General features: G+C 38.5%; 1 protein-coding gene and 2 long non-coding RNA genes across 11 annotated transcripts; 1 reads left to right on the top strand and 2 right to left on the bottom strand.

The window, feature by feature from the left end:
- Positions 1-47961: 47961 nt before the first annotated feature.
- Positions 47962-129467, top strand: LOC113075600 (ELAV-like protein 4). 9 transcript variants are annotated; one of them, XM_026248278.1, is made up of 9 exons: positions 47969-48500; positions 49057-49185; positions 81478-81564; positions 86339-86579; positions 105872-105975; positions 113964-114117; positions 120087-120312; positions 123351-123389; positions 125785-129467. In XM_026248278.1, exons 1-9 carry the CDS (start codon positions 48453-48455, stop codon positions 126110-126112), a joined length of 1356 nt encoding a protein of 451 aa, XP_026104063.1. In that variant the 5' UTR covers positions 47969-48452; the 3' UTR covers positions 126113-129467. The 9 variants fall into 9 exon arrangements, with proteins under 9 accessions (XP_026104071.1, XP_026104065.1, XP_026104064.1 ...); XM_026248277.1 differs by having other exon boundaries at positions 120078-120312; XM_026248280.1 differs by lacking the exon at positions 123351-123389 and having other exon boundaries at positions 47968-48500.
- A 6965-nt stretch (positions 129468-136432) lies between these two features.
- LOC113075598 (uncharacterized) lies at positions 136433-138245 on the bottom strand. Its single transcript, XR_003280992.1, has 4 exons — positions 138113-138245; positions 137873-137968; positions 137187-137309; positions 136433-137061 (listed from the first exon to the last, which is right to left on the bottom strand). It is a non-coding gene; the product is annotated as an uncharacterized LOC113075598 (long non-coding RNA).
- On the bottom strand, positions 138246-142240 carry LOC113075599 (uncharacterized). The gene is made up of 4 exons (XR_003280993.1): positions 142072-142240; positions 140920-141075; positions 140535-140777; positions 138246-138279 (listed from the first exon to the last, which is right to left on the bottom strand). It is a non-coding gene; the product is annotated as an uncharacterized LOC113075599 (long non-coding RNA).
- Positions 142241-144179: the final 1939 nt, after the last annotated feature.

Here is a 144179-nt window from a genome sequence, read left to right as displayed (position 1 = left end):
CTAAGTTTCAATATAATAATAAATAAACTGTTCAAAACTAAGATGTAAAGTCTTGAAAAATGTAAGTTAGTGCTAAGAAAAGCTGTAGCATCATTTATGTTTAGATTTCACTTGGTTGAAATTTTTATGTTGAATTTATATTAAATAACATATATATTTCAGACAACTTTAAGTGTGACTAAATGTGACCAAAAGTGTCCATATACCTTTTGGGGTCACTATATATCATGTTATTGAATAATTACTGTATTCACCTTGATAAAATGACCACCTTCCCTTATTTCATCACTAAGCCTGTTCTTTAAATTGGCACCTCTTCTCAAAAGACTCTCTTCTTGTGAAAGCACAGGTTCTCGTGGGAGGGAGAAGGTATGGAATCCTGCATGAAATGAAGCAGTGGACTTCCCTGGAAGCACACGTCACAACTGCTGGACCAGGATACTTGGATGTCAGGGCCTTCACTCAATAGAGGACAGTACCACTAAAGTCTTCCACACATATGAAGTTTTTTGGATGTTCGTTCTCTGGATATTTTGCACCAAAGTTGTGTTTAAAATGATGCTTATTTTATTTAAAACAGATGCCTCTCCGAGGCCTGATGCCAAACCAACTCAATCTTCAATCAATGTCAATCTTCACTAACCCAAACAAATGATATACCATGACAGTCAACTCTAAGTTATTAAATTATTAATTCTTATTACTCTAAGAATACAATACAGTAGTATCACCAAAACAGTGACTTGGCACTTCTATTTAAATGTACAGAGGATGCTAAGCTCACTTCACCTCGCTATCTTCCTGCTGCAAAGAACAAAAACATAATTTTTTCAGTACAGTTCATGCTTAAACAAATGTGATTGGACAAACACTTTGTGTTTGCATGTGTGTATGCTATCTATCTAGACCAGCCAAAAACAACAGAGTTTGAAGGAGATGATAGCGGGAAAGAGAGAGAAAGACAATATTACCTAGAAACAGACAGGTATAGGATACGGAAAGGAGGAAGAGGAGGAGGGGGTAGACTGAAAAACACATTTACTTAGCGTTTGGCACACGGCTTACAAATTCAGCGCAGCATGAAGGACAATTGGAGCTGAGAAAGGCAACACTCCATATGAAGGACACTAACATGAGAAAGAAGGGAAATGTAAGTGTGTGTGTGTGCACGTGCTAGAGAAGCCTAATGAGATAATTGATCTCTATCTACAGTTCTCAAGCTTAAAAAATGACCCTAGATTCTCTCGGGTTAACTTAATCTGTACAGTTACTGTTGTGACCAGCTCATAAACACACCACAACATATGTAATAGGGTTTTAGAAAATATAGATATATGTGAGTATTTTGTTTGGCGATACTGTATCAATTCTCAAAAACTAAATATCGATATTTTCCAAAATTTAAATGTAGTTTTCGTTTTGAGTTCGTCTCCCGACTGCTAGATAGCAGTCTTCATCTCTGAACAGTTACAGGAAATACTAGCATTAAGGGAACCCACTATCATAAGCGTTAATATAGTTTGCTGCCAGTAATGTAAGAAGAAATAATTGTTCCAGTTTCCTCCTCGGTGTACAAAGCTGAAGTTTGACGTCATTTGGGATTTTGTGGTAACATGCTCCCCGGACCACGGCATGGGTGGCACCTCGGTTCCGCCGCTTTCCGTGTCCCGTGTGTGGGGGGCTTTTCTATTTTTTTTCTGCAGCTTTATCTAGTGGTGGAGGCGTTTTGTCCAGTTGGGACAGTGCTCGCGTCGCAGTCTGGGTGATTCCACGCGGAAAAAAACTAAACACCTGTGAAATCCAAGTTGAAAAGTTCTGAGAATGTTCAACATCTGTATATATTTTATTGTTTTACAATTGTTTTGTTTTCTTTAGGAATCCTGTAAGAACTTTATATTTCATTGATATTAAGCAGATGTAATTTTTCTGTTTAGATCAAAATGTTATGACACTGTCACAAGTGTAATCTTAAACTGTCAACCTTTAAAGCAGGGTCTTAAAATATATATGGTCTTTTTATAAATACATTTTATACATATACATTTAAAAAAAATCCTGCAAGCACTTGAATTAATCCCCCTTTACTCGTACTGCACAAAAAGTGTTTCAATAACATTGAATGTTACAGGGACTGATTATTGCAAATGCAGATCTCAGTGTGTTCTGGTTAATCAGTTTTTATTTATTGTTAAGGTTTCCATATGGTGGTGTATCGCAATATATCTTATTGAAACCCCTGTATCGTGATTCTTATCGTGATTCTTACACAGCCCTAATATGTAAGAGTTTTCCATTTGTGTTTGAGTGGAATTCCCCCTCTGCCAAACAATCCGTCCCATTATGGTAGATCAAACACAAACTAAAACCTATTCCCACTGCAGTAGCAGAGTTGGCATGAAATAAACACTTGCACACCCAACTCTAATTGAAACAGTAGCATTAGCAGTGAGCTGTCAGCCATGAGCTGAAACAAATGTGCGTTTGATTTGTTATGGTTTGTAAAGGAAGGGGTTAAAGAAAAAAAGCAGGTGCACTAACGGCTGGCTGACAAATGGTGAGTGAGCTATATGAACCATGAAATGAACAATCAGGCAGTAGAAGGCAGCAGGCCTTTCAGCACCATGGTCAGTAACAGCTACAGTAGCTGCCTGAGTGATGGTATTCATGAGGAAAGAGAGAGAGAATGGGGAGTGATAAAGAGGGGATCCTTCAGCAGAGAGATTACAGGCTGTTTGGATTTCAAAACTATGATTGGAGGAATGTATCCCATCACAAGATTAATCAGAAAGAGTAAACATCATATTTGAAAGTAAAATAGTGAAAGTGAAAGTCGTGACATTTGCCAAGTATTGTATCCCATACTCGGAATTGGTGCTTTGCATTTAACCCATCCAAGTGCACACACACAGCAGTGAGAATTGAACACACACAGACCATGAACACACACCCGGAGCAGTGGGCCGCTATATCCAGCACCCGGAGAGCATCTGGGGGTTCAGTGCCTTGCTCAAGTTTGTTTATTACTATTTATAAAGCACATATTCTGCATGACCATATTCTACATCCCTAAGCAGCAAATTAGGAGTTTATTGAAGCAAAAGTTGTAGTTAATGGTTTATTAATAGCGAGAATTGTACCTTAAAATAAAGTGTGACCGAATACCCATACACTTTTATTTACTAGCTAGCTATCATTTCCAGCTGTTACTGCTAATTAGAATCCAAATTTTTTGATGCCGTTTTGTAAAGAATATACACACACATATATATATATATTGTTTCTAAAACAGATAAAAACTGTTTTTTTTTTTCTTAACTATTGTCCTGGGCTAACAGATAAGTCAGCTAAAATATTTAAATATTTTTTAAACATTATGAAAAGAAAGTGCACGGTACCAAAACTTCACTCAGGAACCACAAAGTGGTGTCATTGTAATAGGGGTGTAATTAAAAACTGCCTCTCATCAAACTGCAGAGATACCAATGAATGTGTGAATACAGAGAGTATGAAATCATTCTTAATTACACATTTGTCACAAGAGCAGCATTCAGTCTCCTCTCTGTGTGTTTTAATGCCACCTCCTTTACTCACAGATTTATTCTGCAAAAAACCTTGTCCTGATGCCTCATTACATTAGAAACATTCCATGCATCTTTCATGTGCACATTCATTTTTTTCCCTGACCCTCCCTTTCCTGCACTTCTCGTTTGTCTCTCCCAAACTCAAAATGTTTATTTAATGTTTAATTCAATGGTTTCAAACACTGACAATCTCTAGGGACCAATGGTTTGACAACACAAAAATCCCACGTTAACATGGGATAACGAATCAGGCAGAAGCCACAGGATTTCAATTACTTATATTTACAACCTGTTCCATATCACACATGGGTGTTTTCTCCTTAAAGCAAACATTAAAATTAATATTGTAACTGGAGTGATGCCTTCCACAAGCCTGCAAAAAACCTGCAACATAACGGATGTCATTTACTGGTTTAATTAATGTAATGTTAATCTTTTATTAAATCAGGGGATGTTCTCTCAATTACTCAGTCTGACTGTGAGGGATGAATTAATAACTCATTGATATTTAAATGCAACCTTTTTTGTAAGAGATTCTGCAGATTACCAAAATCCATTGTTCCTGATATCACATTACATTAGATTTAACTTGAAAGTCAACTGCAAAAAGCACAGCCCAAGATTAAGGTTGATATGGAGGATGAACGATATAGCCTTACCAGATACCTGCTATCTCGTATCAAAACATGAAATATAAACAACTGACAGAAACGTTGACAGAACAAAATGAATTTCTATGACTCTCTGTCATGGACCACCCCGGATTGTTCTGGCATTTCAGAATATCTGAGTGCATGTTTACTGATACCTGGGTTTTAATTTGGCTGGGAAGTGTTATAGGCTGTTAATCAGGCTCCTTCAGGTATTTCCTAACCATGTTACATCTGGCTGATGAGCCGCTTGGAGCTTCAGCTAGCGCTGCTGATCAAATTCCCCGCTAGTCTCCTGATGAAAACATCATTTGTTTTGCATCCCAGCACTGAAAAACAGGGCTGGCTGTGACTCTCATTGTGGGCTCAGCATACTGCAATTTACACTGAATGAAAATGACAGCCACTGAACAGCGGCAAAAGCAATTATGGAATGCATGGGCCAAACAAACGTGTGTGCATTTGTACCACGATAATACAATCTGCACAACCAAAGGCGCTGCATATGTTTCAGCTATTAATGACATATGAATTCAACCTGCTTTCGACGTAAACATGGCATTAAAGCACTTCCTGGGTGAGATTATTATCCAGTTTATTATTATAAAAACTACCAGAACATACATTAAAATCACTTCATTTCATACAAGCTGTGAATGATTCTGTGATATTACCATTATTTGGTTGACTAATTTAAGAGGATGTTTGGCTTTATTTCTACTCTGGAGAGACTAGACCTTCTACATCTAAAAGACAAACACCAGATGTTTACTCTATGCAAAGAGTCTTTGGTATACCTGTGATATATTATTTATTATTATTTAGGCATTTAACAGACACTTCTATCCAAAGTGACTTACATTTGCATTCAAGCTAACAATTTTCTCCTAACACGTGTTCCCAGGGATTCGAACCCCCAACCTTGCGCTTGCTAACGCAATGCTCTACCAGTTGAGCTACAGGAACACTGTTGTGCACCTCTGAGAGCACAAAAAGAGTATGAGAGTGAATACAACATTTATCTCAAAGCAGTTTTATTTTACTACTCAATAACTGTGAGGACATGGAGAATGAAATTCAGGTTTCTGCAGGTTCCTTCACAGATTAAAGGGTAGGTTTCCTAGAAAAAAAGGCTAAATCTTGTGTCAGACTTACAAAAAACTATTCAATTGAAAATCAGCACTGACAGTGTAATTTAGCCCAGGACTAGACATAATCTCTTATCTGAGAAAGCATCAGCGAGGGAACTGTTGTGAACGAAAACTACATTTCTTTCTCACCTCTACTTTAACTGAACTTTAGGTCAGAATCTTAAAGAACAGTGGCATATCGATCATCTTAAGATCAACTATCAATTTCTTTCCTGCAGTACTAAACATGCTTCTTTCAAAATAATAATAATAAAAAAATAGCTAGGTAAATCTCAGACTAAATGCCACAGTTGCTGACAAATGTCTGCTTAACTGAAAACTTTCCTGAATCATGTGCTTTAAGGAATCAATATTCAGTAAACCAGGCCAAGCCTGGTTTTTTTTGGTCCATTTGGGATGCGAGTTCCCACACATGCCGTCACAAAGGTCTCTATGTGTGTTATGTGTTCTTGTCTGTTGTTTAGATCAGAATCAGCATGCCTGCATATGTGCACTCGGTCATTCTCAATGGTCATTAGGTTTTGCAGATAAAGCAGCATCATGAAAGATTCATGGAGTTTGAGGTGGGGCATAAGGAGATCTTAAAAAGCTGGTGGTGGTGGTGGTGAGAGCCATATATCCTCTGGTGCACATGGCACGGAGTCCTGTGGTTAGTACACTTGTGGGTAAGAAATGCTTTTTTCCCTTTTACCCTGCCTTATTCGCTCTAACTGCAGTCATGGCAGACAGAACACACACTGTCAGGCCCATTTCCTGATTTATGAATCGGTGGTACTCAGAGTTCTGTGGACATGGACCACCAACAATCAAGAGCAGCCATCTCACATTTCTATGGGTATGTTACAATCATCCATTAGTGTCCTGTAAAGTGGACATTAGGATTGTGCCGATAGACAATAGTATTGTGTATCGACGTTAGTCAGAGATATTGACAATAGCAGATGTCTTTGTCAACAGTCAAGACGATATTTGGCTCATTCTCCTATTAATGTATTCAATTATTATTATTATTATTATTATTATTATTATTAGGGGGGCCTATTGTTATTTGGTTATTTTCATCAAATTGTACCTCAGCACCACACTTCACATGTACAAATGAGGATTAGGAATCTCGTCCAAATCTATAAAAACAGACTATAAAACTTAAACCCTATTTGGACGGGACTAGTTTTCTAAACTACGTTTGAGTTTCGATTCTTACCACCTGACGTCTGCGATTTTCATGTACTAATTCGGACGGGACTAACATCTCCGTGTTCATTACAGAGGTGGAAGGATCTGTTTTGTGCATCTGGGCGTCACAGAGATCACGCTCTCTGTATGCGTGCATTGCATACAGTCGTTCGGATTGATTAATATTATTACACAATAATACTAAATGGCTAGTACAGCAAAACCATGTTAATGTGTGGTTTCTTTAGTTTACCTGGTTTACCTTATCTTTCTTTTCTTTTGTAGTAGGCTAAACCCATGTTTAATTTTCATAAAGGTACATCTGTAATTAAAGCACTATTAAGCAACTGAGTGTGCATAAATGAATGTGAGTAATCTTGCCTGATGCTGATATTACAATAGCCAGTATTAACAGTTTACATGATTTTATTATTAATATTATTATTTATAATTATTATTTCTTTGCCGGGAAGCAAATATATCAAAAATGCGTGTGGTAAGAGCATCTATGGTAATTCGCGTTGGCCAAAACACACGAGGAAACGCGTTGTGAAATAAAATACCGCTTGCTATCACAGACATTCGCATTCGGACGGGATTAGTTTTCTCAGAGGATCACTGAGTTTGCTGAAAAACAGTAGGTAATTTGCAGAGATTTGGATGGGGTTAAAATCACCAAGTACGTCTGTGAAACAGATTTCTCTAATGACCACCTGTAAAACTAGGGCTTTAGTCCACATCTAAATTGAAATGCAAGGTGATAAACTAATATTTACAAATTATTTCAAGAGTGCCAAAAGAGACATCTTTTCAAGACATCTTTTCTTGAACTGTATGAAAGAACATGCTGTAAACTGTAAACTGATGTCAACACCATTTAGTGCAAACTTGTCACAGGACGCACGGTCCAAATAGCGATGACTGTTGTATCCAAGTATATATGAACTAAGCTGTTTTATATATTTTTATATTTAAAATGTTAGTTTATCAGTTGATTATTTAGACTTTTGGTCTCTATCTTATGCACGTGAAGTTTAAAACAGCAAAACAGTTATGAAATAGCCAATGACAAGTACAGGGAGACTGTGTTGCCCCAAGCCACCAATATGCACAATAATATCATGTATCACGATCTCACAGGCTGACGATGTCAAAAATTACCATATCACCCAACACTAGTGGACATCATACAACAGCATTCATCATCTTAATGTAAGGAACACTTGAAATCAGTCTGAAGGGCAGTGCAAATGCACAGGATACAAGTATACATTGATATTACTTCACAGTTGAGAAGGGAAATTATATTCAACATTGTAATATTCATCATTAAATGTGGAGGTTTCAAGTGCAAAAAAAAATAAACAAAAATTATATTTTATGAATGTAAAATTATATGAAATACATAAAAAATATTACTGATTGTATTATTGTGTTGACTGTATAGATTTTAACATGCTATACACTACAACTGAAAATACTGCGCTTTCTTGTTTTCTACATTTTAGACTAATAACAAAGGCATTAAAAAAATTCTAAAATCAAACTTAAAATTAAATTAATCAAAATTATCAAATCAATCCTTAAACTACATTTTAGTTTCTTAACTTCACTGTACAGACTTTTATTATATGCAAACAGTAATACTTCGCATTTGTATTTTGCAATCAGTCCACATGCTGGCTAATCTTCTAACCATGGTGAAGTGTAAAAAGGAGTCTCTGTGTGAATTTTCACAGATTTAATGGATGACAAATATAGATATAAAACATTTTTAGCAGTTTTGGGGGGAAAAAAATGAATTTGGCTTCTAAATATTTCAGAGTCAATTTTAAGTTATTTATTTAGTCAGAGGGCCTGCTTGTGTATGCAATTATATATATGTAGGCTAACTTGTCCAGGGACAAATCTGCCTATTAATCCCAGAAAGCTGCTAAATTCAGCTTCGAACTAAAATAACATGTAACCTATTTATCTGGCAAATTACTCATAGCATCAATGAATTAATACCTTGCCAGGCAAAATATAAGATAAGTGGAGAACATGGCATCTCTCTTCGCCAAGTCCCCAGCCGGCACCAACACAACAAAACAACCATATTGGCTTTACTTAACCACATTAACCATGAACACAGATTGACAGCACCTCTCTGCGCTGCATCCACATCAAATAATCCAGAGCAAATGGCATTCAACATAGCCTCATAACTGCAGAATTGGAGATTCAAAAACAATTTTAGAGCAATAAGGAGACGCAACTGAATGGGATGAAAATGCAAATGAGGACAGCTCTCTGGCACATGTCTTCTTGTAGGCCTGGTCTGCCTTTCATAATATCCACATTCAGTGCATTAAGAGTGTCATACAAAGGCAGAGCATGTTTGCATTTTGTAATTTTTGCCTTTTCATAACCAACAATAAACGTGGGGCTGTTTAGAGAGACGTCTAATGGATGGCAGTACCCGTGAGCGACAGCAGCACTTGTGAAGATCCCACTTGTTTGGACGCTGTTGTCTGCACACACTACTAATTCTGACACATGATTTCTATGAGCTCATCTAGTGAGACATAACATTCATCTACTGAAAATACAACCAGGTTATTTTAGAATAGACAGAGAAAAGGGCTATGCATTTCAGATTATGAGGTCAGTAAAGGTGCACTTTGGATGTAAAAATGAGTAACTGACACATCAGTAGCTGTCAACTGGTTTTTCTTCCATATCAAGACAAACCAGCATTATTGCTCAAGTAAACAAATATGTAGTATAAAAATCAAACACTGACATTTCAAACCATGTTTATTAATTTTTAAATGTTTAAATTTTACATGAACATTTATGCATTTAGCAGATGCTTTTATCCAGAGCGACGTTAAGTGCATTCAGGCTATACATTTTTATTTTATTTCTTTTTACTAGTATGTGTGTTCCCTGGGAATTGAACCCACAAATCTTTGCACTGCTAATGCAATGCTCTACCACTGAGCCACAGGAACTACACGTGTTAGTAAAAAGATTACAATTAGGAAATCTGAAAAATAAAACAGGCCTATATAGGTGAACTGTATAACTTTATAGATAGCTAGATAGATATCTAGATAGCTAGATAGCTAGACGGACGGACGGATGGATGGATCTAAATCTTACAACTTTAGGAGGTTTCATTGTAGTGATCATTTGCTTTGTCTGCAGGGTTTTTATTGGTAGATAGAGAATAGAGGGCTAAAGCCAGAAAACAGTAGCTGCACACCTTTCTATATACGCTATCTCTTCAGCCCCCCATTGTAAATAAACAAAGTTCAAGAGAACAATTGAGGCAGTAATTAAGGGCGAAGAACAAACAGTGTGGTTAGAGGGGGGCACGGAGCTGATTGAATTAAGTGCACAAACAGAAACAAAAGCTGCAACAAAGCATCAGCGCACCGCTGCTCACCAGCTTCTCTTTGTTTAATAAACTCCAGACTCCCTGAATGCTAGTCAGCATAATGAATGTGACTTGGGCAGAGGGGTTCTGAAGGGCTCCAAAGAGTCTTCAGCCTCAGCTTTTGTATTCAGTACATTGGGGCCACACTGGGTTACAACTCAGATAGAGATCAGGAGCTACAAAGCAGGAGGGAGATAGAGAGCCAGCCTCTACAGAACCCACCTGTTTAAAAACAATGGTCTAATTACAACATTTATAACCCAGAATTCTGGAATTGAATTTAGCCCTGACTTAAGGAGTATGTTGGCATGAAAAGACTATTTGATTAGACCAGCAGTTGTTTCATTTTCGGTGTAGCAGATTGCGGAGCATCTCTATCCGGCTGCACAATCTGTACTCATTATGGCCTTTAAAAAGGATGATCCTCAGCTCGCTGCTGAACACATTCTTGCAGATGCACGGTGCTCAAGATGGCCCCTGCCTTTCCCTTACAATGCGTCCCGCTAGCCTCGCCAGGCACAGCAGCACCCAGCCACCAAATTCAGCCTTTTAGCCACTGAAAAAGGCCCTATGGGCTCCCTCCCCTTTCCAGCAGCGGCCTTTATCAAAAAAGCCCTGAAGTTGAGGTGTGAGATGTTTGGCTCTTTTAATGTATATAAATGGGCCACCTGCCTAGCTGGTTGGTGTTTTGGGGAGGAGGACGAGGGACGCTGCAGATGTAATCTGAAGCTTTCATGTTGGCAGGGGATCTGTGCATGGCACGGTCTCTGTCTTTCCCGCAGAGGGAGTGTATTGAGCTCCATATGGAGCGCAGATGCACCCACCATCCGGATGATCGCTGCGGTGCCGAGGTGCTGCTGGAGCCGCTCTGTGCAGCGTGCTTATATATCTGTGAAATGAGCTTCCTGTGCAGATCCCCCGGCAGCCTGGCCAAATCACAGTACATTAGCCACATTAGCCGCTTGTATAGCAAGACTGTAAATAGACACGCCATATTGGGAGGAAACACTATGCTTGTGTGACCACATTAGCAATGGCTTGGAATGATCGCAAAACAAAGCTGGGGCTTAATTAGAATGTTTTTCTGAAAGAGCAAAGAATATAACCGCTGTTCTACTTTCTGCTGTTATGAATCTAAATATTATATTAATATTAGGGCTCTCAACTGATTATAAATTGTAAGTGAAAAAAAAAACTAATTGCAATTAAATGACATACATCAATATTTGCCGAGAAAACTCGCAAATTAAGATAGGATACTTATGTAAATAACTAACATATTGTGGTAGACAAAAGCACTGAATAGAAAATGTTTAATGTTGCTTGTCTTGATTCTATATAATGATACAATATAAATATATCACTTTCTTACAGTCCACAGTAATCTATCTTGTAACTGGTCCAAGACAGGCCAATGTGGGGGTTCACACAGGGAGAAAAAAAAACACATCACAACATTTTTGTGATCTGCTCCATTCTGTTGTGCTCTATCCAGCATTTATAGCAGGTGGGGCTGAATCGGTAGTACTTCAGGTTTGAACTGCAGCAATGGTAGAATAATTATTAAAATTATGGCATTTACATATGGGTTGGGGGCATGATTAATTGTGCTCATTTTTAACAAGTTATATTTAACAATTAATCCCACTAAATGAACATGTTAAACTGACAACCCCAATTAATAACAAAAATAAAAACAAACAACATCTGCAAGTAAAATCAGAGCTGATGGATCAAAGAAGGCTGTTTATTTCTAATATGACAGATGACATTTTAAAAATGTTTGTGAACTTGTATAAGAATACAGAAGGCCTATGTCTTGCTGGTTGGGCTACTTTATCTAAATTACAGGTGTAATCCTCAAACAACCTCACCAAGTACCAAACAGGACCCCTGCCACATCCTAGACATCTGTTCACTCCTTCCACCCCCCTTCCCCCTGGAGAAACCTCAAAAACGGTGGGCAGAGAGATGACAGGGAAATGTCTGCAATAAGAGTCCACTATGCAGGTTTACAGAGTCAGATGCAGAGGCCGGGCTGTGCCAAAGAGCTGATATTACACAGCACAACCTCCAGCAGCCTTCCCAGAACACACAGCCAAGATCACCAAGCACACGCCCATTCCCGCAAATCTCTCAGTCACACACACACATAGACCATCCCATTCACACACTCACATAGACACATAATGATGCTGTCGCTCAAACACACACTAATGTTAATGTTACTGTTCATACAAACACACACCAGCTCCACCCAGTCTCCCTCCACTCCAGGAGAAAAATCAATATGCATCTCATCCATTACAGCACTCACGGATGGGTCAGGATCTCTACTCCCATCTCCATCTCTCCATTCTCTGTTCTGTCTTTTCCTTTCTTTGTGCAAATACAAGATGTCAAAATGTTTACACTGTGCTGCCGTCACTCTGATGAGCTAATAGCAGTCTTTTACTCTCATACAGAGCATGGAGGGGGAAAAAGGCATTCTTAATGACATTAATTAGGAACAGCATATGAATGACTCAGAAGGTCCTTTTGTCTATGATGAGGTGTGTTCAGAAATATTTGCTTTCAATAGAAAAAGAAAATATGGTCCCACATATTGAACCTTGATGCTCATGTAGTTGATACTGGTTCACGTTTGGCTTACACAATTTCCTTTTGTCTTATGATTATGTGGAAATGTTTGCTTTTAACCAAAAAAAACAAAAAAAAAACAAAAAGAGAGAAAGAAAAGAAAAAAGAAAAGTCCTACTGTACATCATTTGCAGTTAGCTTTTTATCTCCCAATATTTTCCTGTTCTCTCTCTGCTGCACCTTTCTAAATAAAAGAGCCAAAATGACCACAAAGAAAATTAGAAACTTTAATGCATTAACAAAATCAACGTCTTAGATATATGATCATCCTCTTTAAAGACAATTAAATCTGCTAAAGCATTTTTTCTCCAACACAGAAGCCAGTATAATACACATATTGTATGCACTTTAAAGCAGTTGCTTCATGACAACGCCACAGACACAATTACAGTCACTGATTAAATAGAAGCCACAAACTCCATCCCATTCTAAAATAATTAACCTCAGCTCAACAACAAGGAGGTAGTTCAGGTTCTATGGTAACATTATTTTTTTTTGGGTGGAGAAGAAAAGGAAAGAGACATCCATCTATCATAAAAAAATAAAACTAAATTGCCGTAGCCAATTTCCACTTAGCTGATTGAGATGACCAAATCTGTTTCACCAGCTTTATGTCAAAACGGTAATATCAGCTTCAGTATTACACACTTTCACTGGTTCCTATTCTCCTGTTCTTTAGCTAAGAGAGAGTTGGTGTGTGTGAAGGAATAAAACACTCGTAAACATCTCTGTGCCTGGCCTGATATCTCTGTAGCACAGTGCTGGCCAGATCAGTGCACTTTTATTGAACTATTCTGTTATTCTGTTTATGTGTGTAATTATTAAATAGAAATAAATAACTACATAAATAAATTTACAAAACACCTCAATACATGTTGCAGTTCTCTCTCTCACACAAACGACCCTTACCAAACAAACTCCATTCTGCTAAACCAACCGACCGCCCCCACCTCCTCCCACTGCAAGTAGATTAAATTCACACTAGTCCTCATTTTAAACGGAAATTGGATTGATAGAGAAAAGATTACGGAGACAGAGGGCAAGGTGGTGACAGCAGGAGAGAGTGGGGAGGGTGGAGCTGGCATCAACAAAGCACCTCAGAAGCTAATAGTGTAAATGTTTCTCTTTTGCCACCTGTAGCATGTATGGTGTGTGTTTTCTTCCCCTCCTGATCTTTTTATTTTTTTGCCATAGCAGCAAATATCCTGTTGGCGCAGAATGCAGTGGTATCTGGCCCTAAAATCGATCAGACTCCTGGACGAGGGCTTCCATTCATCTCTTGCCCATAAAATTTGATTAGCGCTGACTACAGCACTGCAGGGAGATGGGCTGATAGAGCCAGGCTACAGGAGATGGTTACAGCATCCCGCATTTTCATCTAGTCTCTCTCTTGCACGTCTCGCTTTATATTTCTTTGTAAACCACTTCCTGTTAATAACTGCCTGCCTGTCCTCGTCCCCTTACTTCAAAAGTATGTGTGCATTCGTCCCTCATATCGTCCTCGGTGTGTGCAATCCTTGTGTGTAGGTATCTAAGATCAGTGAGATAGCGTGCATGTCCTCCTTCCACCCCTCTTTTCTTAGTGGAAACCATCCTCTGGCTATTAAACAAAAATGACGGCCGAGATGAGGCTGCGACCAGCATTAACAAAACTGAACAACTGCAGCCCGGCCCAGCCAGCTGGTCGGTCCGGCGGACACGCCCTCTGTTCCCACATATCACTGTGGCATGTGACCACTCCTCTCCACCAATGACAATGTCCCGAGCTCACGAGTGGATCCTGTCTGTCTGCGCAGTGACAAGCTAAGAGGACGGGGGGTGGGAGTTGGGGGTGAAGTTTGTCAATTTAACTTGCACACATTGCGATTTTTGAGGAGAACAAGGCCACTTGTTGATTCGTCACGTGATATTTCAAACCATGTGAGAGGAAAAAAAAAGAAATGTATTCATTTGAGAGATAACTTGACTCAATCATCCATAAATTACATTGTATATAAACCAATCTGTGCGCCTGGTGCGTGTACCACAAGGTCTCTGTAAATCGATTACAGCCATGAACTGGCACTCCAGCGTCACACTTCCGCTGAAAAAGTGATTAAAATTCATGTAAGCCTGCATGATTTAAGATTCATTTGCGATATTGATTCTTCCAGGAGCCCGAGATGTCATTTAAAGCATCAGTCATCCAATCTGCTGAGGATTCACTTCAGCATAGGGATGAATTTATTTGGCTGTTAATTGTCTGCCTTTGGGAGCGTGTGGGTGACACTTGAAAAACTTTTGGCATATCATCAATGTGATAATGACAGGCAGACCTCACTGCCCCAAATATCTTTCAATCTTTCATGACATTTAAAACTTCTGGACAGTTTCATCAAAAGTCAAATGCATTACAATGTGTTTCACGTTTCACAACATTACACCAACAAAATAGAAAGAATGAAAACATTTTGAATAACATTTCACAGTTATAAACTGACAAAATGTGCTGGTCCAAATAATAATAATAATACTAACAGCCATGTAACGGCCATGAAATTGTATAAAAAAAAATACTAAAGTTTAGCTTATTTTTCTCAAAGAACTACGCCACCATTGAAAAGTTGATCAGACTTTTATCTTTCACTTTTTTATTTATTTATTTTTATTTATTTTATTTCAAATAAATGCTGTACTTTTTCCAACAACCATTTTCAACACTGATAATAATAAGAAATGTTTCTGGAACACAATCAGCATATTAAAATGATTTCTTAAGGATCATATGATATTGAAGACTGGAGTAATGGCTGTTAAAAATTTAACTTTGTCATAACAGGAATACATTTCTAAAAAAACAAGAAATAATAATAATAATACATGAATATATTTTAAAATATATTTAAAAAATACTGTATACTGTTTCTACTGTACATTTTAAATAAATGCAGCCTTGATTAGCATAAGAGATATCTTTCAAAAAGATATAAAGATACATTTTTAAATAGTAGTGTATGTTCTTCCAAACAGCAACAATAATGTGTAATAAAGTGTAAAAAAGAAAAAAAAATCACTAGTTCATTTGAAAGTCAGTTCATGTTTGCATGTGGTGCTCAGCAAGTTTTCATTTTGAAACATGGATAAATTTTTTTCCAAGCCTGAAAAATGATTGGAACATCTCAGATGCGTTATTTTTTGTAAGGAGTCTCTGTGCAGGTCTAGGCTCACCTGAGTCTCTCAAACAACAACAAGCATGATGAACAGATCAAACTGAAATTCACTGATGTAGTCAAACAGGCCCAGGTTACCTAGAGAGAGACAGAGAGAATAACAAAGAAATTTTTCAAAGAGAATTTCAGGCCTTGAATCTATTCAGCTCTAATTATTTAATATATGCATACAGAAACACAAGATTTCAAAATGTGTTACTCTTTAGTTTAACCTTGCAGACAGACGTGACTAAGACAGATTTCCCTGTAGACTAATAAAATGGACTATAACTCATTTGAGTGTGATCACAGTATTTAATTTATGTAAAGGTAAATAAAATACTGTGTTGCAGTCTAACCTTTTCTTTCTCCATAGATTTTGACACACAGACACACACTCTTCCTGGGTGGGATGGAGGAAGTCAGCCGAGACGCTTGGCAGTCACTCAGGTGATAACTAGACAGCTTTACTAGCAGATCACAGAATAACAAGCCTCAAACATGGCTGCCGCAAACAAATAAATAATAACAAACCACAAAGGTTCTTTGTTGGTAACATATTATCCAGCAAATTTCAAACGGCAGGTAATAAAGTTTTAAAGTCTTAAACAAGCAGACTAATGGGAGCCCACGGAATCTTCTCACACCATGTAAAGTAATACAGAGAAATCTTAATAATCTGCAACAATGCTTCCCCACAATGCAACATAAATACTGGCTGAATTTTGATACCTTTATTTCAGTTTTAACATCTTGACATCTCATAGCTTGAATAACTGATTTTTTGGAATATCAAAGTAAGGAAAGCTAAAGCTAATTACTCTACTAATAAAGTTAATATTGTGTTGTGGTACAGTAGATCTAGGCTGGTAACTGAAAGTTTGTCAAATTTACACTCAAATGTAGCTTTCATAGGATGTTTAAACTTATGGTTGAAAGGGTAAAAAGCATCTGCTAACTGACAAATAACATACTACAGTGAAATGCTGCATTGCCAGGTAGTAGTCCAGCAGCCTCATTCTATGAAAATGAGAGTAGAGTCAGCTCATAAGGCTGGATGAACAGAAGGAGGAGGTAGGGAGGGGGAGATGCATCTGGCTGCCCTGCTCATGAAGCCTGGGTTCAGGGAAAGAACTGCGGAAGTCACCGCCTGGTGGAAGCTAGCGCAGAGCTAATTATTGACAGATGGAGTGACCACTGTTCCGTCACACTGGAATGTTATCCTTCTGCCAGAACAGAGACAACACATCCCAAACTCATTGCAAACTCACTCTGTCTATCCACAAAACCAGCTGGAATTCATTCTCTAAGGATGAAACTGTGAAAGTGTGAAGTTCATCCTTTTCAAGATTCAACTTCCCAAAAAAAGCCAGTTAACAATACAGCCAGTTCAGATGATTAAAAATAAAGCATGAAAATATGTCACATTTTCTCCCTTAAACAACTTCATCAACTATTTTATACATTTCTGCTCACTTTCTGAACAGCTGCCCAATGGTTCTAATGGTCACTCCAGTGTATTGTGTACAGATTGATAGTGCTCTCCAGATGAAATTGATATTGGCACTTTAGCTGATTAAAGTCACTTTCTTTTAAACACAAATCTCCTTTAGCAGAAATCCAAGTATGACAGCAGTAGCACACTCAATGGAAAGGCATTTTTATAGATTATCACACAACTATTGCAAAAGTGATTGAGTGACCTTTATAAATGTGTAACTCAAACATGACACATAGCTAAGAGAAATGTAATAAAATTAACAGATGTTTTGTAACTTCTTCTGAAAGTGTGCGTGTCTCAGGGTTCGACTGATGATAACAGCCCCTGTTCCCTCTGCATTAATAGTAAATTAACCCCAAAACAGTCCTGAGCATTTATGATAATGAAATTAAACTAGGGCTATCAATAATCCAATAATTAATAAAAAAAATATTTAAGAGTCATCTCATAATTAATAATGTTGTTAAGGTTTGTCTATGGAAAAAAATGCTGACGTTTAAACAACATTTCCTTAAGATATTTTGACATTGTCCGTTTTTGGTACTTTGGTATTATTTTAGTACCAGTATACCGTAGAACTGTGCTGCACATCCACTTTAAAATGAGCCATCTAGATTAGTTTAATCAGTTTTATAGTTAAAACCTCCAGGGAAGCTAAGAACAAGATGTATTGCCATTTCACATTCCCCTTTATATCTTAACGTAAATGACAGACGTGAACTTCCAGCAGAAGTGATAGGGCTCCACACCGCAGCTCTCAGCAACTGAGAAGAGTCAAGTCAAACACACTTTACACCAAAAATAACATCTGTTTTACAGCTCTAACATGTATTTTTTATATAACAGCTAACCATACAGAGAACGGGAGAAAGGATCAGAAGCTCAGCCAGTCACTGGAGGAGAAAGAGAGAGAAGGAGAGAATGGGAGATTGGTGGCTGCACCTGTTCCAAACAGATGTGCATGCTAATTCCTCATTCATCCATTCCAGCACATTAACCATTTATGCCACTTTTATCATCAAATATTGTCCATCGACATGCAGTAACAGTGATCAAGTGATTTGGTCTTGATTGTGAGAGTTTAATTGGATGAGATGATATTTCTCATAGTTATCATGTGATTGTAATACAAACTACAATTAGTAGGGGGAAAAAATAAGAGATGCTAAAACTTGGAAAATCGTAGATGTTTTTATGTGCTTATATTACTTTACTTGTAAAAGATGATGACTGTCCATACCTATATGATCAACAAGCCAAAATAGATGTGAAGTATTTCAATGTTCTTTTACAATGTTTGTTGCCACAAATAAGCAGAGAAAAATAAACAGCTAAATAATTTATGTTTCATAGGAGCATTTCTTTTTTTGGTGGGGGTGGTGGGGGGTATATTACAATTATGCAAAGTACAGTGCAAGTAATAAATAGCTCTAGTCATTAAATGTTCTTCATTTACTTGATATTGGCAGGTAAAAAAAAAGAAAAAAAGGGGGGGATATTTTTGGACCCTGGCTACATCTCTTGTATCAGATAATAAAACAACAGACTGAGCCGTGGTGGGAAAAAAAGCACTTTTGTTCAGGAAAAAAAGGTAATTGTAAACAAGAAATTGCATTATTTTTTGTGAAAATATAACAACCTCTAAATAATTAAACAAACAAATAAATAAGACTTTCAAACTCATGATTTGAGATGGGGAAAGTAATTCATTTCAAGGGGGAACTCCCAAATTCAACACAAGTACACATGTACTTTCCTTGAGGTTTAAAAGTGAGTCATGTACAGACAAACCAAAGAACACAAAACCCGTTTGACTCTAAATAGCAGATCAAACTGCCTTTCTTTTTCAAACCTGACTTTTCAGCACCTAAGACAGCTCCATAGATGGAAGCATGAAGTCGCTTTCCATGGTGCTGACAGATCTACTTCAGTTTGCCGATTCAAATACATTGCTTGGTAGCTTACAAACTCTCAATCTTTATTATATTCTATCATGCTTTTAACTTTTTTGATACACCTAATTTTAATATTAACATAAGCACACACAAAAATGCTGATTTAGCAGCAAACATCTGATTAGTTTTCCTTCAATCTTCATTGGGTATATAATGTTTCAAGGCCTTTTATTTCCATGAAGGAGGAAAAAAAAACACTCCTCAGGGCATCAGGGCAACAAGTCTCAGCTTGGTAGGAGAGGATATGATACACCATTGATTTGAGTTTTAAATTTATGGTGCCTGACTCCAGAGTCAGACCATGATGAGATGTAATCTACAACGCTTCGGCCAGCCATAAACAAGCATAAATACTACAGCGGAGGAGAGGTCCGGCCATCACAGCATGGAGGATGAACGCCATTTTGGATGACAGTTCACTGACAACACAGATAATTCAATGTACAACCAGGGGAGAAAAAAATCAATGACTGGTTTTTAATGTAGCGTTGTGTGTGTGTGCAGAAGGACAGAGAGGAAAAAAGAGGAATAAGAAGTGTGGGAAATGATAATGTAAGAAAATGATCCTATATTTCAACTGTCTTGAGAATTTTATCTACATACTCCATCATAAGAGCCTTTTATGATGCAGTGCCTAGGATTTAACAATTGTTTTTTTTTAGCAAATAATGCCACAAGCTCAGCTCAGAGAAGAACTCTATGGAGTTCAATGGGAATGCAGGCAGTGCTGTTTTTATAGCCTGTTTGCTCTCAGCAGAACGACACCGCCGAGCTGCTGGGAGGAGAGACTCTCTCATTTATAGGGAGTTAATTCCCACTGTTATCAGCAAACTGAAATAAACATTCCATATGGAGAAAAGAGTGGGAGGTTGAATCATCTTATCTAGTGGCTTGTCTGTGTTTGAGCGTGTATGTAAGTGTGATTGTATGTGTGTTTCTCATGTGGTTAACCTTGTTATAGATGTAGATGTAGAAATGGAGAATCCGTATTAATGTAATGTGTTTGCTGTCTGGAGAAGCATGTGGGAGGTCTCCACTCAGCTACCTCTCACTGTTCCTTCCAACTTATTTCTAAAACATACACTTGGGCCTCCATTGGGTCTTAACTGATTTGTCTTTCTTATAGTCTTGGGTTTTTATGACTAGCATTCAACACCTCATATGGTGTAGAATCTACAAACTATGTGTATCGGAAATATAAGGCAAGTCATTGTGCTCTTATTTGGACAACAGGCAAGGATAGGTAAATGAAATGGAAAACATTTTGAATTTTAATATTTTATAACATTACTGTTTTTATTGTTTTTTATTTTTGATCAAATAAAGGCATAAGTGAATAGTAAACTTCTTTCAAAAACATCTGACCTTTTACCCAACTTTTAAAACATAATATAATATATTACAATTAGGTGTGCTCCGATCACGATCGGCCGATCGTTAATTCGCATCTCATCAGTAAAGCCAGTTCTCTAATCAGCGGTTAATTTCATCAGGTGCGTGATTTCACATAGAGCAGCTGTTACTACACAGAGCCGTTGTTAACTGAGAAGATGCACCAAAAAACGCTGAGAATGAAGTGGATTTGCGCATCTTCTCTATTAACAACGGCTCTGTGTAGTAACAGCTGCTCTATGTGAAATCACGCACCTGATGGAATTAACCGCTGATTAGAGAACCGGCTTTACTGACGAGATGCGCATTAACGATCGGCCGATCGTGATCGGAGCACCCCTAATTACAATACAAAAATTTCTCTAATGTTTCATTTCTGCATGTAAAATATAATAAACAGAAACATGAGGAAGTATACAATACTCAAAAGAGAATGAGAAAAAGAAAGAATCAGAAAAAAGAGAAAAACAGAATAGGGGCAGATCTGTCAGACACTGGCATTCAGTTGGAACATGGGTTGGCTAATCCTATTACAGAGCTACAAGCCTGGTCAGTTAGAGCAGTCCTCCTGCTCATTCAAAACAATGGGACACACTGCGGTTCACAGCTGCCTAACAACCCATGACCAGAAATCAGGAGCATACAGGGAGAAACTAAGAGACTGAAAAGGGAGCGACATAGGGAGCGAGAATAAGCAATGGAGGAGTGAAGTTAGTCTTAATAATTATTTAATTCAAAATTACATAAAACATCGCATCATACTCATATACTGTAGCTTAGATAAAAGTCACCATGTTATGCAAACTAGCTGATTATAAAACAGGAATAAGCATATGGGATTAGAATCCCACCAAATGTATTGCAGCCACAGATCGAAAAATAATAAGCAAAGATCGAATATTTTAAAACACGTGTAAAATAATAACGCAATTTTTTAAATAACAAACAGCTCAGTCATGGATCGAAAAATAATAAGCGTGAATCAAAAATGTAAACACATTTAAAATTATATTGCACAAAACTGAAACATGAATTCAAAATTTTTCAAATCTCAAACCAAATCAGGTTTCCTGCTCAAATGTTATTTATTTGTGTGCTAGTGGTTTTTTCCCCTTTGCTCTTGTTTCCACATTCTGCGCTTGCGTTTCTAAAAGTTGCAGTTAGAGATTTATGTAAATCAGGGCAGGCTTCAGCATCACCATTGGCCCACAAGTTCTAGATTGACAGCTGCTCCTCTAGCCAATCAGTCCAAGGGGGAGTTGACATCACTCCAATGCGACTGGTGGCTGCTGTGGCAGGTGTGTGAAGTAGAGGGTGACGGTGACACGTGAGTGGATTTTCAAATCTCTCCCGTCCCACTCCCGCGAAAAAAGAACCCGTCCTGTCCAAATCCCATGAAAAACTGGGGGGAAATCCCGTCCCGTTTCCTGGAATGACTCATGTTCCCTCCCATTCCCATATTGTATTTTTTTTTTTTGCCGGAATCTGTCCGTTACGGTGAAAATATACAGCACAGATCACAGCATGCCCACTTTAGTTAAATAAAAATGAAAAATGTTTTTTATATATATATATATTAAACTAAACATTGTGCATTGCACACACGTAATGTAAATCATCCATGCTAACACACATTTTCTATATTATTTATTTTTTTCATTTGAGCATAGACAGACATTGCACTCTGAGAGTGGCACTCTAGATTTATTTTTCATACACCGAGCTTCAAGCTCAAGTTCACATGACTAAAACGACAGAAATTGCATCTTGTTTTCTTTAATTATTTTACAGAAGCACAACGTTTCGTTGTTATTCTGAGTGCACACAAATAAACGTTTGAAGATTAGAAAGATTTATTACTTTTATTTGTATGACCAAAAATGACAGAGTATTTTAAGAGCAAGTGAGAGCACCGTGCCTTCATCTGTCCTGCTGTTAGCGCGATGCTGTTCAGTTTCCATACACATTTCAATAGCGTGCATTTCTGTAGGTTAACATTAGACTGAGCGGCCATGTATTAGGACATACATCTTTTAGATGAAAAGCTATATTTGAGTTATATGAATGATAGGTGGGCTTTTGGATGTCCTGGCCGATGTAGGCTACTGTATTACCACATAGACCAGCCATTAAAGGGGGGGTGAAATGCTTGTTTGCACTCAATATCCTGTTAATCTTGAGTACCTATAGAGTAGTACTGCATCCTTCATAACTCCAAAAAGTCTTTAGTTTTATTATATTCATAAGAGAAAGATAGTCTGTACCGATTTTTCCCGGAAAAACACGACCGCCTGGAGGCGTGACGTGTGGGCGGAGCTAAAGAATCACGAGCGCCAGTAGGCTTTTGAGTTGAGCGCGTCTGGAAGCTGTGACACCGTGAGGACAAAACCAACCAAAACAAACCATGGCTAACAGTCAGATTCAGCTGTATATTTATGATCCAGAATCAGATCCAGAGGCTGAAATTTAACAAGAGCAGCATCAGCAACAATGTCTCTATGTGGTATGTACTGAAACTGTATATCTTTGCTTAGCGGTTTTGGAAAATGACTAAGTTCCACTTTGTCGTCTTTTTTTTTTTTTTTTAAGCTGTAACGTTACATGCGGAAAGTGCAGTTTGATGACAACATCGCATGTTGTTTACTTGATGTGCTTAGGCACCGATAGCTAAGTTAACAACACAGAGATATTTGAAGCAGTTTTACTCGTGCAGTTTGATGACAACATCGCATGTTGTTTACTTGATGTGCTTACACGCCAATAGCTAAGTTAATAACACAGAGATATTTGAAGCAGTTTTACTCATCGCATGCGGTTCCAACACACGATCGTGACCCTTTTTCGTTGGGACTGCATTATCCTTAAGAAATAAATGATGTGCAAATCCGGCTTCAAACTGGGCCTTGTTTGTAAAACAAGCATCTTCGAAATGCAGGGGAACAAACAAAAACACTTGCACAACTCCGTTGATGCTCTGTAAAAATAAACTCCATCCAAGTTTGGTCCCTTAATGCTGTTTCTCTTTTGGTAATCTGTGCAGGGTTGTCTTGCCCTGGCAACCAAAAACACATGTCTTTTGTGACATTTCGCGACGCTCTTGCTCTGATCAGTGAAGTCTGTTGTGCTCTCAGTGCTGTGCTATACTGGAGCGCGCGCTCTTCCGGCAGACGTGCCTTAAAAACCCATATAAGGAAATTCCGCTCCATCTAACGTCACACAGAGCCATACTCGAAAAAAACTTTCCGAAACTTGTGACAAACCGGAAGGAGTATTTTTGGAACAGAAATACTCCTTCAAACGTACAACTTAATTTTTTAAACTTTGTCCATGTTTAGCATGGGAATCCAACTCTTTAACAGTGTAAAAAACTCAGTATGCATGAAATAGCATTCCACCCCCCCTTTAACGATCTGTGTTTTACCAGCCACACCAAAGCAAACAGAAGGAGAGCATAAAGAGACAGGGCAAGTAAAATTGAGTTCAAAATTAAAATATAAGCCTAAAGTTAATACTTTATTTTACAGCGTTTCTAATGTTCATGTTTTTTATGTGTACTGCTTACACAAATGTAGCAAATACAGTCTTTATAAGCTTTCCAGCGATCTGTCGTCGATGCTTGAGGCTTAGATCTTTATAATGATACATAGTTTGTCAAGATTAAATTTGTCCCGTTTCATTTAATCTATTCTTAAACACTGACACGTGCGAGTTGAGAGGCTTTCAGGACGAGGGCGTCGGGGTGCAGGCTAAGAGGTTAAAAGGTAGGCTATATTCGTGTATAAAGTTGGGGATCAAAGTGTTATTATGATTCCAGGTCCCACCAAAAACTTTTCCTGTCCCGTCCCAATCCCGTGATTAATAGTGATTTTGTTTACAATCAATGTCAGCCTCTATTCAGCAGGCAAATCCTGGATGATCTCAGATAATTAATCTTAAATATTTTGTTAGTGGGTGACAGAAACATTCCCTTTGTGTGATATTTAATGCGCATCTTGAGATTTACAGCTGATTACAGAACCGGTTTATTGACTAGGTAAATTAAATATTGCGTGTGATTTACCGTTTTGGTATTTTCCTAAAATATAAAGTATTGCTCACTAAACCAAACTAACAAGACACGTTAACAGGCTAGATATCGGCCTACTCGGACTACATAGAGCTTGCAGAAAACATCATAACACACAAAGGGAATGTTTCTGTCTCCCACTAACAAAATATTTATGGCTAATTACTTGAGATCGTCTGGGATTTTCCTGCAGACCCTGGTTATCCATCTTCACACACCTGCCACAGTAACCACGAATCGCATTGTGATGTCAACTCCCCATTGGACTGATTGGCTAGAGGAGCAGCTGTCAATCTAGAACTTGTGGGCCAATGGTGATGCTGAAGCCTGCCATGATTTACATGAAACTCTAACTGCAACTTTTAGAAACGCAAGCGCAGAATGTGGAAACAAGAGCAAAGGGGAAAAGACCACAAGCACGCAAATAAATAACATATGAGCAGGAAACCTGATTTGGTTTGAGTTTGGAAAATTTTGAATTCATGTTTCATGTTTTGTGCAATATAATTTTAAATGTGTTTGAATGTTTTAATCACTTGATGACTGCGCTGTTTGTTATTTTAAAAAAGTTCATTTGTTTTTCGGTTGTGCGTTAATATTTCACATGCATTTTTAAATATTTTATTTATGCTTATTATTTTTCAATCTGTGACTGCAATACATTTGGCGGGATTCTAATCCCATATAAACATCTATTTGAAAAACTAAATCAAGAACAATCGGTTATCTATTGACAAGCTGTACTTTAATTACTGGTGAGAAAAGTTGTGTTGTAGTTGTTATGTGGTTAGTTTAGAGCATCCCAGGTACTGGCATTGGACACAGATATCTTTCAACCTTTTCGCAAGTTTTTTTTTTCTTCTGTTACAAACTGCATTGGAAATTAGAAGTGACTCTGGAGACTGGCCACCTCTTAAATGTGTTTTTGCCATGTGCTCCTTTTCATTATTGGAAAACACATCAGACTCTCCCATGGGTAAAAATACCTGGACACGGACAACTGATAAAACTGGAATTGATTCAAACCTGGCTCAAGACCTTCAGCCAAACTCACTTTATGCAGTTTTTCTTGCTCTCTGTCTAAAGGCAAAGTGTTACAGAGAAAATATCAATCTCTCTCTCTCTCTCTCTCTCTCTCTCTCTCTCTCTCTCTCACTCTCTCTCTGTTCCGCTTTTTCTCTCTCTCCATCTCTGCTAACTTTTTCATATCTTTATCGTTAAATCAGGACAAGAATAGTGCCACGACCTCTAACTCTCAGATATATGTAACAGGTGTCAAAATGGAAAAGCCTTCAAACTACCATTCCTCACAATGTTAGTGCTATTTCTGTCACCATTCCAGCAGTCCCACGAGGAAGGCCATGCTGCGCATGAATGTGGGTTTTAAGCTAAGCGGCCTCTAGATGCTAATTAATTACATCAATTACACAATGTCTCCCGAATCACTAGGCTGTCATTAAAATGGGACTAAATAGTAAAATAAATCACACGAATTAGCATTTTATCAAAAATGGGGCAGGAAATAAATGCAAAAGTAGTAACTGCTTGACATCTATCTTTTAGCATGGATATGCAAAACCCTAAGCAGCACAAAATATAGATCACGTCTGCTTCTGTGCTTTGCAGCCCACACGCTTGGCAACAGTGATAAAGGGGCCAGAGAATCTGAAAAGGTTCAAATTTTCTTGGTGCCCTTGTATCGGTATTGTGCGAATAAAAAAAGGGCCCAAAGCAAGTGTGTTCATTTTGTAACAGACGGCAGGTCACAGGGAGGCATTCACTGTGAAATGTTCTAAATTGTACCATCGATCTCAGCCATGAAACATGCTGGCTTTTCTGAAGCCCCAGACTCCTGGAGGCACTTCTCTTAAAAGAGCCACTCACCGCCATCGACTGTGGTCTTCCCTCTTCATCTTGTTTCGAGGAATGCAGGGTTAATGCTGTTACCCCTTTAAATCCAGATTTAGATTATGTACTGCTTTGTTCTCCTTCCCTTTCACTCCTTCCCTTATCATTTAGTTAGCTGTTTGGTTCAGTTCTTAGTGGGTAAACAGAAGTCACTTCAAATTTCATGCTATATCTTTACAAGTTAATTATATTAAGTCCTACAAAGGACAAAAGACACTTTACCAGCAGGACAACAGCCCAGGCCCTTTTCTGTTTGAGTCGGTTGTTTTTCAGGCTTTGCCTATTTGTTTTCATCTTTCTCGAACACACTCCCTTGCTCTCTTTTGTTATCTCTTCTTATAGTTCCTGTTCTATATCCCTGGCCTGGCAATAAGAATAATCTTCCCTGCAGAGACTTGGGAGATAAAGACAGAAGAAGCTGAAGGGTCCTTGGTGAGCCTGTGGCGAAGAGAAGGTCAACAGTGCTGCTAAGAGGGGTCTGTTATCAGGGTGGTAGAATCCTGTTGGGGAGGTGGCTGCCCTGTTTATTTACAGTTAATGCTCCCTGTTGGTGTGCACTCTAATGCCTGAGGCTGAATGGTCTGTAATGGGAGGTGTGCAAAAAAAAAATTATACAGGAACAATGGAATCCTGAAAAAACTCCAATAGGTCACCAATAAGAGAAGGGGCTTTCATTATGAAAGGAATGAAATGTCAAAACAAACACAAAGTCAAAAGTTTAGCCCATAATATTTAGCAACTTCAGACAGGCAGCAACGCTCTTTTTGGAGAGTAGTGGCTTTCTTCTTGCAACTCTGCTATGCACAGCATGGTTGTTCAGTGTTCCCTTTGAAGGGGTGATTTGATTTTTTATGCCAAAAATCGTTAGGATATTAAGTAAAGATCATGTTCCATGAAGATATTTTGTAAATTTCCTACTGTAAATATATCAAATCTTAATTTTTAAGTTGGTAATATGCATTGGTAAGAATTTATTTGGACAACTTCAAAGGCGATTTTCACAGTATTTCGATTTTTTTGCACCCTCAGATTCCAGATTTTCAAATAGTGATATCTTGGACAAATACTGTCCGATCCTAATAAAAAATACATCAATGGAAAGTTTATTTATTCACTCAATTTAAAATAAATTGACACTTAAGTTCTAGTGTCACATACAGGTGCATCTCAATAAATTAGAATGTCGTGGAAAGTTCATTTATTTCAGTAATTTAACTCAAATTGTGAAACTTGTGTATTAAATTCAATGCACACACTGAAGTAGTTTAAGTCTTTGTTTATTTTATTTGTGATGATTCTGGCTCACATTTAACAAAAACCCACCAATTCACCAAAACTCAGCATGATTACAAATGTGATTTTATACAACAGTTCAATAAACAAAAGAAGTTAATATTAAGAGACTTACATTTTAGCCATCAACTTTCCTGTTTTTGTTCTATTTCGCCAACAGAAATAATTACAAACACAGCCACAGCACCGTTTTGCATCTCTGAGCAACAAAACAGTGTTTCGTTCCTAAATGAATCAACCGTTTAAATGATCACAATTGCTGTGTTTGTGACTGACTTGTTAAATCTCAAATATCAGTATTCAATGTTATATGTATCAAAACATGAATTATTCATTTATTCATTCAGCATTCCATGTCCCTCAGAGCTGAATTAAACAGTGAGTAAATATATCTATTCCACTTCAGATGAAGCTTCTGTGTTTCCTCTGCATTGCAAAGATGAACTTTGTTGATACTGATTACATTTTATTATTTTGTTTATTATTTTACTTAAAATGAAGAATCCAACTTAATGTGACATGGTCACAAAACATGCTCACAACTGGTTAAACAACACACATCTATTTCTTGTAGGCTTACATCAGAGCTCAGCCAATTAATTGTATTTCATCTGGACTATGCCAGGGAATTGGTTTGAGTGAAAAATAACACGACTTCTCTAGCAAACAGCAGTCAGCACTAAGGGGCTGGTATGCAGTGATAAACTCAGAGTTGAGTCCCATAGCAGTAGCGTGCAGTAACTAGTGCACATCTGGTCTGCGCTGTCATGTTGTGTGGCAGTGTGATAAAACCACAGCTGAATCAATGGCATGCAGCCATTGTGGCCCAAGATGGCTGCAAAATGACAGCAAGGCTTCCTGGCCATCCTGAGCTAGAGACACATAAATCTCTCAACAAGCAAAAGCTTTTCAAACCAGGGAATTACATAAAGTGATGCTACTGTCAATGGCCTGATAGACTCAAATGGAAAGAAAAAGAACGGAGGGGTTCAACTGCAAGCTGTTCAGAAATCTTGGCAGAAAATCAGTGCTCCTTCTCATCTTCCTTTGCACAAGCACTCTAACAAACTACACTCAACACAGTGCAATTACTTAAGAGAATTAAGCAACAGTGCTCTAAATATATATAGCAAAAGAGGCAAAATAAATAAATGCATACATACATTCATACCTAGGTAAAAGATCTACGTTCCTGGTACAATTGGTTAAAAAATAAACAACAGATTAAAATATTTGAAAGGAGCTATAGGAACAGACAAGCTAGATAAATCATTTACATTCAGAGATATACAATCTATATACAGCTTTTTTTTTAAGATGCACTTGAGATTAAAATACTTTTTTGAAAATTGACTATTGTATTCTGCTGCTGTGTGAATGTCTCTTATTTCAAGGCAAAAATAAAGCAGGGATGGTCATTTTGGCTGCATGGCAGGAGGCATTGGAAGCAGTGGTGGCTGCCAAGAGGAGAGAAGCTACTTGAACCTTCTTCAAAGGACAGATGCAAAGTTTTAGCTCTAATTAAGGGCAAACTATTTGCACACTTAAAATGTACCCGATTTAGAGATGGTGGGTGGTCTAGAATTGGTTTTCTGCTAGACATTGGCCTTTTTAGACTCTCTCAAAGAATCTTTTTCAACAACAATCTTCTCCGACACAGTCTTCGCAGCCTACAGCAGCAGATGAAAGGCTATAGATTTTGCTATTAATGTTACCATCTACCATGCCAAATTTAGACTGAATAATATTCTTACATGATAAATATTGCCTCCTTTACAGATCAATACTGTTCACTGTGAATTAAAATGCTATGCAGTGCTCACAGAGATATCACAGAGCAGAGAATGCTTGCAAAACAGTAAATCTAGATGCACTGCGGCACTTTGTGATTTTACGTAACACTGAAGTGTTAGAATACAATCTCAGCAGAGAGCAACAATCAGAGCTTTTATCTTTGCAGGGGGGGAATGTGCACAAATGATGTAGAATAACAGTCAACAAGTTTGAAGTCAGCACACAGGAAACAGTTATCTGCTTGCAAAACATTCTTTATATACCCTCGAGTAGTACTGTACCTGAATTCGCAACGCTGCAAATTTCAGCAGTGGCAAAACCTGACAAACAGGTTTTGGTACGGTCTTAAGAAGCTATCAGAATCCAAACAGATGGTATTTCTATTGAAATTATACTGTTATTATGCAGGACTTTGCAAACATACCCAAAGCATACAAATGTGTGATATCAAATGCTACCTGACACATCAATGAACTTCATCTCAAAGAAAATGTTTTAAATAAATCAGCAATAATAACAGAGGCAGTGTAAAATAAGAAAAAGGAAAAACAAAGTGCTAAAGTGTTACAAATCTCCAGCGTTTTCCCAAACGGCATGTCCTTGCCTAGAATGAGGAATGACATGTCCATCTAGCAACTGCGTTTACCGCATCAGAAGAGCTGCTGGAGAAATGGATAACTCCATCATCATGGAGCAGCGTGTTCAAGCGGCAACGTATCGCAACATGGCTCTGCGTGTAGACATTTTCACCTGAGAGACACATTTCTTGCTCTCTGCACTGTTTCCGAACTTTGCATTTGAATGCACACAAATGGCATGTTTTTTATCAAGAGCTTTTGCAACACACAATAGCCCAACAGGCAGCCATGGGTCCATAAGAAGCATTAAATATGAAAGATTAAAACAAAACCTGAACTGTGAAAACAAGTTAAAAAGATTTTACTACACTAAGTGAAAGTACTGGAGTAGTGAACAAATCACTTCACCTACCTGTAGTATATTAAACACTGTGTACACATGATTTGCGGCTTAGGGAGTGGGTTAAAGAGCTCATTGAGGAAGAACACACATATACGGCATGACCCCGTGCAGATAGTCAGGAAAGCCTCCATTCCAAGCCAGCATCCGTCACACAGATTCCATATGCTGTAAAGAAGAGGCAGTTGTTGAGCTGAACATACCTTCACTGTCTCCGCTTGTGCAGGTGCGTGGACAGGTACAGGACGCTCGCGCAACTTTAGTCGAAATACTTCCACACAAATGACATGATAGTGAATGATTACAATGTAGTCTGTGAAAATTTCTTCTAAAAAAAACGGCTGAAAAAAAGACCAGAACCGGCCGGTTCCGATTTATGGCCGGTCAACCGTTGCATCCCTAGATAATTTCAATTAAAGTCAGTCAGAGTAATTATATTTCATCATAAAAAATTTTGGTTGTTAACATTTTTACAGATAATGAACAAATTTACATCTGCACCCTAACTCAAGCTTCTACTGTCAACTCATCTCAAACTACTGTCAAATGTGCATTAAGAGACAACAAAATCATTATTAATATTGGTGCTTGCAATGCAAACTGTGCAAAGACATGTTCTGACCATAAAGTCAAAACCACAATAAACAGTCTGACTTCTACAACTTGCAAAAATCTTGAAGCAAAAATCTGTCTTTAAGGTCTCTGCACACCGAGTCAGAAATTTTCGTATTCGAAATGAATATATTCTGTGAAATCAGTGTGCAAGGATCTGGACGAACTTGACAATACCCATTCTGGATTTTGCCGTTTGCTTGTACGGTGTCTGTGAACTGTCAAAACATGTCTAAAAATGCTTGCTACTGATTCGAAAAACAAAAAAAAAACTGATAAGAATATTTATATAACAGATGAATATTTTGGAGGCAGTGTGTTAACGTGATTGACATAATGTGAGGTCGTATTTATTTTTTCGGTCTCTGTGTGCAATGACCTAAGAAATAAAGAAATAAAGATTTGAAATGTATCATAATAATTATCAATATTTACTGATATGAAATATGAATATACTGATATGATTTTTTTTTGCCCATATTTCCCAGCCTTAGGTAATTGCAAAATTTTAATACAATTTTATTTTAATTCTGGTTTTAAATCTAAAAATTCTGAGTTTTTCTTTCAAAACTTTGAGATATAAACTTAGAATTGTGAGAAGTCAAAGCTGTGAGAAAAAAAAAAATTGAGACAGAAAACAAACTGCTCAGACCATATAGTGAAATAACTGTAAATTTTATAGCCGTTTGGCTTTGTGCATTGACTGAGTGATATATGAGAAAAGGGCCGCAATGAGTAAGGATGTGTTACAGTAAAACTCTAGAATCAAGGCTGTTAACCTTGTGGTTGAGGAGGAGGAGAGCGTGAAACCCCTTCCACATATGGTCTCTGAGTGCAAAGATATTTTCTTCAGGGTCAGAGCTATATAACACCACAGGCCGGAGTATCAGTTAGAGAAATGAAAGAGATAAAGCTATGAATTTGACTAAGGACAAGCAGGCTAGGTTTCAACTAGCAAGATGGAGGATAAAAACACTTGATAAAAACAAAACAAAAATCTGAAACCTGTTCTGGGCTATACTCAATCCTCCTTAAAAACGAAAAAAAAAAAAAAAATAGACAAAGAAAACCATAAGACAACCCAAGGACAGTAATGTAGCCTTCTTTGTAGGAGCTAAACATTTACAAGCAAAACGTACATGTTCTAAGCGCTAAACACAATATCTGTGTATAATATCCCTTCCACTTGTCTTTTTATGCTTGCCATGTTGTTATGTTTTGTTGAGGACAGGAATGACATAGTATAGTAGCCTAATATCCATCTAAGTACCCTTCATCCTCCCTGTAAGCCCTTCCGTCTCCTGCAGGCACTTGTGCTAAGCATAAAGCCAGATTGTTAGAATATTTCCATTTCTTTAATCAATGGGGATCTGACGGTCTTGTTTCAGGGTACATCTCAAGTACATAAATATCTGTTGCAAAGCCTGGCTGCTTTTTGTCCCCTTTGCCTCCTTGAGGTTTTTTTTTCTCCCGTCATCCCCCTCTTGTATGTCTGTGGTGTTAAATATAATCATTCATCCACAAGATGCACTCTGCAAGAGTGACATGAAGAATGAGAACTTTTGAGGGAAAATAAAAACAGACAGAAAAACACTAGTGAACGAAAAAAAAAAAAAAGCAAAACAATTAAAGTCCCATCAGCGGAGAGATTTTTCCCTACTGTTTATGCTCATTAGCAAACGTGTGGCTGAGGCCTTATCCCCTCTCCGAACACATTTCTTTTGTTTGCTAAATCGAAGGAGTTTTTTTTTTTTTTTTTTTGCATCTATTATGATTACAATGGATAATTTAAAATCCCCAGTGCAAATCCGTTAAATGCTTAGGGGGTACCACACAGCCTGGATTGTCATTGGCGGATATGTTATATTCTGCCCTTGGAAAGAATTGAATCATTATGTAGACACACATACGCATCTATGCACTTGTTTAAACCCGCACACATCTTCTTCCTCTGCCCCTAGCTGGCACCAGATTTAATCAGCAGCTACAGACACTAAGTTTTATCATACAGAGCCTCTGATAAGCATCAGCATGTGGAGAATTATTTTTGACAATTTGCCCCCAGAATGAGTAACGAAATTGATGTGAGCACATCTACATGAATGAAAGAGTGGGTGTAAAGTAATAAATGACGTGCACTTCAAAAGATTTGTTCAAAATGGAAAAAGGTTTACAATAAATTTACTTTTATTCTTGATTCTGGCATGCTACATTTAAATGCTTTTATCCAGAGGCCATAGATTAATGCAAAACTATCAATGTCTGTTACCATAAAAAGTAAATAAAATAAAAATCACCTCCATAAGAAAAAAAAATTACATAAACAAATGTTTCTAAACTAAAACAAAACAACATCAGTTTATTAAAAATCTCCAATAATATGACATGATTAAAGTGCTAATTATAACCATTAAAGCTCTTATAAATTCAAGAATATATGGAATTTGCATAATGCGACAAACTTAACTATATCTATAGAGCCATCAATACCATTTTAATGATGCCTTCAGGAAATTTTCATCATGCTTTTTTACTATCAAACTGCATAATGGGGGATATTTTTAAGTTATGCAAAAAAAGACAGAGACACACAAGTGAGAGAGAATTAGAAACCTGAAGGCCCAAATGCCTAAGAAAAGATATACCACTGAACTAATCTGCATATGGCTGACAAGAAAATGAGTTACATCTCATCTAAATGTAAATTAAGTGTTTTATGACTTCAGTAAACAGTTTACGTATCCATGGTCTGTTTTAATTAACCAATTAGAATTTATTACCCGGATACTAAAGATAAGAGTTTTTTTTTTTTTCATAACAGCTGTCTAAAGGGAGAAAGAAACAAGAAACAAATTTTCTGGAAAGAGAAAAGTAGCTTGAGTGATATCTTGGCTTTTAAGTAAGACATGTTTTTTTTTTTTTTTAAGTTCCTTGGATGGAGTGATCCTGGACTGAAAGCTTGTATATAGCAGCCAGTATATATCAGCATTTTGTTTGTAAAAGCTTTTGTTTTTGTTTTTAGTTTATTAATAAAATATATATATATAACTATGTAATTTACAATTAATCAGAGGTGGCACAAAAACCTAAAAATGTAAAACTTAATTTACATAACAGAGTCAAAAGCATTCCAAAAACAAATTGATAAAATCAAAAAGCAATGAAAATAATAGACAATTAATTTTAGAATAGTCCTTTTAGGTGCTGACAGATTCTTGTGGGCGTTTAAAGCATTTGAGACATGTTTGCCTAAGTGCAGAACTTATGTCACAGTTGTATCCTTACCTGTAAATGTTAGAAAGTCATGCGGTTATTTTCATTTTGCATACAGGCGAGTCCTGAAAGCTAGCAAGTCTCCGCTAACTTCACAGGTTTCACTGAATGAGCACTGACGTCAAACAGTCAGTGAACAATAAAATAGGATTAATACATTTTGCTAAAATATTATTTAAGACATCAAGTATAGGCTACATGTAATACAATGAATTGTATTTTTATGAGAACAGTAACAGTAAAATGACTTAAATTGAGTTAATGGATGTAAATGTAATATACTTATGTCCAGATAAGTGAGCGTACCTCATATCAATTCACAAATATTCTGTGCTTTTGTTTTATTACCATTTTTAATTTAAATAGTGATTTTAACTTTTGCTAAAAATGGTTAGCAAGCAGTTTTTTTGTATATAATGTATAACATAGCCTACTTAGATATATTCAATATATTTGTTTTTATAGCCTTCAAATTGCATAACAAGTTTGGAGGACAACACTGAGCAGGATATGGAATAACATTTTAAATAATGGATTAAAAATGATTTTTTTTATTGCATTTTAATAAATACTAATCATCGGATTTTTTTATCAGGTTAATCAATGAAATAATGAACAGATTAATTATCCACAACATATATATAATTTATTTAGATTTAATTTACTAAAGTGTTTCCATAGAACTAGATTAATGACTAAAAGTCTCACTAATTCAAAAACAGCTGAAATAAATGCCATTCTACAAAAAAAAAGTGTAGTTAAGTTAGTAGCATCATTAGTTCTAGTAATTTATTTGCTAACACTTGTTTATACTGTATACAGAAACTGTTTTTTTTTCTCAAATTCTCAAAAAAGTGATATCTAATGCTATTCTATCATTTTCATTTTTCTATGAGCTATCAGAGGATATATTTTATCATTTGACTATGTATTATTCATATATTCCATTTTGAAGGTGCTGTAACAAAGGAGAGGCCACGAACAGTGAAAAGTTATCACTCGCTGACAGGTGGCTTTCTGACAAATGAGCCCACATCGCCACAAACCTTTACATTTCCACATCTTCCTCAACATAAAGAGAAGAGCATTTGATTAATGATCAAATGTGCTTAGCTTTGAAAACTTTGCTGAACTATTGCATCTTAAGTCCTTCAATTGACATGAGGGTTACAGCTCTCAAAGTCACTTACGTCAAAAGCCCCAACTGTTGCCTAGAAAGTGTCACTTCTCTTTTGTCAGTGTTCAAATGGTTAACATCATTTCACTGCAGTGCTGCTTTGCTGAAACAGCAACAGGACATTAATTTGACATAAGTCAATCCCTCTCCATTTTCCAACTTGGATAATGCATTTACTGGAAGCAGATTAATATCTATTCCATAAATCATTCATAAAATCTGCAGAGCCAGAGACATGGGGGTAAAGTCATATATGTTAGCTGATCCTGGTCTTGCGGTTGGATGTTCATTAATCAGCACCTCGGGGTCCTCGGGTGCAGTCAGAAGGGAGAACAGAGAAATTTATAAAATGTCCTGATTATTTATTTATATTGACTTTGGCTCTGTAACTTATGCTAATATCCTAGGTCCTTTTATAGCCACAAAACATACACCACTCTTGGCTTACTAACATGACTATTGTAAGGGTGTACTACTGTATATGACGATTTTTGATAGTTGACAATTAAAATGTCTCCACAATCTGCTTTTGAAGGCATATACTATCGTAGCAGCATACATTCTAACAGTTGCAGTTCTGCCATTTCTATCTCAATATATTGTACAACGCTACATACATTCACATCAAATCAGCAGTGTAACTCAGCAGTGTGTGCACACCAAAAGTGAATTTAATTATTTGTGCAAGTAGAATACATACAAAGTCAATAGACACAAATTCTCGCTAATAGTTGAACAACTCCTGTAGAATTTGCATGACCAATCAGTCAATAGCTTATTGACACATCCGGTTGTATCAGGAAATGGAGGAGCAATGTTATATGAAAGCTATTATATGCAATGTTTTTATTTACGCAAGTTGAGTAACAAAACAGATGCATCAGCAGACTTAACAGTAATTTACATGCTGCCGTTGTCATTAAAAGCACTGGTTAGTCTCACCACAGTTTAAAAAAAATGCTAAAAAAGTGGCCGTGGTGTGCAGCGAAGCGGAGGAGGGGGAAGAGGGGAGACAGACAACACACTCAGCTTCGCGTTATACGGTTTCATATCACTCCTATTCAGTTAAAAACACAAATAAATGCACAGCCATTTGCACTCTGCATCGAAAACATATATATGCGCTGTTGCACCTCTGAGGACTTTTAAGACTTATTCTCTGGAGTTTATATAAGCTTTTTGATGTGTTGTGTCACTGAGCTGTAAAAACGGTTATGCTCACCAAGTGAATGAATCGCATTTGTGCCAACTCTTATTACAAAACAAAAACAAACAATCTTCTTCAATCCATGAAAGCTTCTCTCAGTTGATGTGCGCAATGTCATCTCTCAGTCAGAAACGTCTGTCATAGCAAATCAACACATGCTGTTGTGCATAATTAAGCGAAGCATCTTCTCATAAGAACACGCAGTCTCATGAATAATTTAACAGACACAGACACGTCATCGATGTACTGTGCTATTGTTCATTGCTATGTCACAAATTGTTATGTCAACACAATGTCGATTTTAAACCCCGAAGATGAAAATAGCGCAAAAAAGCTTAAAATTAACCAGTTTCTCCAACATTTAAAATTATCGGATGCTAACATTGTCTTCTATGATGTGCAACACAAACACCTCGGGTCTGAGGTTCCATGACCTTTTAAAGGGATAGTTCAAATTAAAACTCTGTCATCATTTACTCACTCTCAGGTTTTCCCAAACCTGTATTAATTTTGTCCTTATGCTAAACGCAAAAGAAGATATTTTTAAGAATGCGGGTATCCAAAAAGCTGTTGGTCCCCATTGACTTTGGAAAAAAACTATGGAAGTCACTGGGGACCAGCAACTGTTTGTTTATGCACATTCTTCAAAATATGTTTTATGTCCAACAGAAGAAAGAAACTCACCAAGGTTTAAAACAACTTGAGAGTGAGTAAATGATGACAACTTTCACTGCACTATATTTTGAGATCTTTTTGCTTGATCGGGTTTAGCGCTACTTATGTTATTTTCCTACCATGTCATGTGCAAATCAGTAGGCAGGGCAAAAGAATAAGGCATTGATATTCTTCTGTGGAGGTGGTGTTTAACCTATTACATTGGTGAGCATGATTTCAGTACAACATATTCCTGGATCAACATCCTTGTTGATCCAGGAACACCATTCCAATCAACCAATCAGAACTGAGAGAAAACTTTCAGGAAATATCCGTTTTAGGTTTACAATCAGGATTAGGTGCCACTTTTTGCCTAAATATCAGTCATTCTTTTTTATTTGATTTTATATTCTGTTACCTTGTAAGGCTTTGTTTTTAAAACAGAAAAATAGTAAAACCAACATGACAAAGAATTATATAGATATTTTTGCCATCACCCACCCTAGACTACCATCATCATCTTTATGAGGAATATTATTGTTTTGATAACAGTAATAAACATCTCTATGATGAGAGATTGGGTCAACTCCTACTCCAACTCCTACTTTATTTTTAGTTCTGGCAGAGTTGCTCAGAATCATACTGATTTATCATATTACTGTGGAATCGATTCAAAGTGGTCAGTCTTACATTTCAGACACTGGATCTGAAACCAGCTTCTTTCTTTCAGTTTAACATTCAACCCAAACTCATGAGCAACTACCTGATAATACCAGAGAGACTCACTCTACCTAAACATTGTACTATTACAGAATATTACCAAGACCAACAAAAAAATAAATAAATAAATAAATAAATAAATATATATATATATATATATATATATATATATATATATATATAATATATATATATATATATATATATATATATACAGTATATATATATATATATATATACACAGTATATTATATATATATATAACCTCCCTCTATCTTTTTCTTTCTCTCTCTCTCTCTCTCTCCACTCTCTCTCTCTTATATATATATATATATCCCCACAGGGAGCCTAACCACAGGCGTGCTCTTTCCCCACAGAGGGATGAATGTGTTGGCTGTCAAAAAAATGAAAGCTGAGTCTCATCTGCTAGAGACCCTGAACCTAATCTCCCAGCAAAGAATGATATTGTGTCTGTTCCACCCATACTGATTCGTTGTCAATCCGGCCCAAAGTTGCTCTCAGCTGCCCACTTGACCTTGTCACTGCAAAAGCACTTTATTTCCATTACATCACTGTTCGTTGAGACTGGCAAAAAGTTCCAAACAAAGGCTATTTACTCAAAGCATTCTTTAAAATATCATAACTTGCTTTAATTACGGGTTTCAGTGAGGTAGACCAACAAGAGCAGTCACTTTAAAATAAAAAGCTTCAATTTTTTACCCCCTCCATTTAAAAGGGAGATAATTATACAAAATTCCCGCTCACACAATAGTCTCTCTCAGGCTGTGCTGCCATATGCTAACATACTATGGTTAAACAAAAGGCACTGACAATGTTTTTTTGTAAAAAAGTGCTTGATGACAGATCACTTCAAAAAGTGTAAATTCTGCTGTGCTTTCAACATTGCTGTAGTCCATCAGTTTGTTCACATTCCCCACCAGAGCATCCTCTCTCTCCCCCCCCAACCCCCACCCCACCCCCCCGTTTCATTATCTGCCACATAAAATTTAGAAGTACATATATGTGGTGACTGGCCTGCAGTTTTCTATATCTAAGAAGGATCCACAAAAGAAATAAAAATTTCAGCAATGTTGCTGACTTCAAAATTCCTTGGAAACAGTTATGCCATATTCCTGTAACACAGCCATTTAAACAGGCCAACACCTAAGTTCTTAATCTCAATTGAGTCTTAATTGATCTCAAATTTCCAAGCATAATTTTAATTTAACATGTGTCTGTGTTTGTAAAAATACATAGATAATATCTATATAAATATATAGACATAGACAGACAGTATGAATATAAAAGGCGTTAAATACTAAAAATATCACTTAAAAGTGGTTGCCTTATCATATTCCTAGTAAGGGGTAGTAAGGTGTAGTACTGCTAGTAAATACTTGTGAAGATAGCATAAATGTCACATGTCTAGTATATTTAATAAATAAATGCATAGAAAATCTAGTATAGCTTTGTAAAGATGGAGTAGAGCCAGGAAGTGTGAAAATGGGATATGTCCAGCTGAACTGACTACAAACACACGTGGTGTTGCTTTTTATGATGTATGCAGTTATGTTAAATGAATATTTATCACAATACGTTGGCGATTTGTAATGTTTTGACACTTAAAATTCAGGAAAGTATCACATAAATAAAGTTTATTCGGCTATCGCTAGCAAACAGTCACTGTGTTTACATGGACGAAGCGCTCCTAACAGCGAAATTTGCTCACTATACATTCATATACAGTATATCCAACGAGCGTTTGTGAATAGAAAACTGTAAAATGACTTTGTATTAATGTGTTTTGGTTTTACACACCAGTGTCGAGATGTTCTCTGCTTTTCATCCATTATCCCTCCATACAACCTCACACAGGCTGGCGACGCTGAACGAACGTTTCCAAGACGACGGCGTACTGCTGCCGCGCGGGATGAATGGCTTGACGTAACCAGTCCAGCAGGTGTAAGCGCGCGAATAGCGCACAGCTCCCCCAGCCACATGGATGTCTTCCCACAACGCGCCAAATAATGCCATGTAACCGGATAAAGCGTCCAAATGGAGAGGAAATGTCAGCAGTGCTTAGAAACGAAGCTCTTTATCCATTTATCTGAAGCCAACTATTTCATTTTAAATGTAAAAATTGACTTTTCTGGGAAAACAGTTCAAGAATATTCACCCTGAATTAAACATATTTCTGTGCAATCAAATGCACAAAAAATAGAACTAACAAGTAGTAACTTATAATACTACATACCTACAGACTAGCTGCTGGAAAGAGAAAAAATATATATTTTCTTCCTTCCCAATCTTCCTGCTTCAAACAGGACAGAATTGACATTGTCAAATATTTCATTTCATCTTAAAATTACAGAGATGTCGACCAGTATTGCAGTATGAATTCAAATCGAATCTGAGCCAAAGACCATATTTTCATGATCTTGGCCTTGTCATTGAATTGACTTTGGATCATTTGGACTTGGTCTCGACTCGGATTCAACCATCCTCTGGTCTCAATTTTAATTCAGATTCAAATTTTATCATTTACGATCATGATATTGAGTGACACATCCTCACAATTCATTTTTAGGTCATGTATCTTAGATATTATCAGATGCAATTCCAACAGGAATATTCCTCAAACATTTTTTTAAAACAATCATGTTTGTTTTTATAATGTACCGCACAAATAGCTAGCTAAAATAAATATTAAAAAAAAAACTTATATTATATGACATGTAGAGGCCATATTTAATACAAATATGTTTGCCACAACAATGTTAATCTATTAAAATGAACTTTGCGGTACCGTTTGTCATCAAGGTAACATTAAGATTCATAATAAGGTGGCAGTGAAGTATGGCTTTGTGTAGAATGTTTCAAACAGTATTGGACTTCAGTTGCTCTGCCATTTGCAGTGATTAGGAAAGAGTGATGCTTACAGGTGCTGGTCATATAAAAAAATCAACTCAAAAAGTTGATTTATTTCACTAATTCCATTCAAAATTTAAACTTGTATATTATTCATTCATTACACACAGACTGATTTATTTCAAATGTTTATTTATTTTAATTTTGATGATTATAACTGACAACTAAGGAAAATCCCAAATTCAGTAACTCAGAAAATTAGAATATAACTTAAAACCAATACAAAGAAAGGATTTTTAGAAATCTTGTCCAACTAAAAAGTATGAAAATTGAAAGTATGAGCATGTATAGCACTCAGTGCTTTTGCCCCTTTTGCCTGAATAAATGCAGCAATGCAGTGTGGCATGGAGTTTTTGAGAGCCCAGGTTGCTCTGATAGTGGCCTTCAGCTCTTCTGCATTGTTGGGTCTGACATATTGCATCTTCCTCTTCCCAATACCCCATAGATTTGCTATGGGGTTAAGGTCAGGTGAGTTTGCTGGCCAATTAAGAACAGGGATACCATGGTCCTTAAACCAGGTACTGGTAGCTTTGGCACTGTGTGCAGTTGCCAAGTCCTGTTGGAAAATGAAATCTGCATCTCCATAAAGTTGGTCAGCAGCAGGAAGTATGAAGTGCTCTAAAACTTCATGTTATACGGCTGTGTTGACCTTGGACCTCAGAAAACACAGTGGACCAACACCAGCAGATGACATGGCAAACCGCAAACCATCACTGACTGTGGAAAGTTTGCAGTGGACCTCAAGCAACATTGATTGTGTGCCTCTCCTCTCTTCCTCCAGACTCTGGGACCCTGATATCCAAAGGAAATGCAAAATTTACTTTCATAAGAGAACATAACTTTGGAATGTTGGACTACTCAGCAGCAGTCCTGTCCTTTTTGAAGCGAGACGCTTCTGACACTGTCTGTTGTTCAGGAGTGGATTGACACAAGGAATACAACAGCTGAAACCCATGTCTTGCATACGTCTGTGTGTAGTGGTTCTTGAAGCACTGACTCCAGCTGCAGTCCACTCTTTGTAAATCTCCCCCACATTTTTGTCCCTAATGCTTGTACACTTTTTTCTACCACATCTTTTCCTTCCCTTCGCCCCTCTATTAATGTGCTTGGACACAGAGCTCTGTGAACAGCTAGCCTCTTTTGCAATGACCTTTTGTGTCTTGCCCTCCTTGTGTCAATGGTTGTATTTTGGACAACTGTCAAGTCAGCCGTCTTCCCCATGATTGTGTAGCCTACAGAACTAGACTGAGAGACCATTTAAAGGCTTTGCAGGTTTTCTTTAGTTAATTAGCTGATTACAGTGTGGCACCAGGTGTCTTCAATATTGAACCTTTTTACAATATTCTAACTTTCTGAGATACTGAATTTGGGATATTCCTTATCTGTCAGTTATAAACATCAAAATGAAAAGAAATAAACATTTGAAAAATATCAGTCTGTGTGTAGTGAATGAATATAATATACAAGTTTCACTTTTTGAATGGAATTGGTTAAACAACTTTTTGATGATATTCTGATTATATGACCAGCACCTGTACTTTCAAATGGAATTTCTTCTCAGAGTCTGGATAAGAAATTAATTAGGTAAGCACTCACCATTAACACCTTATATAAATATGAACAAAAGAAAAATATAACAATCTCTAGCTACCTTGAGCCATTTGCAATGTCCCTCACAACCGACACTGGATGTCTCTCAATATAGACTGATTAAAGTGTATGGATTCCAGGACAACTGGAGTATAGCCCATGCCATCAACCACAATCAAAATCGACCTCATTCATTTTCCATTAATAGTGCAGCTTTCTGATTAGCCTGCAAATGAACAACCATATGACTTGCATTTCAGGAAGACACAGGCATAGAGACCATCAGCCGCTAATTTTCAGCTTATGAGCAGAGCGGCAAGTGTCAGAAGTAGATGAAGACTATGGGGGTCATCTTTAATAAGACAAATTGGCAAGGATTTTTTTTCCTTGTGATCATATTCGAAGGCAAACTACAACCAGCAGGGCATTCCAGGGTAGTTTGATTGTTTTTAAATAATGAGAAATTGTGCTGCATGGTACACCCTTCGAACTGAAAATTGAAAAGCTGTCCCTCATGGTATGTCATTCCCTAACATCTCCAATTATCTGGCTCCATGCCTCCCTGTTTATTTATTGAGACTGTCAATTCGTATTATGAATCGGGGGCGACAAGAAAATATAGATTGTTCAAAATGATCCCCTCCTCGTTTTTTTGTGTCTGCAGACTCCTGCGCATGCTTCAGGGTGCACATGATATACAAGTGCACACCGACCACATGGATCTGTGAACAAAAAGCAGAAAATAAAATTCTAGACGAAACAGAATCAAAGCAGATATTCCTATGACAATTATGACATTTCTGCAAAAGAAGAATTTCTTTTCCGCATGCTGTTCCTGTCATGCAGTCTACCAAGTGAACAGATGATTTAATGAACCCATCAATCATAGAATACAAAACGAAGTATAGTCCACTTCTTGATTCCTCTGATTTTTTAATTGGTTCCCATGAGACTCGATGTTTTTCCTCATCAAAATAAGTTTTACCCCACCATTATAACCGACTCTGCTGCTAACAATCATGTGAGACGAGTGTGATGCCAATGACAGGGATGGCAAAACTGGATTGAGTTAATCATTAAAGATGAGTCTTTCGTTTTGGGCTGGAGGCATTTGAAGCAAGCGCTGTAAGAATGTTTGTGAGTTTGGGTGTCCCTTTCCAACATGCCTAACATGTTTTTGGTGGTGTACAGAGAAACCCTTTTTAGATGGACCATGCTGGGACTCCACGCATGAGTGAATAGCAGGTCATCTGCATGGAACAGACAGCACGCAGGACAAGCGGTATAGGCTCTGAACAGGCTTTATGAAGACACATAGAGTCACTATGGAGACAGCAATCAGAATTCTCCTGGGACCCCAGCGGACAGAAGAGAGAGAATGAGAGGCAGATGACTCTGGAATCAAGCAGTAGACTCAATGATTCAAGTGACAGCCCAACCTACTGCATGCGCACGAACACACACCATCTCCTCAATGATTTTTAATTAGGTTTGTTGTACACAATAAAATCCGGAATGGGCTACGGTACTTGACAAATAGAAAATCCTGCAACATCGATAACGTTATTACAGTGAGAGTGAGAAAACAGTGCTCTTTACATGATCCCTTGGTAGCATGCAACACATTAGGTGGATTCTTAACTTCATAAGATTTGCCTTTAATTATATTATTCTAAATGGATTTAGCATTAAAAGTTGAGACTGTGGAGGTACAGACAGTTCTATAATAGCATAAACTAAATGTGATACAGCTTTAAGTAATGGCTCATATACACCCTCTATGACATAAAATTGGTAGCATTCTCTTTCATTCCCCAATGCTCTCCCCATCTCCCTTTTTCAGTTGGCTTCAGTCCACCCTTACAGATGGGTAGGTGTCAATAGGCTGCTATTAACTGGACACACGCCTCTCATGGGGCCTGGAGACCACATCATACTGTACTATACACAGTTTTTAAAAAAAGAAGAAAGAAACAGCTAATTTTCCTGCAGTCATACCCACTTTCAGCTAACCTCCACTTTTCACACTCTCTAGAAGCAAAACAGGCTGAAAATGACTTATTCTTGCCTGCTTTGTTATTTTGAGAGAAAACATATGGTTTAGTGGATTGTATTGTACCTTAGTTTTTCTGCATCCGTTGGCATGAAGATAATGATTAGCCTTTGCCATAGACAATACAATATTTAATATTAAACAAAAGTTAATTGTTTAGCACAAAACAACATAATGAATCTGGACTAATATTATCCACTCTTCTTAATTAAAGCTAAACATTTTAAATTACAATTCTTGTGAAAGTCTAATTTAGTATGCATATTTGTTTATAGTAAGATTGCAGTGTTGTGCCATTGACTGATTAATACATATGCCAGTCTTTTGCTGATGACCTGATGATTACTCTATATAAAATATCTATAAAGGAATTATATATATATATATATATATATATATATATATATATATATATATATATATATATATATATATATATATATATACACACAGTACAGACCAAAGGTTTGGACACACCTTCTCATTCAAAGAGTTTTCTTTATTTTCATGACTATGACATTTGTAGATTCACACTGAAGGCATCAAAACTATGAATTAACACATGTGGAATTATATATGGAATTATATACGTAACAAAAAAGTGTGAAACAACTGAAAATATGTCATATTGTAGGTTCTTCAAAGTAGACACCTTTTGCTTTGATTACTGCTTTGCACACTCTTGGCATTCTCTTGATGAGCTTCAAGAGGTAGTCACCTGAAATGGTCTTCCAACAGTCTTGAAGGAGTTCCCCGAGAGATGCTTAGCACTTGTTGGCCCTTTTGCCTTCTGTCTGCGGTCCAGCTTACCCCTAAACCATCTCGACTGGGTTCAGGTCCGGTGACTGTGGAGGCCAGGTCATCTGGCGCAGCACCCCATCACTCTCCTTCTTGGTCAAACAGCCCTTGATGCCTTCAGTGTGACTCTACAATTTTCATAGTCATGAAAATAAAGAAAACTCTTTGAATGAGAAGCTGTGTCCAAACTTTTGGTCTGTACTGTATATATATAAAAGTCTTAGGCCACTAGTATTTTCACCAACAAAAAAATTATTTGAAGTCAGTTATTTCTATCTTTTGTTGTAGTGTGTAAGTAGTAAATATCAGTTTACATTTCAAAACATTATTTTTTCCATTGATTGTAATAATCCAGTGAGATTTGTGTTTGCACAAGGAGTATGACAACAGCCAGTGCTCCACACAAAGATTTGATATCATCATCATCCAGTCTGTCTGGAATGCCATGAAGAAACAGAACAAACCAAGACAGACTAAATCCAGAAGAACTGTGGCAATGTCTCCAAGACACTTCAAGAAACCTACCTGCAAAACTACCTGAAAAACAATGCACAAGTGCACCTAGGACAAAAGCTTTTTTTAACGCATAGCGTGGTCACACCAAATGTTGATTTAATTTAGTTATCAGAAGTTTGTTAATAAAATCTGTTTATGGCATTATTTTGACAGCATCCTCACTTTACAGCATTTTTACACAAGTGCTTAAAACTTTGCACAGTACTGTAGCTTTGCAGGTTTCTTGAAGACATTTCCACAGTTCTTCTGGATTTAGTCTGTTTCAGTTTGTTCTGTTTCTTCATGGCATTCCAGACAAACTGGATGATGATGAGATCTATTCTCTGTGTGGACCCCTTTTGTGCAAACAAAAATCTCAATGGATTATTACATTTAATGGCAAAAAGAATGTTTGTAAATGTAAACTGATATTTACTACTTACACACTAAAGAAAAACATAGAAATAACTGACTTAAAACCATTTTTTTTGGTGAAAATACTAGTGGCCTAAGACTTCTGCACAGTACTGTATACACACACACACACACACACACACGCACGCACACACACACACACACACACACACACACATATATACGAATAATATATATTATGATTTAAATACAATTTGATTACCTCCTTTATCTACAAAAAAGGCTGCACAAAAAAAAATAACCTTACAAATGTTCGACAAGAGTCAGGTCATTTATTATTCTATGCCATTCTCAAACAAATTTAAAGGGTTTGGTTCCCAACAAAACAAGATTAAATTGTCTATGAAATTTAATAATCATGCATTATGCCCATTCCTCCATATAAATGACCTCCAAAAGGTATTTGAACACGTAAGCTAAATTTAAAAAGTATAATTTTTTCTTTATCCAACACAGTATCAAACCAAGCAGCATATGTGAACAAATGATGCTAATCTTTTCAGAACTAACCAAGGTCAAGTAATATTAGTATGAAATAAGTTCACCCAGGTGTCACTAGCAGAGTAACCACAGGTGTAGTTCTCTACATTACCTATGGATATGTTCTACAGTCTATTCTGATTTGAGAACCAGGAAGTATGGTTGTGAAACCTGTCTTTAAAATAAAAACCACTTGGTATGGTATTTTGTTATCTAATAAAGTGGCATTTATATATTTACATTGATAAATAAATGTCCAAATGCATTTTGGGCAATGTAGCTATAAAGCATTAAATCGAAGCATTAAATTTTGTGCAATTACACCAACATCTTCCTCTAATACCATTTCAGAGGAAGAGACCATTTCATTTCATAAATGTGCTCTGGGAACGGCATGCCGACATTTCATCAGGGGTTTACTCCAGCTAGATGCATCTGGTCAAAGTTTTCTTAATGCTATTGCTATATAAATCAACACCGTTCCCATACATCAAACGCGTCTGTCACGAGTGGCTGGGGGAGACGAGAGAGAGAGTAACGGAGGTGAGCGGGTTCCAAAGCGATCATGTGTTCCGCACAAGCTGCAGGAGGAGAGCCGTGAAGCCAAACGGAGAGGAAAACATGAGCCAGGAAAGGCAGATGTGCCTGTGTCATGTCTGTTATGAACAGTCTTCCCACCTTGTGGTAACACTGTGAACTGTAACTGCAGGAGAGCGTGATCGAGAAATAGAGAGAGGGAGCGAATGGAGGGTGGGGGTAAAGAGAGATAGAGCGAGAAGGAGTGTGAGGTAAGGGAGGGAGCAAGGAAGGAGAGGGAAAGAGAAGGGGTGAGGGATGGAGAGAGAGAGACAGAGAGAAATAGAGAGAGAGAGAGAGAGAGTTTATACTAAGAGCTATGTTTTGAGATGAACTAATCTGCTAGAGAGCAGTGTGAGGATCGGAACGCATTGTGTGAGCGAGTGTGTGGAGGACAGATAAGGGAAGAAGCCCGGCAGACCAACTGCTTGTTTTAATGTGCTGACTCTGGGGAGCTAAAAAAAATAAATAAATATTGACTCTTCAGTCGTGCGGCGTGAGCCAGGGCACAAGCGCCACATTTTAACAGAGGTGCACCAGAAAACACGGGCGCGAGAGAGGAGAAAATACATCCAGCCAGACAGCAGATATAGAGGATTTCTCCTTCCTTTTCTTCTTTTTTTTAATCTGTTCATTTTTCTTTCTTTTTTTTCTCTGGACTGATTCCCATTTCCGGTAGCAAAAAAGGAGCCGTAGAGCACGAGAACGGCAAAAAAACCCACAAAAAAGCGACAAGAAACGAAACGCCGCCAACAAGATGTTTGAAATCAGCCGAACACTGAATGCTGCTTTGTTGAGCAATGAGGTAAAGGAATTGGATTTTCTTTTTCTGTCACCTCACTTCTCTAAGTGTGTGTTCATTATTCCGTCGTGCGTAACATTTCTATGTTTTATCAGTGTGTCCATGCTTCTAAATGTGGCAGCGGACTAAGGTCTAAATGAATGTGCAGGGATTGAGCATTTAGGTCCAGTTAAACGGCTGCTAGCTGAAGGCAGAACCTCTTTGCTCTCTGGGCGTACTGTAATGGATGAGAGACTAGACTCGCTCTCTCTCCCTCTCCCACGCACAATCATTTCATTTTCTCATTTACTCAAAGCAAGATAGCTATAACTGCTGAGCTTGCTTGATGACTTGCCCATCTGGGGCTTGCACTGACTGTGTGCGTGCGTGCCTGTTTGTGGTAACGATGTGAACGTAAGCACACGGCTCTCTATCACTGTGGCAGTTCAATTTTCTCTTTTCTTCCTCCTTTTGCTTTTTCTTTAGCCTGTATATTTCGTCAATACCTTGGCTAGCATTCTGTTCTCTTCCTCTTCTCTTCTTTTCTCCTCTTCCCTGTAAACACGCACCTCACGAGCAGTGTCTGAAGATGATGGTAAAGTGTTCACAGAACTCGGCAGTAGCCCAGGCGGAAGGCTCCTTCCCAGGCATGGGCTCGCTGCTTTTCCCCCGAGATCCATCCAGTCAACTGGGGGCCAGGGCACTGGGGGTAAGAGGATAGATTAATCCGTCAGACAAATGAATGAGAAAATAGACGGCACAGTAGAATAAAAATCCTTTCATTTAGGTAAATATGTGCATCCCTTAGGCTTGAATTAGCCAATATTTCCATCCTTCATTGTGTGATGATACTGCTGCCCATTCCGACTAGATCTTTTTATCAGTTAGCCAGAGAGGAAGAGAAAGACAGATTGTGAGAGAAAAAGCCGCTTGTGAAAGTGTATTGTTTGTGTATTCCTGCTCAGAATCTGTTTGTGCAGTGGTGTACCGATGCCTGAAATTGAAAGTGTGCCACACGCGTGTATGTGTGTGTGTGTATGTGTGTGAGTGTGCATGCTTAAAGTCATTTGATCATAGTAAGGTTAGATGGCTAAAGGACAGATTTTTATACGTCCGTTTTGTTTCGGCCATCATGCTGAATTTCAAACAACTTTATGAATGTGTTGTGTTGGTGCTCTGCAGCCTTTTAGCACAAACGTGCTTGGAAACTTGTGAAATAGAAAGTATGTTAGTATGTTTATACTAAACAGTCAGTTACAAACTACCTCAAGTTAAACAATATGTGTGTGGCTCTATAACAATTCTTTTAATTTGTAGCACATCAAAATTAAGCTGTTTTATTTATCCACTGATAACTGGTCATATTTGAGCATACTAGTATATAAATAGCTGGCTAGGGCTTTTCCTGTTTATAATGACTGTGTTTTTAGTCTGGAGCTATGCAAGTGGTTACTGTCCTTACGATCTCATTCAGTAATTTCTGATCTTCTACTACAGTCTTGGAGGGAAGAGAGATGGCTGTATGGGAAAGCCCTGGCTGGCTGGCTGGCTGGTGCTGTAAGAGCCAGTCAGTTAAGAATAAATCCCTGACTTGGTGCATTAAATCGACACAAAACTGTGGGTGTCTAATCTGTGATGGGCTCTCGTTCCTCGTCTCCACAAAACAGGATCAGCCTGCCTGCCTGGAGCCGCACCACATTCTCACACAAATCAGACTCATACTGACAGCACTGGAGCACCTCTGCCAGTGCCCAAACACACACACACACACACACACACACACACACACACACACAGACAGAGCGATCGCATGCAGCTTGGTGTTCATAGGCAGAGAGCAGATTTTTAAACCCTTCTTTGCAACCTTTCTGAGGTGTGTGTACACACTTGCCTTAAAATCCTCCGCAGCTCAGGGATTTAAAACATTTTGCATATTCATCCTGGTGATTCTCCAGCTCTAAGAAGACAGAAAAAAAAAACAAGACATGTAAAGTCACTACCACAAATATTCTCATTTGAACTTTCAATTATTTTACAAGTAAATCTGGAAAATCACTGTCATCCAGCAATAAGTCACTATTTGGCTTGGGAAAGAGGAAAATCTATGCAGCATTTAATATGTAATGAAAGTTAGCGACAGCAATATGTATGCGTCACTAGTCGTTGGAAACCGTGTGACTGCGCAAAATGTTATTGTAGATTTTTCACATTGGCAGAACACTGAATCCGTTCACAAGTCTCTTTTTAAGATAAAGATTGTTTGATGAGAAGTGGTTTCTCTCTGTTTCTCTTTCCACCTCGAGAGACTGTCAACAGTTTTAATGTTCTACTTCTGCACTTTCCATGTTAAAGATAGAAATAATAGAATAAAACACTGATATATAACTTTTTCAGCTGCTATATCTGGCATAATTTTATCAATTTTTTACTGTTATGAAATAACAGTCATTGCTCATTTTATATGATCATTTGTTTTATTTCTGGATATAAAATATACGCATGGCAATATATATATATTTTTTTCCATTTCATTTGGATAATAAATTGTGCCGTTTATTCATTTAGAAGCAGGAAAATATGTCTTTATCTCTGCTAGGCTGTTTCTATGACTTATATTTCTCCGCAAACACACAACTCCCATTTCAGACTGCAATTAACCAGGTTAAATCAGACCATCATTATAGTGATTAATTCATTCTTCATTAACTGAAGCCAGATCATTTGCATACATTAAATAATTGTACAGGGAAGAGGTAGAGGTCTGTCTAAGCATTTGTTGTGAGATGGAGATTTTATATATATATTTTTTTTTTTTTTGTAGTTCTCTGTCAGTATTATTATTTTTTTTATTTTACATGCATTAGGTTGCTTTCAGACATCTTGCCAAGAAAATGACTAGAAAATTCCATCTGGATGCAGCTTTTTTAATTATATTTCTATATGCGCAGCATGTGTAGCATTCATATATCAAAGTAATGATTGTATTTTATGATTAAGTAAATCAATCAAGCAATGAAAACACCCAGCACTAGATCCGAAGATGTTTTTATAAACATAAACTGACATGAAAAAGCCATGCGCAATCATGAGAAGCAATGGATCACTAACTTGATTTACCATATTCCTATAAACAATCTCAAACAATTTAATAAAAAGTAGAAAAACATATCTAGCATAACAGTAGTTATGCTTGATTTTGGTATTGTCGTGCCAAGCACTCTCATGGATTCTCGAACATCCAGAAGACAATGAAATGATTTCCAATCACGGTTAATAACCAGTGTTTTTTAAATTAAGCATGATACATTGCCACTTGAGATACTGCACTAAGCAGGACATGGTGTGATTTCCAATTATGATTTTTTTTTTTTTTTTTTTGAGCATTCAGCAGAAATGATGAAAACCTCTGAAATAACACAAATGATAACACAAATGTACAATAACATGAAAAACGGCACATTCTGATGAAAATACTTGGTAGGGTTATGGGAATTAATCCAAACAGATGCAGATTTTCTAGATTAAAAATTTCCAGCAGTCCACGAGTTACAACTGCTCTATGTGCAACAACGGCGTGCTAGCTTTCTAACTCCATTTTCAGCCATTTACGGCCGGTTACGTTTGCTCCTAAATTTGTTGGAGGGAGCTGAGAAACAAACAGAGATGACGGAGAGAGGAGAGGGAATTGAAGAGCGATTGGCAAATGTCTGTTGGCACTGTGAGAGATAGGCAGGGTCATCTCTATTTCACAACAATGATTAGCTCTGCCCATCTGCCGGCATGACAGGCTCCTCCTGCTGTGATTGCAGTGTTCTCTGTTCAATGTAGCCCTGAAAATTAGTTCATTTGTGCTGCTCAACCCCAGCCTAACTGTACTGAGAACAGGTGCAGCATTCTACCCCGCACAAAGCCATAGTGAGCGTGTAGCACGTGTGTGAATCCTCTACAAGAGCAGCCGAGCAGCAAGTAAAGCAGACTCATCAACTGTGAAAAGATTCACATCTCGCAACACAATGGCAGTTGATTGCAGTGGATCAACTTTCTGTTCAAAAATAAGAACCTTATTCTCCTTCTAGTGTTCCTGTAGCTCAAGTGGTAGAGCATTGTGTTAGCAAGTGCAAGGTTGGGGGTTCAAAACCCAGGGAACACATGTTAGGAGAAAAATTGTTGGACTGAATGCAATGTAAGTCGCTTTTATCTAAAGCATCTGTTAAATGCATAAATTTTTGTAAGACGTCTCTCCTCATTAGCGTTCACCTGAGCATTCCGACATCATTGCCTTTATACTTCTGTGTATGTTTATCCTGCCACAAAAGCTACTGTGTTAAACTCAATAAACACTAGACCTTTATTCTTGCAGCTGAGAATTTTAAGTGTTTCACATTATTATTATTACTATCCATATTTAATTTCCGACACATCAGTCAAGGACAGCCTCAGTCTGTGATTCTGTACTAGTGTGGAAATGGCAGAGCCATCACACAGAGCCCTGCAGCTTCAGATTCCGCCACTATTGTCAGGGCGCTTTGCTATTTTGGAATAAAAGGATGCAAGAATGAGCTATTTAACCTGTGGGTCACTCAACAGTCACTGAACACACAGGAACAAGCCATTCAGGAGAGAATTAGCCACCTTGCGATGCTCAGACTGTGTGTGTGTGTGTGTGTAAATGATAGAGTGCATAAACAGAGACTCCTGTTTCGTAAACTAGCGATGTAGGACCACCTGTTTTTAATAGACATGCCAAATGTCGCACAGAACTGCATCCAAATTCAGTGCGAGCATTATGGTTACACTCTGAGCTCATATGGATTGCAGAAAGATGTGAAATTAAGAGAAACCAACCAACACATTCTGAATTGTGTGAATGTAAAAATACTTGTTGCTGTGTTTAGGTAATCTGATGGATGATGATGAACATTGTCTGTAAAAAAAATGATTTATCATCTGTAAAAAAAAATAAACTGCTATTAGAACATTTTTGTCTCAATAGCACAATATCAGTAGCATTAACAGAGACTTACTATATATCTATCTTTGAAGTTTTTAATATAAAACAACAGTGAAGTACACTCAGGATAAATGCATTTCCACCAACTGATATTCTATATCTATTCTATAGAACAATGGGGAAATATGCTCAAAATCATTGTGAGTCCATCAGAATAAAATCCACATTTGAATTCTATAATTCTGATTTATTCTATTCTATAATAAATTCCAAATATGAAATAGCCTGCTATTGCTCAGGGATAGTTTAACTGCAATAATGGCCCAGTTTACTACTGAGTTTAGATCTAACTAAAGGGGCAAACCAGAGCTACAACACACAGGGGACCCTAGATATCCTATGAAACGTGTCTAAGGATGCATTAGCTGAAGCAATCTGGCTGTAGAGCCATAAACGCTGGCAGTTTTGTGTTTTCGGGCATAAGCATGTTAAGCAGGAAAAGAGGATGAGAGTGCTCATTAGGAAACAAATGTAATGAAATTAAGTTTGTACTGTCAGCACAAGAGTGCATTTGGGTTTACATCTCACATACAGTAAACATGACACACAAACAGCTCACCACACATATATCCACTAGCACATCCAGAGCACTTCAGGATGCTTGTGCATGTGAAAGCAGATGAAAAAAGCTCCACTGGGGGCCGTCACCAGTGAGGCGAGGAGCAGGTGTCTCCAGCCAGGCAGAGAGAGAACTAGGGCAGCCTGCCTCGGTTGAGTCTTAGCCCCATCAGTGCTCCATTCGCCTTTGAGGACAGGTGACATCTGGCCCCTGTGCCTATGTAGTGGAAGATTCATCCTCCAGGGACGACAGTTATCACTGAATCTCTGAACCTTGAGTCGGTATGGAAAGATGGGTTTGTTTTTTTCACTGTCTTTACTTTTTGATGATTTCACAGGGACTGGGTGTTGATGAAGAGAGTGGCAGATTGGAGGTCTTGAAAGCTCTCCCCTTTTTTCTCTTTGAAAAGAAAGCTAAAAAAAAGAGTGAAGAGAAGGGTCAGAGTGAGTGATACAGGCACTATGACCTGGAAGTAAAAAGCCTGTGATTTCAGCAGCAGGGGGCGAGTGCTGGCGATGATGGTCCCCAAAAGAAAAACAGGTTCACATACCTCTCTCTGAGTACAGAATAAAGGTCTAGTCTTCATCTGGAGTTTCAGGGCTGTGATTTCTGCAGGGAAAAAGAACATCAAAACTGAGGATTCAGTGACCAGGAAAGCTTTGTGTTTCAAGTGAGACCGTACTGTACAAGTAAAGTCATACAAAGATACAAAATAAAAGAAAGAGCAGAAAGGGGGAAAAGATTACAAAGGAAAAGTAATTTATATGGCTGAGCCAGCACTCAGGACTGTCACTGAGAATGCATACTGAAATCCACAGTATTTCCTTTTTTTTTTTTCAAAACCTGGGCTGTTTTACTCTTCCAGAAAAAGAAATAGACATTTTAATGATTTAGTATTTCAGGAATGATGATTTTTAAAAGAGTAACGCTAAATGCTTACTCAGTAATGTGTGTTAAGTGCATGAGTGCTCACTTGTCTGGTTTACCCCGGCTTGCTTAAGTACTATAATTAATGGTTTTGTTAATTGAACAGGAATTGCGAAGGTACTGTAGTGTAAAAAGCAGCACCAGTAATTCATAAATTTTACTTGTTTTCTCCTTCTCTCTTTCTCTTTGCACATGTTTCCTTTACAGCTCGAGCGCATTAGTTGTTGAATTATACGGCCTACTATCTTTTAAAATGAACTCGATTCAAGATTAAATTGACCACTTGGACAAGATTTGTTCACACAAACTGAACAAAACATGCTGCTGTTAATTTACAGGAAAACAGATTCCAGAGACTCCTTGAAACATTCCATCCATTATGTTGGACTGCATGTTAAACACATTAAGAAAAGCCGTCACATCCCGACCAGTTCTTATTGAAGAAGTTCAATCATTCATCAGAATCGGGCGGCCATTTTGTAGTAGGATTATTCACGTTGCTACGGCACGCTGCCTGTTTCTAAAGTGATAAATGTGCTCTCTGACTGAATTATAGTCTGTGCCCAAGAACTGACACATTGACGTACTGCGCTGTTTCCCCGAATTGATAGTTTCTGAGCCTGTACATTTCATTGATTTGTTAATTGTTTGAGGGAGTTGGAGGAGCCTGACTGTCATGAATAAATGATAGATGCCTGGCATGTGTGCATTACCGAAGAAGACCTTTGAGGCGTGGTGTTGCTTCCTCAGAGACGCCAACCATCCTCTTCACAGCCCCGAGGAGCTGCTGGTCCCCGTTAGTTTCCCCTCACATTAATAATGCATTCTCTCTAACAGCAGTGTTCAGCATTAAATGCTCTGCCATGGAGCCTGTTCAAGAACATCAATACAAACTCACTGAAAATAACCCTGTTTCAGGCAGAGGGTTGGGTGGTGGGGGTTACATATGCTAATTGCTTCTTAAGGCATTCCTTCTGTCTACAGCTAGGAGCTCTTGTATCGTTTTTTCTTTCTGAATCTTTTACTTTCTCTCGCTTTGCTCTCTTTTGCTCTGACTAAGTAAGGCACCATGAATTCTGGGAGAAAGGAAGCATAGATGGAGGGGAGCGGTGAGGAGATACTGAGGATGCTTTTCCCAGGGCTCAAAAAGACAGGATGATGGAGTATCTCCAAGCAAGCAAAGATACGTGGAGGAACAGGGGGAATGAGGAAAGGAAAAAAAGAGAGATCGATGGCACATTTCAGTTTGATTTTGCCCCAGAGATATGAGTTGTACATACAATATCAATGAGCCAAAAAAGACATACTTTTTTCAGATAACTCATAGTAGTTGTTCGGAAATAAAATTCTGTCGGTGCAGCTTTGAAAAACCACTACACGATTGCTATTTATCATGAATACCAAAGACATGTAGATTTGTTACTAGAGGTACGATTTTAGTTTAGCATGTACTAGACTAGAGTTACAAAACTGACCTATTGGGTATAAATAATTGTGCATGTTTTTGTGACATATTAGGACACAACTTTTTATAATGACATGGGTATGACACAGGTATTACAAGGAGAGGGTGACTTATGAGGACATAACCCATGTGCCCATTTTTCAAAACGCTTATAAACCATACAGAATTAGTTTTCTTTTTTGAGAAAGTAAAAATGCACAAAGTTTCCTGTGAGGGTTAGAGTTAGGTGTAGGGCCATAGAATATACAGTTTCTACTGTATAAAAACCATTACGCCTATGGGATGTCATAAAAACAAATGTGTGTTTGTTTGTGTGTGTGTGTGTGTGTGTGTGTGTGCACATTATTTAAACAGTGTAAGATATATAGTTAAGAAACTATTTGGGTAAGACACACCTGAACAAAGATATGCCAACTTTTCTTTTCTTTTTTTACTTAAAACATACATAATTTGCCACCAAAATACACCATTATTAAAATTCACTACAGACTAATTAAAATCCACTATAGATATTCGTTGCTGCAGAGGAGTGAATTATAGAATGAATTATGCTACATTCATCTTGTGGTTGCTCTAAGCAAAAGCTGGCCTGGTCAGCACAATGAAAGCATGGCGTTCTCTCTAAAGGGAAGCACTGATTAAAGACCAGGCCAGATGGACCACAGTATGCACTGTACTACTTCCTCATCGTGCTCAAGAGCTCCGACTGCGATCAAACACAGCAAAGACCACCCTACAACCAACCTTCATACAACTCGATCTTCACCATTGCTCAGTCCCCCTCGAGTCAGATAGAGAGAATCGTCAGTGATGTTAATGATCAGAAAAGAACTGAAGAGTCTTGTTCAATGTCACCTTCGTTTGGAACTGGCCACAAGGAGAGCCTCCTACCAGCTTCAATATCTGCTCAAGGATTCACCAGTGCCACAATCATCTAATGTTCCCCACAAAGTGTTTGTGTAAAACAGAAAAAAGCACTAATTAAAAGACATCACAAGTACCATCAAAATCAGCATGATAATTGTTAGTAATTGTATTTTTGACCTTGATATATTAGCAATAAAATTTACAAGAGTCTCTGAGTCTCTCAGCAAAAAGTGAACAGACATGGACTATATAAATTTGTACTAGTCAATTCATTACCTGAATCCATATCCTCTTAAATACTTCAGCTACGAAACACAACCGTCAATTTCAGACTGGTTTTTCGTATCTAAATGTAGCAAGCGTAGTCTGTGTGAGCCAAGCCTGAGCTCAGCAGCCTGACACACACAGTGCTGCCTGGCGGTGAAGCCGCTAAAAAAAGTTGATGTGGTGTTGAGGTTCTCCTTTGAGAAGGTGACAAGAACAGGAATTGGACTGGGTGATACTCATGTCCTCTGACAGAGAGAGATATTTGCTTCAGAGGGAGAAAACATCACCCCTTACTCCCAAGGCAAATAAGAATTGTGACAATCAGGATATGTCAAATAAGAGAGAGAATCTGATGTGAGAAGAAAAAAAATACTGTATTGTCCTTCAACAAATCAATATATGGGATGTATCAGTATTGAGTTTTCTCTTGAATATTTAAGTAAAAAAAGAACTTCAGTTTTTCTCTTCCTAATCTGCTAGAGCATGTTCAAACAACAGGACAAAGAGAAGTGCCTAAAAATTAAAACAAGGCTTCAAATGAGATGTGCGATTTTTAACGCTTGAGCTGACAGCTTGCAGGGGATCTACACTTCAGTGTCTTTAAATAAACCTGTTATTATTCAGGGTGAAAATTTTGACAAAATAAATGTTCCATCTCACTGGAAAAGATTTTGCTCAGTTGAAACAATTATCACCATGTCTGTTGCATGTTTCAGCATGTTAAACTCTCAGAATAGATGCCTGGTGCTCATGCAGTAGGAAATTGATTACATTGATGGGATACTGATGGACCATGAGTAACACACTCTTCCAAGTGGACTACAGGTTTGAAATATTTGACAAATAGAAGCACTTGGATTTGCGGTTATGGCTAACAGGAGTCAGGTGGTGTATGTGTGTGTTTGGAAGCAGGGAGCGATGGGGCATGCAAGGTTCAGAGTAATTAGTCAGATTGAGGACTGAAATTAGGCAGTGTGAGAGGAGGCTGGGGCTAAGCATTCGTGAATGTGTGTGTGTATTTGTGTGTATTTGTGTTAGAGGCCAGGCTGGTGGGATGCTAATTGGAGCTAAGCGGCCGCAGAGGATCAGAGGTACTCCAGAAACAAAGGAGCACCGGCAGAGAAAGAGAGACAGGGAGAAATAGAGAGGTTGCTGTACTGGGTGTGTGCATGTGTCTCTTAGTGTTTGAGTGAACAATAACTAAAGTGACATTTTACATGCTCAGCTAGCAAAGGCTTTGACCAAACCTCTGACTGCATCAAAATCACACACATGCCCAAACTCAGTTTTGAAAAAGAGAAGAAGCATTCTACTCAAATTTGAAAAAAGAAAAAGAAAAGACACAGCTGCATTTCAACTCAAAATGACACTCAGTCAGATATTACAAATACAATTTTACTACTGTATACCGAACAGTATGTTCAAGATAAAACTGTAAAAAAAAATGTCAGTGTCAATTAGCCTCGTTGCTTTTAGCTTGTTACTCAATTCACATGCTGCTTCACTTTTAATGGCTTTTTGACAGCCGAAAAATTATGTGATTTATATTAGCTAGCCTGTTATAAAACCCCTCCGCCGGTGGTCAGAACATTCATCCTTTAGTTCGACAATACCTGCATAAAAAGCCCATTTGGCAACATGGCTGACATAAAATGCATGTGGGTTGGAGGTCAAATAACAGAATCTTATATAAAATGATGCTAGTTTGACTGATATTACCTGCTGTTCGTTTTTCCGAGAGGCTTATCTAACGCATGATGACTAAATGAAAGTCATTTATGTGTACAGACACACACATACACTTTTCTGCAATAGTAAAGATCGCTGAGGTCAAATCCTCCCACACAAAACCTCGATGTATTCTTGGCCAAACCTCCCACCACAGACCTCATGCCAGTCTAATCCTTAAGACCCCTCCCTCCATCTGTCCCCACCCAGCCCAGGAGTGAACAGAAAGACAGAGGGTCACACGCAGCCTCTGAGTCATACTGGACACGTTCCCTCAGCCTCCATGTCTACTGCTGGTGTACACGGCCGCGATTCAAAACACTCTCTCATACGGAGGAATCATACCGGATGCTGCAAATGGGTAGCTAAAATTTTATTTTTAATTAACAGAATATTCGGCTCATATTTATACATATGTAGTAAGGAAAGTGTGCATTTTTAGATGTTATGTCTGCTCATTTTTTTCAATAAAAATCTTTTGTGGTTTTTATAAACACAACTATTCCACGTAGTTTCTACATTTTTAAGAGGTCGTTTAAAAATGCATGTGTAATTGTACAGCAATTTGAAAACTGGTTTAGTTAAGATTGGCACAATGTTAAAATGCAGGACAGTGCTTAGTGACATGTCAACTACCCAAATACTGCACAATTACAGTGATTAAGACAAAACACTGACATTTTTCAACCATAGGCTATTTTGAAAATAGCAATATAGGTGGTTTATTATATATCACAGATATTTCTGATTTGTCTAATGCTTATCTATTTAGTTCTCAGTGAAATTTTGAATACAGGGGAAATTAAACTGAACCTTCCAGATGGGCCTCTTCTCCTCGTCTATGTGCAGCATCAGCTGTTACAAAGACCAGAAGCTGACATTTAGTCCTTTATAAAGATTTCCAAGGCAGAGACAGGAAGAGAGACAGAGAGAAAGATAAATGTCATTGTAAAAATCATTATTGTTTATTTATGATATCTTAATGTTTCTTTGATGTGTAACAAAAGCAACCATTGTGTAAAATTCCTGGTAGTGATGAATTTTAAGTAATGTGACAGCAATCTAATATATATATTTTAATTTTGTTGTTGTTGTTGTTGTTACTTACTATTGCCAGGGGCTTATCTGTTCTGCCATTATTGTCTGAAAAAGACAGAAAGAAAAGAAAGTAAAAAAATAAATAAAAGAGCAAAACGTTCAATCTATATGCAATTATTCCACTCCACTGAACATACAACATGCAAAATGCATCTGCATAGAGGCCTTCAGCACTTTGTTTACATCCAAATGAGATTGCAGAGACCTTGGCATTGACTACCCACATGAATACAATATGTCTTTCTCACACACACAGGTCTCTGAAATGCCTAATGGTCAGATGTAGTAGAGAAAATAAATAAAAATAAAAAACCTACTGAGAGTATTATTCCACTACACAATCTTTTTTCTCTCGCTCTGCATAAGCACACAGTATGAAAGTAAAAATAGGCATCTGGCACTGTGGGCACTGTGGCACTATGGGCACTGGCAAAATAGGCACTGTGAAGTCAAAACACACATTTCCTCCTACCTCGAGCCATGTGACGATGAGAAATGGTTGGTGGTATCAGAAGGTGGATAAGGGTGGAGAGCATCACTCCTCATTCTCGTTCAGTTTGGAGGCTGTGAAGAGCTCAGTGGTGGTTCCCATCGGTGTTTGCTAGACTTCAGATTGGTGAACTTACACAGAGGTTAATGGACTGACTCAAGTTTGCCTGTGCTGTGATGAGAAGTCCTGTGTATAATTGAATCAAGCCTACATATGAATAAAACGACAGGCAGGTTTTTTTATGTCTCTCTCTGTTGTTGGGAGGGACCTGAATTAATGTCTTGTTGTGAGGAAGATGAAAGGTTATGCCTTCCATAACTCACATGGTTCAGTGAGCAAATGGGAAGCAAAACACAATAACTAGTTTATGTTGTGTTTTGTGATGTGGGCAGAGCATTGTGGTGTTAAATAATACTTTTTTACTATCATGTGAATGCTTTACACACACACACACACACACACACACACACACACACACACACACACACACACATATATACATTTATATATATATATATATATATATATATATATATATATACACGCACACACACACACACACACATTTTATATATTATATATATTCAATTAATTTATGTATATTTATTTTTTCTATTTATATATATATTTTAAAAAATTATACTTATAAATAACATTTTTATTTATATAATTATATAAAATTATATTCATTTTATTACTAATTTATACTTTAATAATTATATTTTGTAACCAAATTTAAGTAATACTAATAAAAAAAGATGAAAAAAATTATTCATTTTAACCTAATCAACAAAAAAGCACAACAGCATGCTCCTGGGCCAGGAACATTTCAAAAGAACAGGGGAATATAAATAGTCTCCATAAAGTTTGGGTTTTCTAGGGTCGAGCGCTCAAGTACTGTGTCCCTAAAAGTAAGGCCTGGCCATCCAGTGAGAAATGTCTTTCATTTTTTATGGCTCCGCTGGACTCTCATGCCAAAAGTGGTTCTTGTCAAGTCAGTTGCTCACCACAAGGGACCTCTGCTGTGTTTTTAAAAGTGCAGGTGTAGAGACGATAAGCCCACAGCCGTTTCCCAGCCCATTCCAGCCCTGTGATTTGTTCTATTGTGCTAGTAAAGAAGCACAAAGACCCGCACCATATTAAAATGACACCCCCATTATTTCCTTGCAACAAATCTGAGAGCTAAATGCATTGACACAAAACTCCCCGAAGACCCATTGAATGTGTAACATTAGGATTGTATATGCGGAGTAAATGGGTGCAAGCAGGAAATGTGTTTTTGCCTGTGATGAATTCCATATCTTGGTAAATAAAACAAGATCTGAAATCCCTTCATTCGGTGAGCAGTCGCTCTCGGGCAGCCCTCACCGGTGGAGATGTGAAATGGGTTTTGTCAGGGGTGGGAGCGGCTGGTGTTGCGGTTCATTATTGATTCAGTGCATGTGCAGCAGAGAACAACAGAATGTGTGAACAGTTTGCAAAAATATTTAGAAAAGAAACAATGAAAAAAAGAAATAATGGATTGGATGACATTAATCTACAAGACTGTACTTTTCACATCAGTAAATGCAACTGAATGTAGTATATGCAGGAATGAGTTTCAGAGTGGGGGGGGGGTAAGATGAGCTTGTGACATCACTATATGAGAAGATAAACTTATGAATATTAATTAGCTTATGCTGCTGTAACTGATGTTTTACACTAATTTGGCATTGAGAAGCAATAACGAGACTGTTTCACATTAAGTTATTTAGATTTAGTTAATTTAAAGGTGACATATCATGAAAATCAAATTTTTTTCAGGTTTTAAATGCTATAATCAGGTCCTGGTGTATCTACCAACCAAGGAAACATGAAAAAGATTAACCCATTAACTTTGTTTTGGTAAGCCTTTTTCTGCAAGCATCAGAGAAAACTAGTGTGTCTCATTTCACTCCCTTGGTGACATGGCAAAGGGATTTCTTTTGAAAATAACCATCCCTTAATCTGTAAATTTACACCGACGTCACTGTCATTTTGATTTCACAAACAAAAAAGATGTACCAGCTCTAATACCATGGTGAAAGTTTGAGCAAAACATGCTAACTGTTGTCTTTGGCTGCAGAGAACAATATTTACGTTAGAGTCCCAGTCTGCAGAGAACACAAGAGAGCAGTGGATTTATTGACTTATTTACTGTTTATTGCCGCTGCCACACAGATCTAAAATAAATATGCAATTTATTTCCCAACTGTTTACCTTCACAGACATAACTGACTATTTTTGTAACGTGTGTGTATTTTTAACGTAAACTTGATTGTGAATGTGAACTTAGTTTAGTACATGTTGTGACTCTGGCTTTCTGGCCATGTGCTCAAGATGTGTGCACTCAGAAAACCCTATATCAGGAGTTTAAACTAATTTGGTTTAAAACGCATGTTTTCAGAGTAATAAACATGATAATCAGGACTAAAACATGTTTTTTTAGCGGGTCTGAGGCTGAAATGGTACCGCTCTGTTCAGTAAAAGAGGGTGGGGTGCCGCTTATTTGCATTTAAAGAAGCAGGCATGAAAAACAGAGTGTTTCTGCTTCCATTCAAAATAGGCATTTTCAAAAAGTAATAATAAATTATCTTTTGAGCTGAAACTTCACAGACACATTCTGGGAACACCATAGACTTATATTACATATTGTAAAAAGGGGCATAATATGTCTTCTTTAACATCAAGATACTTGAAATAAAGATCAAGATATCTGAATTAAAATGTATACAATTATTTGCATTTAAAGTCAATAAGGGTGCATTCATTTCTCATAAATGAGAGAGACACATTTCAAATAAAAGTAGTAAATTCTCTAAAATAACTGTGATTTGTGAGAGATGGTTTTTTCTTCATGCTCAATTCACAAACAAACCCTGTCATTTTATTTTTGGACTTAAAAATATGTTTCCCTGATTAATAAGAACCAAGTATCAACATTTAATACATTTAATACACAGTAAAAAACCTACCATGCACCATCTGCACGTTGTATTTATAAATATAAAAATGTTTATATCAGAAAATGTTCTAACGTTTCTGTTAATTGTTTAAAAAGTATTGAATACTGTATGTAACTTTGCTAGTGGTGTGACAATCTAAATATAATTTCCGAATCGAATATTACATTTAGAAATTCCTTTTATACATATTTGCTTCCTTGTTAAGTCATTGCATAATTGATACGCTGATGTCGACTGTGGTAAAAAAAAAAAAATATATATATATATGTAATAAATGTGCGCGTGCGTTTTCCCCCAGGTTCCAAATAGTAAATGAATGTCTATCTATTAACTTAGTCATCACAGATACAGTTTACTTTTAACAGACTACATTTAAATCCACACGTTTTACATGTACCTGTCTCCCACTCGCAAGGTCAAATTAGCTATCAATCAGAGTCGCTCTTTTCCCAAAGGCAGCACACTCCCCGCTGACTCGCGGCTCACCCTCTCCATCTCCGCGCGCCCCCTGTCTGTCTCCGCTCAGCCAATCAGATCTCACACCAGCCTGACACTACGTTCCATAAATGGTGTGGAGGAAAAGGGGACGCTCGCACTACTAGCTCCACAGAGTCACTGAGGGAAACGATCTTTTTTTTGTTTTTATTGTTTTCTTTTGGATACTTTCCACCTTCATAAATGAAAAAATAGGCACCCTCCGAGGCTATAAATTTCCGAATCCATCTCTCAACAGACCAGACTGCATCCGACTGTCCTTGGGTCCATGCGACAGCTCCTCCAAGACTTTCGGGAACGACTCCCCTAAAAACGCTCAAAAGCGCAACGTTAAATTTCTTGACCGGGTTCCTGAAATAAATAACGAGTCTTTTCTTTTTTCCCGTTCACCTCCGGACACGAGAATGGTCATGGTGAGTAATGTTCTCGCATTTGAAAGAGAATTAGCCTGGATCATTGAAACACCGTCACGCGCAGCCTTAAGAATAATCCCTTCATCCCTCGTAATTCTCCTAATTTCAACAATTTCGCTCTTTTCCTTTCTCTTAATCATATAAACGGCGACAATAGGGATGAAAAAAGAAGATTAATATCGAGAGATAATTTTAGGGTAAGCATTTTGCATAGGCTATAGGTGCGTGTGAATGCGCGTGCAGTTATGGTACAAAGAGCAGGTGTGTGATCAGTAACCTGTACGTTCTTCAACCAGATACTCAGTAGATAGAATTGTGGTATATGTAATTAAACATATTTCGTCGCACATTTAACAATGACTAAACATTTGGAGTCTTAATATTCGAACTTATCTCAATTGAAAACTGGTGTTGACCACTTTTTGCAGTTTTTGATAGCAATGCACTGAAATATACACACTTATAAATGTTATATATATAAATGTTATGTGTGTGTGTGTGTGTGTGTGTGTGTGTGTGTGTGTGTGTGTGTGTGTGTGTATTCCGATTGGTCACCTGTACTGAAAGTAGTTAAATATTTTAGAATAATGACTGTTGTCCAGGGCAGAATTATTATTTGCTCATGTTTCCTACCATGTAAATGTTCTGTCTCATCAAACAAGTGAACAAAATAATGTCAATTAAATTAAATATTTAATATTCATGTATTTATTTATTAGGTAATGTATTAATGTTACATCTGACTTGCACAGTATATATATATATATATATATATATACTGTGCAAGTCAGATGTAACATTAATTTACATATATATATATATATATATATATATATATATATATATATATATATATATATATATATATATTACTGTCTGTGTGTGTGTGTGTGTGTGTGTGTGTGTGTAAAACAACATATAAAAGCTTTAACATACTCTGTTATCATTGCATGCTTTTACCTTGTATTAATTAGCAGTGCTGTGCAGGCACCCATTACCATAGTGTCTGTAGGTGCAATCAGTCCGCTCTAACTCAAGCTGAGTTCTCGGTTGCAATTGATTGCCTGTGCTGCCTCCAAAAGGGCTTTTGCTAGCCAAAGCGACTGTGCCTCTGTCTGCAAGGCTGCAAGAACGAAAGTGTTAATTTTCCAGAGTAGAGCAGATGACGGACAGCAGAGGTAGCCAATGAGAGAAGTGAGGAGGAGGGGGCTGCTCTGACCTCACCAATGAGGAGGAGGCAGGGAGAGGGGCTGCAGCGTTCAGCTCATGCCGAAGCCTGTGCATTCACAAGCAGCCTCACTCAGAGGAGGAATGCCCACTCTCTCTCCTGCTGGCCGCACGCTGCCTCGTCACCGCTGAGACACATAGAGAGATAGAGAAGAGACCGAGAGAGATCTCCAAGGGAGGAGACAATAGCACGGCTATAGGCGAGAACTCTGCCCGCCGACTTACAAATGGAGTGGAACGGGTTTAAGATGGTAAGGATGCTGCGGTGGTTTTGTGCAGACAAGTGTGTTTGTGTGTGTGAGAGTGCGCAAGTGTGTGTTTGCCCTTGCTGTGTCTCACTGCCTGCAGCTGCAGTGGCAGCATTGGTGTCTATCTCTTTATCTATCTCTCTCTATCCTTTCTCCTCTTTTTCAATTCTGCATGCTACTCCTCCCCTTTACCTTAGGATGAGAGGAGCTTTATTTGAGAACAAGGCTGAGGAAAAGAGTGGAGAGGAGAAGAGAAGAGAGAAAGGACAGGTGTAGCAGGTTCTTAGATGCTGCGGTTTAAAACCCATTTACAATATAGAGGCAGTATTGAATCTTAATGCTCACCTTTTTTGGTCTCATCTTCCATTTTTACCCTCATGTAAATGCTCGCCTCTCCGGATTGATCTGTCAAAATGAAACAGCCATATAATTAATATTAATAATGTAATGATTATATCATTTTTCTATATGATTTCCCAAACAAATGCTTTAAAAAATTGGTTTAAAATTCACCTTTAGGTAGATGATGCATACATATAAGGTTGTATAACTGTGTACTAGTGTGCCAGAGTGTAAGTTTGTAAATGAGAATGAGTGGGAGTGACCTCGTGTGTATGTGTGCATGAGAATCTATTAGGCAGTGTGCGAGGGTGTGTTTCCGTGCAAAGTGTAGTTAGTGTTTAGGCACGTCTGGACATCACTGCCTGTGTTTGCCCATCTTCTCTGATAGAGGTAGGGCAGGCTGCACTAAACATGCTGCACTGTGTGTGTGTTGTGCGAGTGTATGTGTCCATTGTTGACTAAGGGCTCAGAGACTGCCTCCCCCGGCTGTCACCAGGCTAGTGGGAGACTGTGCCTGCCAGGAACCAACTCTCCCCGAGAGAGAGAAATCTAGAGAGAGAGAGAGAGAGAGAGAGAGGGAAAAGGAAGTAGTGAAGCTTACAAATGGAGCTTGGGTAAGAAAAATCCTAGGCCTGTGTTAGCACACCATATAAAGGTGGAAGACTTAATTGCATCATTTCGAATGTCCTAGGCAGCACAGATATATGTATTTACTACCTTGCCTACAGTGACTGTCCTGAGCAGGACACGTTCAAAATGAAATGTGGGCAGCATTATTCATTTTTCAGGCAAATGTGTGGCTTTAACATGCAATCAAAATGCTAATTGAAAAGAGAAAGATTCCCAATAGTAAATCCCTGCCTCACCTCGTGCCTCCCTTTCTTTTGTGCGCGCAAGGTAGAAACCGTTTTTGCAAGGCAGAAAAAACATAGGGGGAATGAGGGGGTCCACGATTCTTATAGTGAGAGAGGAAATAAGGTGTGGGAGGGAGGAAGTTAAAGGAAAAGATCTTCCACATAGGCCTATACATTTCTCCTAGGGTTGCACAATAAATCAAATGTGATATTTAGTGCACATCTTGTCAGTAAAGCCAGTTTTGTAATCAGCGGTAAATCTCCATCACCTGTGCACGTTCACTTGGAGCAGCATTTAATACACAGAGCTGTTGTTCACTGACAAGCTGCGCAGAACATGAGCAAAATATGATCATGTTTTTGCGCAGCTTGTCAGTGTACAACGGCTTTGTGTAGTAAATTCTGCTCCATGTGAAAGTACGTGGGTGATGGATATTTACCACTGATTACAGAACCGGCTTTACTGACAAGATGCGCATTAAATATTGCATGTGATTTATCATGCAGCCCTAATTTCTCCTGCTCCTCCGCAGTGCTGACATCCCAGCTACACACGCTCCTAAAAGCCATTACACAGGACTATGGCCACGTAGACACAGCCCCTCCTCTTCTTTCACCTCGCATCCTATCCTCCCTACTTCTACTTCACCTCTATCCTTCCTCATAATTTCACTCCCTCCTTCAAGCAGCCACACTATTCTGCTTTAGGGCTTTCTCCTTTGTTGTCCGACTCCAAGGTTGGATATCAATGCTAATAAGGCTAAAGCCAGATTGAATATTAAAAAGAGGTGGATGATGGCACAGGTTAATAACCGAGAGAGAAAGAGACAGTGGTAGATGAGCTGCCGAGATGCTGAAATCTGGGCAGCAGGGGTGGGAAAAGTGCCCCAGGATGTGTGATGGCTGGGTGGAAGAGTTTGCGCCCCTTTCCACACAGCGTGTCTACACATGACAGCTGAGTGTCAAAGTGGGCCACTTGATTTTTCTGAGAGTTAGAGTAGAGGCTCAGGTTGCCCCCCTCTGGCCGTGAAGACTCTGGTGCCTTGCAAGCGTGTGACACCACTGCATCCATCCCTCACTGTTCCCGCTGCAGGACAACAGCAGCATCCATCTGACTGACTGCCTCGGAGTGCTTTTGCAGCAAGCCCTCAGATGGTGGCGCCGTAGAGCTTCCACCTGAGTGAGTTTTAAACATGATTCATTGTGCAGTATTCAGTTTCAATATTTCAGGCACAAGGTACTTTGAGTATTGCTTTTAAATGTAAAGACATATTAATCCTGTTATTGAAACGTTTTGTCTAGATTAACATATTAATGTTAGATTATAATAACTATTAATTAATAATATTGATAGTTCATCGTCTAGCTGACTACGTCTTGTATTATTAATATATATATATATATAGATTTTTTTTTTTTTCTAAAATCCTGTCAAACGTGCACAAACTACTAGGTACTACTAAATATTGTAGAAAAATAATTTTCTGTAAAGTTGCTTTGTAACGATTTGTATTGTAAAAAGTGCTATACAAATAAACTTGAATTGAATTGAAAAAAAAATTAACAGATATTCATTTAATGACGCTCGTACCAAATTGAATTGAATAGCTTTTTATTTTTATTTTTATTTATTTATTTATTTATTTTTGATGCAAGAAAAAAATGGGTCTAAGAATGAACGTTTCTTTAATATTCAAGGAATCAGAGGATGTGCCATTGATAAAAGTATTACAATAGCAGTAAATGGACTCCTCCACTCATAAAGATGACTGACTGACTAAAGATGACTGACATTAAATCAGAAATCCTGGGATACATGAAATACAGCCAATGAAGGGAAGCTAGACATGGCAGGCAATGCTAAGGTATCTTTTCTACAATCATAAATACAACCATAACATTAATGGCAAGAGTAGCCTTTGCTGTATAGTTTATAATTAGAATTCATGCCAGATGACATTTTTAAGTCTTTATGCTCTCGCTGCTATTCCGACATGGCATCGTTAAAAGAGTAAACAGCACTCTGTAATCTATTTGCTATGCTCTTCATTCTGATTTGAAAAAGTATCCTAATACTTAATCGTTTTCAACGGCTCTGACAGATTTAGAACACAAATGTAACCTCTGAATGTAATTACTGAATGAGTCTCACTCTGCCAACTGATTAGAGAAAATGCCTTGAGAGTTATTGAGGTAAGTGAACATCCAGCTCCAGGGAGGATAGAGCACACTGACAGGTGAAGTCAGAATGTGCTTATTAGACAAGTCTCGCATTCAGTCTTAAATAACGCAGTGAAGATTTCAGTAGCTAATTTGAGCTTTCATCACATTCCAAATTTGTGATCACATCACTTCTGGGAGAATTTTACCCTTAGTGTTCAAATGAGAAGTGAGCAAATCTACAAAGAAAACCTTAGAAATTGTGCATGTAAAATTTGAGCTTGAATTAAAATTGATCTGAGATGTTCAGATAAAAACTGCCCATAAGAAGGAAATATCACAAATGGGATCTCTTTAACATCTCAGTTGTTTCCTCTAGAAGCCAGTGAGTCTTCGTCTCCTGCTTCTCCAATATGGCTTCTGAGAAAACGGTTTCAAAAGACAGTCTCACAAGATACCAAAGTGTACGATCAGAAGTCAGAGTGTTCCTGTGGCTCAGTGGTGACGCATTGCGTTAGCAGTGCAAAAGGTTGTAGGTTCAATTCCCAGGGTACATACATACCGATTAAAAAAAAAAAAATGTATAGCCTGAATGCACTGTAAGTTGCTTTGGATAAATGTTTCTGCTGAATACATAAATGGAACATTTCAGTATAAATATTTCAGATCAAACTGTTCCAAGATTAGATCATTGATATATTATTTACATTAAATGTATAGCTCTTACTAAATGTCAATAATTGTTATTAGTGATAATATTTTCCTCTTTTTATTTTTCTCAATAATTGTGAGCATAAATATCTAAGAAAAAGTTGATTGAAGCATAACCATAATAAACAAAAAATAGTATCTAGTGTATTAATAAGGTTTAGGTAAGATTAAACAATTTGCTATGAATAATAATCTGATATCATCTTAATAAAATGCATTTGCACAGATGCCTTTTATTGTGTCAAAGCTAAATATACATGAATAAACAACAAAATGTTTAGGTTTAATTTTTAATAGGCATCCACAGTGATTTCTCAGTTTGATGTATCCTCATTTTCCTTGCAGAAAGCTGAGCAGAGAGCAAGAAGGAGAGAGGGAGTGAGCAGGTTTCACAAGGGCAAGCATAATAATTCTGGCGCAAATTTAAAGTGCCACGCACAGACAGATGATAATCAGCTGAATATACATAGCACACATAGCCTGCTTACCAACACAACACACCACTCCTCCTGGCACTTTGAGAGACACCTCTCCAGATACATATTGCATGTGTGTGTGTGTGTGTGTGTGTGTGTGTGTGTGACCCTGGACAACAAAACCAGTCTTAAGTTCCTGGGGTATATTGTTAGCAATAGCCAAAAAAATGTTGTATGGGTCAAAATTATTGATATATTTATTTTATTTTATTTTATGCCAAAAATTATTGGGATATTAAGTAAAGATCATGTTACATGAATATATTTAGTAAGTTTCCTACCGTAAATATTTATACTAAGTTTGTTTTTCTATAAACTTGATTTTTGATTCGTAATAAGAATTGCTAAGAATTCATTTGGACAACTTTAAACGCGATTTTCTCAGTATTTAGACTCATACCAGAGCATTTGATTCACCAGAGGCTCAATCACAAACAGTGATTGTTGGTTAGAGTTGAGCACATGATAAAATAGAGGAAGGTAAAATATGCACATTACCTCCCATTTCTTTCAAGCTGGCTCTTATCCCCGATCATTCTAGCTTCCGACCTCCCTCATCCTCCATCCCACTTTCTTTGTTTCATTCCTTCTCCTGTCTCCCCCAACCCCTCTCTCTCTCTATTTCTTTCTCTCTGCCTGTGTGTTTTGGTATTCATACAGACGTTCGGATTTGAGTGGCAGGCTCTCTGGAGACTTTGCACAAACTGCACATTTCTCTGATCTACATTTTGCACCCCAGGAAAAGACAGCAGCAGCAGGCAAGTCTTTGCTCACACTATTGCAAATGCAGACGCGTTTTCTCCCCTGCCTATTTGCCAATTAACTGACCTGCTTCCTGTGATGCTAAAGGAAATCTCAAGGTCATTCACATTCAAATCATCTACAACCTTTACAACCTATAGTTTTATGAAAACAACTGATGCATTTTAAAAACTGCATAATGTGGCATAATAACGGCTGACTGAGGAGATGACTGAGTAGAGATTTTATTTGTGCTCGTTTCCTGTGGCGGATACAATAAGAAGAAATAAGACGAGAAAGGGAAAATGGGTATAAATGTCAAAGATAGTTGTTCTCTCTGAATATCAGTGCCCGAAGGTCAAAGGTCACATCAGAGAAGGGTTGTGGAGTGTACAAGGCACAGCATCTCCCGCAACAAACCCTGACTGAGAAGGGCAAATGGGGTGGCCCACAAAACCCATCTTCCCCACAGCAGTAACCATAGATACTGCCTTTGGCATTTCATAAAGGGATTGGTTCGTGTGAAATCTTGCCCCTGTAGATCTGTACGGGTTGTGGATATTGTTATCTTGCTGTCAAGAGGAGTTAGACTGATTGGAGGTGAGAGCAGACCCTTAGCAGAAGTTGCTCTCTTATCCGGGAGCAAATATCTTCCCTTACACAAACAGACCCTGCTTTTTTTTCCTTCTGAGAAGCCAGTCATTTATTCCACATCAACCTGCAATCACAAAACCATGATTAGTAAAACAACGTTAGACAAAAACTAATAAATATTCCAAGCACGAAAAAAAAAACAGTATTCCCTGTACATTAGGCACAGTCATCACTGAAGGCTCATTCTGATGGATTCTATGAGGATAAACTTATATTTTCTAGCTTATTATATATATATATATGCATAGATGGCCCCCTGTAGGCATTTCAATTACAGTTTACCCCCGGCATTACGATTAATCTGCTCTTTTTGAATGCACGCCACATTTGCTGCTTCCGTTGATATTCTGCAGAGATTTTATCTAACCAGCTGCAATAGAACACATAAGGTCGCCCTTTCCCTCATAATGCCATTGTTTATATCCCCACCTCCAAAGAAATAAGGACATCCTGGAGATGTGTTGACACAGTGTTTAGGTCATTCCTGCTTATGCTTTTTAAACAAGATGACAGTAAAGTCTATCACGTCACTATAGTTGCAGAAGAGCTAGGAGAAGAATTGGCCTCTTATAAATAACACCCATTTATTTGTATTTTGGAGTATATATACATTCTAGCCCTGACATATATGAAAAGGTTAACAGATTGAATTTCATTCCGCTCTTTGTCTCTCACATTGAGATTCGTGCTATTTATTAGCTGCCTGTGCTAGTTAGTAATTTAGTCAATATTCCATCAATTACCCTGGCGTTCTCTTATTAAAGCAGATGCTGTGAGGTTGCCGCTCTGTCTTGCAGCTACTTTCTTTTATGAGCTTGAGCACTGAACTTAATCAATAACTAAACTGATTTCATGCATAGAGATGTTTCTCCACCAGCTGTGAGTTTTGTAGGCTTTAAAATAGGGATGTGTATCAGTGCAGATATTTTGGCCAATACACAAATTATTAGGATGATTTAATGCATAGGACTATTTATAGTTGTATATGTTGTCTCAAAACAGCATTGCTCACAATACAATTTGTCAAAAATTTTAAATGCTTGAAAATTAGGCATAAAAATAAAATATTATATGCAATGTTCCCCCTAAACTGCATGCTGAAAAAATATGCCGTGCACAGGACAAACACAAAAATGAGTAGGAAAAGCCATTTGATTGAATTCTATTGAATGTAAAGTAATTGCAATGCTCTGGCAAACCGTTATAGACTTGGTATCACTTTAGAGCTGGTGAATGCACTTTACAGGATTCATAGGAAGAGGAGGATGTGCACCAAATGAGTCGCTGTATAGAAATCAAATAATATTATAGTTGCGGACGAAAAAGCAACGAAAACACAAGAGCTAACGCAAACGTAATGACATGAAATAAAATGTCATCATGATTTAAATAAGAGTGGCTTGATTAAGTGGTGGAAATAATGGATGATGGGCACAGAACAATAACAAAGTTTACAGTTACACACAAGTGTAGTCGCATGCAATTTTTAAGGTTTTTTTGGAAATATTTATTGAATATATATATATATATATATATATATATATATATATATATATATATATATATATATATTTATTATATTATGATTAAGAATTGAGCTGTTCTGCATTAATTTTTTTTTTAATGAATTTTTAATAGAATTTCTTGGTAACACAGCACTGTAAAAAAATTCTAGGGTAACCTAAAATGTTCATTATTTATTTACTTCAAGGATCATATATAAATAGCACATTAAAGTTAAAAAATTACACACTTTTTTGTAAAATGTACTCCAATAATTTATTTACAACCATCAACAAAGAATAGTAATTATTTTAACGTGTATTATAACATTTTAGGTGCTATAGGATACACAGTAGAATAGCCTATATTGCATTTTTAATTTTGTCTGCTCATTTCCTGGATTTTTACATTAAGTAAATTTGTTACTTCATCTAGAATTAGATGAATCTAGAAAATTTTTAAAACACTAATAATTGAATATAACTGTTAAATGTAATCTTTAGTAAATCTCAAAATGAATATTTTTCATACTGTACATTTTACTGTTGTGATGCGTCATTCACTTGTAGCATATAAAATAAGTTTATTTTTTAGTTAAGTTTAAATTTAAGCATTAAGCAGACACTTTTATCCAAAGCCACTTAACAGTGCATTCAGGCTATCAATTTTTACCTATTATGTGTTCCCAGGGAATCGAACCCCCAACGCTTGATAGCGCAATGCTCTACCAATTGAGCTACAGGAACACTTGGCTTATTTATTTTTGCAGTTTATTTTTAATATGAATAGGATACAATTTGTTTACAGTTTTATAAAACATTTATAATTTTCAAGCCATAAAATGAAACTAATATGGTGTTTGTATCAGCCAGAATTATATTATCAGTGTATCTGTTTTTTCTGTTTTTGGAAATGGAAAAAATAAGAGATGATGTTTTGGAAAAGTGTGAGTGTGGCGAAAGGGACTTTGAGAAAGAAGCTGCAGGAAGATGAGGAGGCTGAGATTGGATTAACCAGAGCTCATGTGTGTGGTTTGTTAGAGTGAAAAGAGAGAGAGAAAGCTCAGTGTGTTTATGTGTTTTCAGAAGCCCACCTCATTCTCTCAGGAACTTGAGACAGCAGTTAGCTTCCTTATGTGCACATCTTCCTTTCCGTTGTGCTCCCCTCACACAAACACACACTACTATTTTCAGGCTATTTGTAAAGCTTTTAATGTTTCTCTATAATGAGCAAACATTTCATGACAAGCTTAAACAGAAGAAATCATTAAAAGACAAATATATGGTGCAAGGTCTTTAGCTGGGTTTCACACTCTGCATAACAAAACACATTCATCCTCATTTTACCAGCTCTCCACACTCTATGCAATACTCACCAATGGCTCCCAAGCGCAGCTTTAAAATTCATCTATATAACCTCAATGTGATTTGTAGTTGGTAAAGCAGCTTGTTAGACGGAGGGGTTCAGGAGTGCACAGTATGCATAGTTTCCAGGGCACGGAGGAATGAGCCTGCACACACTCACTCTCTTACTCTCACTCTCAATCTCTTTCTCTGTCTCTCCCTCTCTCCCTCTCTCTCTCTCTCTCAAGTCTCTGCCTGGCGCAGGTGCGGCACTGTTCTGCCACCTGCCAGCTACCTACAGCCATGTCAACACCCCACCTGGAGCTGACACAGCCTGCATACTGCATCCACAGAGTTAATGAAAACCACATAGACACACTTGCACAAGCAGAGAGACAGAACACATATAAACATAACCTTGACAGAGGAGATATCTGAGTAAACACTGCATATGTAAAGCGTAACTTAGGGATGTGTGGTTAGACAAATATTTTCATGTGACAGTACAAATGTTTCAACCAGTAAAAATTAAACCATGGTGTGTGTGTGTGTGTGTGTGTGTGCGTGTGTGTTTGTATATATATTTTTACTGGAAATTGTATTATGTATGATTACATGATTTCTTTAGCAATTAAAGGTGTAATAGGAGATCTTGAAAAATGCTAACATTATTACATTGGGCAACATCAGCGGTTCCCAATTTCAGTCCATATGTCCATTGTACATTTCTTGGTCCTACGCCTTCCACAGAACATATTAATACAGATTAATAATACACCACTTAACGTAATGATTTATATCGGGATGTGAAGAGAATTTCAACCACTATAACAAAAAAGTTTCTGAAGACAATCACCTATTGCACCTTAAACTTTAGCGGGTTGACTATGTATATGTGTGTGTGTATATATATAACAACTTAAACCTACATATTACTGCATAGAGCATGAAATATGTATATTTAAATAAAACTTTATTGTTTAAAATTGGATGTATATTGAGGGTTTAATTATAACATTATGCGTACCGTTAATTTTTTTTTACTGCATAGTGTGTGTGTATCTATAAACAAAACAATTTTATTATATAAAAAATACCTTAAAAATAACATTTCAGATAATATATTTTATGCATGTAACTGTTTCATATTTCATATATATAACATTCAGGAGTCAGTTTTTTTTTCCAACAAAAATAATTATATTGTTATATATACCATTATATGATTTAAAATTACTCATACCTTGATGTAATACTTTGGTCATACCGCCCACTCCTAGTGTTGCTCTGAAATTTCCTCATGCAGACATGGCAAGGTCATCTTTATTGTAATGCAGAAGTCTCCCGATGGTGGGAGGCACTATTGCAATATCCATAATATGTGTAGGGGTTAGATAGAGCGAGCGGAAGGGTATGTGAAAGAGAAAGAGCTTGTGGGGATGGGCAGTGTATCTCTGAGCCTGTCACTGACAATCAACTCATGGTCGGAGGCTAGTTGACTGACAAGGACAACACGCGCACACACCCAAAAACTCCCCTGTCTTACTTTAATCATCTCCCTGTACATAAAGTGTGTTTCATAACCCTGATTTTAAAGACACATCCACCAAATACACACCAGTTAAATCTGTTTTAATAAAGCACAAGAGCCTCATGTGTCCGCGTCACATGAAGCGTTCGTGTTCACGAGAGATATCACAGAGATTGCTAGGGGCTGGACTATGTCAGTGGCACACCACTGGATGTGTATGTGTGTGTGCACAAAGCCAGGCCCAGCAGGCCGCTAACCCCATACTGCCTGAAGGACTGAGTCCTGTGGGCTGTGCTGGAGCAGGCAGAAGGCCAAACCCTCTCATATTTCCATCCAGAGCCTGAGGATATAACTGGTCACTGGAGCCACACAAATTTAAGTGTCATCCCTGAATCAAGATGCTCACCAATTTTCTGCTTGCCTTGGCAGTGTGCTGGGCCGCTACCAGCGCCTAACGGAGCCAGCGGCCCCGTGGCAGCATGGACTAAATAGTGGATTATGCAAACATGCAGTCGAGAAATTCAGCGCTATTTGACTTTTTCATACTACCATTAGTGCATTTTTTTGTTTTTCAATCTTTATCACCATTTACAGCAGTTGTGCAACTTTACGAAAACATTCATTTTTGCGTTGCAGTTCAACAGCACAGCCCAGAATTATTTTTTTCGTGCCTTTTTTTATTTGAAAACTCTGCTGAACCCTCAACAACACATTAGACGCACTGTCACGTTGGGCGTTAATTCGTCTCCACAGAAGATCTGCGAGAGAGGTTAATTTAAGGCCAAGGAGATCCCACGCACTGAGAGAAAATACAGCCATTCATACAGAGAGAGAGAGAGAGAGAGAAAGGGGAAACTGCAAAGGAGCGATGGTGGATAGAGAGAGTGAGAGAGAAAGAGAGTGGGGTCAGCTGATGAGGTCAACGTTGTGAGATTTGGAGAGAGTGGGTAGGGAGAGACGCAGGTGTTTCACCAGACCCGTAGCCAAAAGGAAAAACAGCCTGTGTCACTGATGCTGCATACACCCTCACATGTTCTCCTTCTTTTTCGCCTCTTATCATCCTTCCAGTACTTTTCCTTTAATCTCCTCCTTTTCCTTCTTTTGTTTTCCTACGAGACTTTTACATGAAATGTACATGAACAACACTTCGATTTCTAGAAGAATCTAGAACCAAAATGTTTTACCTTAAATGTTTTCATGTATTTTTCATTATTTAATATCTCTGAATATGGTTTCAAGCAATTAAACCCTCAGACAATCAACCATCTTTCCATCATCCAGGCATTTAAGTGAGCTTTTTTTTAGCTTAAATTATTTCAATTTGGACAGTCTATTAAAGAGAGAACGAGCTTTATCTTGTAGACTATATCATCTGAAAATAGCAGTCACTTAAGAACATTTTTCATTTAATGTATTTACAATGTGCTGACCTAAAACTGAACTGCTTCTCTTTTAAATCCTAATTCTTTATTAACATAAAACTACTCAAGCATCATACATTTGTGAATCCCTGCGATCATGTCTTTCAGCATTCAGGTGTTTATGTTTCTGCAGTCTATTTGACCTCCCCTATTATTCCACAGACCTGTCATTAAATATTCACCCCGAGTCACCCCAGGAAGCGAATCCCACCTTTGAACAGCAATAGGCCAGAGAGTAATTCCTCTGAGATATTCATTGGACTCTTAGACAGGAGCAAGGAGCCCATCTATGAGAAACAGATGCCAAGAATGAACACAAGTCATGGCCCAAATGAACAGCAGCCTTCATTACTGATCAAATGAGGCTTGCTGTAATGACGGGGTAATGTGATCGGGGTGTGGTCCTCTGCTATCCTTTAACATCCTGGCCGAACCAGGCCCATTACCATCATCCAGGGCAGAAAGGCAGAGAATTATGGAAAGCCTCTACTGATCTGGGTTAACATAAACCCAGACTTAAGTCAAGCAAAAGTTAAATAAAAAATGCTTTTATACTGAGGCATTCATTATTTGAAGTCCCCCAGAGGAAAAATAAGAGGGCGAGAGAGGTACTCAATAAGGAAAGGGGGGAGGGTGGAGAAGAAAAATATTTTTGGCAAAGTAGATGCGGATCAATAGTGAAGGAGCGGAGCAGTCTTGGCGCATGCCGTCCCACATTACTGCCTTGATTGATCTGCCGGAGTGACAGTTTGACCCGAGGGCTCTGGAGGAGGTGTCCCACTGAGGAGGGGAGCCCACGCAAAAACACGGGGAAAGAAAAATAAAAATCAATACGCACAGAGAACTTTACTGACCTGACGTTAAGATACAAGAAATGTATGAAGCTGCGTACCTGAATGGGTTCTGACAGCTCACATCCCCTCCAGCAGTTCAGTGCACAGGAGGGTTGACCTCTGCGAACATTAAGGAGACTTGTACCCTCCGCACGGAGCCTCTATTAAGTACAAATTTGTTTATTTCTCATTCTGAGAATATTTTAAGGGGATTTAGTCTAGGGTTACTTACCAGAGTCATGCTGTTTTGTAAAAGGAGGTAAAAATGAATAAAGGAAAAGGTTATTCCCTAGCTACATCTACCTGAGAAGTATAAGTTAACAGAAAATATAGCGGAAGAAAAAGATGAAATCCTGCTTCCCTTGGCTTTGAACCCCATGAGTGTGTGTGGCAAACACAGCAAGATCATACGTTCCCATATATATAGCTGCCGAGGATGACCTCCATTTTGTGGCAAGCACACTTAGTTTTAACAGCGCCTCTGTGATGTCAATTATCTGCCGCAAGGTTGAGTGATATAGTCTGTATGCTCGTGGAAATGATTGCGCAAGATGCTTCCGAGTCCATTGTGGTTCCTGTTTGAGGTTAAGTACGGGTTGTTTGACCAATAACGTTCTGCTGTGGATGAAGTGGCTGATCTATTGACCATCACATAAGCAGAAAAGAAAAGAGTGGGAGATTTTTGTTTGATTATTTCAGAGGGTGAGGTAACATCTCCGTTTTTTATTTTTTATTTACCTTTGCCTTGGTTATGGGGTAAGGTAATGGCGCACTTATGCTAAGATAATAAGAGATTCAGTTTTCTTCAGATTTTAAAAACCCCATGAAACCATTCCTCAACTGCAGTTTTCTGTCATGGGTTAACGTATTAGCCTAAACAGAAAACGGGAATGTTTTATAACATTTTATATCATAAACATTTTCAGTCCATTTTCCTTGAAGAAAAAAATATTTTTAAATGCATATATCTGCTAAAAGTCACTTTGTCAATGTTTAGGAGAACATTAGCATATAGATGGCCTCAAAGCAAACATACAGTAAACAGACTAAAGTCGCAAAGCTCTCATTTGGATTTCATGGGGTATTTAATATTGGTAGATATTTTGTAGTAGAACAAAATGGCAGATTCAGTGATTTCAAGTATTTTGAGCATCTACATTAGTGTGTGCTGTGTGTGTGTGTGTGTGTGTGTGTGTGTGTGTTTCTGTTTGTGTGTGTGTGAAAGAGAGAGAGTCAAAGAGTTAATCTAAGAAGTATCAAGAGAAAAGCCTTCAGATAGCTTTCGCAGCACACCTGACAAATGATTTAAAGAAACAAATGTTAATTTATTTTACATTTGCTGACATTGTTTAATTGCTATGAACAACAGTAGTTGAGTAGTTTTATTTTCTCAACAAAAGAAACACGGAAAAAGAAGGAAGAGGGAGAAAATAAGGCAGAAAGAGAACAAGAACAAAAAGCTATTTCTCCATTGTTACGTATTCCGTTTTTGATTCCTGTGAGCTTTGAGAAAAGGTCAGTGAAAACAGAAGATGAATTCATTTATAGTCTGTCCTCTCCCTTCTGTCACCCATGGACATTGATCTGTCCTCTGTAACCAGAGTAACAGTGAGCACTTTTTAAACCTTATTTTGAATGATGCATAGAAATTCCGATGGATCATTTGGCTGCGTCATCCTGCTTCTTATTTTTTTTTTAAAGATTCAGCATGTGGATCTAAAGCTCTGGATTGGTTCGTGCAGATATATTGTTTCATTAGAGAAAAAATGCACATCACCTTTAAGCTGAATGTACGCTGATGTTTCATCACCAGAACAATAAAAGTGTTTTGTTACACCCTGCGGTCCTCACTAAAACTAAAACCAAGGTGGCACATGAGATTAAAAAAACGTTTTAAAAAATCCCTTTTTTAAATTACAGACCCATGTCCCAGATAACACTACGCCAAGAGCTGTCAGCAATCCACCTGCCCACCCCATCCCTCTCTTCTCTCCCTCCTTCGCTGACAATCCATTTTTCTCTATATCCCGACACCTGGGCGCTACACGAACATTTTAAAGATCTGCAGAGGACGTCAAGCCTCCCCCAGCCCCCGTCCATCCTTTCCGATCCAGAAGTGTCTCCTCCATCATGTAGAGCTAGATGCCTCCTGTTACACTCCTTCTCTATTCCATCCATCCAACGAAAAGGTCATGCTCAGAGTCTCCCTCTTTTCCTAAATTGGCTGTTTTTTCTCTGTTAGCTCCCTTGCTCAAACTGTGATTGTGGCAGCCTCGGTATTGGTCCTCTAAGGTCTTGTTTACGAAGCTGGATTTGTCGGAAAACCCAAGATATTAAATCTACAGATGGAGACTTGCTGTTTTTCACAACTTGCGGTTTTTATATCCAACACAAATTTGTCTACAGCCTGGAATGTCAAAAACTTTCGTCAGTGAATAAGCAATTCTATTTATCACCCGTTTTCCACATGCACCTATAGCACCCATCTCCATTATAGCATATATAAAACCCAACTTAATTTAAACTAGCTTGTCTTTTGAGTCCAAATCAAAGCCACCTGTGTGTTTTAGTGTGCCTGGAGACCGTCAGGAGTGTTTGTTTGGTATGGAGAAAATGGGCATGTTTGAATATTGACCCTGCCCCCCTCCTGTAGGGATCGACAGAGACTCAGTGGCGTCAGGCAGACCTGCCGCAGCTCCAGGGCTGGGCTGAGAAGGGACTGCTGACACAGCCAAAGATGGTAAGGAGACTGCTGCCCACTAACTGCCATTTTTCCTTCCATTAATAGCCATATTGTTGCTTTGAAGTTGTGCTATGAGAGGAAGGGTGTGCACAGGGGTAGAGTGAAACAGGCATAATGATAAGTTTTAAATGAAAGCTGTTATTAGTATTACTACTGTAATTGTTATTAGTGATGTTACCTGAAAACATATTATGGATGGTTGTTGTATTGTCAATATGTATAATGTCTGTGAATTCAGTGTTATATAATTATAATTATGAAAAATATATAATATATATTTTTACATACAAAGTTTACATGTTAAAAAAACGATTTTACTTGTACCTGAAGATCATGTTGTTTTCTCATAGATTTAGCAATGACCGGGTCACATAAATAAGAGCAGATATCTATAGGAGGGAGCACTATAGCATCAGAAGTGTCCAGTAATAACTGGAGAGCATTAACCGTAAAAACACACTTCAGAATAGAAGCCTGACATTTTATCATCTTAGCTAATAAGGCCATTAAAGTGCTGTGTTGAAATGGCAGGTATCAGCGACACACACCGGAATGCATCTTCATCTAGCTGCAGTGCTGTGAACACACAAACACACACCTCTGGCTCTGCGTGACTCGGGGACATTGGATTGGTTGAACCTGTATTTTTATCCCCGTCCTGACATCCTCTAAGGCACTTATGTAAGACAGAGTGGAAGAGCTTCTTCCTTCCTGCATAGACACACACACTCACTCGCTCACTCATAGCCTGCGCCGGGCCAAGCTGTGTTCAGAAACAGTCGACATATCTGCCATTGCATTTGAGAAAATAAAGGAGTGTAATCTGGGCTACTGTTCAGTTGAATCAAAGGGAAGATGATGTCTGTCCCCCGGCTGACACCAAGGCCTCTGAGATGGCTTAGCATGTCTGCTTGCCTTGCCTGTCTGTCTGTCTAACTGTCTCCCTGCCTACTACAGCTACAGTACAAACAGACACAGCCAGCTAGGCTCTGCCTTAGCTAGCATCCAAACAAAAAAAGTGTATTGTACTATCCCAGTTAAAGGAGTTAAAGGAGCACATTTTGTTAATGCCACACATTAAATGTCCCTACTACTTTACAGATATCACTGAAATAAATATCCTGAAAAAATAACATGTTTCTGTGATGGCCCAAGCTTAGTAAAACCTGGATGCTGTTAGCATTCTCATTAATATTAATAGCAGTTGTTCAGCTAGCATGTGACCCCCCCCCCCCCCTTTAACTTGTCAAACCTTGCTGTAAACAGGCCAAAAAAAAAAGAGAGTCAGGGAAGCAGATTTCCTTTTTTAGACAATGATTCTGCTGTTTTGTCGACAGGCCTAAAAACTATTCCACTTTACACTTTAAAGGCCCGTTCACACCAAGCACGATAACTATAAAGATAACGATAAAGATATAGTTCTAAAAACCATTCTCAATATTAAAGAATAGCAGAGTCCACATTACAACTATAACGATAAAGTTATCGTTGGACGGTATCGTTGGAATCATTTTCATAACGATTTCTTTTCCAGCTGATGAACTATACAAACACTGACATCCAATCAGAATCCACCCTGCTATAACGAGCTCCAGGATTTAAAGCGGTAGACGCACTTACGCTCAGAATAAACAGACGATATCATTCGCTGGTGTGGACGCTAATATCGTTATCTTTATGGCTATCTTTATAGTCATCGTTCTTGGTGTGAGCGGGACTTAAGAGTAGTAAAACTGATAGTTCAAGTTGTAGATGTTGATTTGTCAGTTTGTCAATAAGGAATACAGTCGGAGATAAAATACACAATATAACGGGTTCAGATTTCAGGCACTGGATTTTCTACAGAAAGAATTAAATCAATTTAATTAAAAAATTTGTTTGAAAAAAAATTATATAAAAAAATATTATAAATATATAGTAGCCGGTAATATTTAATAGTTCTTTAATGGAACAACATTTTGAACAAATCATCTGAGTAATGACAAACATATCCAGTCTGATGTTTTATTCCTGAATGAATCAGTTGTCTCAGTGAATCAGTCATTAAGACAATCAATTATTATTGGCATCTACTGGCGCAATGATGTAACGTGAAGAAAGAGGCATTAAAAAAATACTCATTTACAGCAGAAAGTCCCAGTGTTGTATATCAGCACTCTTAAAACTCCCTCCTGGTTAATTATTAAAAGATTTCTAGGCAACACAAAGCAAAGAGTTTCTTTGTTTATTTGGTTTGTTATTTTTAGTGGCCAATTTTGCATTCAAATCTAATCTAGATAATCTAATTTAATATAAATAAAGGAGGGGAAAATAAGTAAAGGTCACTGAACTGACCCTTGTCAGCTGCTAGGGCCAATGTCCAGCAATAGTGAGTGTGTAAAGGATCAATTACCCTTCTCAGTATGACAACAAGGGGAGTTCAGCTAAAGAAAAGTAATAAGACCGCATACAAGAGCTAGTGTCACAAAGGAAGGACAGGTCTTTAATTGGCCATCGAGACACAACAGGTCCCTGAAATCAGAATGAAAGGTGTCCACTTTCATCTGTTCCTTATCTGGAATATTCAAAGCTCTCATCCCATGAGGTTTGAGCGTTTCTTTTTTTTTTTTCTGAAAGAACAGTGCACAGCAGGAGCCGCAAACAGACTTAATAAGTCTCCCCTCACTCATGCACACACTAAAACACCAAGAAATAAACATACACACACACACACACACACACACACATATCTATCAAGACCTGCTGTGGCGATGGCTGTTTTGTCCCTTTGTGTTGCTCCATCCCTTTTTGCCTCAGAGAAGTACAGAACACGATCCATTTACATGCATATCCTGAGAGCTTTGCAGATGAGCCTCCTATGGGCTTTTATATATATATATATATATATATATATATATATATATATATATATATATATATATATATATTTGTCACGTTGAAAAAATTTTAACACATACAAAGTCTAAAAATGGAGGCACAGCAGTTGATCCAGTAAAGGGTGAATGCAACTGTATCTGCCCTTTTTTAACCATTTTAGAGAATCAGAGTGAAACATATGAAATACACACACACTTATATATAAATATATATACTGTATATAGATACATACACATCGATGAAACATTCAGTAAGACCCAAACATGCATTAAGAAAGTAAATAGGGTCCGTTTTACAGGGGAGCAGAGAAATGCTGCTGCTATTTTTATGGCTTCATATCATACACATTTTGAATAGCTTTGTTTTTAACATCCTCTTTACTGTGCCTGTGTGTTTCTCAAAAATAATAAATGAAATAAGTGCAAACACTAGTGTGGTGTCAGATGGGGAAAATTGTTAACCTTTCTAAATATGCCCACTTTGATAAAAGAGAGTCGAACTACAGAGTGCAGATACAGAGTATTTTTTTTTCTTGAAGAGCTAAAAATAAGTGCAGCTGAAATTCAGCTTAGATCCATTTTTTTCTCCTCCTCATCTCTATTATTTTCCACTCTTGAATCTATCAGCAAGAAACATTAGCACTTTTCCTTCACCCTCTTAGTGCAGATCTTGATCTGAATTATGCCACATCCAGTCAGAGAGGAAGAGAAAATGAATATTAAACATGGTTGACTTACAGAATCAGCTTACAACGAGCTATAATCAGGTCATGCTTGCTGTTTTAATTCATATTTATTTTTAGAGTTTCTCCTTCTTTGTCGTCCAAGAATTTTTGACAATAAAACACTGAAACACTGAAACACACAGTACTGTTGTTACACCATGCTCAATGTGACAAGATTTGAGCAACTTGCAACATTTTCTGTCTACACTGAATTAAAAAAAAAAAAAAAACACTCCCAGTCACATCTAGTAAGGACACAGTTTTAAGCCTCACCATGGCTGTCCAGACATTCGGAGAAGGTCAGGCTAGTGTTATAAAAGGTGTAAAAGCTAAACTGAAATTTGTTTTTAACATGCACCACTGACTGACGCTGTTGTTTGTTCCCCTGAGAAGATCTCATGCTGTGTTGCTTTTGCAACCATGAAGATGTGCCCACTAATCTGCTCTCTCACACGCATGCTAACTCACACGCGTATCTCCAACCTTCTTGACAGTCAGAATATGAAACGATTCTAAATGTCACCCAGCCCCCTCAAATAGAGTCGGGTGACAAAATTAAACACACATGAGCTCACACACAAACATCCTTTATGCAAATGGGTGAATACATTTAGCCGCAGTGTGGAACAATCTTGAAATAAAAAGTTTGAGGCTGAAAAGCAGCACAGACTAGGGCCTTCTCGGTTCCTACTTCCCCAGGGCCAGCAAGCTTCTCTTCAAACACCTGCTCTTAAAAGCGCACGGTTAAACCAGTGGCAAACGTTGTTCACCATGACAGTTGCTCCATGCTGAAGGGCTCACATTGTTACCCTGTCAAGCTGAGCCAACCATCAAAATGCACAGCCAAACTCAAAAATATCAGGGATAGAGTGAGGGGGAGGGAAGGGTGGAAGAAAGCTACTGAAAGTCTAGAGATGCATAAACAGTTTTTCAGTAAGTGTGTCATGCATTGTATTATTTAGAGTCAGTCTGTGAGGTTTCGCAGCTAACAGTTGCAGTTGCAGTTACATACACTTATTCCAGCTCCTTTATTTGAAATGTCAGTAACTTCCACAAATTTTCTTTAAGTTATCAAGTACTTGATATATAGGAAATCAGATGTGTCAGTGCTAAAATGTGCTGTTTTACTTTTTTAGATTCCAGATCCTTTAACCCTACTTCTGTCTGCAGATAATCAGCAACATGGATCCTCAGGTGACGAATGGCCCGAACTCTGCCACGGCCAACGGTCCCTCCAGCAACAGCCGCAGCTGCCCCTCGCCCATGCAGACCGGCAGCCCCGATGACGACAGCAAGACAAACCTCATTGTCAACTATCTGCCCCAGAACATGACCCAGGAAGAGTTCCGCAGCCTTTTCGGCAGCATTGGCGAGATTGAGTCCTGCAAGCTGGTTCGAGACAAAATCACAGGTACTAATAAGGACAGAAAACAAAAACACAGAACAGAAAACATCTGCATTCGATTTCCTTAATGAATTGTGTGTATAATCGAAACAGAAGAAGCACAATAACTTGGGTATTATAGGTTATAAAGGAAAACTATGGGAGGAAGAGTCATTAACTTTTAACTCGGCAGGCAATTAATTTAAAATGTTAATGAAATTAATTACAAGAATATGTAAAAACAAATAAAAGCTGTTGAGAAAAAATGGAATAGATCATATATTTATATATATTTAATGATTTGTGTGTGTATTAAATACTGTATGTTTAAAAAATTACATAATGCCAACTAAATGATAATAATTAAATGAAAATAAATGTTACAAATAAAATGAATTAGTCATTTTAAAATATTCAGCATTTTGTAGATGTGTCAAAAAACCAACAACCATGTATCTTTACAAAAAATGACAACTTTTTACTCAACTGTTGAATATTTAAAAGGACAAATCAAACAAAAAATGTTAAGTTTAAGTCTTAAAAAAAATGCTTCTTTAGGTCTGTTTGATGCAGTTATATCAGGTCAGATTGCAGTTTTAGGGCAATTCGGGAGTTGGAAAAACTGGATGAGAAGGGCTGTTGTTTTGTTTACAGTGCCCAGAGAGAAAGAGGACATAGAGGTGTTTAAGCAGCACTCCCGTGCTAATCAGAGTTCTATTCCCACCGTAGTGACCACCGTAGTGACTATGTGGGTGGTAAGCAGATGGATGGGGAGGCTGCTCAGAAATAATGCCAGATAATGGCCTCCATTTTATATCCTACTTAGTGACACTTCGCTCTGGATAATCGCATTAAAACAGGGCCAGGCCTAAAGCCACTGGTTTTTAGACAAAAGGGAGAGAGGAAAATAGAGAGAGAGAGACTCTTGGCTCCTGACCACAGGTTTTGTAGGATTTCATTGCCAGGCAGTCAGATGGTTGGGCAAGAGAATGGTCATTAAAATCATCGTCATGAGAGTGGACACATGCTCCTTTTTCAGTCTTCACATGTGAGAAATTTACTGAAGTCTTGGGATATCCTTGCATACATCGAATGGAAGTTGCCGGTTGTGAAAACATACCGTTAACCAGGATCACTCACTGTCTTACCGCTCTGTCCTTGTTCTGGCTCGTGAACACATAGTGCATCATAAATACAACTCTTCCCTGTACTGCACTCGGGGATCTTTGCTCTGGGATCCCAGGGGTGCAATATCCCAGTTCAGAATTTTAAACTAACAAATCTCTTCTTGATCATTGTAAAAACAGAGCGAGCTAGGCTGTGAGTTTCGTCTGCTGCCTTCATTAGCTGCTGTCTGGGGTTCAAAATAGATTGCGGGGCATCAGAGATTGTATCTGAACCTCAGTGTCATAATATTTGACCAGAGCAACCTTCCTGAGCTCTCCACTCGGCTTTAATCTAGAGGGTATGGACGTCGACGAGAAGTCACTTCTCAGTTTTTCATAGAATTCTGACGTACAAGAGAGCCTTTTACATGGCAGTTGAAAAGCTAGAGAGAGACAGCTTCTTCGACAAGGTGAGAAGCTTTGGGCCTTTGCATGAAATAGACAGGCTTCTTCTTTTCTCTTTTTTTCCTTCCCCCGCTCCTGTCAGCTTTGATGAGACGCAATGCAGTGATGTACCGTTTGCCACGGCTACTGTTCTCTAGCCCTGTCAAGCCTGGGTGACTGCCGCTTGCCAAAGTGCCACCCCAGATTGTTTATCCTTACTTTTCTTTCCTCTCCTTGCATTTTCACATACACACATGCTCTCTAATCACCTTCTTTCTGACCTCTAGCTGTATGTGCAATACACTGGAAACCCTAGGTTCAATATTTTATTTAATATATGTCATAGACATATGGACGTTTCGTCAACTATGGCCATTCTATGGCCCTGTGGCCTTTTAGAATGTACAACTCACTGTACAAACTAGACTGCTAACAATGTTGAACTACATGCACCAATGTGTCATTTCCACCACATCCCAAACAATCATTCATTTTATGATGGAAATTACATTTTAAACCTTTTGAAATTAAATTGGCCAGCATCTTTATTCTTGTTGAGGCAAATTTTATAGCTAACATTTGACATTTCCCAAATACACATTATCAAATATTTTCATGGTATGTGCATAATGTGACAAAACTACTGCTTGATTGGTAACGGAATAATAATTAATAAAATAATCAATTAAAAAGAGACATATTAAATAAAGAATCTTTACATAAAAGGGCATTTGAAAAATAGCAAAAACAAACAATGAAGGCAAGTGATGCTTCGTATGTGATGTTTCCCAAAACGTTGTAATATTATCTTCATATAACAAAAAGAAAACAATAAAAAAAAATCCTCAAGTTTGAATAAAAATAAGTAAGAATAATTTAAATGTATGCATTTAGCATACACTTTTATCCTAAGTGCAGGCTAACATTTTAACACATGTTTCCTGGGAATCAAACCCACAACCTTTTGCACTGCTAACGCAATGCTCTACCACTGAGCTACACTAATAAATACTGTAGATGTATTGTTCATAGTTTAAGAAACAACTTTGTATATGTGATGAATACGCAAATGTATCATTTACTGATAAACCACACAAAAAATAAACACATCCCTGTATTCACTGCATAAAATAATTCTAAGAATAATTAATTTCTGTACTCTCTGTGAATAAAAAAAAAACAGTGGGCCAATATTTATCAGCGATTATGTAAACTGTCAGCAGAAACGGCTTTATCACATTCTTCTCAGTGGGGAAAGCATTTCAAAAGTCATTACCGCAAGGATTGTGTTGAGATGCCGAATAAAGCAGATGGCAATGCTGCTAACTTAGCAGAAAGCCTTTGTTTTCAAAGGTTTGAATCGCGCTGAATATCCCCTACTTTAAATGCATACATCCCCAGCCCAGTGTTGCTACCTCAGCAACACCTCGTTCTGTGCTAATAGTGAGGATAAACACATAGCCCATAGGGAGTAATGGTGATTTTCCTGTGAGGCAGGAATCATATTGAATGAAAACTTTTAATGGAATACATTAAGAAAGTGTTAACGCTTTTGGCTATCAGCACAAAGCAAAATGGAAAAGATTGATTGAGCGGCGGTTCGGAAGGAGAAAAGTATTGTATACTTGTCAGGTTCTAGAGCTCGGCGGATCCTTTTCTGCATGAAAATGAACACAATTGTGTTTATAATGATACAGCAGAAAAAGAACATACTCGGGCAGGAACATAAATATGATTTGGTGGGGGGGGGGGTACTGCAGATAATCTTCCGTTCATATTCTTCAAGCAGTAAATAATTACCACACGATTAAAAATGGCTTCTGAAAAACAGCGCCAGCCCCCCTTGCCCAAGCCCCCTGCGGTATAGGCCTCTCCCTGTGTAGCAGAAAAGCAAGCGGCACATGTTATCACTCCCAGCCTGCTTTGTCGCCTGCCATTTTGCTTCATTATTTTCCCCTTCTTGCTCAATCCACAGATGCCATTGTTGGTATTTAACGGCTTGGCACAGGCGGCAGTGCTGCTATCAGTTCGCTCTGTGTTTAACACTTATGTAGCTTGCATCAAAGCTTCTTTGTGCAACTGCTTGTTCAGGTACACAACCCACTCGCACGCCGAGCACCCAACCATCTGTCACGCTGCTGACCCGAACGTGGTCTCCGCTCTCTGCTGCCAAGCTTAGCGCGTGCTTACCTTAGCATCAAGCTGAGCTGACATCGGTATAGAACTGTATATGACTTCTGTCTCCATAATGACCAGAGAGCAGCACACTCCACCCACTAGCAAATTAAGAACGGCATGTGATTTAAAAAGAGAAAGACATCGTACCATTCCCTCACAGATGTGCTGGAACACATCATCATACTGATGAAAAACTGCAGGGAAAAGCAGATGTAGTGGCATGAAAAATTCATTGTGCAGAGGTTTGTAACACCTCAGTAAGTGTTAGACTGCTATGAACGTATGAAAAACCTTCATGTCAAACATGCACAGTGTTTATCTGATGCTGTAGAAATAAAACATGAACCGTGTTCTGTGTTTTGTCATTTCCTGTTAAAAACAGCATAAGGCCAAATTAAAACCTAACACATGCAACACAGAATCTAAATGGCAAAATTGTAAAGCGTATTGGGGGGAAAGTCTGATAGAATAGCAAGAATTAACTACCGTAGTGATTGCAGAGAACAATGCACTTCCTCACATAATTCAGTGTCATGATGTGTTCCACATTCAGCCAGGAGAAAACAAAGTAAATGATAGGTTGTTATTCGGGATAAAACATTCAGACCTCATTTACATTGTTTGACAATGAACTTTCTGTCACCATCCCAAAGCCGCTGAAAAACATACAGTTAGCACAGCAATAGGTTCTAAGTTTTTTTCCTCCAAAGAAGGAGAAATTTACCCTCGATTGGGTTATAAAAAATGTGCATGGAGAAAACTGACTTTATTATTTCTTTTATCTTTTTTTTTTTTTGCACTCAAATTGCTGCTGGCATTCTTCAAGCAATCATGTACATGAGTTGGAGCCAAGGCCTTGTGCTCAGCCCTTGTGCGCTAACACTTACAAAATTAAGAATTGGCTCCCTTTTAGTGGTTGAGAATGTCTTTGAATTGGAATTACAGAATTTACTAAATTGCAATTCAAAAAAGTCAAGACAGGCAATGCATTCTGGGATATTAAGTGATAAAGTATAATGAAGTAAACTAAAAATAGAAATTTGTGGAACCTTCAGAATGTAAAGACTTTAAAAGACTATAAAAGTTTTTGTTTATTTTATTTTAGTTAAAGGCAATTATGTATATCCATTCTATTTTTTTACATTCAAATTCAAATGGTAATTCTGCATCCTGTTTGCTATGGTAATTTGAATTTAAAAACTGAATTGAAGTTTCAGTACTTGAATTGGAGAACCAGTTTAAAACTGATTTGCAGCATTTCTCAAACTTATCCATTTCCTTAAACAACCTGTCCTATTGTAACCTTTGTGTAAAAGTGGCTTAAAGGTTAAAAATAAACAAGCATAAAATATTTAGAGCTGTGCTTGAACTGAATGAGTCCGCATTTATCCATGTGATCCAGAAGCAAGCTTTAAATGGCAACAGATTATCTGAAATACAGCCAATATTTCCACTAATGGTCTTTATAAGTTGTATTGCAAACTATATTGTTCATGTTTTCTTTAGCAATATTACTAGCCCACAAAGTGCTGCTGAGGTTAGTCACAAACATTATCTTGCGTATAGCTTGGCATTAGCCACAGGCTCCATGTAGTCCCAACAGTTCCAAGAGAGCGTGGGATCTCAGCATTCCCTGGGGTGGCTGCCAGTATGTGGGGTCTGACGTCGCTTCGTTTGGGGTGTCCCAGATTTACAGGGGCTCCTTTCGTTTCCACATGCACACTCCTCCCAGACATCCCACACACTGCAGGCTACATGCCAACATGCCGCAGGCTTCTGCACACCAGAGTAGGGGAATGGGGGCGGGAGATTCCTGTGTCTTCCAGCTGTCGCCTGCCTGGCACAGCAAAATACAGACACAGTTTCAGATGGATTTACAGTATAGTGTTTACTAGGGAGTGAGTTGGTAAAGACATTTGGATGATGATAAAATTGGTTTCGATTGACATTACCAGTATGGCGGCCCTCACGGAATCTGTGCCTCAAAACTATAGAGTGCCTATAGAGAGTTCATCACTTCTCCAGAAAACAGAGCAATCAAAAAAGAATTAATCTAAACTTATAGCTTCAATTTTTCATTGTAACTTTAAATCTCAATCTCAAAAGTTCAACTTTCTTAATTGCAACTTTATATCTCATAATTGCATAATTTCTAATGGCTCATTTGACACTGAAGAGTTAAGTAATGGCTGCTGAAAATTCAGCTTTGTCATCACAGGAATAAATTACATTCTAAAATACTTTAACATAGAAGTTTTATTTTAAATTGTAATAAAAGTTCACAGTATCATTGTGTTTACTATACTATCAAATAAAGGTAGCCTTTTTGAGCAAATCTTATCTACCCCAAATGGTATCTCAACTTTATATTTCAGAATTAGATTTAGTATCCTATAATGAAACTGTATATCTTCTTTTAAACATCTGTCAGTTACTTTTTTTCTTTTTTTAACTCTGATGCAGCATCCATGTAATTTTCCATATTTGTAAGAAGTACTAAAAAGCAGTTCAATAGAAGTTCAATATTTACTTAGTAAAACACAGTGAAATACACAGCAGGTAGGTATACAAGGAAACAAGCCTTTAGTTTGTGCAAGGTGAGGTAAGCTAATGGTTTTACACAACCTCTTAGTGAAATATGAATCTCTAATGCAAATCCAATCAGAATGATGCTTTTGTCTGGGAGAGAGCACTTAGGCATCTCTTAAATGTTTTATGTACAAAAGGGTCGAATTAAGGCTATTAGATGCAACGATAAACAGCATTAAGAATAGAGATTATCTCATTGCACCTTACATTATCTAATTACACTTCAGATTTTGTCTCTTTGGATGGAAGATCACTAAGCTAATTAAAAAGAAGTCGAAAAGTCGGCCGTACTTGCCATCTTTTGCCATTACACAAGCCATGATGACCTCAGTGATGCAACTGTGTATTTATATACTACATAAAAAGAAGCAAACATTTCTTTGAGATGTCTTTTACTGCAGAGACATGTCCTCCGTCCCAAGATTCCGTAGCAACAAGGGCAAAATGTCAAGCAAGCAGCAGCAGTGATACATTTGTTTTGACAAATTGAAATGGATTTTCGTCCTTCCTTTCTTTTTGCCTTCCACATCCTAAATGTGACTAAATTTAAGTCTGACCAAACAGATTTTCCTGTTTGTAGCCAGAGAGCTTTGTCATATCAAGGTGGGTTAACGTCACATGCTTGTTGAACTGTCATCTTGTGTCTGAACTGCTGTTCCCTATCTGTCGGTCACTACGAGTTATGTCGACCGACAAATGGGGTCTCACTTGGGAGGCCAATCATCTCTGATTTTAAGAGAAACGCCAATGAAATTGGCAAGTGGATTAACACACCTGAGCCACTCCCCGTGCCAGCGGGTATAAATAGGGCGACAGGTGCATCCACTCATTAGATTTTTGCTTCGGAGCCGAGTAGTCGATGAAGAAGATCACTACAAAGCCATTCATCTTTGTTTTTGGTAGAGCTGTTCCTGGTCGGTGTGACGGCGCGTTACAGTGGTGTCCCTGCGAGCGGCGATTCCCCTGGGCGCTTCGGCTAAAAGAGACAGTTCTCTAAAAGAGCAAATCACGGACGATTCGCGTCTTTTTCAAGATGCCGTTTCGTCCGTGTCCTTCTGGATGCGGTCGTTTCCTGTCCTCGGTTGACGGTCACGAGCGTTGTCTGCAGTTTCTGGGCGTCCAACACGCTGAGGCTGCGCTCGTGGATGATTCATGCGTCTACTGTGGGCGTATGAACATGGCAGCGCTGCGATCGCGTCTCTCACTCCTCAAGGGGAGTGCAGCAGACCCCTCTGTCGCCACCCGTCCCGGTCTCTCTGGCTCGAGCAGAGGGCCGCCGGCTGGCGCTCTGGGAGATCTGAGGATCACAGTGAGAGCTTCTCCGCCGGGCCACGCCCCACGGACCTCTCACTCCTCACGCAGCGACTGTCCCGTGCAGCTGCCGATTGATTCTGCTGGGCCGTCTCACAGCGGTCCCAGCGTGTCTTTCGGTGCGCCGCCCGAGGACCAGATGTCGATTGCTGCATCGGGGGATGGGTTATCGACCTCTGAGGATGAAGGTTCGGCGGGGCTGCCCCCCTCGGGTGTTGTCGCTACTGCCGAATCGGACTTGGAGTTGTCGGCCATGCTTGCCCGGGCAGCCGTGAGTATCGGACTGGAGGTGACTACACCGCCCAGTCCCGAGCCCTCACGGCTGGATGATTGGTTTCTCGGCGCGGGACGCGGCTCACAACCTCGTTCTGCTCCGGTGCCTTTCTTCCCGGAGGTGCATGAAGAGGTGACGAAGTCGTGGACGGCCCCTTTCACGGCCAGAAGCCGCTCTTCTCCCTCTTCCATCCTCACCACCCTCGATGGCGGGGCAGCCAGGGGGTACGTAGAGGTTCCCCAGGTGGAGAGGGCGGTTGCGGTGCACTTGTGCCCACAAAACGCCGCCACTTGGAGGAATCGTCCGCGCCTCCCGTCCAAGGCCTGTAAGCTGACGGCCGCACTCGCTGCCAAGGCTTACAGTGCTGCGGGCCAAGCTGCCTCTGCCCTGCATGCCATGGCTATCCTGCAGGTACACCAAGCCAAGGCACTCAAAACCATGCACGAGGGTGGTACCGACCCGGGGTTGATGCAGGAGCTGCGCACGGCGACCGACTTCGCCTTACGGGCAACGAAGGTCACGGCGCGGTCCCTCGGGAAGGCGATGTCCACGCTGGTGGTCCAGGAGCGGCATCTCTGGCTGAACCTGGCTGAGATGAGGGACTTGGACAAAGCGCGCTTTCTCGACGCCCCCATCTCCCAGGCAGGCCTGTTCGGCGACACTGTCGAGGACTTTGCCCAGCAGTTCTCGGCGGTACAGAAGCAGACTGAGGCCATCCAGCACATCCTGCCCCGACGTGTCTCTCCGGCTGCCACCGTTCCGTCGCGGGTAGCGCCTCAGCCTGCTCGTCGCCGTGGGCGCCCCCCTGCGTCCTCTACGCCAGCTCCGCCCCGTGCTGAGAGTTCTTCGAGGCCGGCGCGTCGAGCCCCGCGCAGGAGAGCGGCGCCCCCCGTGTCACTCCCGGCTGCGAAGTCCTCCAGGAAGTCGACCAAGCGGCCCTGACACGGGCAACTCGGAGATGCGGAGAACTGCTCTTCAGGAGATGGCGAAGACAGCGCCACTCCTTCCCCCGGAGGAGGGCCGGGCGGAGAATCCTCAGTTTCTGTTTTGTTCTGTTCCGCCACTGGCCGGACGGCCAGTGGTACCCACATTTTCAATAAAAGAGCAAATTCTCCTTCCTCCGAGTTGCAAGGCTCGTGGCTTGACAATGAGCGACGCACAGCTTCCTCACTCTCACCCACGACGCCCCCTTTCGCCAGCGGCCAAGAGGTCGCGGTTCGGAGACGCAACGCCTCTCCACGCGTCTCTGGCCAGTTCCTCCGGGAACACGAGGAGTGTGGTTGCGATGACCCAGGACGCTGTGCCTTCTGGGCCTTGCGGCACGACTCCCCATCGCTGCACCACTGCGGGTATGTCGACTGTCCCTTTGGTGCCACTTGTACGGTATCTGGGAGCGTGGCTTGCGCTGCCCAACCCGTCACGCTGGCTCATCCGGACGGTTCGACTCGGCTATGCGATTCAATTCGCCCGGCGACCCCCCAAGTTCAATGGCGTGCTCGAGACTTCGGTGGCAGTCCAGGACGCCCCTGTCTTGCGCAAGGAGATTGCTGTCCTCCTGGCGAAGGATGCAATCGAGCCGGTCCCTCCAGCCGAGATGAGGACGGGGTTTTACAGCCCTTACTTCATCGTGCCCAAGAAGAGCGGTGGCCTTCGACCTATCCTGGATCTGCGAGTCTTGAATCGGGCCCTACACAAGCTCCCGTTCAGGATGTTGACGCAGAAACGCATTATCAAATGCGTCCAGCCCCAGGACTGGTTTGCAGCGATCGACCTGAAAGACGCGTACTTTCATGTCTCTATCCTCCCTCGTCACAGACCGTTCCTGCGCTTTGCTTTCGAGGGTCAGGCATGGCAGTACAAGGTCCTCCCCTTCGGGCTCTCCCTGTCCCCCCGTGTCTTCACGAAGGTCGCGGAGGGCGCCCTTGCCCCACTTTGGGAAGTGGGCATCAGGATCCTCAACTATCTCGACGACTGGCTCATTATGGCCCGGTCCCGAGAAGAGTTGTGCGATCACAGGGACTTCGTGCTTCGGCACCTCAGTCAGTTGGGGCTTCAGGTCAACCGAGAGAAGAGCAAGCTCTCCCCTGTGCAGAGAATCTCTTATCTCGGTATGGAGTTAGACTCGGTGAGTATGACGGCACGTCTCACCAGCGAACGTGCCCACTCAGTGCTGAACTGCCTGAGTTCCTTCAGAGGCAGGACAGTGGTACCACTGAAACACTTTCAGAGGCTCCTGGGGCATATGGCATCCGCAGCCGCAGTCACGCCGCTCGGATTGCTTCATATGAGACCACTTCAGCACTGGTTACACTCCCGAGTCCCGAGATGGGCATGGCGCCGCGGTACACATCGTGTCACCATCACACCGATGTGTCGCCGCCTATTCAGTCCTTGGTCGGACCTTGCCTTTCTACGGGCCGGTGTGCCCTTGGAACAAGTGTCCCGGCACGTTGTTGTCACAACAGATGCCTCCAACTCGGGCTGGGGCGCGACATGCAACGGGCAGGCAGCCTCAGGGTCCTGGACAGGACCTCGACTGCTTTGGCACATCAACTGCCTGGAGTTGCTGGCAGTGCATCTAGCTTTGCGACGGTTTCGTCCGCTAGTGCTGGACAAGCACGTGTTGGTCCGCACGGACAACACTGCGGCTGTTTCGTACATCAACCGACAAGGCGGGTTACGATCACGCCGCATGTCTCAACTCGCCCGTCATCTCCTCCTCTGGAGTCAGACGTGGCTCAAGTCGCTGCGCGCTGTCCACATCCCGGGGGAGCTCAATCGTGCAGCCGACGCGCTCTCACGACAGCTCACTTTCCCCGGGGAATGGCGACTCCATCCCCAGACGGTCCAGCTGATTTGGAGTCGATTCGGGGAAGCCCAGGTAGACCTGTTTGCTTCCCACGAGTCCTCCCACTGCCAGCTGTACTATTCCCTGTCCCAGGCCCCCCTGGGCACAGATGCACTGGCACACAGCTGGCCTCGGGCTTTACGCAAGTATGCGTTTCCCCCAGTGAGCCTGCTCGCACAGACACTGTGCAAGGTCAGGGAGGACGAGGAACAGATCCTGTTGGTTGCGCCTTACTGGCCCACCCGGACCTGGTTTTCGGAACTCATGCTCCTCGTGACAGCCCCTCCCTGGCGCATCCCCCTGAGGAGAGACCTTCTCTCTCAGGGGCTTGGCACCATTTGGCACCCGCGTCCAGATCTCTGGAACCTCCACGTGTGGCTTCTAGACGGGACGCGGCAGACCTAAGTGATCTGCCCCCAGCAGTGGTAGACACTATCACTCAGGCTAGAGCCCCTTCTACGAGGCAGGCCTATGCTCTGAAGTGGAGTCTGTTCACGAATTGGTGTTCTTCTCACCGAGAAGACCCCCGGAGATGCCCGGTCAGAGTCGTGCTTTCTTTCCTGCAAGGTAGGCTGGAGCGTGGGCTGTCACCCTCCACCCTGAAGGTGTATGTGGCTGCCATTGCAGCACATCACGATGCAGTGGACGGCCGGTCCCTGGGGAGGCATGACCTGATCGTTAGGTTCCTGAGGGGTGCCAGAAGGTTACATCCTCCTAGGACACCCCTGATTCCCTCCTGGGACCTCTCTATTGTCCTGGCGGGACTTCAGAGGGGTCCCTTTGAGCCGCTGGATTCGGTTGAGCTGAAGTTCCTGTCTCTCAAGACAGCGCTCCTGATCGCGCTCACTTCCATCAAGAGGGTCGGGGACCTCCAAGCATTTTCGGTAAGTGAAGAGTGCCTTGTGTTCGGGCCGGCCTACTCTCACGTTGTCCTGAGACCCCGGCCTGGATACGTGCCCAAGGTTCCCACCACTCCCTTCCGAGACCAGGTGGTGAACCTGCAAGCGCTGCCCCTGGAGGAGGCAGATCCAGCCTTGTCGTTGCTGTGTCCCGTAAGAGCGCTCCGCATATACGTGGACCGCACCCAGAGCTTCAGAAGCTCTGAGCAGCTCCTGGTCTGCTTTGGAGGTCAGCAGAAGGGGAAGGCTGTCTCTAAGCAGAGGTTGGCCCACTGGATAGTGGACGCCATCGCCTTGGCTTACCGTTCCCAAGGCGAGCCGTGCCCCCTGGGGGTGAGGGCCCACTCCACACGGAGTGTGGCCTCCTCCTATGCGTTGGCGCACGGCGCCTCTCTGGCAGACGTTTGTCGAGCTGCGGGCTGGGCGACACCTAACACCTTTGCGAGGTTTTACAACCTCCGTGTAGAGCCAGTTTCCTCCCGTGTGTTGGGTAACAGGTAATTGGCGGGAAGGGCTGGCTGGGTGTCTCGCTTGCTGCGCCATTCCCCCTAACTCGGGGATGTGAGCGCCTTCTTCTCCCAGTAGAGTTCCCCGGTTGGCGTACCCTGGTCGAGCATCCTCCAGCACCCTCGGCGTCAGACTTGGCGGAGCAGTCTGTCGCCAGGCCCAGTACTGGCGTTAGCATGCCCGGAGCCGGTCAGCCCCTGTACTGGGCTAGGTGTCCATATGGCTGGGTTCCCTACGGGTAATCCCATATGTGTATTCTTCCACGGTAAGGTTTCCCTCTTGGCAAACCCGTGTCTTCCCTTGACAGATCGCTCTGTCAGTCTCTTCTGGCAGCCGTTCCATCCCTACTCCAAGGTAGGACCTGCCTCAGAGACCCTTTCCATATGTAGTACTGCCCCCTGGGTCAGTCCATATCGGTATATCCACATGTCACCTCCCTACGGGTAGGATGTGGTCTCCGTAGCGACCTTTCCTAAAGGCTCGCTTCCCCATTGTCTTGCCAGCTGTAAGAACAAATAGGGAAGATTTGAAGCAATCTTTCTCTGAAGGTTGAAATCCCTTCCATTTACTTTGTGTGGGCGGAACAGCAGCATGGCCTTCTCCAGCAGCGATGTACTCACCCTTTGGCCCCTTCGGTACCAAGGTCAGTGAATTTGCGCTGGGGCTTTGGGAAGGTTACGACCTTACGCGTAGCTTTTGTGGCACGCCAAGGCTTGTCAACAATTGCAGCGCCTCAGGGTTGTGACAAGGTTCAGGTTATGGCGTTTTCCATAGGACCCCATTTGTCGGTCGACATAACTCGTAGTGACCGACAGATAGGGAACGTCTCGGTTACGTACGTAACCCTCGTTCCCTGATGGAGGGAACGGAGACGTTATGTCCCCATGCCACAACCTTGAACCATTCGCTGTTGCCGGGACACGTTCTCGGCTCCTCAGCGTAAAACCTAATGAGTGGATGCACCTGTCGCCCTATTTATACCCGCTGGCACGGGGAGTGGCTCAGGTGTGTTAATCCACTTGCCAATTTCATTGGCGTTTTCTCTTAAAATCAGAGATGATTGGCCTCCCAAGTGAGACCCCATTTGTCGGTCGACATAACGTCTCCGTTCCCTCCATCAGGGAACGAGGGTTACGTACGTAACCGAGACGTTCTCTCCCAAACGAATGCTAGTTTCAGCTTTCCCACCTGATTCAAGCTTAAGGGAGCTGCATCTGTCGGCACAACATGGCTGCCGGAGGGTTTGGATGTGGCTGGAGGCAGTGTTGTGTTTGCTACGATGTTCATCTCATTTTCAATCAATGGAAGCACTGGGCCTTTAAATTATGTATCAACAATTGATGTAGAGAGAGGGGGAAATTAGCGAGAATCCAGCGAGAAGATTTTTAGCTCACTGCCAAGCTGCAGAGCAGCGAAAATCAGTCAAATACATCTTTCATGTGCAAAGCTTTGATGATAAATGATGTTGAGCACAGAGGAATATGTGTGTGTGCCAGTGTGCTATTATAAATGATATGTACCATAAAGTAAAAGCGTATATATGTGAGTGTGTGTGTGAGGAAGGACACCCACTGTACACACACTCATTTTATCATCTCACACACTCTGACTCCTGCTGCTGAGGTAAGAGGCATAATGGTTCAAATACGACTCCTCTCAAATGGAGCCTCTCACTCCAAACAGCCTCAATTTAACAGAGAGAGAAACATCTCATTCTTCCCATTTAACGCAGCACGTTCCTCAAGAGCTATAAGAGACCCAGACAGGGGGCAGCTCACGCATTCCCTTCCTCATCTTCCTCGTCCTCGCTATCACTGAGACGGTGATTACGAGAGAAAAGAGGACATCGGTTTTGGGACCTCGTGACTCCAGTGTAGTGATTCTACAGCTAATGATACTTTTTTTTATGCACACACCGTGGGTTCATAAACATGACAGAACACTTATGCTATGTCTCTAGGGAGCAAAACTACAGCTGTGCATATTATGAACCATATTTACTGGATCAAAAATATGCACCACAGTTCTAAAATCAAGCAGCAGGGAGGTCTGTAATACCTGTTATTCGTTAGCATTCCCATTCATCTTAATGGCAGCCACTCATCTGGCGATGGACCCCCTGGAAGTATGTGATTTGTAATCGGCTATCTTTGCTCTTTTTGTGGGACACATCAAATTTGAGCCAAGCACCTGAGCTGTAAATTTCATATGAACGATCGCTCTGGATCAGCAGCAAATGACAATCCAGACTGGTTGTCAGCACACACCAAGCAACTAACTTTGAATGATGTCTAAGGAGAAGAATGCTTTTTGGATCCAGACATTGTAGTTACAGCATTTACCAGCAGGTGCTAACTAGGCTACGCTAACCAGCCGAACCTAAACTCTTTGGTTTACCCACACACTCACAGAACACACACAACCACAAACAAGCCATGATCAAGCTCTCGTACATCACTGTTACGCTCTAGCTTCAGCCGTGTCCCATCGCAATGAAAAACCCATCAGGAGCCTACACACTAATAGTCATAAGCTGTTTATTTGTGAAAAATATCCTTTTAATTGGTGTTAAGCATTGTCTTTGAAAAAGCCTTTCCGATGTTTCCAAATTTGACTGCACGTCTATCCTGCTGGGGAACAGAAAGTGCTGGAAAAATGTAGATCCACACTCATTAAAAGCTCATTAAAAGCGCAATGCATCATTTCAGTTTCAAATTTAATTGACAATTAAAATATATAAGTTAATGTAACCATTATACTAATTAAACAGCATAGAGGTAATTCTCTTTCGCTGTGCCATTTGATGTTTATTGCATATTTCTAATGGGCTCTGTCAAAATCCTCCATCATTTTTGTTACAAAATCACATTTTATACAGTTTGTATATATCAATCATCTTACTTTCCACCACAGAAATAAGAATATTCTCTCTGATTTCATGTAAATAGCACACTCAGCCCTAAAAGCTGAAAGAACAGCACAGAATTTAATCATACTTCTGTAGATCAAACATGGAATTAAATATTCACAGAATAGGTATGATGCAGGATAGCAGATCGTTGGCTTTGCCATGAAACATTCTCTGTGATTTTCACGTCCCTCGATAATAAATTCATGAGGCAGCCCTGACTATAACCCTCTCCGATACCTACACTGCTGTCCATTGTAGGTTACCCTGGCTGTGCTGAAGAGAATGTGTTTTTGTGCACTTCACATTCATGTGCTGTCTCTGCGTGGGTATATAATCTGGTTGTGTGAACGAATTTTATATTTTGTGTGTAGGTGTGTATACCACCTATGTATTTCCAAACATACAGTACAGAGTATATATACTCATGTATAGGTATCATTTTATGCGTCGGTGAGATTTAGGGGAAGTACAAGAACACATGGTTTTTCAGAATGACTTGTTGGCTTTACTGAAGCACCATATAATTGGGTCCACCAGACACTTCTTAGGGGCTATACACAGGATGCATCCATGTTCAAAAACAGCTTCAAATAATATAAAATGGAACAGAATACAAGGGGTCTCTAGAAACATTTTTGAGTTAAACTATTTTTAACTTGACACATCTTCTTGAAAACACAATGAGCATTGCACACAATGCTGAAATACACAGTAACATCTTGAAACAATGGCCATGGGTGCCCAGTTCTTTTATAGACTGACATTTAAAAAATAGCACAGACTAAATGCAGGAACATACAGCCCTTCAAAAGGACATATTTAAGTTATAATAGTAATTTTGTTTATATACAAAAGAAAAACTGGTAACACTTTATTTTAAGGTGTCTTTGTTTTACACGTTACATGTACTTACTATTATAATAACAATTCATTATGGTTAATTACATGCAATTAACCCTAAGCCAAACCCTAATCCTAACCCTAACAATAGTAGTTACTCTGTAGTTAATTAATATTACTCAGTACTTAAATGTATGATTATGCTGTAACAAGGACAACTTAAAATAAAATGAGTAATCGAAAATCTATCTCAGCCAACAGTGTAAACTAAAGAAGAAACATCCTAATATGGTGCATTTAAATATATATATATATATATATATATATACAATTTTAAAAATAATTAACAAGGCAGTTACTATCACACTAGATTTTTTATGCTCTGAAGATATATACTAAAGTCAGTTTTAAATTGGATTTCTTGTCTAAAACAATGCGTAAAATCATAATGAAAGTACAAATTATGAACACTTCAGTTACAAACCCAGGAGTATTGAATCACTGAATAAAACATGTCTAAATCAAAACATTTCAAATAGAAATTCACTTGAAAGAGTAAACAATAGTTCTTCTAAAAAGTAACAGTAATGCACTCTAATAGATAAATGTGTATCTATTTCAAGATTTTAAAAGATGTAACTTCTCAGTGCAGGTTTCCATGCGGAGTTGAAACTTATAATTCAATCCATTTAAAGAATCACTACTAAAAATACTGAAAACTAGTTCACCACACAAATCGATTAGTAGTAATCAGTAGTAAGTAGTATGCTGATCAGTAGTATGCCTGTTTGTCCATAAGCAGGTGCAGCAGCAAGTTGTTTCATGCATGTCTGTAATATTGCATGTTTTCTTTGAGGTTGTGCCTCTGTAGTTTGTTACAGATCACAGATGAGATATGAGATATTTAATAGAGATCAATTTAAGGTTCTGTTAATGTGTCTGTTCGCAGGGAAATTAAATTAGCTAAATAATTGCCTTGCCAAAAAAGGCCCTTCGAGATTGTCAAAACAACTCACAGCCTCCTTTCTTTAAAGGAGGATGGTATTATTCTTTGTTTTGTCATAGACTACAAAGACTAATAATGAAATTATGCACTTAAATTAATAGTTAATGAACTCACTAAGGATTCGTCTTTTCATTTTCTTAAAATATTAAGAATATGACACAACAATCGTCGTAACCCAAGTGCACGTAGGTGTGTGCGCTGGTGCTTTTTTCTTAGTAAACAGCCTGGTTCTGGTCCCCCACTGAGATCTCCACTGTTGCACCGCTGTGTGATGGAGAAGAGATGTGTGTATTATACTGGTGGGATAAATCCCTTTGACAAAAGTGGCCTTGGTCTGCCTCACCTTATCCTCAGGCAAGAACTCAAAAGGAGGCAAGAACAACTGCTAGCAATGTTATGGAAATGCCATCAGGCAAAGGGGCATTACACAACACATTGTTTTATGAACCCATTATTGTACACTCAAACATACAATCATGCAAACACACATCCACCCACACGCACATATACACACAATGAAAATGGCATTCCAGGGCACGCCAACGTGGGGCCAAATGCTCTGGGGCACAAAGGGAGGAGAGTGATGAGCACAGCTGAGATGGTGGTGATAGAGAAAGACAAATGGAGAAGATAGGCAGAGAGAGATCTCAGTGTCTTTATTTCTCGGTGTGTTCTCTGAATGTTTCGTTATCCAGAGCTGAAGTTCTGCATCACAGTGCTTCAGAAACACACCTAATTTAGATCAACTTTTCCATTTCTATTATCCCACACACACTTTCTCACTTTTGGAGTTTGGCACAGAATGTCCAGAATATTCACAACCACTTAAATACACTGCTGTCCAAAAGTTTGTAAGATTTGAAAAATTGTTTTCTATTTGAATATAATTAAAAAATATAATTTATTACTGTGTTGGCAAAGCTGAATTTTCGGCAGCCATTACTCCAGTCTTCAGTTTCACATAATTCTTCAGAAACCATTATAATATGCTAATTTGCTGCTCAAAACATTTCTTATTATCTATGTTTAAAAAAGTGCTGCTGTTAATATTTTTGAGAAAAATCATGAAACTTTTTTCCCCCTTAGGATTCCATAATTAACAGAAATGTTTTGTACCAACGCCCACCACACACCAGCTTACTGGTGGAGAGGAGACAGAGTGATGAAGCCAATCAGCAGATATTTATTAGATTTAAACGATGTATAGTATAGAATAGTGTACACATAAATATTATTGATATAAAGCACAGTGAATTCACTCAGATAAGCCAAAATCTGCAAACAAAATACTTAAATATGAATTCAAATATATCTAACCAAATTAGGGATATTCTATAGACACTTACTGTGCAGAATACATGTTAACAATTTTCTCATTATCTTCTTTTATCTAAAACTTGAAAATAATCATCTGAGAATGATGTGACAGTAAACAGAGTTAATGAATAATCAGACAAAATAATTGATTTAAACAGATTTTCTTGAACATAATTCTTTCCCCCAAACTCGCACCATAAGTTGGCCAAACTTTGCTGTTTCAAGCTTGTCGGAATGCCGTACTAAACCACTGTCTAGGATCAAATTATTTGTATTTAAAGAAACTTAAAAAAAAATCTGTGTCGGGCTTTGAATAGTGCTGTATCGCTGCTTCTAGCTCTTCTGGTTCAGACTGGGGTCTTAATGAATGACAGGGACTTTTTATCCTCCGTAATCCAGAGAGAAAGAGAAGGTGGCGTACCATTTGAAGCAAAGGCAGCGAGAAGTTCTCCATTCGCCCCCTGCGGTATCTGGCGCACTTTATCTTGTGTTTGTTTGGCGCAGGGCATAGCACTCTTTCACATTTGTGATTCACTTTGTGTGTACACTGTGGACTTAGCGCTGTCTGTTTCCATTAATGAGGATAAGTGCAGCGCTGTTCTCGAGTTCCACTGCATTTGTATAGCAAGATCTTTAAAGAACAAAAAGGAAATTGGGGGGGGGGGTACCACATACGCTTTTAGCTGCAGGGTTTCGGTTTAAGTCAAATAGCAGATGATGGCTGCCTTGCCTACAGAGGAGCAGCAGATGGCTAGAAGAGGTTAAATCTAAATAATTCCACCAAAGACTCTTGTCAGAGGTTTCCAGCGGAAGCTTTCGCTTAATGTGTGCTATCCAAACATGAATTCAAACTAGTAACTGCTAGTCAGGTTAATGCAACATATATCATTAAGCGTTGATCTCATAATATATGCGTTGTTCATGCGATTAATGGTTTTAAGTGGTTTTTAAGACTTTTTAAGGTTGGTGAAGAAAAGCGATACACTTTGAAAGGAAGGGTAGTCAGTTTTATGCCTTTCTACACATTGAATGTTTTAAATTAAAATATATGTCTTTTCTCTTCCTTCCCTTTCTTTGCTGTAACTACAGGGCAGAGTCTTGGCTATGGTTTTGTCAACTACATTGACCCAAAAGATGCAGAGAAAGCCATCAACACGTTAAACGGACTCAGACTTCAAACCAAAACTATTAAGGTATGTGACCACACTAGCAGAAACTGTAAACTTGAATACGAATTCGCCATAACAGAAATAAATTCTATTTTAAATTCTATTAAAATAGACTTACATTTAAAATTGTGAAAATATTTCACAATATTACAGGTTTACTGTATTTCTGGTATTTGTGATCGAATAAATGTTTGATAAAAATATTTTAAATAAATGTGTGAATACATATATACACACTAGAGTATAATACTTTAATAATAATAATATTTATTGAATAATTAATGTAGAAATATTTATTAATTAATTATATTAATAAATAAAATATGTTTAAAATAGTTTTATTAAAAATCATTTTAATTACTTATTTAATTATTTAATTTTAATGTGTATAAATTGCATACATTTTAAATAAATTAATTAATGTGAATTAATTAAATTACATGCCAGTTTATTAATTGAATGTAATTGAGTTTCTTTTTTTTTAATCACTTTATTTTGGTATGATTACTCTCAGTAAATTAAACATAAAAATTAAACATTGTGGTGCATTTGTATGCATACCTCAGTGTGTACACTGGGATCAGCATTCAGGTTCATGGTGACAGGTTACTGTCTGCCTGCTGTTTACCAAACACTTTCCAGCCAAAGTAACCCATATTATGCTAATTGCAATAGCAGTCCTCCCCTGGTGCCAGTGCTTCTCGCTCAAGGGCACAGCATTGAGACGGTTCTCTCAGTGCCTCTCCAGTTAACAGGTCACCCGCACCTGGAACTGAACCTATTTAAACATTTAAACAGATAACAGACGTAACAAAGCTACATCTCATTTAGGTGGAAGCGTCCTTCCAGTCACCATTTCTCACGTCTGTGCCAGTCAATTCAGCGAATGTTTCCTGTCACCGTTTGTGCTAGTGGAGCTGCAGTGATTAGTGTGTGTGGGGTACACTGGCTCGTGCTGGGCTGAGGAGCGGCAGCACAAAGAGAGAGGAGGGCAAATCTGACTCATTGAGATGCAGAAGGAAACAGGAAAGCAACTGAAGGAAGAAATGGGGAAAATAGTGTAATTGATATGCAAATGAATCTCCAAATGTCAAATCATGAAGTCACACAAAAAGAGGGAAATAGCATGTATAATGAAATAATGTGGACATGCTAAATAGATGCTTAAAATGTGTCTGGTTTTCACTGTGGAAATTTTGATCTATTCTATCATGATCTGCTATATTTGATTCCATTCTATTCGGTTCAGACACACTGGTATTTTGTCATATTTTGTTCTACTATGTTTCAATTTTCAATTTAAATTCATTTGGATATGTTTTATTCTGATCTAATTTCATATTATTCTTATCTGCCTTTTTTGTTATTCTGATGTTCTATTTGATTCTATTTTATTGTCATTTTCTTCTATTTGGTTCTGATGTGCCATTTTATATTCCATTCTATTTGGTTTTGTTATATTTTATTAATGTTCTGTTTTATTCCATTTTATCCTCTTTTGTCATTGTACTATCATTCAGTATTCTGATCTGTCATGTTGTTTTATATTCCATTTTATTCCATTGTACTCAGTTTTGTTATATCAATGTTCGGTTTTATCCCATCTCTATAGTAATTCTATTATTTTCAGTTTTCTGATCTGTCACTTTCTGTTCTATTCTATTCTGTTTTATGCTTTAGCAATTCTGTTTTATTCCATCTCCATTGTAATTATATTCTGTTCAGTATTCTGATCTGTCGTTTTCTCCTTTTCTTTTCTGTTTTATATTTTATTCCCTATAATCATTCCTATTCTGTTCAGTATTCTGATCTGTCATATTCTATTCTATTCTATTCTATTCTATTCTATTCTATTCATTTTTTTGTGTGTTTTATCAGTGTTATGTTTTATTTCAGTTTATTATTTGCGGTCTATTTTATTCTCTTAACTGTTTTGATATTCTGTTCAATTCCATTTTATTCTCTTTTGAGTTATGTTCGATTCTGATCTGGTCTGATTCCTCTATTCTTTTCTATTTTTCTCATTTCTGTTCTATCATTAAATTAAATCATGCATTGAAGTAGATCCGTTCCATTTTGCTCAGCAGCATTTGTGGTAAATTTAGAAGCAGCTGGTTTTAACAGTAAATTCTGACAGCTGCTCAAGGCATAATCTGGCTGTGTGTGTGCATATGTGTGTGTGTGTGTGTGTGTGTTTTCATCTGGCCTATAATCCCAGACATCTCACTTACATCCACCCTAATCTAATCAGATTGGATTTTGTCGCTTGTGAAAACATAGCTCAGTGTGTGCGGCTCAGTACCTCTTAACATAACAGCAAAAGAACGCGTGTGTTTGTGTGTGGGAGCAAGAGAAAGAAAAAAAGAGAGACACGAGAAAGAAAAGAATTGTCAGGGCTATTTTTGAAAGAGGACAACACGATGCTCACAAACATGGGCGTTTTCCAGAGTGGCAGCGTGTATGTGTTGGCCGACAGTGTTTCTAGTACTGGTTTCAACATCAGCTACGAATCCATCAGAGACAGAATGACTCACTCTGTGTGTATTTGCCGATCATCACAGCTTCCTGCCACACGGCACTTCTCTAAGTGACAAAACACACTTCCAGGGAGGCAGCGATACACATGCATAAACACACTGTTATAACACTACACTTATCGGCCAAACACACCTCAGGCTTTTGGTCCCATCCCAGGGCTATCCATATGACTTCTAATCTGGTCTTTTTTACCAAAGAAAATAAAAGTAGTTCATGGCTGTAGTTCATGGCTACTTTGTACTGTGAATCAGGCAAAAACTCCCAAGTTATCCGTTTGAATTACTCTAACAAACCATTTATTCAATCCATCACAGCATTTGCTGAATTAACATCTGACTCACTGAACTGCAAGTCATCACAGCTGTCATTCATCTCCGACTCAAAATAAACCAAAATGTTATGTGAACCACTTTAGGAAATGAGAATTGTGAGACTTAAGTATAATTACTTATTTTTGACACTGCACATTGAATGCATAGTAGTAGTATTAAAAATAATACATTAAAATAAATATTATTTTATTGGTATTGGTATTATTATGGTCATGGTATTACGTTTTCAAATCTGAAATACTCAAGTGAGCACACAGCGGTTTGGCCCAAGGGCACAATTTAGTGTAACACAAATTTTCATGCTGTCTGTTGGGGAGTTGTCATAACCTGCAGGAATGATGCTGCTGAGCCTACTTCTCCTAACCATGTTCAATTTCCTTCTCTGCCACACATTTCGACAAATGCAGACATACAGGTAATGAAGCAAGATGACTTAGCGTGCCTACACAAACAAAACGCATGGTACTCATGCATGATTGATTTTTTGCTTGCGCACACACACACACACATATGCATTCCGGAATCGAAACAACCAAAGATGCTCCCGTTTCACACACTGTCTAAACCTATTGCAAAGCGACAAGCAATTTGTTTGTCCACAATGAAAGCAAAAATGCTATGTGGAGAAGAATTTTGGAGCAATTTTGCACTAGACAGAAGCTATCAAGTGTTTTTTAGAGTGGGGGTTTAAAAAATGAGGTACAATATCAAGCCAGTTTTACAGTTTCATCTTTGGAAATGTCAAAACTGAAATATCATCAATTTAACATCAAGATACAAAAAAAATAAAGATCAAGATACTGTCAATAGTGCATATATTAGATGTTCCTCTACATAATTGTCACTCTCCTGAAATCACCGTAATTTGTTTGACATTTGTTGCTGAGTTCATGAGTCACATTTTATGCAAAACTTTTATTCTTAAGCCAACCAGAATACAAACTCAAATGTAAATCTGATTTAGTGGGTTCGATGCTTGAAGATTTAGCCCCACATGTTCTCTGATTTCTCCACCTACTTATTACTGTCTGTGTTCTATGTATAGATCTTTTAGATTTTTTTTCTTACCTTTATGAAACAGAAACTAGCAATTTATGACAAATTAGAAATGATATGCTTTTAATGTAAGTCATACATATTTTTAGCTGACTATGCTTGGTTGAGTGGGTTGAAAGTCCTTGGGCCCTGAGCAGTGAAATACAGAAATAGAAACCAAGTCACATTCAAAATGTGCTGCTGATTCTTGTGGCCGCAGCTGGAAAGGACAAAAACTGTGATTTACACGGAAGAGCTTTGATTGCGTATCGCTTCATCGCGCCATGCCTGGTTGGGACACGTTGTCATTCCATTCCATGTCCTTTGTTAATTATCTAGATCTTTTTATCTTCATATTTTCTCTCTTCATCCATCCGTCTATCTCAGCGTGGGTTAGAGAAGCCAGTGTCTTTATTTCTTTAGTGTGATCTTTCTTTTACACCTCTCATGCTCTTGGCCCTCCTTTCTCTTGCACTCCATGAAACCTCTTATTCCAGCACCAGCCCTCTCAAAAGATGCTCTCCTGCTGTAATCCAGCAGAAAAGAGATAATATCCTCTACCTTATAACTTCTAATAAGTGTGTACCAAGGTCATCCTTCTCATAAAGCCTCCATCGTAACCCCACCCCCCATTGAGCCGGGATGAAGACAGACCATCTAATAGCAACAGACAGCTGCGTCTAAGAGTGGATGAGCGAGAGAAAGAGGAAAAAAGATGGAGAGAGTAATTATACGAAGTGCAGTTCTATGCTCTTTTCAGCCAAGCAAGAAAAACTGCGTTTATGAGGGCCCTCCTGCTGAAATAAGCTGATGATATATATGTTCACAAGAGGCTGTTTAGATGAGAAAAAGGAAGTGAGAAAAGACGTCTGTGGCGTTTTATATTCTTTCGCAAAATGCCGGTGTCAGATTCAGGGTCTCTCAAGCACATCAGCTAAAGCAGGAAGTCCATGAAAACAGATCAACAAGGCTGCATCTCATCAGTGGAAAAATAAAAAAGAATGAGAGTGAGAGTTTCACTCCAGTCACCACTTCCACGTGCTTATCATTTAGTTACACACACACACACTTCTCCATGACACTTCTCCGTTTCTCAGCAAAACTCCGGCTTTGCCTTCCTGTCGAGGTGTGATGGGAGAAATCCCACTGAGGGCGAGAAGAGCATAGCCTTGTGTTGTGAGTTATGTGTACACACACACACACACACACACTGCTCACAGCAGACAGGGTGTTGATAGATCTGACATCTGGAACTGCTTGACAGGGCAAGAAAAAAGCAAACAGAAAATAAGGGAGGAGAGAAAAAGAGAGGAGAGGAGCGGAGCAGAGCCTGCCAGGGTTCCATGCCGTTTGCCTTCTTCATTTAAGTGGATTTGAGGAGATTACGGCGGCGTGTTTAGCATGTTTAACTCAGCATTTGTAGCTGTGTAACAGCCTGTGATGGCCCTGCTGCCCAAATGTCAGAACTAATGAAAATATGAGATGGAAAGGCTGCTTCAACCATTAATGGGAACAGATTAAATTGATGTAAGCATTAAAGAGCAGCGAGATGGAAACATCTTCCCATCTTAAATTAAAACTGAAATGCTGTAGTGGGAAAGAGCGAGACAAAAAACATGGAATCAACAAGAAAATTCAGGAAATGGAGATGTTCAAAAAAAATAAATCTGTATTCACCCACATGTCGATTCAAACCCAAAAGGAGTGGAACACAAAAGGAAACATTTTGAAAAGAGTACTAGCCGTTCTTTTTAGTACATATACAATAAATTGGGATTGGAGCTTTTGCAGATTCAATAAGAACACTAAAGCATCATAAAAGTATACATATGACTTGTGTGCTATATATTTAAGTATTTAATTATTAATAAAAATAAAATGTTCTTTAATTCTATAATGTTCTATAATAATACTAGAATATTGTAAAAAAAAATACTTAATAATGATTATGACCATTTTATTTTATAGAACAGCAAAATTACAATACTAATATTTTTATTTTTAATACTTTGCTTTTTGCATACTTTAGGTTGCAAAATATGGAAATCTGCATCAATACGGAAGAATTCTTCCAAAGACATACAACAACTTTGTGTCATTAATAAAAAGGAATTTAAGTTATTATTTACTGAAAATTCTGAGGAACTTTTATAAGATTTCACAAGAGAAGTAGCGAAAATTGAATGAAAAAAATATTCTTTTGAGTTAGATCTTTTAAATGAATCAATTGATCAGCTAACAAAGACTGAAAAAATCAGATTCCCAAGTCCAGCACTCTATGAGTCAGTCACAGCAGTTAATAGAGTGGAGGGAAGGAATATTAGTGAATAATGACTTCATTTGTGTTCTATTCATCACATTAAACTTTTTAATGAAATATTTTTAATGAAAGTATTCATGTGAAAAGAAAATAATATTTCTGAAAGCAGTCATTTGGACTATGATATTCTTTGGAACTGAGAAAAGTCTCATGGGTTTGGAAAGACATTGAGTTAATCATTTTTAATTTTGGGGTTGAACTATCCTTTTGAAAACAATTCTCATTTAAGAAAATCCAGGATGAATCATAGCACTAAAGTTTCCCACAAGAATTACTTTAAAAAAAATAATAAAAAAATTGTGTAAAGTTCAGTGACATTATGGTATTAAATTTGCCAATGACTCTCAGATTTGATTGAGAATGGGTGCAATGGGTGGAAATTGCACCATGTGTGTAAGAAAAGAAAGAGACTGGTATTGGAAGTTGAAAATAAGTACAGTGTGTTTTAGAGTGTGATATACACTGTCCAAGGTTCTGCAGAGTTTGACACATCGAGAGAGGTTGAGAACGTGCTGTGTGAGCAGAGCGTTAGATGGAGGGAGTATAGTGGAATGAGCGCTGTCCAAGGTGCTGGTAAGCACAGCGTGCTGATATCAGAGCGTGTGGGGAATGTGAGAGTGAGAGAGCTATAGATGGCTTGGCTCTCACTCTAGGCACAAACAGAAGGTTCCAACGTGTTATTCAGCACAGATGACAGCCAGCCTTCTCTCTCACACACTCACACACAAGCTTTTCCATCATGTGTATTTTCTGAAAACAAATGAGCCTTTATCATTTACTGCTGTGTGTTTTAAGTGAGGTTTATGAACCTTATTCTAAAATTTTGTCAATTTGTGCAACTGTAGAAAAGAAACGAAAACAGTCCAATTATGTGTAATTAAATCATTGCTTGAATATTGTCTGAATTCCCTGTCAATACTTGTAGACACGCATACTCCAAACATTATTCAATGTTATTATAAAACAATTTATAAATGTATATATAAAGTATATTATAAATTATATGAAAATAAATATTTATTTCAAATAAAATATAAATCTAGAATAATAAAGACTGTAAGAAATATACCATTTCATTGCTACTTTATTTCTAGATTTAATTAATTTTATATACAAATAAATCACTCCCCAACAATTTTAAGTGTTCCTGTTTTTCAGTACTTTTGGAGACTTTTCAGAATAGACTGCAATTATGCGTGTAGTTCAAGGGGTTCATGAACTTCAACCATTGTATTTTGAATACCCAGTTTCTTGGTTACATTGTTTCTCTTCAGAAACTGGGTTAGAGGTGGTGTACGTTAATATTGAATTTACATTTTCATTCCTCCTTTGAGACAATTTGCAAAGCTCTTTAGATGTCGTGTATATCCCTTATCTCTGAATGAGCATGGATCACAGAGAATCCCTCGCAGCAAGTTGTTCCTTTTCAAAATATTAATTCAAGGGAATTTTTCATTGTTCTAAAGTGGAGGATTTGGGGGCAATTCTTTAGCTGCTCCAGGTCAGCGCAAGACTACAAACCACCAGCACAGTGTGAGACAGAACAGGTGCGCAGATGACCTCTGGCATCTGAATACTGCATATGCTTTCATGCCAATGCAAGATGTGTAGGTTTTAAATCGCCTGAACAAATATCCTACAAAAGTCAAAATGAAATTAAATGCTTAACCAGCACATGTGGATGTGGAGTTCAGAACAATTTCCAACATTTTTATATCAAATCATACCACTATAGTTTGATAATTGCAACAAATGCTCAGTGTGCTTGTGTGTTTTTTGTCTTACAGGTTTCATATGCACGGCCCAGTTCAGCTTCTATCCGTGACGCTAATCTGTACGTGAGTGGGCTACCCAAGACCATGACCCAGAAGGAGCTGGAACAGCTCTTCTCTCAGTACGGACGGATAATCACCTCCCGCATTCTCGTCGACCAGGTCACAGGTATCAGTGGGACCGCTTTTCTCTCACCCTGTAGCATGCAAACAAACAAACTAATTAATTAATTTTGCATAAAATATACATTTAATATAAAAATACAAATAAGGTTTAGTCAAATATTACTTTTAAAGACCCACAAAAACCCAGTATTAGACACACATAAATACACTCAAGCTCAACCATGCAGTCATCTTGTGTGTAAATGTATGTTGTTATTTGTTTGCATTTAATCATGGCATGGAAAGACTAATGAGTCTATTTTAAAGCATCCAGCCGTCTCCCTGGCCTATCTTTACTCCAACATCATGAATAAATCAACCAGGATATAAATGGTCATGGAGCTGAATTTCTTACACATTCAATATTTTTTTTTACAACTGCATAATTCATAATGGCACTCACCATGCAAACAATATCGCATAAGCCACAGGAAAATGTACTCCACATTCTAGTGGTGTCGAACCCTTTCTGAAGAACTGCTGAGGAATGCTGCATGGTCACATGCACACATACACACATGGGGGCCTTCCTCCCTTGACATGGTTCTTCCTCTGGCCTTACAAAGGCTTCCCGGGAGAAAATGGTCTGAAGGGAGCATAATGATTCATTAAACCTGAGTGTCTAGTGATTAAGAATCAGGGAGTGTTTTCTTTTTGAAGCTACTAATCGGAGGGCTGTGTTAAAATACATGGAGCAAATATTACAACTCTTCTGTGGAGCCCTAAAAGCCAAACAAGGATTTTGCGTCTGTCAAAAAAAAAAAAAAAAGAGTTGAACTCAAAGAGGGATTAGACGTGTTACTCAAGACCAGTTAATAGTTTAATTAAATCTAAAATGAATGCTGACAAATCAGATTACTGTATGTTACCAGTCATATGGACCATCCATATGCTGACAGGATCTGATTATTGTGAAATCACTGTAAGCCATTTGTGGTACATACAACAACATTTGCCTCATATCTGAATTCTGATGTCATTAGCAAAACAGAAAATAGTGATTTCGTACAGGCGCATGTATAGAGAAGGAATGATTCTTATGAGGCGATTCTTTCAACAGAATCAAAATTAATCACAGCATCTACTCTTGAACTAAGTCACTGTTACTGAATTTCTGAATCAATCGGTTACTCACTAAAACACATTAGTTTGGTATACCACATTTATCATAAAGAATTAGGTTTTTTCAGCAAAAATACTGCAACAATTGTCAATGGAATTAAGAAATTATAATTTAATTAATCAGAAACTGAAAATTAATTTACATCCCTACTCATTAATATGTGAATCGTTTATTGGGGAAACATGACTAAATTACAAGGATCTGAAAAGCTTTTGAGCATATGACTGAATCCACAGCATGAGTACTTAAACCTAGCATGTAACCTAAATGAAGTATGATAGGTTTGGCCCTTTGATCAATAGTCAGCTCCGCCGAGCCTTGCCTAGCAGTCAATGCATGTCCCATCAATGAGAGCAAATACAACTGATCCATTGCGCTGGCTCCTACAAGCTGTGCCTCTTAAGTGAAAAAGACTGAGCTCCCTTGAGCTACTTGTAGAAATCCCTCTTTTAAAATGCCACACTTTCTCCTCTTCTACCACCATTTCTTTTCTTGCTCATTGATATTTTCCTATGACTTGAATTCCTATACAGTGTGAACGCACTGTCAGAAATGGTTTGAAACACGTCAAAATGTATTTGAGCCAACGTTGCACAACAAGTGTCCAAATCAAGACCTGTCAAACACAAAGGATCTGTGATGTATACAGTGAATCGAGATGCTCGTTCAAACATTGCCATGACACCGCTACCTTGGCCTCCAATTACACAAGGACAGACAGATGGATTTATACCAGTCAAAGAGCTGCTCAAGTCTTCAAAGACCTTCCTTACTGAGCCTTTTCAAATACCATCTGTAGCACAGCAACTAAAAGTTACATAAAACAAGGACGTCGCTCTCCTTTCTCTGTTTAGGCAGCAGCTACGGCAAAGAGGTGTACGTTTTTTGTCCCCACATAATATTTAGTGCACTTGTTTAATAAATGTTCCATACAGTTGGCACAGTCACTTAAAAGTGAGAGAATGAGAGACAATGAAGAGGTACTTATGTTAAGACAGAGGAGAGAAGGCTTTCATCAACAGCCAAGCTTTTCTGAGCTTTTCCTTTATCCCCAAAGGACTCTCTCTCTCTCTCTCTCTTTCTCTCCTGTACGCAGTAAGTGTTGAGGACCAGAACAGTGGGCGTGCAGTAGAAAACACTTTGTCAGGCCGGCTATGGCGGTCTCTTTCCACTGTTTCCTGTTCGCTCACTCTGTGTGTCACGGTTATTATTAAACTCAGCATTCTCCAGCTTCATGTGTGCTGAGTCGAGATAAGTACAGGTAGAAAGTTACATAAGGTAGGAGTGATTACCGGGAGAATAGTGCTGTTAACCGGCACATTGTAGCCGTAACTGTTCGGTTCATGATAAGCGCTAAAAAGGAGCTATCAGTGCCAGTGTCTCCGGTTTTAGCCCAACTGCTCGCTTTGTTTAGGCAGCCTGTTATAGAAATGGCTGCAGGCTCATTATGGTAATGGCAGGGAAGCAAGGGGCAAAGAAAAAAAGTAAAGCACAGTCAACATTAAGACGCCCATTTGCATATTTTAACCGTTAAACTGTGAGGTTTTTTTCTGGACCCTAATTTTAACGATTCTGCAGGCATCTGATAGATCGTCAGCTGTTTATTGAGTCGCAGCCTGAATGGCATTGGTCAGCACTATTTCTACTTGAGGAAGCCGAGATACCATCACAATTTCATTATAGTAGTGTAAGTGCACAATTCTGAAACCCTCTGGATTGAATCATACTACAGACTACCTACCCTATGGCCTTTATTTTTTTTTTTAAGGGATGATATGGAACAGACTTCCAGAAGATAAAAGAACAAAATAGACATTAGATTGAAATATTGGTTTGCTGTTTAACAGTCATCAGACCTTTAAGACTTGTTAAGGCAAACGTAGTCAATGTTTGGAAAGGAATACTAGCATACTACTAAATAAATATATAGCATTTTATACTCTATGCAGTTAACTTAAAAAAAATCTTCTGGTACTCCTGCATACTGTGCATATATAATACTGTGCAGTATATAATACAAATATGTAAAATCTAGCCATATCATAAGTTTGGCAGGACTTGAACTTTAACCTCTGAGTCCATATCTGGCAATGACTTCAAAGGCAGCATTTTGTGTATGAAGATGCCATCAAAAGAAACTGGTTTCAGATAAGCTTCTAAGCCACATCTAATTAACTAAAACAAATTCAAGAGAGCTTTAAAGCAATATTTATATTTATTCATATTTATAGACGTATGTTTTTAAAAAATTATGTAGTTTCTATTTATACCACCAACAGTCAAACTGCACATTGTGGGATATGAGTAGGATACATCTCTGCTGTCTTCAAAAGCAATTAAGGCATTATGGTAGTTAGGATGTTACCAGACATTGGATTTGTACATGTCTAGATGCCTTCCTCTCTCAGCTTTTAGACTCAGCTGGTGTTTGTGTTCATCCTAAACAAGCAAAAAGCAAAGACAGCATATAGTTTACGTCAGATCCATCAGTTCATTCCTGCACACTTAATCTGACAGACAGAAACAAAAAGTCATCTAGTTTTGGATCAACATTTTATGAAACGGAATGTGTAATCTGTTGTATTTTTAGATACTTGAGCTGTTGCATGTCAGATATCTTCTAGACAGAGAGAGGAGACAGAGAGAGGAGGTGTCATTCCCAGTTTCCTCTATCTGTCCCACTTTCGAAGGATTCCGCTTTGACCTCAACATCACTCCATGGTGAGCACGAAGCTAACCGTGCATCCTAAACTCTGGAATAATGCATGCTTTTCATTCCTCGAGCCTTTTACTTCTGACTGTCTAATTAAAGAGAGCAGGTTTTAGGAAGGGAGAGGAAAAAGTGAAAAGCTGTCAAGAATGCCTCACGCTGTGAGGGAAAGAGAGTAATGCAGCCGCAGTCTGAATGAAAGCTCACTGTATTGAAAAGATTGTGTGCAAATATTTGTTTGCCTAACGGAACGTATCAAAAGACACTGATTTGAATAGACAATCAGGCTGCACAACAGAAAACATCAATACTAGCGGGTGACAGCTGAGAGAGTGAGAGGAGAAAGAACTGACAATATAGAAAGCAGATAGCAGACACACACACACACATACTCCCACACAAATACGTGTTCATTGTATTTTGCAAATTGCCCTCTCGACAAGTCGTCTCTACACGCACCTCCTCAGAGCAGAAGGATCGTCTCATTAAAAACCAACCCAACAAAAGACCTCCCAGTAAGCCAGGTTCTTTTAAATGCTACTTTCAGGTAGCGGTCAAAATCATTGCCTTGGAAACCACAGAAATGTCGCGGACAAGCTGCATACCACGAGGCGGCGTGTGGCCGTCAGCTGCCACAAACCACTCAGCTTGAGGCCGTCGCACACACACGCTCAATTTCCACACCAGCGGGGTGACAGAATCTCCACACAATATCGCCATCCTCTCATGAAGAAAAGAAAACAAATTACACGTCTGCCTAACAGCACCGGAACGCTGGCCGGCCAATAGAGTTTCCCCATTCCATTGCGTCTCATTTGCATGAGACACCAGCAAGAGGGTCCCGTCACACAGGCTGCATATCTCTGTCATTTGTTGTTTTCAATGTCAAATCATTTTCGGTCTCTCAATATAGATATGAATCACTCTGAAAGAAGGTGTGAGAGACTGGAAGTGTGTGAATGTGTGTGTTTGGTGCATTCAAATCATGTCGGAAAGATAGTATTTACTAGTTGATCACACATGAAGGCCACCACAATGTCCTAATTATGAATGGAGGATTTATATGTTTTTATAAGTTTCTTTAAAGGAGTAGTTAACTTAAAATGAAAACTTGCTCACCAATGGATCCTCTGCAGTTAATAGGTGTCGTCAGAATGAGAGATCAAACAGCATGATCAAACGCCGTCGGTGTGTGAATGTGTGTGTGTGTGTGTGAATGGGTGAATGTGAGGCAAATTGTAAAGCGCTTTTGGATGGCCATGTGGTCTGTTGAAAGCGCTATATAAATGCAGTCCATTTACCATTTACCATGATGAAAAATAATGCACAATTAATCAACATGAATCCAACATGCGTGTTAAAGTCTTGTGAAGTGAAAATCTGTGTGAAATAAATTCATTAAGGCATTTTAACTGTAAAATGTTGCTTCTGTCCAAAATCCCTAATAACGCTTACTTCCATTGAAAAAGTCCATCCCATGTTGTCCTCCCACATCAAAATCCACCTATATGTTTAGAACTGTTTTGGATAGTTTTTTAAATGAGGCAACTTTTTCACAAGTAACAGGAAGCAATGGTTTAAAGTTTAAACAATGGATTTGTTTCGTGCAAACACACCTTTTCATTTCAAAAGATGTTAATTGATGGACTGGCGTTATGTGGAATACTTGTGGATTATTCTGATGTTTTTAGCAGCTGTTTAGTCTCTCATTCTGATGGCACCCATTCACTGCAAAAGATCCATTGGTGAGCAAGTGATATAATGCAGTTCTCAAAATTTGTTCCAACAAAGAAATAAACTTATCTACATATTGGATGGCCAGTACATTTTCATCAAATTTAAATTTTTGGCCCAGAGTTTCTGAGTTGGGGATCATATTAGTGTCTGATGCAATGGACATAGCCTCTGTTTTTAAAAGTAAAAGAAGAGAAAAATCTAGCTGAATTTTTTGTAGAAAAGATGCATTACCATCTTGCTCCAACTAAAGCAACTTGAACACACTGGCATTGTAATTACAACTTTCCAAAATGTAAATACAAACTTTCTTGGAGTACTTGAATGTACCATTAATGTTGCTGTTGCAGGCTGGATAAAGCCAGTAAGCGTATGGTGTGTTGTTTCTGGTGTGCTGGCCCCACAGGTGGCTCGCGGGGTGTGGGCTTTATTCGCTTTGATAAGAGGATAGAAGCGGAGGAAGCCATCAAGGGTCTGAATGGACAGAAGCCCTCAGGTGCTGTCGAGCCCATTACGGTGAAGTTTGCCAACAACCCCAGCCAGAAAACCAGCCAGGCACTACTGTCGCAGTTGTACCAATCCCCCAACCGCCGCTACCCGGGACCCCTCCACCACCAAGCGCAGAGGTTCAGGTGAATACAATCAGTCTACAATAATAATAATAATAATTTGTATATTTTCTTACATAGCTTCCTTTGAAACTCACATAAAATTTGGTGGAATAGCAAGGCAAAATAGGTGTCTGGATTTTGAATCGGTTACCTCTAGAGCTCAAGTTGTGTGTGTCATGTCACCACTGAGAAATAGCTGCTCCCAAAAATCTGCAGAAGCAAAATGATATTCAGAAAAGAACCTGAAGCGGAGGACTGATAAGAGACAGTGGGGTTCTGTCATTCACAATTCTTCTCTGATTTATTTTCCTCATACGCCATCCTCCCCTTCTTTCATTTCACATCTGTTCCTTTCATTTCAGTTCAGCAGGCCAGCAATAACTTCACTCTGGCAGCTAACACCTTTACAGCCCTGGGCGGCGCTTCTCAACCTTTTTAAAATAAATATGAAGTGATTTTTCTCTACTGTACCCCCACACTACGCACATATCTAGTCACACGCAACAATAACAACACCTTTTGATCCCACCGTTGATTTGCAAGGTCGTTGCTTAACGTCTCCTTTCCTCACAGGGCAATTCACATTAACTATGAGACATGTCTTACGAGCTACGGCAAACCTGCCAAAACACATGAGGTCATCTTGCAGTGAAATTGTATTTCTTAATAGCAGCAGATGTCGATTCACAATCAAGCAGACATTGAATATAGTATCAACAGTGTTAGCTTTAAGCATTTAGCATAATTATACTTAGTGTTTTTTGTGCTTGGTTTCTTGCTTTAATCAAACTAGAATCAAAGTTTTCAGTATATGCTTAGCTGAACTTCCACATTTTTACATGCAATTTACATATGCAAACTTATTTTGAAAACTGGAAACAGGATATAATGTCATGTTCCAAGGCTCCAAAAAAACTTGAATTGCAAATAGCTTCTGATTCAGAAGTTCTGAAGTCAAAGTTCTGCTAACAATTAAACATTGATCTTTCACACATCTGTGTGATCACATTCGTATGAATGGAAGCAGAACGGACTGTAGTATAAAGCTCATAAGAACCATTCAAAATATTTAATTATTCATTTGTATCATAAATAAAAAATACTTTGGATTAGTTACAGTTTCTACCCTCTAGATGCACGAACTGTCAGTGTGATGTTTACTTTTAAGCAAGAGATATTTTGTTTAGACAAACAGGACTCGTCAAGCAATTAGCACTGCACAGCAATACTGATAACAGAAATCAGTAATTAATTCCTCATCCATCACAAGCACTTACTACTGAAGAGATCTGAAAAGGATGAGCCACATTTGCATGTATTAGTTGACCACACAAAGGCCTCATTGTGTTATGTGTGTTTGTAGAGGAAGTGTGAAAAGCTGTAGGCAGGGCCAAGCGGGGTTGAGATATGCCTGCATATATCTAACACATCGCCTGCTCTTGCACCTCAGAGCCCTCTCTCCAATTAACTCATTTACCCACAAAGCAACCTGCCTCCCTAATTGACTAATTGGCATCTTAATGACTCGACACACCGAATGTCCTCATTTTATTTTGGCTCCATTTTTTCTCCAAGATCACAGAAGGCAGAGTCACCAACTGTTGACCCACTGCAGAGAGGGAGGGCCAGTATGTGTACGTGTGTTTGTCTGGAGAAGTTCTGTTTGAAATGTGAGAAAGCAGTAATTAGCCCTCTTGGCCATCTTGCAGTTTTAATAGGAAATAAGACAAGGCTGAGCCGAGTGAGGGACGGAGGTCACAGATTAGCCAAACAGACAGGAGCCTAAAATAAGAATGACTGATGGGGAAGGAAAGTGTTATACAACGGCCCGCTGGGTCACTGGGTCTAATTGCACAAGCACAAAGAAAGAAAATAAGAGAAAGAAAGGGCACTCCCAGTTAATGCTGCATTACATACTGCTTCCAACTTCATTGAGATGTCATTTTATATTAAAGTTTTCAGGTAGGCTAAAGGATGGCCCCAGACCAATTTCATCCATAATATTAGCATATTATCTGCACATGTTCAGACACTAAGATTCATTCTTAATATATCATTCTGAGTATCTTTTTTTATATAATTAATTTATTTATCTTCCTGAGTTTTATTTTCAATTTGCTCATACCCTTCTTAATCATTCCCTGATTGTCACTATAGAAATACATTACAATATTGAAATATATTCGGAATATAAACATTCCTTTCTGGGCAAATGTATCCAAATTCTCCATTTTACTGTGTTTTATTTATATATATATATATATATATATATATATATATATATATATATATATATATATATATAGATATACTAGAGAATATCCCACACTGTTTAAAAAACAACTAAAATGTTTTAATTAATAGAAATGTTTATATATATATATATATATATATATATATATATACATTTATACATTTACATACTACACAGGTAAAATGAAAAATGTATGGCCCAAATTAACTGAATAAATTTAAGCTCCTGTTTTTGAGGCGTGACTTCCACTGTATCGCCGTCCAGCACAGGGTTATTCACTACAATTTTAAAATATAAAATATATTCATATATATTATTCATATTAGAAAATATAGCATACACAGATATAATATATATATATATATATATATATATATATATATATATATATATATATATATATATATATATATATATATATTATATCTGTGTATGCTATATTTTCTAATATGAATAATATATATGAATATATATATATAATTAGAGCATGCAAGTCAGCCTATTGCAGTTTGTATATATGTTACACAAACGGTGTAGTGAATAATATTTTAGGACTGCAGCACTGTTAGTCTAAACAACTGGGTGGGCATTCAAGTGGCCTCCTGTCATCATAAGTGCTGCTGCAAGTCTGCTGTTCTTTGGATGTATGATTGGCTCTGTGAGATGCCTGATGGGGCAGCACAGTGTAATGGCCCATTGCTAGATTGGCATCTTCCTTCAATGAGGCAGGGATGTAGCATTAGTTCCACTGAGTGAGTCAACCATCTGCCTGGCATTAACCCCAGAACCCTCCTTCTCTTTACAGGCTGGACAATTTGCTTAATATGGCCTATGGCGTTAAGAGGTAATTAAAACTTCACCGAATGCCAGATGTCCATGTTGACAGTATAATTTATTTTTTTTTGCCTTCTTTTTTGAAAATCACATGCATTCACTTCAGTTCAAGGTTTTTTCCCTTCTCTTTAGTTCTTTTGCTTCTTTCTTACTTTTTTTTACTGGATTATTTTTTTATTTCAACCTACCAATCTGTAGACCTAAAAAGTGTAAGTATATTTTATAATTTGTGGTGTTTGATCATGATGATTATACATTTTATTATGAGTTCCGTTTTGGTATTTTGTGTTTTATTGTTGTGTAGCTCCTGTTTTGAAGCGTGGCTTCCACAGGATTCAGGGGCTGAAGCCGTACCTCCGTCCAGCTCAGGGTAACACACTGCCTACAACTGAACAAAATTATGCACATTCCCAGTGCATTACATATAACAGCTAAAATGCATGGATCGATGGAAGGCTATTATGTTTTTCATCTACTTGTTTCCATTTTATTTGTTGGAATGAGCTGGTCTAGAGCGAGACGGAGGGGGTGACAGCTCACCTGGATCCCTGCAGGAAATGTAGTGTTTCACTGCAGGTTTAGGAGCCTCTGATCAGTTGGGTTTGCTCATGTTCTTTTTGCTTTGTGCTGTTGTGGATGTAGTGAAAAGGCTTCTTTTGAACATGTTTTAGTGCTTATGACATTTTGCTGCATATTTTAGTATCTATTGAAACACTTTGATGTCCCTCGAACACCAAACACTCAAGGCTAAGATGGAGGGAGTAGAATGAAAGGATGTGCATTGTGCACATATTTTTTTTCAGATACCTCACTGTTAAGACTAAAGGCTCTGCATTTACTAGATTTCTTCTCTTTCTAGAAAAGTCCTTTGCGTTTCTTCACTGGCTGATCTGATGATTGTTGTTAGAAAACATTTTTTTTTTTTTTGTGCAAAATCTGACAAGTAACAGGATGTGCAACAATAAAACATGATATGCAAACAAAGCAGCGGCATCGTTCAAAACAAATGAAGAGACAAAAGATTCCTTTTTATTTACACTTGCTGCGATCAGCTGTCAAATAAGCCAGTCTGCCTCAAGAGAGGGAAAATTTAGGGGAGATGAAACCGACAAGGAGTTGGGGAGGCATTGTGCTCACAGAGCATGCCGTAGAAGATAATTAATGAACAAAGACCAGTCTGAAGAAGTGAGCATCATTAGGTGAAGGTGGGCAGCTCAGAAGGGTGGGATGGCTCTAGGTCAGTCGCTTGTTGCTATGCAACCTCTCATCCAACTATTTGCCTTAGTTCGAAAAACAGACAGCGCTCGGCCCTGCCCTAGTAGTCACCAGACACCTCTGTGTCAGCAATATGCTAGTGCGACCCTCATCCGCTTACCCGCAGATGACTGGCATCCAAATTACCATGAAACCATATTTGATGAAAAATGGCTTCAGAGTCATTATTTACACAGAAATACCAGAATAACTGAAATCATGAGATGGTTGCTTGTCACAAGTCACAAAGTGAACCAACTTACCATTATACCCTTCATTTACATAATGAGATGCAAGTGACAGAACACAAAATCAAAAGAGAGAGACAGATGTATTGACGAACAGGCTAAAACACAGATGAAACGTCTGAGTAATTCTTGGCAGAACAAGAAGCAGGGAATTGGCCAGCCCTGTACTCCGTGCAGTGCTATCGATCACAGTCACACACTGCGGAGCGGCAGAGGGTGTGGGTGGAATACGCTCTGTTCCCCGTGCTAGCTGGCTGGAAAGTGCTGCTTCCATTTTCTGCTTGCTGGCAGCTTCCTACCCACCTCCCCAAACCTTTCGGATTCGAAGACGACGGTGGCAGCAAAGCGGAAATCTCAATTAAAGCACACCCAATAATGCCTATAGTCATTCCTTGAGAGGTGGCACACGAAATAAACCTTTTATCCAATTTACCTTTTATTTAAAGTGGAAATTTCCTTTAAGCGGAAAGGCAATTAAGTGAAATCAACTGAGCATTCAAATCTCTGTATCATGAGGGAGGAAAAAATGAAAGATTACAAGGAGAATGAGAGCAGATTTACTCAATTGCATGCAAAATCTCTGTCTAGTATGGATGAATTTCGAAGGTATTAATGTGCAGAGTTCCTGTAATTTAGTTCCCCAATGGATCCTGCATCTTGGCAACCGTCGCTTCTGCTCAGCCCCCCACAGCCGGCACCAGGGCGCAGCCCTTTCACTCGGCATTCAAAAAACCATCCGGTTGCCTTCTGCCTGAAAAACAACATGCAGATATTTAGACTCCAGACGGATAGACTGAAAAGTTTGTGGTGCTGAAATTGCTAGCATAACCCTTGAAGAGTCAGAAGCTTGGTTAGTAGCAGCTTGACTTACACATCTTCCTCACTCTCTCTCTCATCCTGCAGGTTCTCCCCCATCACCATCGATAGCATGACCAGTCTAGTAGGGATGAATATCCCGGGTCACACAGGAACGGGCTGGTGCATCTTTGTCTACAACCTGTCTCCAGACTCAGACGAGAGCGTCCTGTGGCAGCTCTTTGGACCGTTCGGAGCCGTAAACAACGTCAAGGTGATCCGCGACTTCAACACCAACAAATGCAAGGGGTTCGGTTTCGTCACCATGACAAACTACGACGAAGCGGCCATGGCCATTGCCAGTCTGAATGGGTATCGGTTGGGTGACCGTGTCTTGCAAGTGTCTTTCAAGACAAACAAGACCCACAAGTCTTGAACTCCCCTCCCATCACTTGTGTAGCTCCTTAAAGCTCCTCTAATACTAAAAACCCACCTCTGCCCACTCAGCTACTCAAAACAGGAACACACCCGACCAACAAACCTACAAAAAAGAACTGGATATGGCTTATAATATAACTTTGGACCTATAAGCCAATGTTGCCTAAGTATTACAAAATGACAAATTGAGAATATTCATTATTTGGAGCCCCTGGAAGTGATACAGGGCTTCTGTTATATATCTTTTTAAGTTCTTGTGATTGTCTTTACTTTTTTTCTTTTCTTTTTTTTTCTCTGTAAACAGTAGCAAAACCAGACCACCCTTATTTTGAAGAAGAAAATGTCCTTCTTTAGATCGAACTGTCTTGGTGTCGATTCAGGATTTTTTCTTTCTTTTTTAAATCCGGATCCACTGTCGTTAGAACAGCGCCTCCCTGGTAAAAGAACAGGAGGGGATCTTTTTAAAAAAAAATCAGTGATCATTCATTCATTTGTTTTGGTGTAAATTGTTAGAGATCCCCAAAATGAATTGACAGGGATGAGGCCATCCCTTTTCTCTAATGCAGAAGATGTTTCTAGCATAGTTTTGGTTTTGTACTGCAAACAAAACACACGTCTGTCCTCACGGGGGATTCAGGGGGAAGGGGCGAGGGAAGGGACGGGCTAGCGCTCCTGATGACACGTTTCGTCAAAAAAAAACAAAAAAAACCTACACACACTGTTGCCAAAGAGAAAATCTCTTTGCTTGAAAATGCGTTTAGAAAAAATGAAAAAATAAAGAGAAAGAAGATCTATTTTTATAAATAAAGATTAAAATAATTATTGAAGAATTTTTACAAGAATCTGGATTTGAAAAAAGAGAAAAATATTTTGACTGGCTAATTAGGGACGGGGGGAGGGGTCAGGTGCCACCTTGTCTTGTTCGTTCTGCCGTGGTACTTTTTAGGATCCAAGGTCGTTTGTTTTTTTGGGGAGAACCGTATTGGCAATGGAAGAATTTTGTAGATGGAAGAATTTATCAAGGGATGCAAATTCAGGCAGGTAATTTTTCATAGCAGTAATTATTCAACAGCGATACCCAATAGGAGAGGCACAGGGGTCTTCCCAGGCCAACCACATCTTCACAGTCAAGGGCCCAAAGCAAGGCCACTCATTGTCCACTCATTTACTTTAGATCATCCGTCTTTGGAATATAAGTAATAAAGATACACACGTGTGCACACACTTCTTTCTCCATTCGGATGACATATACATGGTTATGTTTAATTTGCTATGATTTTGTGATAGCGCATTCGAGATGTACTTCCTTTAGCGATCAACAGTAGGTGCTATATTACATGGTTCACTTATCTTAAATATCCAACTTTGTTGTTCTTCGTGTTGTTTAGAGAGAAAAAAAGAAAATTTCGATGTTGCCATTATATTAAGCTGCTGTTTTTCTTCTTTCATTGACGTTTTTTCTTTCGAAATCGTCGCCGTCTGGAGAAACCCCAGATAAACAAACTCGGGCGTCTATGACGATGTTCCTTTGGCTTGCTTACTTCTAGGTTATTTGCTGAGTGTACAGCGTTTGTCGAAATTCAGCGATAATTAGCTAGTTCTGTTAGTCTAGTATTTGTTTCCTCAAAGGATCTATTATGACTGTCTTTCTTTGTTGTGTACAAATGGATGATATATAGTCAACATTTTATGTTCCAATATCTATATCTATCTGAGTTGTCACTGTTTTTCGTTCAGGATTGTCTTTTTTCATATGAAAACTTTATGAAGTGATGGTTCAGTTACTTAGAAAAACTTGTGAGGAATCCTGTTTAATATGTTGTCATGTCACTTGTGAAGATAAAGAAAAAAAACGCAAAAAAAAAAGAACTGAAAAATTGGATAGATTTATTTGATTTAATGCCGCAGCAAAAGAAATCGAACAAAAAGCTTCTTGAGAAAAATCTGTATTTATTTATTGATCGATTGATTGATTGTCTCATTGATTAAATTATTTATTTATCTCGATTTATTTATTTACTTGTTGCTTTCTTATGTTGTCTGTGTTTTTGCGTAATTCTGGTTCAGGGAGGGGTGGTCTTTCTGAGCTAAAGGGAACAAATGACTAGGGGAGACGCTCTTCCATTAGTCCTGTGCACTGAGAAATTTTAGTACATTTGTGCTTTGTACCAATATATCGAAATTACAATATAAAAAAATTTAAAAGTCAAAAACTAAAAAAATGCCAAGAGGGTTGGTGAGGCTCTTCCCTTATTAATAGAAACAGTTACTCGCTATGCATAACCTAGCCGATAGTTCAATTTGCTATTGCTTTTTTCTTGTCTTGTTAAACATAAATCTTTAAATCTTTTTCAATAAAGTTTAGTCTTAATAGAATGTTATAACAGTTGTTCTGGTTCAATATAACCTGTGATAAGTTTGTGTAGTTTTAAAAGCCACTTCCCGCCCTCCCTCCACACACTACCGTTGCTTTGTGATTAAACTTTATGCAAAAACGTGGGTCTGAAATGTAGTTTCTCATGGATCTCGACGACGTTCATGTCAGGCTTTGCTGCCCTAATTTGATTGATCGATATGTGTCCATTGTTTTAGTATGATTCATCAACTCATCTGAACTGTAACCTTCATTACAACCACATTGATACTCCAAAAAAAGGAGAAAAAAAAAAAAGCATTGACTCTGATTGTACAGGTTGAACAAAAATAGCTATTGCAGATAATATTTGATAGATTACACCTGTTATATATTTTCTAAGATATAGTCTATTTTGAGAGGTAAACTTCCTGAATGGAGAGCTCGTCTCTTGTTAAGCATTCTTGTGAATGCTGGAGAATGAAAAACATAAGTCACGTTCATGAGCAGTCTTACATTCCTCCACCTCTAATGCCATCCATCCTCCTCTGCTCCGTCTCTAATGGGGCGGCGGTGGCGGCGGCACATCCCTTCTCAAACCCCGCTGCGGCTGGGAGTTTGAATTATGCAACGACCCCAGTAGAATGTTGTTCTGTTGTACGAACAAATTTCCTGCATTATGTCCTCCACTTTTGGTTAATGGCATCACCCTCCGCGTGTCTGAGCGTGGATGACTGCACGGGAAAGCGTCTAGGAAGTGTGAGAGTTTGCGGGGGTGTTGGAAATGCGGGGCCGTGCCTCTATAGTGCGTGCCCATATCGCAGTGTCTCTCCCCCTGTAGCGCCTTATAGTGGCAGCCTGCCAATAGGAACCCATCAGCCAGTAGTGTAGGAGGGAAGGCAAAGTGAGGAACAAGGCTCTTGTCATAATTCATTTTCTCCTGAAATGTGTTTGTTTACTATCTGAAAAATCTATAAATCTTTAAAGACAAAAAAAAAGGTTAAAAAAAAATGTTCACCGGACCAAGCTGGTCTCTCCTACTTACTTTATTACTTATCTATAGATTATTGATTATTGTTACTATGATTAATATTATTCTCATTATCCTTATTCTTATTACGAATCAAATTACTGCGATGAATGACTTCATGTTATCCTTGCTAGTTTAGGTCATTTCTGAAACTGGAAACAAAATATGGAAAAAAAAATACTTGCTGTAAATGTTTTATTTTTTTGTTTCTTTCTTTCTTTTTCATTAAACTGTTGTGTTTTAATTATTTGTACTTTTGAATGTTGGGACAATAAAATAAGGTGTTGAAAGTTGTGTGCTGCCATGTCGTGTTCAAAGAAAAAAAGAGATTTGCTCCTCACATAACACGAGCTGATTTAACTAATACCGACTAATCTTTCAAATATTCCCAGGAAGATTCATTTTCTCAAGGCCCCAGAGGCACCAAATGTCACTTGAGCTGCACCTTTTTGATAAGAATTTGATCAGTTAGCCTCAATGAGCGTGAATGCCAGCGTGATTACTCACACAAAAGTTGAGATTCAGAATGAGGCACGGAAACTTCCAGTAGATTATTGCATTAAGCACACCCTCTCCTTGGCTGTAATACAAAACAGACAGATGAGATGTAGTGAGACGTGAGAGCACAGCGCCCCCTGTATTGTTCCTGTAGAATTACTGTTGCTCTCTGCCATTTAAAAAGTTTTTTAATTAAAAAGCTTTCATAAATAAATAAATTGTCGTGTGGTTTGATTAAATATGATTATATGAAACTGCATTATATAATTATATGATTAAAATGCTGTACACTCACATGAGAGGAAGAGTCCAGTCATATCATTCATCTTGAAAATCCTATTGTCTCAGCGCATTAATAAAACAAAAATAAATAGTGTTATATGGTGCTTTCAGCTAAGACATTTAAATAAATTACATCTAAAGACAACAATCAAAATAAACAATATATTAACAAACAATATACATATTACAGACACAATACAACCACTGAACACAGAAAACAAGCATCAAGTAGCAGGTTGTTTTTACATTAGAATCGAATTTGAATCTAGGTAGCAAACAGGATGCAGAATTACAATTCAGATGTAGCATTAAATGAACTGAAATCCAAAAAAACAAGTCATTTTTAACTAGAGAGCTTTGACAAACTTTGAGTGATGGATTCACAAAGTCTTGTCTGAAAGTTAAAGTTTCTTAAAACCTTTTAAAGTGCAAAGGTTTTATAAACCTTACAGACAGATATACAAACAGGTGTTTGAAATACAGAAACTTAAGAAGAAACACAAAAACAATGTAATGAATGTATCTTTAACTAAAAGCATAACTAGAAAAGGAAGATTCATCTAAACAAACATTGAAAGTCTCGTCCTTTCAGAAGTCTTGTCTAAAAGTTTAAGATGTTTAACAATTCTTGAAGTATAACGATTCTAGGCCTGATCAGATAAACATATAAATAGATAAAGAACTTCATTTCCCAGAAAACTATTTCCTGTGCTAAATTAACTTCATTTAATTCTAGTTACACTAACTGTGAGATGTGACCACCTCATTTCAAATTCCAACTAAAAATAGTTGAAAAAAAGATAAACAAATAGTTTTTGGTAAAAGGCAGCAGCAGTTAAACTTCACACATCCAGGCCATCAGGTGTCCGTAAAAAGTCCAAAAAAATGCCGAAGATGAAGAAGAGCCACATGAAGAAAACATAACTAAAAAGTAAGCAAATATTCTTTTATTTCATTTATCATCCCTGAAACAAAAACTACAGCCATATTCACATAAAAAACATTGGTAACACTTTAGAATAAGGTTCCATTAGTTAATGTTAGTTAACTACTTTCGTTAACATGAACTAAGCAAGAACAATCCTTCTACAGCATTTATAAGTCTTAGTTCATGTTAATTTCAACATTTACTAATGCATTAATTAAATCAAAAGCTGTGCTTGTTAACATTAGTTAATGCACTGTGAATTACCATGAACTAACAATGAATAACTGTATTTGCATTAACTAACATTAACGAAGATGAATAAATACAGTAATAAATGTATTATTCATTGTTTGTTCATGTTAATTAATACATTAACTAACATTAACTAATGGAACCTTATTCTAAAGTGTTACCAAAACATTTGTCAAGACGGTATAACTTCATACGGAATTTGACTGCAGTGGCATTTATAATGTTAAAATGTGGCGTAGGATTCATTATAACAAATTAATATGGATGTGGGTGCTCTGATTCACCCCATGGATGATTGACCTCGGTTTGTGGCCTGTGGCATTGGGGTGGGCAGGGCTTAACGGTGGTCTATGTCCTTGGGGTGGGCAGGGCTCAATGCTGAGCTGAAGGGCAAAAGGGGCGAGGGTGTGATAAAGCCATGAGGTCGTTCCAAGTCGCTTCACACCGTTAAGGATTTAATGAGGCAAAATCCCAGTTAAGGAAGAGAATCTGCATCATGAATCATCAGCCTCCTCTTTAAAAATTCCTCTACTACCCACAGTCTCCTAAAAAAGGCAGGGGTTTTGATGCATCTGATATTGAATCTAACTGATGGGGCTTATGTCTTCATTACACGACGACTTCACCTTATGAGGTATCTGCTGTGGAAAGACACAGCAGATGAGTAACACACATATCCGCCGTCTGACTGCTGTCTTCTGTAAACATCTGGCATGATGCCATATGTGACTAGTTATTATGCAATGCATTTCACAATCTGGCATACATTTGCTCTGAAGTTGAGGATTTATGTCATTTACCATGTAATGGAACATGAATACAGTCAACAGCTAGACAGAGCTCTCTTGATATGGACATATGACTGTACACTGCTGTTGAACAAGTATCTTCATACATTCACCAATATCAGATTTCTAAAGACTAGTGTGTAACCAATTACTAACATAATAAAGATGTATTTTGGACACTTGGATCACACCAAAAAATAGTTACAAAATATTTAGTTTGCATTACATTTACTGAGAAAAAGTGTGTTTGAGCTAAATATTTAAAATAATAATAATAAAATAATATACGCCACTTGCTATCGTAGACTGTTGTGTAAATGTATTTGCATTTATAATTTTAATTATAACAATAATTATAATATAATTATATCAAACAAAATGGCTATCAAGCAAACAAAAAAATGATGTGTTATTTTTATAATTGCAAATTTATATTTCAAAATGATTTTAGCACTTTATACACCACAGATGCAACCTTATTGCTCATAATATGCAGTTTTCTCATCAGTCGTAATTGTGATTTTATATTTCAGTTGCCACATTAGAATTTTAAATAACTTATCTTAGATATCTTTTTATCTTGAACTTTCCTAATTGTTTTTTTACCTAGAGTTGGGAAGCAGATTACATACAAAACACACCTAAAATATATTTCATAAAATGTGCATTAATCACTGCTACCCTTTGTAATTAACAAAGAAGAGCTACCACTTCTTTTGCATGTTTTAGTATTTAAAAATAGCCAAATATAACTTGATTAAACTTTTACTATAATTAAATAATATACTACAAGCTGGGACTACAATGTAAATTTGATGAAAGAAATATATCTCTTACATGTAATAATCAATATATCCATCAAGAAGGCATTTTACTACTTAGTTGTGACTTTTTCACCTCTCTCCACACCGAGCGCTCCGTTAATTCTGCCACAAGGAAGAGCTGGGCAGCTGCAGCATTTCTGTGTTGGACAGTCTGTGGTTTGAGTTCCTCTCACAACCAGACACATATGGCCCGCTGGCTTTGCTCTCTCTGTCTTTCTGTCAGACGCCGTGTGGCCGTTCGCCTCCCTGCTAGGCTCTGGGGATCAGGGAGAGGTGGCGGTTTGGGTGGCAGGGCTCCCCTCTGGCTGGAGCCCAGGATCTGGTGCCCGTTTATTAGGAGACAGGCGGCACAGGTCTGCTTCACTCGTTTCATTCTTCAGTCTCAGACCAGGCGGTCCACTATCTCCAATATTTCATAAAGTTTGCACTCTTTTACTCTCCAATATGATTCTTTTTTTGTAAAATAAAATAATCACCATAGTAATAGTTTTGATATTCATTTTGATAGTAAGAGGCTAAAAATGATATGGTAAAAACCTGTTAATAGGTCAACTGTAAGTTTCTTTACTATTGTTACGTTCCCCCCCTTTCTAGTCTAGGGGCTGGGGGAAAGCATTACAAAAATGTGCAGGGAGAGCATCCTCTTCCCTTACAAATGATCACAATAACAACAGAACAAAGTTGACAAACATATTCTTAATGGTAAATCTGGCCACACAGGCCAACATAGCACAACTGCGTACAACTAGGGGTTACTGTAACACTCCAACTATTAATGGGAACTATTCACACAGAGTTACCATACTCTAAAGAAGTTAGCACACAGCATACCTTCTTTAGTGTTTTCACCACCCCACAAGTTACAACAAAACACTCTGAAAGTGACAAGTGCTGGAACCTGACGATGACAGTAAATCTCAGAAGCAAGCCTCAGTCTCTCTCTCTCAGTGTTTGGAGGTTTTTGGATCTTTTATATAGTGCTCAACCCACTCCATAACGAGCTGGAATACAATTCAGGTGGCTCTCCCAACCTGTGTGGATAGGAGAAGCAACAGAGAAGCACAACAGAAAACGTACCAAGACAAGCTCTACATTTTACACCAGCAAATGAAAGTACACATACAACTATATACACAGTGGAAACTAGATCTAATGGGACATTTCAAGTTATTTTACAGTAAAATATGGTTAAATGTTTTTCATATAATATTGTTACAGTTTTTAGAAGTGAAAATACAAATGAAAGTGGAAAAACTTTAAATGTGACCACTCACATTTTTTCTTCATAGTTTTTTCTTATCAGCTGTTCAGTTTTCACGATTTCTGTTATGTGTTATCATGATTATATTTTGTATTTGTGTGTAACAGTAAAACTAATACAAAAAATTATACCATATTTTTTAAATGGTAAGTTTTGGCAACCACATGCTGATTTTTTTTACTGTAAATTTCACAGAATTATTTAAAATATAAAAAATGTTTAGTGCATATTTAAAAAACACTGATTGCTTGATATTTTTTAAGTAGACATTTTGCAGGAAAAAAAAGATAGAAAATAAGTAGCACTTTTATCCCCTTTAAATCAACACCACTACAGTTATATCATGCTTGGGGAAAAAAACTACTTAAACCAGGTTTGATCTGGTCTCTGGTCATGTTGGCTGATCTAAAGATCAGATTAACCAGGCTGTGAGATCAGCTAAGAGCCTAAAACCATCTTAATTAAACCAGACAAACCAGCTTAAACTGGATGATTTTACAGCAAGGTTCATACAGACATTTCCCATTTATTTATTTATTTATTTATCCTAAAACCAGCAATTATTCTGGACTTAATTAGGATAAATTAGTCTAGTTTTTTTTAAGCACTTCACCAAGTCGTGGTTAAACACATCTCTAGTTTGCTATAGACAGAAATATCTACTGCCGTTGGTGCCTCTTGTATTTACATTTTATGAGATCAGTATTTCTGGTAGAGCTTTAATATGAGAATCAGCTAACCGTAAAATCAGCTTGACAAATTATTATGAAGAAAATAGAGAATGGAAGAATGAATTCCCACTTTCAGAACATCCTGAATGGATATTAAGAAACAAAAAAGCAATTTTGAGTTTCACCACAAATCTGATCAAGCCCTTTCCCTCTGTCTGATCTCACCTCAGTTTTTCCCCTTCCGCTCTTTATCTTTCTCTCTGCAAGAGGCTTTGCTCTGGCCAGAAACCCTCCTCACATTATCCAAGATCAGATTTGAATATCTCTCCTCAGCACTTGCTGTTTTCCACCATCTGTCACATACAACAGTGAAGTCTCTGAGCCAAACCTCCATTCAGAGGCCCATGAATTCTCACTCTATATTCCAAACACACACGCACACGCACACTGCATACTGGGGCAAGACAGATAGCCAGTTCCTAAATCATTCACACACAGCCAGTCAGCACAGGTCATGGACCCAGTTGGCTCTGAGCCAACAATACACACCTGCTAGTTCTGAAACATTCAACATCAAACTTTCCTCCACTTGATTGAGGTTTGATGGCTGCATTCATACAGTAAGAGAGTGACAACTATTTACTATATGCTGCTCTCTAACGGTCCTGTTCATATACAGCCTACTCGAGCAGTATTTTCATGTAAACAATTAGCTGAAGGCAAGCCACTTTTATACAGGGATAATTGGAATAATTTCTGTAACGATACTAACAAAGAAAATAATAAACAATGTAATGTTTATTAAACTTAGTTAATAAAGCTTGTGGTCAGTAAGATTTTATTTTTGAATTATTATTCAAAAGGCATTTATTGTTTTACAAAATAACTCAATTTGAAATAAATTCTGTTCTTTTGAAATTTCTATTCAACAAGGAATCCTGGAAAAATGCATCACTGTTTCCACAGAACCATTACACTCCACTAAAACACACTCCACTATTTTTGAAAATAGGCTCATTTTCCAACTCCCCCTAGAGTTAAACAGTTGTGTTTTACCATTTTTGAATCCATTCAGCCGATCTCTGGGTCTGGCGGTAGCATTTTTAGCTTAGCTTAGCATAGATTGTTGAATCTGATTAGACCGTAAGCATCTCGAAATGACCAAAGAGTTTTGATATTTTTCATAATTAAAACTTGACTCATCTGTAGTTACATTGTGTACGAAGAATGACAGAAAATGAAAAGTTGCGATTTTCTAGGTCGATAATGCTAGTAGCTATACTCTCATTCATGTTTGGACAATATATGCCAGGGGGTTTTAATGAAAAGTTGCGATTTTTTTTAGGCTGATATGGCTAGGAACTACTGTATACACCGGAATGAGAGTATACAGTAGTTCCTAGCCATATCAGCCTAAAAAAAAATCGCAACTTTTCATTAAAACCCCCTGGCATATATTGTCCTAAACCCATTTCATAGTCATGTTTAAACAGGCTGAATCTTCACAGAAGGTCAAAGTGAATGAGAGATGCTAGCAAAAGTATCCAAATTGCTGATGAAGTCTGTATTCGAAAGCACATTCATTTAAAACGATCGTCCTGAAGATTAAACTTAACAAAGCTTGAAATTTTAATGCGATTTCCTTCAGCTTGAGCCGTAAATGTGGCCTGTAGAGCAAAGCTGGAGATAACTCTCTCTCATACCCTGATCTTTTGTCGTACTCTGTGTAATATCCAAACCATCTCCAGAGTAATACCCACTTATTTTTCTATAAGCCTTGGGATTTTACAGACGAATGAAACAGAAAATATATCTTCAGTGCTCCATTGTGATATTGGGTTTTTGATCCAAATGGATATTTTTTTTTTTATGTTCACAAAAAAAAGTGCAGGATTGAAGTGAAAGTTGAGATATTTGTTGCAAGGAAGCAGATACGCTCACATCTGTACGCATACGTGCACACAGACTTTCTCCTCTTGTTTGTGGGTTTTACACCTGTCAACACTGCTAATCCAGCCCTGAATCCTCCGTCTCATCTGAGAGTACCATGAATGGGAAACCTGTTGGTAAGGACCAAATATGGCATCAGCTGTCTAAAGATGCTGCAGGCAAAACATCCAAGAGAAACCCAGGGGCAATGATTAAATAAAGAATGGACCCTGCTGTAAATATCAGAAGTACTCACAGTTCTGTATCCTGATGCTGTCTGTGGCAGGCCTGAGGGGAACCAATCAACAGCCAGCTTGCGGAGTACTGAATTAGTCGTGTCAGTCACAAAATGACTTTAATTTGGCCTGTAGAAAAGCAACTGAACAAAGACAAAAGGTATTCATATATACACATACCCTACTGGTTAAATTATAAAACACACTTCACTGAATTTATGTTTCTTGCTAACTTTTGTTATAAAGGCTTACTGTATACTTAAATTAAAGGGATAGTATAACCAAAAATGAAAAACCTGTTTTCTTTTGTTGAACATAGAAGAAGACATTTTAAAGAATGTTGGCAAGCAAACAGTTGACAGTCTCATGCAATGAAAGTCAATGTCTACCTACTGTTTGCTTACCAACATTCTTTAAAATATCTTCTTTTGTGTTTAACAGAAGAAAGTCATACAGGTTTGGATTAAAAAAAGATGACAGAATTACAATTTTTGTGTGAAGTATTCCTTTAACATTTTAATAATAACAAATATTTTAATGGTCACTACATAATTGCCATATTTGCACTTGAGTTACTTCATATTTTCTATGACTTTATTATGACTACTTTACAATATATATAAAAAAAGAAAGAATGAGTTATGTGTCCAAACTTTGGGCTAGCAGTGTACAGTAAGTGGGACATAAGACCGACAGCTTCTCTTACCTGTTAAGCAACCTGTTCTCTCTTGCTGTTACTGCTGTCTGTCCTCCACGCATCACTTCACTTCTGGGTCAACGTCAGCACGCCTCCCCCTCATCTCTAATCAAACACATGCACACATCCAACACCATTACAGTTCTTCAGGTGTGCTCAAAGCTGCTCAAGTGCACAGGACGTTCCCTGTGGTCTACACCAAGTAAAGAATTAAAGGAATAGTCCATCCAAGAAAGAAAATGTGCTCACCTATATAAGGCCATCCAAGCTGTAGATGAGCATTTCTTCATTGGAACAGTTTTGAGGAAATGTAGCATTATATCACTTGCTCACCAATGGATCCTCTGCAGTGAATGGGTGCCGTCAGAACAAGCCCAAACAGCTGGTATACATGACTCCAGTCCATCAACTGACATCTTGTGAAGAGAAAAGCAGTGTGTTTGTGCTAAACAAATCCATCAAGACATTTTTAACTTCGGAGTTCTGCTTATGGATAAAATAAGTCTATCCATAATGTTGCTTTCTAAAGTTAAAAAGTCAGCTCATCTGAATCGGAAGAGAAAAATTAACAGATCAAGCACTATTTACAAGCGAAAACAGTCATTTCAAAAAACACAAAAACATATTACAATACATATAATTTCAAAGCAGATTTACAGAAAATGATGGTGTTAAACTTTACATTTTCATGCCTTACAGTCACATTTAGCTGATTAAAATGGGCAAGAATATAATTTACATTTTGTGACAATATGAGGTTGAAATATTGTAACAATAATACATGAGTATGCAAATAAAGTTGGATATATTATATATCTTGTATAGAGAGAGTTGTGTGATAATATAGTTTACATTTTGAATAGAAATTATGCTTAAAAAAAGCTTATATGCTTATAATAAAAATAAGCAAATACATTGTTAAAATTAACAATATTATTATTCTTGATTATATTTATTAACAATATCATTACTTTTGAATATTATTTATCATCTTGTTTTGTTTTTTGTTTTGTTTTTTACACTTTAATTTGAATAAATCAGCATTAGTTACATCAACGGTATATTTATAAACCACATAATTTCTAAATCACTAAATGAGATAAATATATGCCATAAAAAAATTTCATTACTACAGTAAAACTATGATAAAGTCATGAGAGTTCCTTTACACAGCGTAAGAAGCTTCAGAATCTCATCAACTAGTGAAGTCTCTAAGAATACTACAAACACCTTGCAGGGTTTTCTTTGCATTCAATGCCCCGTGAGCACCACAGAGGTGTCAGGATATATTCGGAGGTGTTTAATAGTAGAGGTGGGTGGTTGATGAAGTGGTGGCCATTTTAAGAGATCAGGCCAGAACATTGGTGTGAACAAGCCACTCGTGCTTAGGAAAAAATAAAATAAAAAGAGAATAAGAGCAGGCAAAAACCTCCGGTCAGCCCCATCATAAGCTCTCGGCTGATGCTCCATAGGCGAGTGGCCCATGCTCCAGTGCTTTTAAAACACTCTACCCGTGCCTGGCTGAAGAGGAGCGGGCAGACACATGGCTCCCTAGCTGCTGTATGTACAATCAGCCCTTGTTAGCTTTGCACACCAGCTCTTTCTCTGCCTCTCAGCCTGCCGGTCAATTATAATCAAATTGAACCAGCGGCTGAAGAGAGAGTTCAAATCTTGACCTCTTCTGTAGCACTGCCCGGAATCTTGATATGGGTGCTGGATTAAAAACACTACATGCATTAGTGAACAAGAGGATGGTTCATAGGACGCCGACATTCAACTGTTGGGTTGTGACCTACAAATGAGTCACAGGTCTGTTCTGATAGGATCTGGACGGGGAAAAACAATGGCAAATGAAAATAATAAATGGAACTAAGCACAAAAAATAAAGAGGCCCAGCCACTCAGGATATAATTTATTCCATCACAGGAATAAATTATATTTAAAAACATATTAATATATAAAAGTGTTATTTTAAATTGTAATATTTCACAATAATAGTGTTTTTAATGTATTTTTGATCAAATAATACAGCCACTGTAAAAAAAAAAAAAAAAAAAAAGATTGCTGCTATTAGTTATCATGTTGTTTAAAAAAAATTGTGCTCATGCTTGATTTAAAATTATGTTTAATTAACTTTAGTTTGGTTGAGCTGGATATTCATGAACAACACTATACAAAGTATAATAAAATATGACTCAAGCTAAATATTGACTACTGAAACCTTTAAAAGATATTTAGAAACTATCTATTGTTTATTTTCCCTTTTTTTTATTATTCTATTTTTTTGGCGTATTATAAATAAGCCTATATAATTAATGGCAATGTTAATTACTTTAAATGTTCGACCTAAAAAATAAAGAAGTAATTTTTGTAAGAGTTTGGATTGCCAACACACCACCAAAAACCAACAGAATCACTGCCATAAAGTATCTGCTCAAAAACACAATATCATAATATTGCAGGGTACGTACAGGGTTTCAGCAACTACACAAGCGTGATGCCAAAAACATCTGGAGTATTCAAGAAACACATTTCTGTTCGCTCTTAAGCACATTCTGGCATAACACTGAGCTAATTTCCTTTGGAAACGACATTGTCTCTGTGCTGAATCATTCAGAACTCTGTACAGCTGGAGGGCTGTGCTGGTATTGACGTGGCTGCTGTTACTTACAAAAGAAAATGCTTCTCTTGCATTCAGAGAATCATCAGGCTCCTATGCCATTAACGCTGAGCACCGAGCATCTCATTCAGACCTTCACTTCAGCTCATGCCTTGCAAATGTAATCAAGATCCATTCGTTCGCTTCTTCGTGCGCATATACAGACACATACGTGCAGAATCCAACAGCCGATATATCATCACACAGCAGTCGTCTTCGTAAGACAGATGGAGATGCAGGGAGCGGCGCACACACCTATGAAGAAGTACAGGAAGAAGTGTGTTAAAATAAGGGGAATGTGACTTCACTGTTGCTTTTAATGTCAAGAGGAGAGTTGGAATAACAAACATTAAAACATTCTCATAGTAGATTTTTCTTCATTGTTTTTTATGGTTACCTCAGTATCCCTGAATCAGGAAGGCATTTTGATCCAGTTCACACATGCACAGCATCCAGTTTTACATGCATGCACATAAACACACACGCCCTCCTTTACAAATGGCAGGTGGGATTCTGCATGCATGGCTGGGCCTCTTGGCTGCAGCAGCGGTTGCTAGGCGACAGCAGGGGGAGCTGACATTAGGAAAAGCAAATTGACCACAGGAGGGCTAATCTAGCATGAAACAGCATCTGGCCAGCCACTCTCCATCACTGGACCCCTGTCGGGGGGGACACACCCTACCCCAGAATGCTAAAGCCTCTGCCAGTGAACAGTGAAAGATTCCCTCCATACCACGTGACCTGAAACACACTATTGCTAGACAGAGCCTTTCTGGACCAGGAATTCTCAGACGCGGATGATTTGAGTTTACAGTTTGTTGCTTCAAGCTGTGCAACACAGCTGATACGAGTCTGAATCTGTTGTGGCTGGCGGTGGAGCACGGTTACATTCTGATCATGTGTGTGTATTAGGGTTACAGACATCATTTACCGCAGTGCGGTACAATCATTTAGCAAATTTCGGTATCTGTCATCATGGACAACAATGTGCTGCTGAGAACAGTTTTATGCAAAGGATTCGCTGATTGTTTTTTTTTTTTACATAACTACCATTTCATTCTGTCATTTATCTTATAAATCAAACCCAGATGGGATGCAAAATTAATACTTTTGCATCCTGGGGATACGGGAAGGTACTTGGCAGCATGTGACCGCAAGGTAAATGTTCATATTTTGTAGAAGAGATTGATTGATTGATTGGTTGATTGGTTGATTGATTGAAGATTAAATAATCAACTATTTATGTATTTACTAATGAACTGTAAAAGTCTAGAAGTCTGACTATTTGTATTTTAGGCCTATTAAATAAAAACCATGCCTTTTAAATATAATGTTAAATTGCCTTATTTAAAAAGTTGAGGTATTAGTATTGTTACAGTATCCTTCACAGTACTTTATATGTGCATTTACAAACATTTATTTATTGGTAAATTCTGGCAAAAGGATTTGTCACGTTACTACAAAAACCCAAACAGTAATTCTACCACTGTGTGATATATTTCAGTCAGAATAACTGTTCAATAGCCAAATGTTTTAAAGATGTGCATACCATATATGATCAATGCAGCATTCGCCAGACTGGGTAAGTGACAGCTCCATGAACTGGCTGTAAATACTTTCACACAGGTCCTGGGCCATCCGTACGGTTGAGACAAAACTAACTGACACAAAATAAAATATAACACAATATAAGTCATTCACTCTAAAAATCGAATCAAAACCTGTATTAATAAAAGAAAACTGTCTCAATGTGTGCGCATACAATAATGGACAGGTTAGTTTAGGCTTCCCAAAAGTATGTGTGCTTACCATCAATCTTTTGTTGTTACAGGTGATTATTAGTGTAGTAAGAGCATGTGTGTTGATGTGTGTGGTGGTGAGTGGCTAAGGACTGTACTCACAGTTCAAAAACAAAAGAGAGAGAAAGAGAAAGGGAGGAAAGGCAGTTGTGAGAACAACTGGCTCTAATGAGGGTTTATCTCTACCTCCATGACAAAACAACTCACTGTAATGATGTGGTGGGCTTCCCTGGCTGCTGCTGGGTAGGGGGTCTCCTTCCAGTCAACACACAGCCTGGATAATCACAGGTCATCACACCAACACCCCACAGTCTAACAAAGCTCCCCAATCAGCCTCCCATTACCTCTATTAAAGGCCTTCTGTAATTGCATTAAACAACGACTCCGAGCCTTATCTGCTCAGCTTTGCATATCCAATAATTACAGCACGAGTGGGATTTCACAAGAGGGTGGAGAAGGCAGGGAAGTTTTAAGGGCACTTTTGGGTCAGTGCGTTTACATAATGTATATGTTTTGTTATAAGCACAATGCAAAGTGCAAGTTATAGGCTAGCTGAAGTGACATTTGCTAGCATTAAATAATCTTAAGTAGCCAAACACTACTGCTCATTCTAAACCTATTTAGAAAAGAAACAGGCGGTTTAACCAACATTTAAAGCCATGAACCTTGGAAACTTTGGTTAGTCCATCTTCATTATAAGCGCTTATGGTAGCAGACTGGTATGTAGGCAAGGCCGATATAATAAAAAAATGAAAAACATGATTTTTAAGATTTAATAGACATAAACTACAAAGTAAGATTTATTTTAGCTTTGAGTTGTAAACTAAATTTACCCTAAATTTGTTATTTTTCAGTTCATCAAAAAACATGTTACATTAATTTTTCATGCAAAATAAATAATTCTTGGGTCCAAATAAAGCTGCTCATTTTACAGTCATTTAAACTTAGAAGAGAACCTTTTTCAAGTCACCAGTTGCTAAATACAACTACTACAAAGACTTGTTTACATTGTTAATGAATTAGACTGTTGTAGGTTTTACAGTTTTAAATACATTTGATATTTGCCTGCATGTAATTTGTTTTATAACAAAAGTCATATATAAAGTTAACCACAGATCTTATTTTATAAAAAATAAAAAAATATCCAAAACCGCTATTCTAAAAGAAAATCCTGAGACAATAGTGAATCAGTAAGATCAACCTCTTTTACACACAGATTCTAAATTTCTAAAGGTTTCCGTTTCTGCCCAAAGCACATTATTCTGTTCAAGGTCACAACTACTACATTGGATCAACAATATTAATGAAACTGTGAGCTGAAACAAGGTGAACGTGCCAAACTGCTCTTAGAGCAAAAACATCAATACAACAGCACGGCTGTTTTCAGAGGGCAAAGTGGATCTTCGACTCCAGATCAGTAGACATAGGATCCACTGGACATGTTTCACGTCTTGAGGTTTCTGTGCTGCAGATCTCTAGTTATGAATAGTTATGAAGCACTATTTGCTGAGCCTTGGAAATGTGTTTGGTGAAATATAATTTAATTTCCATTACATTTTTTCATTTAGCATCTGCTAAGTAAATTAATGTAAATGAAATCAAAATCTAACACATGAATAACAATTTTAACATAAATAATAAATATGTATTTTATTAATGACATATAAAATGTTAAATATATATGCATCTGCTAGTTAAGATAAATATGAAGAGAGCATGAGGCTTGAGAGGGAATTTTACATCATACTAACACATTCGCCTGTAATCGTCATATTTTCATATTTCAAAATCCTGTGATATTAGGCAGCATATGACCAAGCTGTAGAGACAGAAAAGACTAAAAAAAAAAAATGTTATG

Source organism: Carassius auratus, unplaced genomic scaffold (genome assembly GCF_003368295.1).
Source record: "Carassius auratus strain Wakin unplaced genomic scaffold, ASM336829v1 scaf_tig00017243, whole genome shotgun sequence".
Classification (NCBI taxonomy): Eukaryota; Metazoa; Chordata; class Actinopteri; order Cypriniformes; family Cyprinidae; genus Carassius; species Carassius auratus.
This window is presented reverse-complemented; position numbering and strand designations above follow the sequence as displayed.

Excerpts from the sequence above, each read along its gene's own strand:
- LOC113075600 (XM_026248277.1), top strand. The coding sequence starts at position 48,453 with ATGTTTGAAATCAGCCGAACACTGAATGCTGCTTTGTTGAGCAATGAG. Across the intron at positions 114,118-120,077 it reads TCTCGTCGACCAGGTCACAG|GCCCCACAGGTGGCTCGCGG; the intron begins GTATCAGTGGGA and ends TCTGGTGTGCTG. Across the intron at positions 120,313-123,350 it reads CACCAAGCGCAGAGGTTCAG|GCTGGACAATTTGCTTAATA; the intron begins GTGAATACAATC and ends TTCTCTTTACAG.